Source organism: Muntiacus reevesi, chromosome 3 (assembly GCF_963930625.1).
Source record: "Muntiacus reevesi chromosome 3, mMunRee1.1, whole genome shotgun sequence".
Lineage (NCBI taxonomy): Eukaryota > Metazoa > Chordata > Mammalia > Artiodactyla > Cervidae > Muntiacus > Muntiacus reevesi.
Genome location: NC_089251.1, coordinates 56,584,259 through 56,728,437, shown reverse-complemented (window position 1 = coordinate 56,728,437; position 144,179 = coordinate 56,584,259). Strand labels below are relative to the sequence as shown.

At 40.9% G+C, this 144,179-nt stretch overlaps 1 protein-coding gene, 1 non-coding gene and 1 pseudogene across 2 annotated transcripts; 2 read left to right on the top strand and 1 right to left on the bottom strand.

Annotated features, from left to right (window-relative positions):
- The first annotated feature begins 45,417 nt into the window (after positions 1 to 45,417).
- On the top strand, positions 45,418 to 132,022 carry LOC136162866 (immunoglobulin kappa light chain-like). The gene is made up of 4 exons (XM_065927293.1): positions 45,418 to 45,503; positions 45,694 to 45,988; positions 126,962 to 126,999; positions 131,503 to 132,022. The coding sequence occupies exons 1-4, from the start codon at positions 45,455 to 45,457 to the stop codon at positions 131,823 to 131,825; spliced, it is 705 nt and encodes a 234-aa protein (XP_065783365.1). The 5' UTR covers positions 45,418 to 45,454; the 3' UTR covers positions 131,826 to 132,022.
- On the bottom strand, positions 103,480 to 103,572 carry LOC136165772 (small nucleolar RNA SNORD116). The gene has a single exon (XR_010662752.1). It is a non-coding gene; the product is annotated as a small nucleolar RNA SNORD116 (small nucleolar RNA).
- On the top strand, positions 115,545 to 116,779 carry LOC136162865 (testis-specific Y-encoded-like protein 5; annotated as a pseudogene).
- Positions 132,023 to 144,179: the final 12,157 nt, after the last annotated feature.

Below are 144,179 nucleotides of genomic sequence, written 5' to 3'. Positions count from 1 at the left end.
AAGTTTAGTTAATGGTATTCATCTAAACACACAAGAACTTTATTTCATTTTGCTTGTGTTTGACCCCTCCCACCCTCCCTCTGCCTCTGTCTACACTGCTGCCCCCACCATGAGATTTGCATGTTGTTCCCCAGGGAGGATCTTCCCTTGCAAGTCTGAGATAAAAGCTCAGCTCTGATCCTGCTCTGACTTATCAGGACTCCTCAGTTCACACTTCTGAACATGAGGTTCCCTGCTCAGCTCCTGGGGCTCCTCCTGCTCTGGGTCCCAGGTAAGAACAGAGGGGGGATGAGAGGAGGATGGGCCTGTAGTCTGGTCAGGACTGTGACAGAGGAAGTGGGGATGAGGTAGGGGATGTTTAGCAGCTTCTTTACACTTCAAGGATCAGGGTCATTATCGTGACTGTAATTTTTGTTGTATGGATGAAAACTATTGATAAAAACAAAGAAGTATTTTAGCTAATATAAATAAGAAAGTGGAAATTTTAATTAATGCTCATAATATTTGTATGTAACTTGAAATTTTTCTGTCATTTCTTTTAGGATCAATTGGGGATATTGTGCTGACCCAGACTCCCCTCTCCCTGTCTGTCACCCCTGGAGAGACGGTCTCCATCTCCTGCAAGTCCACTCAGAGTCTGAAATATAGTGATGGAAAAACGTATTTGCGTTGGTTTCAACATACACCAGGCCAATCACCACAGAGTCTGATCTATCTGATTTCCAACCGTTACACTGGGGTCCCAGACAGGTTCACTGGCAGTGGGTCAGAGACAGATTTCACACTGACAATCAGCAGTGTGCAGGCTGAGGATGCTGGAGTCTATTACTGTTTTCAAGATTCATATGTTCCTCCCACAGTGATACAGCCCTGAACACAAACCTCCCTCCCTGGGTGGCTCAGCTGCTCAAAGTGCAGCTTCTCTGGGGAACTGACAGCGGATGTTCTGAATCTGTGTAACAGTAGGCGATGTCAGGGGAAGAGTTTGCAGTGAGGGCTCTGGACCATGATGTCTTAGCTATTCTTGAGGCACCACATGTTAAGGTCCCGTGAGCTGCACAGCCTGGTCCTGGCAGAAGCAGCAGGCACTGGAGGGGTCCTGTGTCCTATAGCAGCCAGTTCTGTGAAAGGGAGGCTGAGTGAAATCTCAGGTATTTCTTCTCACCCAGCTTACCATTGTCTCATTGGGGTGATATGGAGGGAAGCTCAGGGAAAGAAACAAAACAACGGTATTGACTCCCATCTGAGACAAAAAGGATGCAACCATGCATTCTTGTTCAGAATTTGACTTGTATTTAACAGTTGTGTATATTTGGAGATTTATTTAACCCTTTTTCCCTTGGTTTGCATGCATGATAAGTCACTTCAGTTGTGTCTGATTCTTAGCGACACCATGGACTGTAGACTACCATGCTCCTCTGTCCATGGGACTTCCCAGGCAAGAATACTGGAGTAAGTTGTCATTTCCTTCTCCAGGGGATCTTCTCAACCCATGGATCAAATACGCATCTCTCATATCTCCCCATTGGCAGGAGGGTTCTTTACCACTAATATCATCAGTAAAGTCCTTTTCCCTTGGTTTATTGATCAGTAATGAAGGAAAATAAAAGACTTTATTTTCATTAGCAATAAAAGTGCTAACACTTGTTATAAGAATTAAATAAATGAATACATACAAAATAGTTATCATATGGCTGGTAAAGTTTGTACATGAAAATGAAAAGTGAGCAGCAGTGTGAGTCACTCAGTCGTGGCTTTGCAATCCCATGGATTGTAGCCTTCTGGGTCCTCTGTGCATGGAATTCTGCAGGTTTTCACTCAGTAAATACTTGTTGCCATTGTCAATTTACTTCATCCTGTACTTAGCGAGATATTGTCTTTTGCACAGTGTCTTTATTTCAAATTATTCCTTAGATTCTCTTTATCTTTTTAGCTCGAACTTTGTTAAATGGTGGAGTATCGTATTTTCTATAACTGACCAAGAAGTGTATAAATTTCGGAAAAAAGGGATATATTTATTTGTCGTGTTTAGTTGCTCAGTTATGTTCAACTCTGTGACACCATGGGCTACAGCCCACCAGGCTCTGTCCGTGGGATTTCCAAGGCAAGAACACCGGAGCAGTTTGCCGTTCCCTGCTCGAGAGGATCTTCCTGACCTAGGGATTGAACCTGATCTCTTGCATTGGCAATGGCAAGCAGAGTCTTTATGTAGACATCAGAGGGGCTCCAGGTAACAGGGAGTCAGACTCCAATGTTAATATTGTATCAGTGACACCTCTCAGCCTGTTCTCCTGCATCAACTTTGCCCTATAACAACCACAGGGACACTCAAAACTCACAAACCCAAGTCCACACAAAGTGCCTTTGCCAAGTCCCTCCACAACCCTATTAAAAGCCCAAACTTCCACCTCCTTCAACCCAGCCTGCTCCAGCTAGTGTCCACCTTACTCCACCTGGAACTTCCTTATGGAAGTGATAATTTTTCTCTCAAATTATATAGGTATGGGGACTGTCTGGAGACTCAAAATTCTTAATATTTAATTTCTATCTAATATACAGGGAGGGCAAAGAGAGGAGGTACTTGAAAAGTTGAGAAGTAGTGAAGCCGAGGGAAGTGAGACCTATTCCTCTTTAATGACACTTAAACACATTTGCTAACTCACTAATGGATCCTCAAAGCTAAACATTTCTAAGGGAACAAAGATATGGTGGAGGCCTCATAGCCAAGCACAGCTCTCAGTAATATCTGTGGTCAGAGATAAAAATAAGGCTCCATGGGCACAGAGAAGGTTGGATCCTGATTAGAACAAAGCCTTCAGGTAGAATGGGGGAAGGCCACACCTGGGAGAGGAGATGAGCCAGGAACAGCAAGGAATCACCAGGCTGAGGACCAGCCTCAAAGTCATGTCTCCCTGATTGGATGAAAGTGATCAACACCTAGCATTTTGCCAGATTCAAAAGTAAATCATTTCTGATTGACATAAATCATTCCAGGGTCTAAAATCATCTCTAACATTTTTAGGGTAAATATGCATGTTAATCTACATAAACATTAAGTGTATACATTACAACCTCACTTTTATTAAAACACGGAGGCATACATTTTCAAGAGGGAAAAATAGTTTCAGAGAAGGCAATGAACACAGGTGGAATATAACGGACATCAAGACAGAGCCAGAGAATTTGTTGCTATGAGGGGAATTACTTATTATATGCTTACCACATATGTGACAGGATGTAGACATTTTCATGAAACCAGAAACTTTAAAAAATAATCAAGAAGAATTAAGTACCTACATTAACAAGAGACTTGATTGAGCTTCCTCCAGTGCTTTGTTGTTTGGGGTCTAGTCAGCAGTATATACTCTGCAAAATGTTGACATCATACCAGGTTATAATTACATCATGCCCATGTCCTTAGGTTTATCTACATCCTACGGACTGAGCAACTGAACTGACTGACTGACTGAATGATATTTTAGTCATTGCTTAGGTTATAGGTACTTAAACCTAGAGAAAATTTATACACAGAACTACATTCATGTGAAAAAAAACACCTGAAGAAGCAACATCATTTTATTTTCCTTCATCACTATGGTTCCATGTTTGCACTCACACTAAGTGCCTTTCTTCCCCACTTTCCCATGGGGCTGCTGTGCTGACCCCATCTCCTCCCTCTGGCCTGTGGCCATGGAGGGAGTGTCTCCATCTCCTGAAGGCCATCTCATCTCATCCAGAGTAATGGACACACCTGCCCCCCATGCTGCCGGGACAAACCATACACTCTCCTCAACCACTGATCACAGGGGTTCCCCAGGCTCCTGGGGTCCCAGCCTGGCTCAGTGACTGTGGGTCTAGGACAGATTCACACTCACACTCACCAGGGTGGGGTCCCTGCACGTGACTTCTGTGCCCAGAACCCTCACTGGGACCCGCACATGTCGTGGCCCTAAACATACCCCTCCCTCATGGGCTCAGCCCTTGTGCTCATCTGAGATGCAGCTTCTCCCAGGGAATCGGGGTCAGAGCAGCTGCTCCTCTCAGTGGAGAACAAACTGGGGGAGGAGGAAATGGTGGGGAGCCCTGGAAGGAGGTGGGAACACCCTCAGGTCCAGAGCCCTGGAGTCCCTCTCGTGAGCTCCCCAGGGTCTGGACCGCTGGCTGAGATGCTCACAGACGGCTCCATGCTCACTCTCGCTCAGCTCTCAGCATCACTAACTGTGAAGGACCGACCACCTGCTCTCCAGTCCCCTGGAGCACAGACCTTCCCCATGCTGATTTACCTGCCAGACTCTGACACTTGCTCATAGACAGTGTTGGGGCCCCAGGGAGTGACATTCTCAGTGGTTCTGAGAAAACTATCTTTCCCTCAGTGTCTCTGGCAGAAAATCCTAGTCTGGAAAATCTTAATCATCCTGATGCATATTCTCTTAAAATCTGAAAATTATCCTCATATCAGAGACAGAATACCATGATGAAATTTGAACTTCATGTAGTCACAGCTTCTAAGTTTGTTCAACTAAATCTGTTCTAGCATTTCCTGGCTTTGAATCATACTCATGCCTTTTCTCTGCTCCCTGCATCTCAGCTCCTGCTTCTGTCCTAGACTACCAGGACCTCAGGTTTCCCTGAAGGTAGACATCTTCTCCCCTAACTTTCAGAATGCCTGCGTTCTTGGTTGGAGTAGTTAGTGGTTTTCAAAGTGCAAGAGTCAGGCATCTGTAGGGTATGACGCATTTTATATTTTATCCAGATACTGATATATGTAAACCTTCATGTGTTGTATACGTAACATATTTTCCTGTTCTTCCTGTATGTTTTTCAATATCACAATTAAAATGAAAAGAACAAATCCAGAGTCTTTAAACAAATGTTTAAACAAGAAGAAAAATCGGCACATAGAGAGGGAAACTCAGCATTCTTAAATCAAAGTGTAATATGATGCACTAATATGAGAGTTAGATCATAAAGAAAGCTGAGTGCTAAAGAATTCATGCTTTTGAACTGTGGTGCTGGAGAAGACTCTTAAGAGTCCCTTGGACAGCAAGGAGATCAAACCAGTCAATCCTAAAGGAAATCAATCCTAAGTATTTATTGGAAGTATTGGTGCTGAAGTTTAAGCTCTAGTACCTTGGCCACCTGATGCGAAGAGCCAGCTCATTGGAAAAGAACCTGATGCTGGGAAAGATTGAGGGCAGGAGGACAAGGAGTTGACAGATGGGTGGATGGCATCATTGCTTCAGTGGACATCATTTTTACTGTCTGACCACCAGGGAAGTCCAAGAATACTGGAGTGGGTAGCCTATCCCTTCTCCAGGGGGTTTTCCCAACCCAGGAATCAAAACAGGGTCTCCTGCATTGCAGGCAGATTCTTCCCTGGTAGAAACTGAGTACTTCAAATAGATCCCAGTTTTTAAACGCTCTAAAATATTTGCCAACTAATACTGAACATGCTAGTTACATATTCTGACATCATATGATTGGCATAAACTAATTCCAAATCTCCTGAACAATATAATCCTGTTGCTGGTTAAAGGAATAAAACTTACTAAAGATGATTTCCTTTCCAGCTTGAGATTCCACAGCAAGTGCTATTAAAATTGTATTATTATCTTGAAAACTACTATCAATAAAATTTTATTTTATCTAGAAATAAGTGTTTTATGTTCATGGATTTGTAACACATATGAAGAAACACAAATATTCAAGGTGTACACATGTTCACCACATGTTCAAGGAGAGGACATGTTTCTATCCAAGAATCTATTGATTTCTCATTTGAATCAGCAGTGAGGAGCCTGGAGACACTGCACGCACATCTGTGAGCAGGACATTCCCTGGGCTGCACAGAATATAAGGATCCAAATGGAATCTTCCCAATGAGGCTCAGCCCTAGGGTGGCAGGAGTAGCTGCGATGAGAGGAAGACAGGCTGACACCGGGCTGGGCTGAGACGGATATGAGTGTAGGGCCTTGAGGAGGAGGCCCCTGGAGGCCTCTGTCACAATAACTGGGCCCTCTTCTGTGTAAACAGGGGTCAGAGTTCCCCCAGAACAGCCCTGCCAGAACCTCCATCTTTCTCCCCACTAATGGAGCTCATGCTCCACCATCCCTCCAGGAAATGGCTGCATGTTCCCCCTGGAGCATCCACTAAGCTCCCTATTGTACTCTCAAGTCAGGCGGGTTTGGAATCATTTTACTATTGTTCCTCAATGTTCTAAGTGTCAACAGATCCAGATGATTGATGTCTTCAATCAAGTCTTCTGTGTTTTCCAGGAAGGCGTGGAGGGCTGCTGGCACTGCAGGCTACAGAGAGCAGTTTGCTTTTCTACCCCACTCAGATCTGGAAGATTCCATGTCACCTGGTCCAGCAGCCAGACCAGCCCTCCTGCATGTGGATTATGCCATGTCCTGAACCAGAGAAGCTGTCTGGCAATTATTTTCATTAAGAGAAAGACAAACATTCAGCACCCTGAAAGGGAATGTACATCTACAACCTGCTTAGGGAGCAATGTGAGAACTCTCAAACCACTGCAGGAAATTTTTTTCCTGCAATTTGGTACCTAGTTTTGTGCCCTGAAGTGTCATTTGGAAGCACCTCAACTAAGGGAAATCAGCCTCCAGACAACAACCAGAATGCCACCAGGCAGCCCAGAAAGAGTTCCCAGGTCATTTCTCTTGACACATCTTCTGAACTAGCACTTGAGTGGGAAAATTCTATCTGTATTTGTACCTACTTTCACCTGGTCCTTATGTCAAAACATGCTAGGGACAGTCAGGTCAAAGTCCTAATATACACCCATGTCTATCCTGTTGCAAGTTTTGGTCTTAAGTTTTTATTTGCCTCACCCCTTGAAGATCTTGATGTAAGGAGGATGGTAGTTAGCATTATGCCTTTTCTCTCCTTCTCTCTAATCTCACTGCGTTCTCTTTTTTCTCTGCAAATGTTGACAGAGACACATTTTGCAACAGGTTTTTCATTCTGTCTTTTTATTTTCCCTACATGTTCTGAGTGTAGTAAACTCTGGTTATGACTAGCACTAGAAGTTTCGATTATATAAAGACAAATGATTTTACTCATTCTTGAAACATTATTATTCAATTCCAAAAAAAAAGATGCTGCTTGTTTAGGGGTACAAACAGGGTTGTTGTGACCACAAATTATTTGCTTTCTTTTCTGTAATAGAATCAAAGGTTTCTTATCTTTGTATTTATACACTTTATCGTAACCAAAAGCATGAGACCCAATTCCTCTTTATAGCTGTAAAATAATAAACTATTTTAGTGTGATTCCCTTGAATTATGAGCTTTCAACATTCTAACAATCAGATTTACATTTAACATAAGTCTATGAGAATTCCAGGAGAAGAGCCAATCTGTGGCATTGAAAATGTTTCTAATTGACCAGGATGCCTGTTTGTAATGGGATCATTTAATTTTCTTTTTCATTAATGTACTTATTTTTCATATCTGACCATTATTCTCTGATCAGGTCATTAAAGACGAGTCAATATGCAAATTTTTGGAAGCACACAAAGATGGGGCAGTTGATGCTCCAAAGAGCGTTTGGACTTTGAGTGATCCATGGCTTCTGGTCAAAAGTGACTAAGTAATGTGCAATTCACTCCCATGAGCCCAGTGCTTCCTAAAGGCAGAAAATCACCATTCTCAGGTACTGATGCAGGCAGTGTATTTTCATTATAATATGAGGATTGGCCACTAAATACTTCATCCATCCTTGGGGCTTTCCTGCTCTAAACTTTCCATTTGTATTAACAAGGGAGGGAAAGAAGTGATTACAGAGAATTTAACTGCCTTCATATATCAGTTTACATCATTTGCTTTGATGTTTTTTCCAAGGGTCTTACATATTGCTTTTACAAAACTATAAGAATTTCTTTTAACTTCTTTACTACATGGTTAGATAAAGTGCTGGAATTCTCAGCAGAGCAGCATCCTGTGTTTAGCCAATACTAGAAATCCCCTTTGTCTTGATATCTTCAGAGCCAGATTGAAGACCCAGAATCCTTCTGAAAAACACCAGGTCAAAGAAAATGAAAGCTTAAGGAAATGGAAGAAGATTAAAGCATAACTAATAGTGTGACTAGTGAAATACAGAGCATATGTCATTCTGCAAGTAACTCAACACCACGATTTTCTCAGCAGATGAAATTAGTCCAGAAAGTTCAGAGTTTAAAGATGAACAGCGTTTTTGGTCAGTTATCATTTCAACATTTTCAAAATTTTATTCTTGAATGTTTCCAAGAGAATATGCAGACCAAGCATTACTATGGAATTTTACAGAGTATTGTATTAGTTAATTTCTCTTCATAGTCAATTAAGCCTGTCTTTGGGTTTAAATTCCCCTGGAGAAGGGCATGGCAACCCATTCCAATCTTCTTGCCTGGGAAATCCCATGGACAGAGGAACCTGGTGGGCTAGAGTCCATAGTATTGCAAAGAGTTGGACAAGACTGAAGTGACTTAGCATGTATGCCTTGGGTTTAAATTACCCAGTTTAAAAAAGACAGCAAAGTCTACTTTTACAATTTTCAAGATTCTGTTTTCAGGACAAAAAGAATTTGATATTGGCACTATTTTCCCGGAACTGTTCAGTTCAACATGACCTGCGTCAGGTTGACACAGGACAATGGTCTTGTTTGTCTACCTAAGGACGCTGCGGTGACCGACTGTCCTCCGAGCACCAGTGGCCCAGAATCCTGTTCCACGGGGACCATTCAGAAGTAAAAGGCAAGGAATGTGTCAGTGATAGACACAGGCCACCCTGAGACATTCAAATAAAGGGTCCAGTCATTGCTCTCCTCATGAATTCTCACAAACAGCACCTCCTTTGGAAATGTAGACTCATGGCTGTAGCTTCCAACACACAGGTACTGATGCTCTTAGGTCCTCACACAGAGCTGAGGGAACCAGGAAATCCTATAGCACCTGATTTTACCTGAGTCCGCAGAGGAAAAGTTTTTCTAAGCATCACTCAGAAAAAAAAACAAAGTCACACTTTTTTCATACTGTCCACCATCTCAAGTGAATATTTTTATCAAAAACTCCTTTGATGAAGCTGTTTTATATATATATATATATAGAGAGAGAGAGAGAGAGAGAAAATGAGGCAGACAGACAAAGACAGAGAGACAAATACAAGAGAGACAGAGACACAGAGACAAAGACAGACACAGATAGAATTATGGTAGAACATGCACCAGATTGAAAAAACTGAGTTTCAGTTATTTCATATCACTGATTTAGGCATAAAAGTCTTATCAAATTCTTAGTGTCTTAAACTGAGCTATTAACTCTCTGAACAACATATATATTATTTTTCTCCTTGGCAATTTCTTTTGATTTAAGTATTCTTTGAAAGTTAATTCACTTGTTGCCAGGATCAATTTTAACAGCTGATTCTCACATTCCTAAACAAGTAATTTGGGAACTGCAATTATTTAACAGTTCTTGAAGCAGCTCAACTTCATGATATTCTTTGGAGGAAATTCTGAGGGTCAATACTAGTGGGAAAGAAGTTGTTCTCCTATCTAGATCAGCTGGGAAGAATCAGAGTGAGATGGACAGTCCCTCCCAGATACTAACCCTGAACATACGTGTCCACAAGTAGGGTCCGCATTGCTTTCTTAGAGTCCTGGCCCATGTGCACTGGGTTTTTGCAAAGAATCTGCACTTTCACAGTGAGATTCTTCATCCCACTGCTCCAAGCAGTATAGACTGTAGCCATTGGTTTACATCTCAACACAGACGAACTTTATTTCACTTTGCTGAAAGTTGACCCCTCCCACCTCCCCCTGGCACTGTCCACACCTCTGCCCCCACCAGGGGATTTGCATGTTGTTCCTCAGGGAGGACCTTCCCTTCCAAGTCTGAGATAAAAGCTCAGCTCTTGGTCTTGCTCTGACTAATCAGGACTCCTCAGTTCACACTGCTGAACATGTGGTTCCCTGCTCAGCTCCTGGGGTTCCTCCTGCTCTGGACCCCAGGTAAGGATGGAGAGGGGTTGAGAAGGAGGATGGGGGGTGAGCTCTGGGGGCAGCACTGTTCTCCACGTGTGTTCTCTGTTACATGTGTGTGCTTTGTCCTGCAGATGGGCATGGGAACCTTAGATCTATGAGAGTGAGGAATGTTCCAGAAGGAAGAAGGTCCTGTGCTCTGGTCAGGACTGTGACAAGGGAAGTGGGGGTGATGAAGGGGATGTTTAGAGGTTTCTCTACACTTCACATATATCAAATACATTATTGTGATAGTACAATTTTGCAGTATGATTACAGATAATGAGAGTAATACAAAGTAGCATTAATATTTTAGCTCAAATAAATGAGAAAAAGGAAGCAATAAAAATGGTTGCTAATATCTGTAGCTTCCTAATTCTCTTTCATCCCTTTAGGATCCAGTGGGGATGTTGTGCTGACCCAGACTCCACTCTCCCTGTCTGTCATCCCTGGAGAGACAGCCTACATCTCCTGAAGTCTAGTCAGAGCCTGGTACATAATGATGGAAAAACTATTTGAATTGGATTCAACATAAACCAGGCCAATCACCACAGGGTCTGATTTATCAGGTTTCCAAACATTACTCTAGGGTCCAAGAGAGGTTCACTGGCAGTGGATCAGGGACAGATTTCACACTGACAATCATCAGAGTGCAGGCTGAGGATGCTGGAGTCTATTACTGTTATCAAGGTACAGAAGTTCCTCCCACAGTGATACAGCCCTGAACACACACCTCCCTGCCTGGGTGGCTCAGCTGCTCAACATGCAGCTTCTCTGGGGAACTGATAGCGGATGTAAAATAATTCCAGATTGCTAGGACAATATAATACTCTTTCTGGGTAAAGAAATAAACATACTAGACATGATTTTCTATTTCAGCATAATGGGTTCCATAGCGATTGCAATTCAAATTGTATCCTTAATTAGTGTGTATGCGTGCTAAGTTGCTTCAGTCGTGTCTGACTTTGTACAACTCTGTTGACTGTAGCCTGCCACGCTCCTCTGGCCACGGGATTCCCCAGGCAAGAATGCTGGAGTGGGTTGCTAAGCCCTCCTCCAGAGGATCTTCCTGACCCAGGGATTGGACTCCCACCTCCTGCATCTCCTGCATTGGCAGGCTGGTTCTTTACCACTAGCACCATCTGAGAAGCCCATACTTAACTAGAAAGTCCCCCATCCATATATAAGGCTTCTAACACATTCAGAAACAAATGGCAAGTTTCAGTGTGTATTTCTGTACATATTCACAATGGAGACACACATCCATCCAAAATTGTCTTGATGTTTTACCACAATCACCAATATGGAAACTGGAGCCGCTACACATACTTCTGTGAGAAGGCCACTCACTGGACTTTGCACAGCATAATGACCCCAAACATGAGCTTTCCAGAGGCTCAACCCTCAGGGTGGCAGGAGAAGCATTGGTGCCCAGAGAACAATCTGTCCCCAGGCTGGGCTCAGGTGGAAATGTCTGTGGAGCCTGAGGAAGACACCGCAGTGGTGGGGGCCTATGCCTGAATGTCTCTTCTGTGTAAACAGGGGTCAAAGCATCACTAGAACAGCCTCCCTGAGCTCCATCTTTCTCCCCGCAAGGGTGCTCACATGCTGTATTCCCTCCAAGCAACGGCTGCCGCATCTCCCAGGAGCACCTACTAGGTTCCCTACTGACCTCATGGTTGCACAGTATTTTAGTCATGTCGCTGGGAGGACACCCTAGTCTGGTTGTGACATCCCCACTGCCACTTAATCCCTTCAAGGCACTCGCTTCATGACTTTACCAGCAGATCATCACTCTCACTAACCAACTGGAGAATAAAAAGTTGCCTGCACTACAGTGGTTTTTGGCCTTTGAGCAGCTCAAAGTTCACATATGTAAGGAACCATAATAACATTGACTAAAACTCCTCTTTGACTTTCCTCATCACTGAATTCACTGAGTAATTACTCAAGATGCTTATCCACTGTCAAAATTTTCTCTGTGAAACCAGTAATGTGCACTTTTTGCCGCTTTTTTAAATTAATTTTTATTGGAGTAGAGTTGATGTGCAATGTTTTATTAGTTTCTGCCATACAGCAAAGTGAACAACTTATATATATGTATACATATATCTACTCTGTTTTATTTTTTTCCCATATAGGTCATTATAGAGTATTGAGTAGAGTTCCCTGTGTTATACAGAGGGTTCTTATTATTAATAGTTATAGACTTTATAAATGGGTTCCATCCCTGGGTTGGGAAGATCCCGTGGAGGAGGGTGTGGCCACCCACTTCAGTAATATTGCCTGGAGAATCCCCATGGACAGAGGAGCCTGGCAGGCCTACAGTCCACACAGTTGCAGAGAGTTGGACACAACTGAAGCGACTGAACATGCACTTTACATATATTAGTGTGTATATGGCAACCCCAGTCTCCCAGTTTATCCCTCCTCTCCTTCTCCCCTTGGTAATCATAAGTTTGTTTTCTTTGTCTGTGACTATTTCTGTTCTGGAGGTTCAGTTGTACCATTTTTTAAGATTCTACATGTAAGCAACATCATATGATATTTGTCTTTTGCTGTCTGACTTGCAAAAAGCTTTTGCACAGCAAAGGAAACCATAAACAAAGCAAAAAGCCAGCCCTCAGAATGGGAGAAAACATTTGCAAATGAAGCAATCGACAAGAGATTCATCTGCAAAATATACAGAGAGCTCATGCAGCTCAATATCAAAAAACAAACAAACAACCCAGACAAAAAGATGGGCGGGAGATCTGAAGCCAGTAATATGCCTTTTCCCACCCTGAGATGATTCTAGGGCTACAAGCTGCACCTGTGTCACTGTACCTGTGTTACAGTCTGCATGGCCCCGTCCCTCTTCATGGAAGACCCTTGTGTTTTACTGTAACTTTTTAAAAATTTTACTAGTACATCAGAGTGGTAGCTACGGTGATTGATTGCAATTCATCTCTATTACACAAGTTTATTGCTATGAATTCAGCTTTCTTTCCTCCCACAAGTTTTGAAACACAATATTTTTTTTCAATTCACAATGAGCTCTACTTTTCTCTTTGAGTTCTTTTTTGACTCTAGCTTTTTGAAAAGCAGTTTCTTATTTATTTTCCAAATACTTGAAGATTTTTCTGATTGCATTCTGTTACTGACTTTGAATAATATTCCCTTGTTTTTGTAGAATATACTTGATACAGTTAGAATTCATTTAATTTTATTGACTGTCTTGTGGCCCACAATATGACCTATCTTAGCTTTGGTTTAGAAAGAAATCCATATTTGACTCCTGTTCACCCATGTGTTCTCTGAGTGCCAGTTATGTCCTGACGGCTGAGGTCTCTGACCTGCTCTCTGTGTCCTCTCTGGCCCAGGAGGCAGGGCTGCTTGCACCATAGGCTAAACCTACTGCAGAGCCCTTTGCTTTTCTGGCCCCTCTGAAATCTGGCAGATTCCATGTCCCCTGGCCCATGAGTCAGCCCAGTGTTCATAGATGTGGAATGTGTGGTTTTTAGTAGTCAGTGACGCTAACAAGCAATTCCTTTGTCACACATTAAACTCATGAGGAAATATTACCCCCACCTTGTTTATGGAGCCCACCTGAGAGCTCTCTTATCATTTTGGGAAAAGCCTTCATGTGATATGATGCCAATTGCAAAACAGAGTGCTTCCAAATACAGCCTGGAATGTACCTCCAGCTAGAGGAAATCAGCCACCAGACCGCCACCAGAATGTTACCAGGAAGCCCAGAAAGAGTTCCCACATCATTTTCAGATGACTTTGTTTATTCTGAGACAATTTTGGAGCTTGTGTTCTAGTTAGGAGGGTTTGACCTTTGAAATTATAGTTTCTGTACATATATTAATATTTTACTTAGTAATACTTTCACCTGGTCATTATGTCAAAGCACACTAGGGAGCAGTCAAATCAAAATTTTAATAGACATCTTTCTCCTGTTGCTAGTTCCTGTCTAAAGACTACTGTATTTGTCTATCACATTGTAGTGTGTGCTAAGTCTCTTCAGTCGTGTTCGACTCTTTGCAACTCTATGGACTGTAGCCCACCAGGCTCCTCTGTCCATGGGATTCTCCAGGTAAGAATACTGGAGTGGGTTGTCGTGACTTCCTCCAGGGGATCTTCCCCACCCAGTGATTGAAGTCACATCTCCTGCATTGGCAAGCGGGTTCTTTACCACTAGGGACACATGGGAAGCCCCTATCACATTGTAGATTTAATGCTAAAAGGGTGATTATTCAAATTACACCTCCCCTCCCTCCTCTCTTTCTCTGGCTCTCTGTCTCTCTCTGCAAATGTTAACATTGAAACAAATTTTGTTAAAAGATTTTTCATTATTTCTTTTTTTTCTGTATATTTTCAGTGTAGATTGAACTATCATTAATATCAACACTACAAGTTGGAAACAAAGGTAAATTACTTAACTGAATCTGAAAACTTCTGTAGCAAGCCACGAACTGCAACCATTGCTCTTGTCTGTAGGGTAACCAAAATTGTTGTTGACTTGCAAATATTTGCTTTAATTTTTTCCACAGAATTATTCCATTTCTCTTCTTCATTTGCTTTAAATAAATCATTTTGGTGCAATCAGATTTTCTGGGATAATATATGAATCAGCCAATTCTCATAATTCATTTCAAACTGTGCCTAGTGCTTTTAGAATTTCAGAATATGAGAGCACCAGTCTCTGGATTGAAGATGTTCCCAATTTACTAGAGAAATAATATGAAGTATGAGGAGGGTATGTCTGGGGAAGTTTATAATGAGTTATCATAGCCCACAGATCTTTGTTAAGGTTTATAGTTTCTTCCGGTGACTGTTCGAGGGAGTTCTGAATCGACTTTATTATTACTTTTTAAAATTTCTAGTTCATATTCTCTGCATGTCCTAATAGGTTCTTTAGAAGAATGTACGTGAAAATTTCTGGAAAGCTGAGGGCTCTTGACACTTCAAAGAGCATTTAACTTTGGGTGATCCATGGTTCCTGGCCAAAGAAACTAAGCAGATATGAAATTCACTCCTGTAAGCCTGCTGCTCCTCTAAGGCCGAAAATCACCGCTTTCACTTACTGACGCAGAAACTGTACACTTACTTCAAGGAAAGAAATGAGCACTAGCTATTTCATTCAGTCCTTGTTTCTCTGGTTCTGAACTTTCAATCTGGGCAACTGGAGATGAAAATCATTAAAGATTATTTTGGTTGCTCTTAAAAATCAGTTTAAGTGATTTAATAATCTTGTTTTTTCCAGTGAATCTTAATTATTTTTTTCTGAAAATCTGTATTACAATTTTGTAGATTTCTGAAACTGTTGAAGATGAAATAAAAAGAATTGATCCTAAGATTCTCAGCTTTTGTCTCAATTTATCTTCAATTGAGTACCTTACATAGGTTTGATAAGCAAAAATGAAGACAAATTATTACTAGCAGATGTTTCCTATAAGAAATTTAAGAAGAAATTCTCATGTTGATGCTGAGCAGAAACCAACAGAGTATTGTAAAGCAATTATCCTTTCATTAAAAATAAACAAATTTTCATGTGTTTGTTAGCCATCTGTATGTCTTCTTTGGAGAAATGTCTATTTAGTTCCTCGGCGAATTTTTTTTTGGGGAGGTCATTTATTTTTCTGGAAAGATGCTCAACATCACTCATTATTAGAGAAATGCAAATCAAAACCACAATGAGGTACCATTACACGTCAGTCAGGATAGCTGCTATCCAAAAGTCTACAAGCAATAAATGCTGGAGAGGGTGTGGAGAAAAGGGAACCCTCTTACACTGTTGGTGGGAATGCAAACTAGTATAGCCACTATGGAGAACAGTGTGGAGATTCCTTAAAAAACTGGAAATAGAACTGCTGTATGACCCAGCAATCCCACTCCTGGGCACACACACTGAGGAAACCAGAACTGAAAGAGACACGTGCACCCCAATGTTCATCGCAGCACTGTTTATAATAACCAGGACATGGAAGCAACCTAGATGCCCATCAGCAGATGAATGGATAAAGAAGCTGTGGTACATATACACCATGGAATATTGCTCAGCCATTAAAAAGAATTCAGTTCTAATTCTGAATTTTGAATCAGTTCTAATGACAGAGATGAAACTGGAGCCCATTATACAAAGTAAAGTAAGCCAGAAAGATAAAGGCCAATACATTATACTAACGAATATATATGGAATTTAGAGAGATGGTAACGATAACCCTATATGCAAAACAGAAAGAGAGACACAGATGTACAAAACAGACTTTGGGACTCTGTGGGAGAAGGCGAGGGTGGGATGTTCTGAGAGAACAGCATTGAAACAAGTATACTATCAAGGGTGAAACAGACCACCAGCCCAGGTTGGATGCATGAGACAAGTGCTCGGGGCTGGTGCACTGGGAAGACCCAGAGGGATGGGATGGAGAGGGAGGTGGGAGGGGGGATCGGGGTGGGACCACATGTAAGTCCATGGCTGATTCATGTCAATGTATGACAAAAACCACTACAATATTGTAAAGTAATTAGCCTCCAACTAATAAAAATAAATGGAAAAAAAAACAGATTTAATTATAAATACGAAATTTAAGAAGCTATCATTCATAATCATAGGAAATGACAGTTGATGGCAACTCAAATATACAGGGAGAAATAAAGGTGTCAAAAATAGAAAAGAAACAAAAATGAAGTTATAAATAACAATAACAGAACATTTACTTCTTTTGTGAAGTCTAAATCCAGGAAAAAAGCAATTGTAATAGATGTCAGGATAACAGTTACCTGTGCTGAATTACCAGGAACATTTATTTATTGACTTGGAAGGTGAATAAAGGGATATGTCTTAAGAGTTTGAAATATTCTCTACTATGATGCAGATAGTGAATATTCATAAAAACTGTATTCAGTTGCACATTTAAGACTTCTTTCTTTTGCTCTGTGTGTGTTTTATCTCAATTACAAGTTTAGAAGACTAAAGCTAGACTCAAACAAATATGAAAAAAAAGCTTAAGATTAGTATATATATGAGCACTCATTGAGGAGAAGTATAAGATCTGCCTGGGAAAGAGCTAAAGAAGGAGAAATCTGGTAGAGGAACAGAAGGAAACATTTAAACCTGTGTTCTCTCCACTTGGACAGTATAAATGTTAACTCTATTTAGGTACAAACACAGAAAATATTTTGTTACTTAGCTGACATGAGAGGCCAACTCTTTCCCTTGGTCTCTGTCCACAGAGCTGCCCCAACCAGGAGATTTGCATGTTGTTCCCCAGGGAGGACCTTCCCTTGCAAGTCTGAGATAAAAGCTCAGCTCTGATCCTGCTCTGACTTATCAGGACTCCTCAGTTCACACTTCTGAACATGAGGTTCCCTGCTCAGCTCCTGGGGCTCCTCCTGCTCTGGGTCCCAGGTGAGGATGGAGGGGGATGAGAAGGGAGGGTGTTGGTGTGAGGGAGGGTGGGCTCCGGGGCAGCCTTGGTCTCCATGAGTCTTTGTCCACATGTTAGATGCAAACCCTCTGTAAAGGTCAGTGATGTTTTATGATGACAGAATGAAGATGGATATAGAGGGAACAGACACGAGTGCTCTGGTGAAGACTGACATAGCAAGTATGGGCAAATGGGCATGAGCCCTGGAGATCTCTTTTTACATTGTGAACCTCTGATACATTTTGAAATGGGATATTTTCAGTATTAATCGGAATCTAAACTAATTTAGCCTAAAGTAAACAACAAACAGAAAATTCTGTGTATGACTGTGAAGTGTGTCTTAAATCTTACCCTTTTCTCTGATGATTTTAGGATCCAGTGGAGACATTGTGCTAACCCAGACTCCACTCTCCCTGGCTGTCGTCCCTGGAGAGACAGCCTCTATCTCCTGCAAATCAAGTCAGAGCCTCCTGCATAGTGATGGAAAAACTTATGCGTATTGGCTCCTACAGAAGCCAGGCCAGTCTCCACAGTGAGTGATCTATCAGGTTTCCAACCGTGATACTGGGGTCCCAGACAGGTTCACCGGCAGTGGCTCAGGGGCAGATTTCACACTGACAATCAGCAGAGTGCAGGCTGAGGATGCTGGCGTCTATTACTGTTATCAAGGTACAGAAGATCCTCCCACAGTGATACAGCCCTGAACACAAACCTCCCTGCCTGGGTGGCTCAGCTGCTCAAAGTGCAGCTTCTCTGGGAAACTGACAGCGGATGCTCTGAGTCTGTGTAAGAGGGAGATGGTGGGGATCTCAGGAAACAGGTTGCAGTGAGGGGTCTGGACCACGAGAGCCTTGGATACACTTTAGGTACCACATGTTAGCAACAGTCTTGGCAAGGCAGAAGCAGCAAGAGAGCAGAGGGTGTCCAAGTTTTTCCTGTAGTTTTCTTAGCCTTGTCGGTCCTTTGTGGATATTCACAGGTCATGACATTTTTTGTTGTTGTTTAATCTCTGTGATATGCACAGAGAGTGAGTTCAAATTTACAGTTTTTAAATTGGTTTGTTTGTTTCTTTTGTACTGCCCCAGTCTTAGGGGAATCATTTGCTTAGTATCTAAGGACTGTGAGCATGCATGTGAAAATCTGAGGGAACATGACCAGAGGGACCACTATGATTATTATAAGCAGAATAATTGCCAATATCCATTCCATAGTATACTTTGAAGTCCTGGTCTCCAAGACCCAAAGCAATCAATATCAAATATATATATATATATATATATATATATATATATATATATATATATATATACATATATATAAAAGACCTTGCTGAAAAAGTCAACTTTTTAAATCAATTTACATAACCGAGTTTCAATTTCCCTAGAAGAGTTAAGCTAGTCACAGCAGGTGGTGTTGGCCGCAGCACACAGGCACCTCCTTGCTCAGTTAAAAGAGAATCACGTTATTGTTCAGTCACTGGTTGTGTTCAGTTCCTTGAGAATGCATGGACTGCAGCACGACAGTCTTCCCTGTCCTTCACTATCTCCTGGAGTTTGCTCGAATTCATCTCCATTGAGTCAGTGATGCTATCTAGCCATATCTTCTGCCACCCATCTAATGTGGTGCTGGAGATGACTCTTGAGAGCCCCTTGGACAGCAAGGAGATCCAATCAGTCAATCCTAAAGAAAATCAACTCTGAATATTCATTGGAAGAACTGATGCTGAAGCTCCAGTACTTTGGCTACCTGATGTGAAGAACTGACACTTTGGAAAAGATCCCAATGTTGGGAAAGATTGAAGGCAAAAGGTGAAGAGGGTGGCAAAAGAGAATCAAGGACAATCCTATGATTAAAATCAACTTTGGCGAGAGAGCCTAAGGAATTTTGTTGGCAGCTATTGCCTTAGCAGTAGATTTTGCAATATTCTCAAGAGTTAAGAATAGGTTCCTGGGCTTCCCTGGTGGCTCAGCGGTAAAGAATCTGCCTGTCAGCACAGGAGAGACAGGATCGATCCCTGATCCGGGAAGATCCCACATACCGTGGAGCAACTAAGCCCGTGCACCACAACTACTGAGCCTGTGCTTTAAAGTCCACAAGCCACAATTACTGAAGCCCATGAACATTAGCGTCCATGCTCTGCAACAGGAAAAGCCACTGCAATAAGAAGCCCACACACCACAACTAGAGAGTAGCCCATGCTTGCCACGACTAAATGCCTGCACAGCAGTGAAGACCCGCAGTCAAAAGAGATTCATAAATAAATAATTATAAATATAAATAAATAATTATAAAAGGATAGAATAAGTTCCTGATCATAGCCTCATTTGTATTCATTCCTAACCAGGGAAGTAAGAACCTGTCAAAGGAAGCTAATTTTCAGTAGAAATCACCTCTTGGTAAGTCCTTCTTATGTCAACAATGTAAATTCAGGGGTGTTGACCATTGAGATGTCTCTGTCTGGGAGCAGTTGGGGCACAGTTATGTAACATGAGAGGCATTGCCTGGTTGTGATCTAGGTATTTATAAGCTCAAGGAGAATGATAAATGTCAAAGAAAACAATGAATCCTGTTGGGTCACAAACTACTTCCAAAAAAGTAGCACTGTTCATGAGTTCTAGGTTAGCATCATGGACAGATCAAAGTTTTTAATGATATGTCAAGCAATCCAGAAACTACCCTTCTTATCAAAGGACTGGGGTATACTGATGTTTTCATTATCTTTCCAGTCCAAGGCTAGAGTGAAAAAGAAAAGAAGGAAGTGTTTCATGTTTATATAAAGTAGCAAGTCTTGACCTAGTATCTGGGCAGAAGGAGTCTACATCAATATCAGCTACTTCTCTTCCTCATCAATTTGATTTAGAAACCTCTAGTATCTGTAAGGACCAGATGTCAGGCAGAGCCTTCTTTAGCTGTGAGATGTGCACTCAAGACTCAAGCCCCTGAATTTCAGTGAGGAAAATTTAGTACAGTCTTCCCTGGTAGTACTGTGGTAAAGAATCTGCCTGTCAATGCAGGAGATGCAGGAGACACAAGGGACGTGGGTTCAGTTCCTGGGTCTGGAAGCACACACACACACACCCAAAGGACACTCACAAAGTCGTAAACAGCATAGGTTCATCGCCTTTTGTAAAACCAGGAAGCAAAGTGGAAACCAAAGACACAACTCCCAAACTTCAGACACTTTGTTCATGTGTACTTTAGAAAATTTGAATCTTTCAGTAAACATAGGCTTACACAACCACAAAAAGGCAGGATGTGCTTGTTTTAGGAAAGATAGATAAGGGTCTTCATCATGGAAGAGGGTACCACCTGGTTCCTGTGACATCACTAAACAGAGTAAAGTTGAGAACTAGTGAGAACTGAGAATTTAAAGACCACTTTTCCAGTGCACCATCACTCTGTCCTCCCAGTACATCCCAAGGAAACTGAGGGATGCCAGTGAGACACAAGAGAGAAACTGCCCCATGAATAATGACTGAGACAGGACTAACTGAATCCTGTGCCTCAAACCTGATGACTTGACAGTCACTCCATTGTGAGCAGAGAGGCTTGAACAGCAAATGACTGAATGGCCCCCACAGCTTTTGGATCCCAGATTTGGTGGGGACATTGCAATACTTAGACAATTAACATCCAACTGAACACTACACACTGCAATCTTATGTGACCACATTCTTGGAAAGCACCTGGCAACTGACTGTATTTGTTGCAATCATGTGAAAGAAAACATGTTTGAAAATTGCAAGAAAGAAGCACACATTGCCCTAGACAGTTCAGTTCAGTTCAGTCACTCAGTCGTGTCTGATTCTTTGCGACCTCATGAATAACAGCACGCCAGGCCTCCCTGTCCATCACCAACTCCCAGAGTTTACCCAAACTCATGTCCATCGAGTCAGTGATGCCATCCAACCATCTCATCCTCTGTCATCCCCTTCTCCTCCTGCCCTCAATCTTTCCTAGCATCAGGGTCTTTTCAAATGAGTCAGCTCTTCGCATGAAGTGGCCAAAGTATTGGAGTTTCAGCTTCAATATCAGTCTTTCCAATGAATACCCAGGACTGATCTCCTTTAGGATGGACTGGTTGGGTCTCCTTGCAGCCCAAGGAACTCTCAAGAGTCTTCTCCAACACCACAGGTCAAAAGCATCAATTCTTCAGCACTCAGCCTTCTTCACAGTCCAACTCTCACATTCATACATGACCACTGGAAAAACCATAACCTTGACTTGACAGAACTTTGTTGGCAAAGTAATGTCTCTGCTTTTCAATATGCTGTCCAGGTTGGTCATAACTTTCCTTCCAAGGAGTAAGTGTCTTTTAATTTCATGGCTGCAATCACCATCTGCAGTGATTTTGGAACCCAGAAAAAGAAAGTCAGCCACTGTTTCCACTGTTTCCCCATCTATTTGCCATGAAGTGGTGGGACCAGATGCCATGATCTTAGTTTTCTGAAAGTTGAGCTTTAAGCCAACTTTTTCACTCTCCTCTTTCACTTTCATCAAGAGGCTCTTTAGTTCTTCTTCACTTTCTGCCATAAGGGTGGTGTCATCTACATATCTGAGGTTTTTGGTATTTCTCCCGGTAATCTTGATTTCAGCTTGTGCTTCATCCAGCCCAGCATTTCTCATGATGTACTCTGCATATAAGTTAATTAAGCAGGGTGACAATATACAGCCTTGACATACTCCTTTTCCTATTTGGAACCAGTCTGTTATTCTATGTCCAGTTCTACCTGTTGCTTCCTGACCTGCATACAGGTTTCTCAAGAGGCAGGTCAGGTGGCCTGGTATTCTCATCTGTTTCAGAATTTTCCACAGTTTATTGTGATCCACACAGTCAAAGGCTTTGGCATAGCCAGTAAAGCAGAAATAGATGTTTTTCTGGAACTCTCTTGCTTTTTTGATGATCCAGTGGATGTTGGCAATTTGATCTCTAGTTCCTCTGCCTTTTCTAAAACCAGCTTGAACATCTGGGAGTTCACGGTTCGCGTATTGCTGAAGCCTGGCTTGGAGTATTTCAAGCGTTACTTTACTTTACATGCCCTAGACACGACGCTTTCAAATAAAAGGAAAGCACCACAGGGGTGTCGGTCCATAAATGGCCACAAGAAAGCGCACATGCACAGCAATGATCACAAGAAGGCTGGGTGTGTACATAATGTTGCTGTTCAGTTACTAAATTGTGTCCGACTCTCTTGCCACCCCATGCACTGTAGCCTACCAGGCTTCTTGTGTACAATAATCCACACTTATCTTCAGTTTTTATTTCCACGGTTTCAGTTACCTACAGTCAAGTATGGTTCAAAAATACGGAGTGGAAATTCCAGAAATAAACAGTTCCTGTGTTCCACATTTCCAAGTAGTTTCTATAGTCTAGGACTGCTCACAAAAACAAACTTGAGCAAACAAAAGCAAATAATTCATCAGTTTTAACTTGCTTGTCATTCTTAGTAACGTGATGAAATCTCATTCCAACCTATTCAGTCCCTCAGGGAGGGGAGTCATCTCTTTGACCAGCGAATGTACACTGCTTATCCCGTCTCCCCATTAGTCACTTCGAACCTTCTCTGCAATCAGATCTGTTGTCCTGGTACCACTGTGCTTGGTGTTAAGGGTATAGTCTGAGAGTTTAATCAGTACCTCTTCTAGTATCTGGAATCCTTTGCTGAAAGTAGGAATAACTGGTCTCTGCATGTCATCCTTTGCACCATTTGGGCTATGTACATCAGAATGTGGGCTTCCCCGGTGGCTCAGAGGTCAAGAATCTGCCCGCCAGTGCAGGAGATGAGGGCTTGATCCCTGGATTGGGAAGATCCCCTTGAAAAGGAAATGGCAACTTACTCCAGTATTCTTGCCTAGAAAAATCCCACAGAGGAGCCTGGTGGGCTACAGTCCATAGGGTTTCAAAGAGCCAGACAAAACTTAGCGACTAAACAACAATAACAATATGAGAATGTATTGTTAAGGCAACTCAAGCTATTCATGACGGGCAGTACAGGTTAACAAGACTTCCAGTGTGGCCCCGTTCTGTGGGAACTGCCAGCCACACTGGAGTCTCTTCTTGTTGCTGTTCAGTTGTTACTTCACGTCTGATCCTATGGTCTCTGTTATTGTTAGTCACTCAGTCGTGTCTGACTCTTTGTGACCCCATGGGCTGTAACTCGCCAGGCTCCTCTGTCCATGGGGTTCTCAAGACAACAATACTGCCCTCTTCTGGGGAATCTTCCTGACCCAGGGATCAAATCCACATCTCCCTGCATCTACTGCATTTCAGGTGATTTTTTATCCACTGAGCCACCGGGGAAGCCTATCTATATCTAAATCTATTTATCTATCTATATACATATACACAAAATCTGTAGCTGTTACATACAGTATTTTGTTAGGTACAGTTAATTCAACTGTTCTGGCTATAATAAAATTGAATTTGAAATTTTAACAAATTTAAATTCACAGTGAAATTTTAAATGCAGCAGAGGTACTTGACCCTGTCTGCAGTAGCGCTCCTGCTTCTCCTTAGGTTTATGGAGCCCCAACTCTGTCCTGCTGTGACAGGTGAAGATAGGTAAGCCTCTCCCCAAGTCAGAGGAGGATCAGGGATTAGAATAAAATGCTATCCGTTCAGGCAGGGAGAAATAAGACAGACAGTGTGAGGATGGTTTCCCTAGAGGGTTTTAAACCCTCATAAAAGAAGGGGAGGTAAAAAGTTTTGCACTGCATTTCTTCCTGAAGCACATAGGAAGATATGATGTTAAGAGCAATTGCAGCCCTCTTGTGTCCATGAGGCATTAAGCCAATAATTGAAAAGTGAATGTGGAAAAGATGGTAAAACATAAATATGCAAAGAACCTGGGTCTTCTCTGCAGTCAGTGAGCTGGTTCACCATCACTACAAGCACCAACCTTCAGACTTTCTGTTGTTCTCTAAGCCATTACTATGGTGTTTTTCCTTCACTTCTAAAATTATTCTAACTTATATAGAAAGACAGGAAACCACAAGAAATCGTGTCCTCCCTGACATCTTAGTCATCCTTGCCCATGGATGGAGAAACCAAATCATTTTGAAGAGTTCATAAATTCCACTTTCTCTGTCTCCATTTCTCTTGATATTTTAAGCTTGAAAGAGTCTCTTATTCTCCTTAATTCTTCCTTCCTCTCAAGATCATTAAAATAGAATTGTCATCAGAAACAGACAAGAAAATGAGAAAAGACCAAATCAGGGATTATGTGGTACTAGTATGTGTGTTCACAGATTTTCCTCCGTTCTCACCTGCCCGTAAAGAGAAGTTGTTGACTCATCCAGCCAGATTCTTACCAGAGGTATATTTTGAGAATTTACAGTGAAAACTTCCAGACAGTCAGTGCTGGATTTTCAGGGAGGGAGGCAGAAAGGTGATTATGGATTCACAGCTTAGGGGAGGCCAGAGTAAGTCTTGACTGGGTTTGCGCATGTGAGAAGAAAGAACTTAGACCTTAGACCTACAGACACAGCCTGAGGAGCTCCATGGTGGGGACCACTGATCAAAGAGTCACAAGGACATGGGCTGGTTCTCATCGAAAGCCCATTTCATCATTGGACACTCCTGCCTGTCCTTCAGGTTGGGATCCATTGTTATCAATGTCCCCACATGTTCCCCGAAGGCAATGACTGTTAGATCCTTAGTGGAGGTTGGATGGACCCCTCCAGATGAAGTAGGCTTCACACAAGAATGTGTGGGAAAGAGCCCGAAAGTGAGACAGGAGAGTTGCTGTTCAGAAGGCAAATAGGTTGATCAGTGTAAAACAACAACTAGTGGGCACTGGGATTATTGAAGGACTTTATACTAATTACCTATAACATCACCAATTCAATGGACATGAGTCTGAGCAGACTCAGGGAGACAGTGAATGACCGGGAAGCCTCACGTGCTGCAGTCCATGGGGTCACAGAGAGTTAGACATGACTTAGTGACTAAACAACAATAACAATGCAAATTACACTGACACATCTCTATACTTGAGCGTTCTCCCACTCACTGATAGTCAATCTACTTGGTCACTTTTGAGGTCTAAAGTTTTAGTGATTCTAGGCTGGCTAAGAAGAGAAGTATCACAAAAGTGCTGCTTTTCTCCTGTCAAGGGGCATCATTTTCCTGCAGATCCTTGTCAAGGGATGGCAAATTTTTCTCCTAAGTATTTCAGACATTTTCACAGGCTTACTCTTCCATCTCAGGTCATAAATGGCCACAGTTCAAAGAATTCTTTCTCTAGCAACCTTTGTTTTTGTCTTTGTTTCTGGTCTGCTCTGTGCCACATACCCATCTTACCATGTTAACCCAAGTGTCTACAAAGACTTGATGCCTCGTGCACTCCCAGTGCCCTGAGCATTTCCTACCCCCATCTTTCTGGGGCTCAGGAGCAGCTGTCTGGTACCTGATTTTCCAGAGAGCAGGTCAGCGTAAAAAGACACTCTCCTCTGTTCCTCTTCAGCAGTGAGTGGGGACATAATCCTGACCCAGAGACCAGTCTGGCTTGCCTGTATCTCTTGAGGGAGAGTCATCATTTCTGGTCAAGCCAGAGCCAATGTATATGGAGAAATATCTTGGATCCAAATATTAGACAAAGACTTGAAGCCCCATATATCTCAGATCTCTGCTTTGGCATGGAGCATCCCAGCCTCGTTCAGCGGCAGGGAAATGAAACTTACTCTGCCCTCAGCATCACTGCCCTGGAGCCTGGGCCCTCAGTTGTATTTCTGCAGGCAGGACTTGGAGGGGCCAAACTCTGGTGGTACAGCCTGTGCACATATTTCTTACTGCTCCCTTGGGCCTGAGTTTCTAAGGAATCTGCTTGCCACCAGGCTGCCAGGATCATGTACCAGAAAGACCCACTGACACTGGGAACTCCAGACTGAAAGCCGAATTTTTTTTTCTTGGTCAATATAGCATTGCTGTCAGTGTCCTGAGTCTTTCCACTTTGTGCATCTGCTGACTCCCACAGGCTCTCTTTGTACCTCTCTGTCCTCTCTGAAGCTGGGGAGGCCTCTACCTCATACCTTCTCTGGTGGGGCAGAGAAACTGGAAGGGGCACCTCCTGGAGCAACCCTCAGTCAGGGACTGAAGGAGGTGAATAAATATCTCTCAGCTCGCTCACATCTCAGGTGGAATAACTCGGTGACCTATCCTTCCATTTCCAGATGGGGCTGAGAACCAGGTATGCTCATGAGCAACAGGCCTGGTGGTGTACCTGTCACTGTCCCTCTTCTCTCCCCTTTCTCACTTTCCTCCTCCCCTGCTGGTGTTCCCTGCATCTCTCACACATGCTGCCTCGTCACAAGTCTCGGTGCATGACTATCCCTAGAGAGGAATGGTGTCCCTCCTTCTTCCAATTTTCAAATCACAGACAAACCCCTTTTCGTAGATGAAAGTTATTCAGAAAGGGATTCTGGGAAGGGATGCAGATTAGAGTCCAGGTGAACACAGAGTAATGCTAAGCTAATAAATAGGCAACCTGGCTCACTTCGGTGATACTCCAGCATCCAAAACACAAGTTGACCCTTGCTGAAGATTCCAATCAAAAATACAACACCATTGTGCCTCAGTCTAATATCATACAATGACCCTTTCTAAAACTCAAGATACATCTTTCTACTTCCCCAAAGGGGATGCTTTTTTATTTTTTAACTCACACACAATCACGTTTACATAATAAAATTGAAAGACAAAATTATAAGGCTAATCACTATAAGTAAACCTTATAAATAAATATAAGGAAAAAGAAGGTTCAAATTGAGATAAAGATATAAGTATAGATACTATATATAATATCTATTTAAATATTTAAATCTATTAAATATTTAAATATATAAATATCTATTTAAATATTTAAATCTATTAAATATTTAAATATATATTTATATATATATATCTATAAATGTAGATATAGAGCTTTTTTTCTTAAATTGGGGGGCCCAAGTCAGTCATGAATAGCATTTATAATTTTATTTTTCCACTACTCAATTTCCATTTGCTCTGTATAGCAACCCTTTTGCTGTATAGTAACTCTAGTCTCTTACGCCTTAACGGATTAAACTATTTGAAATTTGTCATGTATTGTGCTACTGCAGTGCTTCCCTGGTGGCTGAGACGGTAAAGAATTCACCTGCAATACAGGAGATCCGAGTTCAATTCCTGGAGAAAGGAATGGCAACCAACTTCAGTACTGTTGCCTGGAGAATTCCACGGACAGAGGACCTGGTGGGCTATACAGTCCATGGGGTCACAAAGAGTCGGACACGACTGAGCGACTAACACACAAACACACACGTGCTACTATATTCTTCTATTGACAGTAAAATTTCACCCTCCCTACTTGAGAATACTAAGGGGCACTCCTAGAAATCCCTACATCCTGGATATATTCCTCTCTGCCACTAGTGGGTATTGGCAGCTCTCGTTTACCTGCACATTAAGGATAACTGCACAACTCAGTAGAGGTCAAAGAGGAAGACATTCTAGCCTCAATGATAGTCCCAGGTACCAAATACTGAGATCTTGTAAAGTTTCTTTCAGTTTCTTGAAATCTATCATCCAGGACAGGACCTGTCTTAGATGAGAAGGTGGCAAGAAAAGCATGTTTTGAACACTGATGAGAATAGAAGAGGGCTTTCCAGGTAGTGTTAGTGGTAAAGAACCTGACTGCCAGTGCAGGGGCCATGAGAGACACAGTTGAGATCCCTGAGTCAGGAAGATCCCCTGGAGGAGGAAATGGCAACCCACTCCAGTGTTACTGCCTGGGAAATCCCATGGACAGAGGAGCCTGGTGGGCTACAGTTCATGGAGTCGCAAAGAGTGGGACACAACTGAAGCAACTTAGCACGCACACGCACATAAGAACAAAAGAGCATCCTGCTAAAAGAAGAGTGAAGTGAAGTGAAAGTCGCTCAGTCATGTCCTACTCTTTGCGAGTCCATGGGCTGTAGAGTCCATGGAATTCTCCAGGCCAGAATACTGGAGTGGATAGCCTTTCCCTTCTCCAGGGGACCTTCCCAACCCAGGGATCGAACCCAGGGCATGGCAGGTGGATTCTTTACCAGCTAAGCCAATTCTGTAGCCTCCGAGGAAAAACACACTGCCCATAGGTAAATTTGAGCTGCTCTGCTCAGACTTGGGCATCTGGCAGACACTGCACCCGTGCTATGTTATGAGCAGCTATGCCCAACTCTGTCCAACCCTCTACTAATTTTCGTGTTACTGTAGATCAACCCACTGCCCTGGAGACTTATTAATGCTTCGATCACATCTTGTGCACATACCAGTCCCAGTCGGGACACAGAGTGAACTTGAGGCCCCCACTCAGCTCCTCAGTCTCCTGCTGCTCTGGCTCCGCCCAGGTAAGGATGGAGAGCTTTAGGAATTTACTCTGCCTGTGTGGTCAGTACTTCCTGGTCCTACAGGATAGTCACTATATCATTAGTAATAACTTGGAGATGTGTTTTTATGCTTCTAATCTCAGGTGCCAGGTGTGACCTCCAGGTCACCCAGTCTCCATCCTTCCTGTCTGCATCTCTAGGATGCAGAGTCTCCATCACTTGCTGGGCCAGTCAGAACACTGGCAGTGAACTAGACTGGTATCCACAGAAACCAGGGCAAGATTCTAAGCTCCTGATCTATTATGCAACCAGACTGCACACCCGAGTCCCATCCTGGTTCAGTGGCAGTGGATCTGGGACAGATTTCAGCTTCACCATCAGCAGCCTAGAGGCTGAAGATGCTGCAACTTATTACTGTCAACGGGATCATAGTACACCTCCCACAGTGTCACACACCCAAACATAAACTACCCAGGGGAGCAGATGTGTGAGGCTGGGCTGCCCCAGCTGCTCAGAGCATTTCAGAGATGCACCCATGCTTTGATGCCACTGGAAGGTCTGGTAGAAGGGGCAGGGAGCCTCCTCAGCACACTGACTCCTTGCTCCTCCTCAGCATCAGCAGCATAGACATGACTCTCCCCCACCTGATTTAATAAAGGACAGATGATTATACCGGCAAAGCCTGGTTTATGACACCCGTCAGAGTTCACTCAGCAAAAGAAAAGTCAGTCTACATATTCCAGGCAGGGATTTTTAAAAATGCATAGAAATGTTTGTTCCAATGCTGCTCTCAAACCATATGTAAAATAGATAGGCAGTGGGAATTTGCTGTGTGATGCTGGGAGTTCTAATCCGGTGCTCTGTGACAACCTATAGGGGTAGGATGGGCTAGGAGGTGGGAGATTCAAAAGGGAGGGTACATACATATACTTATGGCTGATTCATGTTGATGGATGGCAAAAACCAATACAATACTGTAATTATCCTCCAGTAAAAAAATAAAAAGGAAAAATACATGGAGTGTGAGTCTTAAATATAACCTTTCAAAGTCTGGGGAGTGTGATACTAGCTGAAGCAGTGGGAGAAATAAGTGATTCTCTGGTGCTCCAGGTGTGGGAATTGCGCCCCCTGGTGTGGGAATTGTTAAGATTCAACATCGTCCATCAAGGGACCCAGGAGGATACAAACCCCACAGAGAACCAGGTAATAATAAGACCTGAAGAGCTGATGAACCTACTCTAACCCCACTTGGCTGTAGCCTGCAAACACCTGGAGAGTGTTTACCTAGGTAGATATCCATACATACCCTCACTTTTGATCCAGCAATAGCCCTTCTTGGTATTTACCAAAATTAGTTTAAAACTTATATTCACATACACATGGATTTAATAGCAGCTTTTTTCATAGTTACTCATATTTGGAAGTAATCAAGATGTTCTTCAGCAAGTGAATGGGTAAATAAACTTTTGCACATTCAGACTATGGAATATCGTTGCTGTTTAGTCACTAAGTCATGTCTGACTCTTTTGTGAACCCATGGATTGTAGCCCACCAGGCTCCTTCTGTCCATAGGATTTCCCAGGCAAGAATACTGGAATAGTTGCCATTTCCTTCCCCAGGGGATCTTCCCAACCCAAGGATAGAACCCGTGTCTCTTGCATTGGCAGATAGGTTCTTTACCACTGAGCCACCAGGGAAGCTCATGGAATATTACTCAGCTCTGAAAAGAAATAGCTATCAAGCCATGAAGACACGGAGCAAACTTAAATGCATATTACTAAGTGAAAGACATCTATCTGGAATGGCTACATATTACATGATTCCCACTATATGACATTCTTAATGGCAGGGTTATGAAGATAATTAAAATGTCAGTGGTTGCCAGAGATTGGGTACAGTAGAGGAGAAGGATAAATAGGCAGAGCACAGAGAGTTTCCAGGGTTATGAAAGTATTCTGTGTAATATTAAAATGATGAATGTGTTTCATTGAACATTTGTCCAAATCCATAAAATGTACAACACTGACAGTAATCCCTAAGGTAAACTATGGGCTTCCAATGATCTAAATGTGTCAATATAGGTCCATCAAATGTAGCAGAGGTGCCACTCTGGTGAGTCATGTTGCTGATGGGGGAGGCTGTACTTTCTGGGGCAGGGAGCATAAGAGGAATCCCCTTACCTTCCAGTTAATTATTCGACCAGTACATTTTATTTCTTTTTTTTCAGAGTTGTCAATCTACTTTTTTTTCATTTATTTTTATTAGTTGGAAGCTAATTACTTTACAATATTGTAGTGGTTTTTGCCATACATTGACATAAATCAGCCATGGATTTACATGTGTTCTTCATCCCGATCTCTCCTCCCACCTTCTTCTCCATCCGATCCCTCTGGGTCATCCCAGTGCACCAGCCCCGAGCACTTGTCTCATGCATCCAGCCTGGGCTGGTGATCTGTTTCACACTTGGTAATATATAAGTTTCAATGCTATTCTCTCAGATCATCCCACCCTCGACTTCTCCCACAGAGTCCAAAAGTCTGTTCTGTACATCTGTGTCTCTTTTTCTGTTTTGCATATAGGGTTATCGTTACCATCTTTCTAAATTCCATATATATGCGTTAGTATACTGTATTGGTCTTTATCTTTCTGGCTTACTTCACTCTGTATAATGGGCTCCAGTTTCATCCATCTCATTAGAACTGATTCAAATGCATTCTTTTTAATGGCTGAGTAATATTCCATAGTGTATATGTGCCATAGCTTCCTTATCCATTCAGCTGCTGATGGGCATCTAGGTTGCTTCCATGTCCTGGCTATTATAAGCAGTGCTGCGATGAACATTGGGGTGCACATGTCTCTTTCAGATCTGGTTTCCTCGGTGTGTATGCCCAGCAGTGGGATTGCTGGGTCATACGGCAGTTCTATTTCCAGTTTTTTAAGGAATCTCCACACTGTTCTCCATAGTGGTTGTACTAGTTTGCATTCCCACCAACAGTGTAAGAGGGTTCCCTTTTCTCCACACCCTCTCCAGCATTTATTGCTTGTAGACTTTAGGATAGCAGCCATTCTGACTGGCGTGTAATGGTACCTCCTTGTGGTTTTGATTTGCATTTCTCTGATAATGAGTGATGTTGAGCATTTTTTCATGTGTTTGTTAGCCATCTGTATGTCTTCTTTGGAGAAGTGTATGGTTAGATCTTTGACCCATTTTTTGCTTGTGTCATTTATTTTTCTGGAATTGAGCTGCAGGAGTTGCTTGTATATTTTTGAGATTAATCCTTTGTCTGTTGCTTCGTTTGCTATTATTTTCTCCCATTCGAAGGCTATCTTTTCACCTTGCTTATAGTTTCCTTTGTTGTGCAAAAGCTTTTAAGCTTAATTAGGTCCCATTTGTTTAGTTTTGCTTTTATTTCCAATATTCTAGGAGGTGGGTCATAGAGAGGGTCCTGCTGTGATTTATGTCAGAGAGTGCTTTGCCTATATTCTCCTCTAGGAATTTTATAGTTTCTTGACCAGTACATTTTAAACTTCATCTATGTTGGTGGTGTGGCAGTTATGTGTTCCTTTTCACTGCAGAATAATTCTCTTATATGTGAATATATCAAAATTAATGTATTCATTCTTTAATTAAAGAGTTGTTTTTAGCTTTATGGATTGAGTTGTTTTTGTAATATTCTTTTCTTAATATTTATTTACTTATTTATTTGGCTGTGGAAGACAGGATCTTTTGTTTCAGCAAATGGGTTTTCCTCTAGTTGCAGAACAAGGACTTCGTTGCTCTGTGGCCTCTGGGATCTTAGCTCCCTGACCAAGGATTGAACCTGCAACCCCTGCATTGGAAAGTGAACTCTTAACCACTGGATCACCAGGGAAGTCCCTGGAATATTCCTGCAATGTCTTTTGTGGGATTATACACTCGTTTTCCTTGGATACATTCCTAAGTGTGGAAGTGCCAAGTCATAGGATTAGGATGGGTTTGCTAAACACTGCAAAATAGTTTTCCAAAATGGTGAGTGTATTAAAAAATCCTCCAGCCATGTATACAAGTTCCAGTTGCTTCAGTCCTTTCCAATATGTGGTATGGTCAGACTTTTTATAATATCTGTATTGATAAAGATGAAGTGGTATTGTATTGCAAATTTATATTTCCCTGATGACTAATCATGCTGAAAGACTCTTTATATGTCTGCATGCTTGCTTAGTCCCTCAGCCATATCTGACTCTACGACCCCGTGGATGGTAGCCCACCAAGCTCCTCTGTTCAAGTGATTCTCCAGGCAAGAATACTACAGCAGGTAGCCATCCCATTCTCCAGGGGATCTTCCTGACCCAGGGATCAAAACTGAGTCTCCTGCATTGCAGACAGATTGTTTACCATCTGAGCCACCTGGGAATCCCTTTATATATCTAAATAGATATTTTTATGCTATTTATGTAGTATGAATCATATATAACACATAAAATATATATTTGAAGAACCTGCCTACAATGTGGGAGACCCGGGTTCAATCCTGAGTCAGGCAGATCCCCTAGAGATGGGAATGGCTACCCACTCCAGTATTCTTGCCTGGAGAATCCCATGGACAGAGGAGCCTAGCAGGCTGCAGTCCATGGGGTCACAAAGAGTGTACACAACTGAGCAGTTAACACATTCACTAGTTAATCTCTATTGTTCTCTTTATGTTTGCTTCGTGAGTTGACATGTGTGTCCTGTTCAATAAATTTTGGCTACTTCTAGGGCCCAAAGATATTTTCCTAAACTTTCTTCTAGAAGCCTCAGTATTTTACCTCTCACATGAAAACTATAATTTATATTTTTGCCTAGTGTTAGATGAATCAGAATTTTATTTACATTTCCATATCTAATAGCGCCTCACCATTTATTGTGAAACAAAAATAAACAAGCAAAAAACTAGGAAATTTTACCCCACTTTAGTGCATCTGTTAGAAATCAAGTGATTGTGCATGTGGCTCTTTTTCTATTTTTAAGATTTTTAAACTCTTTATTGAATTTGTTATAATATTGCTTGTGTTTTATGTTTTAATTTTTTGGCCAGGAGGCACGTGGGATCTTAGCTCCCTAATAAGGGATCAAACCCACACCCCCAGCATCGGAGGGTGAAGTCTCAACCACTGGACCACCTGGGAAGTCCCAGCTCTTCTTGATTCTGCTCTGTCTCATTTGTCTATTTGTCTGTCTGTGTACCTAGGGTTCACACACTGTTGATCATTGTAGTTTTATAATAATCTAGAAGAATGATATTATAAATCTACTGACTTTATTTTTATTCTTTAAGGTTTTCCTGGTTCTTTGAATTTCCACATAAATTCTAGGATCATCTTTTCAACTTCAAAAACTCCTTTGTGGATTTTAGTTGGATTACATTGACTCTACATGTCAAATTTGTGGAAATAAAATCTTAACAATATTGAATTTTCCAATCTACAGACAAGGAAAAATTCAGGTACTGACCCAGGCTCTGGACTTCAGAAAGAGTCACCATAACCAGCCGGGACAGTTAATTCTCAATAGATACTTAGCCTAGTATTAGCAGAACCCAGTGTAGGTTCCTATGAGCTTCATCAGGAGTGCATTCATCTCTAATTTTGGGCTTTATTCTGGTTCAGTAGATTTGTTTAGGACAAGTACCTTGCCCACAGTTAGAGGCTTGCAGGTTAGAGATACTACAGAGTCACCCGCCTTGGACAACCCTTACATAGTGCTACAGGTCAGGAATAATCCTTTTATGCTATCTGCTGACCCTTGAGTTCAGACTGCACCTGTTGCTTTCTACATTCCCACAACTATTCTTGCAATTACTGTGATGGAGTTCAGGAAAGCAGAGTAAAATTTCATGGAATATGATTATAGCTTGTTTTATTCTGATTTCAACATTCAGTACATGATATTAAATGACAAATCAGGAAAGTTGCAGAAAAAATTAATCCAGAGCTCTATAGCATTTTTTAATTCACCTGCAAATAGTAAGAAAGCCATATACTTTGATTCCTTCTTGGTGATGGTGTTGCCAAAAGCTGTGGTGGATCCGGCTGCTTACCGCTCAAAACCCAATAAACAGTTGAGTTGGTGGAAAGGAAAATTTGTTTTATTTTGTTGGCAACTGGTGGGGGAGGGTGGCACACATCTGTCCAAAGGCCGACCCCTCCCCCCAACCACTGGCAACCAGTGGGGCAAGAGTTTTGTAGACAAAGAAGGAAGGGGCTACACGCAGAAGCAGCACGGTCAGCTCTGACAGTCATCTTCAGATTGGTCACTGATGGTCTGACCAGCCTGGTTGTTTTAGGTACAGTTAATCTTCAGTTCCAGGGCCCATTTTTTTGCATTTCTTTGAGGCCAGTTCTTTGAATTGTGGCAGTTCATGTCCCGGGTACAGTCTGATCATCACGTAGTTACCTTCTTCACTTAGTGTCCTAGTATCTATAAAACAGCTCACAGAATATGGCTGAGAATATTATCTATAGCTCTTGAGAAAGAGCTAAAGGTCCTTGACTATGCTTAATGACTACATTGTTATTTGGTCTCCTTTGATTGTTTTCCTTTGTTTTCATATGTTCTCACTTCTCTAATTAAACTTTTTCTTTGACTAAAGTTTTCCACAGACAAAAGGCAGGCAGAGGACATGGGGGTAGCCCAAGGATCATAGGGTACTACTCCATTTCAACAGTATGACTATATGACCTGTTTATTCTTTTAGGTGTGAGACTATTTGCCATGTTTAAATTTAATAGTGTGGAAAGTGCTGTGACATAACATTCTCCTTCAAAAAATGTGATCACTACTCAAGCACTCTTCCCCAGCAATGCAGAATTTTCCTGCTCCTCACAGATATAACTCACAGAAGTAATGCAAATCTCTACTTCAAAGCCAGGATGATGGTATCCTCCAAAACTCAGTGGGTGTAGATAACTTTTTAATGTGAAATGACTTTGAATTTTAAAAAACCTATTTAACAAGTATTCATAATTCTTAAGGAAATTCTCTGAGAGTGCAGGGATTAGTACTCTGTGCTTTTACTGCTGAGGCCGCAGGTTCAATCCCTGGCTGGGGAACTAAGATCTTGCAAGCCACAAAGTGCAGCCAAAAAATAGCAGTAATAATTGCTAAATACAAAATAATCCAATGACTCTTCCGGGATTGAGTCTGATTTATTGTGTCTCCTCTGTCATGGAAATAAATGGCACCTAATTAAACCTATAAACCCAATAGCCCCCTATCCCTCTAACCAGTACCTGAGGTTTCAACATTTCTTCCCAATACTCAAGTCCACATCCCAGGTCCATTTAGCGTGTCACTCAAAGCAATACCATGCCAAGAAAGACGTTTAGAATAGAATGAACTCTGGAGGAGTCAGAGATTCCCTGACCTGTACATCTGTACAGGTACATCTGTAAAGAAACTGTGAGTATGAGGAAAAGAACAACTTGTAAATCTTTCAGCTATTTTTTCTCCTATTTTATTCCATAATTACAAGAGCAGCAACATCCTTCTGCTTCAACTGCTCGATCTTAATAAGTTTCCTTTGCTTTTTCCCTCAAACTAACAGGAATAATACTGAACCTCTTAGTCATAAGAAAACTGGAAAAACCCAGTGTAGCACTGCTGCTGCTAAGTCACTTCAGTCGTGTCCGACTCTGTGCGACCCCATCCCTGGGATTCTCCAGGCAAGAACATTGGAGTGGGTTGCCATTTCCTTCTCCAATGCCTGAAAGTGAAAAGTGAAAGTGAAGTCACTCACTTCAGTGGGTCCCACTCTTCGAGACCCCATGGACTGCTGCCTACCAGGCTCCTCCATCCATGGGATTTTCCAGGCAAGAGTACTGGAATGGGGTGCCATTGCCTTCTCTGCCAGTATAGCATGGGGATTCCTTAAGCCAGCAATGCTAAAATATTTGAATCACCAGTACACACATATAGACCATATATGTCTAACATAAATAAAAAATAAATCCATGAAGCAGTAATTCTCATTAGTATACACAACATGCACAGGGATCTTCTTTCTATTATAGCTCATTTTATTTTATTGTATTATTCTAATTTATATCATTAAAAAATTGCTCACTGCCCACTAAATTAATTTTTTGATCCATGATTAAATAAAACACTCCATATTACAAAATACCATTCTCAAGCATATGCTTCTTAGTGTGACTTGTTGAAAATGAGGTCCAAAACACTTGAAAAAAACCCTAAAATAGGCCCCAAACTGATAATGGTAGTTTTCCTTATATTATGTCATGGGCTAAGTTTTGGAGACAAAGTGAAAAGATTTTAAAAACTGAATAAGGATTATATAAGAAAGAGAACAACAATGTGACATTCTAGCCTTTCACAGGACAAAATATAATGGGCAGTGGGAGAAAACACATTGAAAGAGTCTGAAGGGTCATGACTATAGATCTATGGACTTTAGAACTGATTGATAAATTAAGATTAAGAGACTTGAGAACCTGTTGGATAAAAGATGACGCTGAACTCCGGCTGTGGATGAAATATACTTAGAATATATAGAAATATACTGTAAAGTATCTAATACTGTTTTCACAATTTCACAAGTGTGGAAGCTGGGGTAAAAAGAGTTTAAAAATTTGATTGATATCATACAACCAAGTAACTTATGGAGCTCCAATCCAACTGAGATGGTTTGACTTCAAGGTTCCATGTGTTAACCACTGTGGTTGTGGATAAAGCTCTAATTCCTGGATGTGCAGAGACTGTCTTACAATTTGGAATAACATCAATAGAGCAGTTTTTTGAGAGAGACAAAAGAAGAGAAAGCAGAGGATTTCTACTTGGCAATGGAGTTACTGTGGTGTGGTCAACTTTGGGGTCCTCAGCTATTCAGTTAGTCTCTGCTTATACCACACCTTCGTTGTTCTCTGCTAGGTTAACCAATGTGTCAATTTTTGGTTTCTTTCTCACTGCATCCCTCAGTTCCCCTGGAAGGTATTGTGAGGACAGGGTGATGGCTGCACAGGAAAGTTGATCCTTAAGGTCTCAGTTCTGATTGGATCTAAGCTTCACTCCATTTAGAAATCTCACAGGACATGATGTCCACTAGATGCTTACAGAAGGAATGGACCCTTTTCTGTATTCTCTAAACCAAGTATATTGTCGTTTTATGTCACTATTTATGGGGAGGTTTAAATTGCTTCTTTAAACTATATTGAATGCATACAGTCTAAAGACTGAGAGCAGTGCCTCTGGTCCTCACTCTGCTCTCTGGTTCCACACAAGGCAAAGAAGCCTGTGTCTATTAGGGTTTTGCGAAGGTGCCTTTATTACACAGCTCTTTCTCCTCTTCCCCAGCACTCTCTCCATCAATTCCAGGAAGAAATAGAAAATATGAACAGACCAGTCACAAGCAATGAAATTGAAACTGTGTTAAAAATCTTCCAACGAACCAAAGTCCAGATCCAGATGGGTTCACAGATGAATTCTATCAAACATTTAGAAAAGATATAGCACTTATCCTTCTCAAACTCTTCCAAAAATGGCAGAGAGTGAAATACCCCCAAACTCATTCTAAGAGGCAGCATCATCCTGATACCAAAAGCAGCAAAGCTTTCACAAACAAGAAAATTACAGGCCAATATCACTGACGAACATAGAGTGGAAAATCCTCAACAAAATACTAGTAAACTGAATCCAACAACACATTAAAGGGATCATACACCACAATCCAGTGGGATTTATCTCACGGATGCAAAGATTCTTCAATATATGCAAATCAATCAATGTGATTCTCCATTCATTCTCTAGTCCACAAGTTTTCTTTCACACGTTTTAGCCTGAAAATGAATGAGTGCTCCTTCTTTGAATCTGACAATCAAGTACTCTATGATTTGTGAAATAGTAATTCTATAATGTTAAATCAATTCTCATTTACTTCTCCAGGAAAGATTTTCTTCATATTGTTTATAACAGATTTCCACATGACCTGACCATACTTCCACCAGATCCCTGTGGAGAGCAGTAATTTCAAAATGCAGCTGACTCCTGGTGACCAAAACTGCTGAAGGTGAAACTCCGAATAAGGAGGGACTGCTCTCATTGACTAAATTTTTATCATGATCAGTAGATATTACAAAACAGTGACAGATTTAAAGTGCCAAAAGGAAAAAAAAGGGGGGGCAACAAGAATTTTATCACGAAACTATCTTTTGAAAACAAAGAAATGTAAAAATAACCCCTAATTTTAAAAAGTGAAGAGAAGTCATTGCTAGCAGGTATGCCTACAAAAATTACAAAAGAAAACCCTTCAGATCAACTGACTCAAATCTACAGGAAGGAATAACAAAGGTAAAGAAGATAGAAACAAAAAATGCTTGCTTCAACTTACATAATGTTCAAGTCCAGGAAAAACCAAACAATTGTGATAGATGTGACAATAACAACTACCTTGTTGCAATCGGAGGAGTCATTATTGACCCAAAAACTCCTTGAGAGAGGTGTTTGGAAAAGATCTGGTCAGTGAACTTATATAAACTTGACTCAGTTGCACAAATAAGATTTCTGCCATTTACCCTGCATCTGTTTTAATCTCAATTTTTTAAAAAGTACAAAGCGAGTACAAAAAGTACAAACATTTATTTCATGGTTTAAATAAACATGAAAAGAGAATAAGCATCACTGAATATTTATGAAACTTAAGCTTATTAAGGAGAAGGCAATGGCAACCCACTCCAGTACTTTTGCCTGGATCGAGGAGCCTGGTAGGCTGCAGTCCATGGGGTCGCTAGGAGTCGGGCAAGACTGAGCGACTTCACTTTCCCTTTTCACTTTCATGCATTGGAGAAGGAAATGGCAACCCACTCCAGGGTTCTTGCCTGAAGAATCCCAGGGACGGGGGAGGCTGGTGGGCTTCCGTCTACGGGGTCGCACAGAGTCGGACACGACTGATGCGACTTGGCAGCAGCAGCAGCAAGCTTATTAAAGAGAAGTGTAAATGTAACTGGAAAAGTACTAAAGAACTAGAAAACTGGCTAAGGAAATGAAGGAAACATTTAATTACATCTCTTTCCCATTGGGAAGCATTGATTTTATCTCTGGTTTTCCCTCAAACACAGACATTTTCTATTTCTCCACCCTCTCGCGAAAGCACTTATCCTCCCATTGGCGCCCTCCACGTGACAGCAAACACCAGGGCATTTGCATTTTGGTCCCTAAGAAAGGACTGAGATAAAACACTTCAGGTGAGAACTTTAAGTCTTAGATAAAAGATCAACTCTAATCTTGCTTTGACTCATCAGATAAACTCTCAAAATGAAATTCTGCTCAGCTCCTGGGGCTCCTCCTGCTCTGGGTCCCAGGTGAGGATGGAGTGGGGATGAGAAGGATGGGGGTGAGTTCTGGGGGCACCACTCCCCTCCATGTCTGTTTTGTCCAAGGGTTAGAGGCATATATTTTATCCTCTGGGAAGAGGCATGTTATGTTTAGGTCTATGAGTCCGAGGAACATTCTAGAAAGAAAAAGGACTTATCCTCTGGTGAAGACTATTACACAGAAAGAGGGGGATGTTGTAGGTGACTTGCAGAGGCCCCTCAGTGCATCACAAATCTTACACTCTTTTTCTAAATTGAATATATTGGGATAGTAGCCAAAATCACAAAATGTTGCTTAACCTGAAATAAATAACAGAAGGAGAGATTATGGCCTTGAGAAAACAGAAAAATCAGGCATGTAAAGATAATATTTCCATAAACAGAGTGGCTTCCCATGTGGCATTAGTGGTAAAGAATCTACCTGCCAATGCAGGAGATATAAAAGACATGGGTTTGATCCCTGGGTTGGAAAGATCCCCCGGAGAAGAGAATGGCAACACACTCCACTATTCTTGCCTGGGAAATCCCATGGACATAGGAGCCTGTCGGGTCATAAGGAGTCAGACGTGACTGAGTGACTAACATATTTTTTTCCCCACCAACTCAGATAATAAAGACACTTGCAAAACCTTCTCTGAGCTCCCTTTATACTAGAATATTTATCAGTGAATTTTTCCTATAGCCAATAACAGGTGCAGTTACTTAGGAAAGATGACCCACTTCATTCATAGGTCTCAGGGCTCAGGAATCCAGTCCAGTGACTTGCAGGTGGGGAGCTCCCTTTGATAGATGGCTTATCTCAGTTATCATACCAGCAGTGTAAGAGGGTTCCCTTTTCTCCACACCCTCTCCAGCATTTATTGCTTGTAGACTTTTGGATAGCAAACACAAAGTTTTAAATTCTGATTGGTCTTTTATTTTACCATCTGTTGCCTTGAAATACACAGAAATTCAAGTTAAAGAATACTTTGTTCTCTTTATAATAGCCAGGACATGGAAGCAACCTAGATGCCCAACAACAGACGAATGGATAAGGAAGCTGTGGTACGTATACACTATGGAATATTACTCAGCCATTAAAAAGAATTCAATTGAATCAGTTCTAATGAGATGGATGAAACTGGAGCCCATTATACAGAGTGAAGTAAGCCAGAAAGATACAGACCAATATAGTATACTAATGCATATATATGGAATTTTAAAAGATGGTAACAATAACCCTATATGCAAAACAGAAAAAGAGACACAGATGTACAGAACAGACTTTTGGACTCTGTGGAAGAAGGCGAGGATGGGATGTTCAGAGAGAATAGCATTGAAACAAGTATACTATCAAGGATGAAACAGATCACCAGCCCAGGTTGGATGCATGAGACAAGTGCTCAGGGCTGGTGCACTAGGAAGACCCAGAGGGATGGGATGGAGAAGGAGGTGGGAGGGGGGATCAGGATGGGGAACATATGTAAGTCCATGGCTGATTCTTGTCAATGTATGGCAAAAACCACTACAATATTGTAAAGTAATTAGCTTCCAACTAATAAAAATAAATGGAAAAAAAATAAAGACTAAGTAATAAAAAATAAATAAAAAATAAAGGCTAAGTTAAAAAAAATACTTTGTAAAAGTAGCCTTTTAAAGAGTTGATTTGGGACTTCTCTGGTGGTATAGTTGATAAAAATATGCCTGCCAATACAAGGGACATGGGCATGGGTTTGATCCCTGGTCCCGAAAGATTCCACGGGCCCCAGGACAGCTAAGCCCATGAGCCACAACTCCTGAAGCCCACGTGCCTAGATCCTGTGCTCGTCAATAAGAGAAGTCACCACAACAAGAAACTCACACACCGCAATGAAGAGCATCCCCCACCCATCGCAACGAGAAAAAACCCATATGCAGCAACGAAGATCCAACACAACAGAAAATTAATTTAAAAGAAAAGAATTGATTTACAATAGAAGAAAATACAGCCTTATTTCCATTCTTATTTTTTCACTACAGAAGTTTCCATATTAGGTAGTGAGTGATTAGTTTCCCAGGCCTGCCATAACCAAGTATCACAAACTTAGAGACCTATGACAATACAAATTTATTCTCTCATAGCTCCAGAGGCAGAAAGTTTAAAATTAATACCCCTGAGGGGTTCTGATCCAGCACCGTTTTCTACAATGACCGTATTTTTTTTTCACTTTTTAAAAAAGTTGGAGTATAATTGCCTTACAATGTTGTGTTCATTTCCACTGTACAATGAAGTGAGTCAGTTATAAGTTCAGTTGCTCAGTCATGTCCGATTTGAGACCCCACAGACTGCAGCACACTGGGCTTCCCTGTCCATCACCAATTCGTGGAGCTTGCTCAAATTCATGTCCATAGAGTCATTGATGCCATCCTACCATCTTATCCTCTGTCATCCCTTTCTCCTCTCGCCTTCACTCTTTCCCAACATCGGGGTCTTTTCCAAAGAATCAGCTATATATATACATATATATCCTCCCTCGGGGACCACCCTCCCCCCCACCCGATATCCCACCCCTCTAGGTCATCACAGAACATTGAGCTGGGCTCCCTAGGCTATACAGCAACTTCCCACTAGCTATCTATTTTACACATGGTGTGTATATATGTCAATGCTACCCTCAATTCATCCCGTACTCCCCTTCCCCGACCCTGTGTCCACATGTCCATTCTCTACATCTGTGTCTCTATTCCTGTCCTGCAAATAGGTTCAGCAGTACTATTTTTCTAGATTCCATATACACGCATTGATATATGACATTTGTCTTTTTCTTTCTGACTTACTTCACTCTGTATGTCAGACTCTAGGCTCATCCACACACAGTGATCATCTTTGATGAAAGCCCAGGAAAATGTCAGTCATAGGTACAGAGACATTAAAAGAGTAGATTTTTTCTCATTATAACACACAGAATTTCCTTTTAAACTGTAGATTCAAGACTATGGCCAGCCAAATACATGATGAAAAAAAGTTGATATGATAAGAATATATAACCATTCAGAAAAAAGATAATATAGTAATATGAAGATATTCCTTGTTCATTCTCTCCTATTATTCCAAGGAAATTTTTCTCTTAAGAAATCCTTTCATTAATCTGGTATATATATTCAAAATGTGATATTCACCAGTCTGTAACAACTGGTTACCAAGTATTTCACATTCACTGCCTGAGGCATGAAATTCTGTTTTCTTGTCTTTTGCCTTAAATAGGACTATTAGCTCTTTAGTTAGAAGAATGAGATTTTTCTAGCCAGATAAATTTCTTTTGACCCAAGTCACTTGAATGCTTTGTAAACTTTAATTCACTAGGTACTGGAGAAAGACAGTTTCTAATACTTGGCTCTAAAATTCTTAAACAGTTAACCAGTTGATAGAACATGACAGATCACTCGAGGTAACTAAAGTCCATGATGTTTTGGGGAGAAAACTTGAAGATCAATACTAATGGGGATGAAAGCTGTTTCCTTCTATCAATTAGCTAGGAGAAAATCAAGCACGATGCCCATTCACCTCCCAGAGACTGATTTGCACATACATCTCCACTTTGTCAGGGTCTCTAATGCTTTCTGAGAAAGACAAGACATCTACACTGGGTAAAGTAGGCATCCTTAAGCCAGTGCCCCTTAAGTTTTTAGATCACAGTTAATCACATATATGGGCTTTCCTGGTGGCTCAGATGGTAAAGAATCTGCCTGCAGTGAGGGAGACTCGGGTTCGATCTCTGGGTTGGGAAGATCCCCTAGAGTAGAGCATGACAACCCACTCCAGTATTCTTGCCCGGAGAATCCCATGGACAGAGGAGCCTAGCTACAGTCCATGGGGTTGCAAAGAGTCGGATACAGCTGAGCGACCAAGCACAGCACAGCACATACATATACACAACAGAGGTATAATACATATTTAAACATCCACAAAACAGACTTACCATAAGACCATACCACATACTCGTTTTCCACTCCATTCCATTTTATTCCACTATTCTACCTATTGTCATTAAACTATCTGGTCATGACACTCTAAATCTAGGTCCCCAAACCCCAGGCCATGGAATGCTACCAGTCCGAGGCCTGTTAGGAACTGGGCCACACAGCGGGAGATGGGGGGGCAGGCAAGTGAGCAAAGCCTCATCTATGTTTACAACTGCTCCTCATTGCTCACCTTACTGCCTGAGGTCCATCTCCTGTCAGATCAGCACAGAATTAGATTCTCATAAGAGTGCAAACCCTACTGCACTTGAATCATCCCCAAACTACTCCCCCTACCCCATCCTTGGAAAAAAATTTTTCCATGAAACTAGTTCAGTTCAGTTCAGTCACTCAGTCATGTCCGACTCTTTGCGACCCCATGAATCGCAGCACGCGAGTCCTCCCTGTCCATCACCAACTCCTAGAGTTTACTCAAACTCATGCCCATCGAGTCAGTGATGCCTTCCAGCCATCGAATCCTCTGTCGTCCCCTCCTCCCCCTGCCCCCAATCCTTCCCAGCATCAGGGTCTTCTCCAATGAGTCAACTCTTCACATGAGGTGGCCAAAGTACTGGAGTTTCAGCTTCAGCATCAGTCCTTCCAATGAATACCCAGGACTGATCTTCTTTAGGATGGACTGGTTGGGTCTCCTTGCAGTCCAAGAGACTCTCAACCAGTACTTGGTGCCAGAAAGATTGGGGACTGCTACTCTAAATTAATTAATTTCTTGGCCCGTAAACAGATAAGATCCTCCATTTTAAAATATGGCCCTAGGGAATAGACTTCTAAGCGTGACATGTTATAAAGGCCCTGAATTAAAAGCCTGAAAAAACTTTACTGGAACAAATGCAAAAGTCAAAGCAGTACTTTCTCCTTATTGTAAATCATGAGGCAAGTGTTAGAGAAATGCAGAAAAGATTAAAAAGGATCTATGAAGTTAGAACCAATATTTCACACCCATCTCGAGAGCTTGATAGCTCATATAATACACAGTAGGTTCAAATTAAAGTTTAAATCTTAGAGATCTATGTAACTATCTTTCTTTATAAATTTTTAGAAGACCTTCCTATTGTAATTAGATTTTAGACCAGTACACAAAATGTAGAGATGATTTTATCTTACAAATACCAGAGAGAGACCCCTGGGACTGAATGTGGATCTGTGATGTGAGCACCCAGGAGGCCCTGAGGACCACAGCAGCACTGGCTCTGCAGCTGCAAGGACAGAACTGCTTAACCCCTCATGATTTGCATGCTTTCTCCAGAGTCCATTTCTGCTCTTCAGAATCCTCATAAATAGGCTGGTAAGGGATTCTGGGCAAGAATAAAGAACCTCAGGCAGGACCTGGATGAAACATGGGTGTCCTGACTCAGCTCTCCTGCCTTCTGTTCTTCTGGTTCCCAGGTGAGAAGGGGATACACCCTGGAGATGATGGGTCTTCTTCCCTGCTAACTAGGAAATCCTACCCAGGGTCTCTGTGTATCTCTGACCCCCAATCCCTTCTTGGAGACCCCAGTGCAGCTAAACTCTGCTAAGAGACAAGTAGCATGGGATTTGTTAACCATGGTGACTTTATGCTTTGCTTCCTTCTCAGCTGCCAGTGGGAAAGCTGTGCTCCACCAGACTCCAGCCTACATCGCTGTGCCCCTAGGAGAGAGCATCTCCATCACTTGCAGGGCCAATCAGAGTGTTAGTGATTACTTAAGCTGGTATAAGCAGAAACCTGGCCAGGCTCCCACTATTCTCATCTATGATGCTGATAACCAATATAGTGGTGTCCCAGGGAGGTTCACTGCGACTCAATCTGAGACAGAATTTGTTTTCACAATCAGCAAGGTAGAGGCTGATGATGCTGCCATGTATTACTGCCATCAGGATTATTTGCTTCCTCTCACGGTGTTACAGTCCCGAACATAAACCGTCCTCCCAGGCCAGTTATGTGCTGAGAGTTTGTGGTTACAGCAGCTGCACTGTGCCACGTGGTCTGTTCAGAGCTGCAGGGTTTACTTTGAGGAAGGATTTGCAGGGTGCAAGGATAATCCTTGCAAGGGACTTCAGTCCTTTGAACGCTTCCTTTCACAACACAAAACCCTCCAACCTCTATTTAATTTATTCTGAAAAGAGATTTCCATTTCAGGCCTGCAGAGGAGTTTGTCCACAACATGGTCTTTTCACAGTGTGTAAAAAGTTTATTATTATTATCTTCTTATTGAGGTATAGTTGTGTGATATGTGTTTCTGGTGTACAACATAGATTCACAATTTTTTAAAGTTATATTCATTTATGTGAAAATCTCTCAGTCGTGTCTGACTCTTTGTGACCCCATGAACTGTAGCCCGCCAGGCTCCTCTGTCCATGAAATTCTCCAGGCAAGAATACAAGAGTCGGTTTCCATGCCCTACTCCATGAGTCTTCCAGACACAGAGATTGAACCCGAGTATCCTGCTTTGCAGGCAGATTATTTACAGTCTGAACCACCAGGGAAGCTCTACATTCATTTATAGTTATTGTAAAATATTGACTCTTTTCCTTGTGTTGCACAATATATCCTTGTAACTTATATTTTTAAGTTTTTATTTTGTATTGGGGAATAATCAATTAACAGTGTTATGATAGTTTCAGGTGAACAGCGAAGAAACTCAGCCATACATATACACATATCCATTCTCCCCCAAACTCCCCTCCCATTCAGGCTGCCACATAACATTAAGCAGAGTTCCATCAGGGCACAGTCTTTGAATCTTTTCTCTGAAAAGCACTCTGAGAAGTATTTTTAAAGACAGAAAACTAGACCAACAAAAGAACCCATATTCAAGGAATATGACTATTTCTACTACTGTTACTATTACAAATTCAAGGAAATATGACTATTTCTCCTACTGATACTATTACTACTACTACTAACAGTAATAAACACAAACAATAACATGGCCAATTGCCATTTAATGAAGTCTTCAGTCAGTTCAATCACTCAGTTGTGTCCAACTCTTTGCGACCCCAAGAACTGCAGCACGCCAGGCCTCCCTGTTTATCACCAACTCCTGGAGTTTACTCAGACTCATGTCCTTTGAGTCAGTGATGCCATCCAACCATCTCATCCTCTGTCGTCCCTTCCTCCTCCCACCTTCAATCTTTCTGAGCATCAGGGTCTTTTTAAATGAGTCAGTTCTTTGCATCAGGTGGCCAAAGTATTGGAGTTTCAGCTTCAGCATCAGTTCTTCCATTGAAGACTTCCATTCAGGATTGATTTTCTTTAGGATGGACTGGTTTGATCTCCTTGCAGTCCAAGGGACTCTCAAGAGTCTTCTCCAACACCACAGTTCAAAAACATCGATTCTTCTGTGCTCAGGTTTCTTTATAGTCCAACTCTCACATTCATACATGACCACTGGAAAAACCATAGCTTTGACTAGATGGACTTTTGTTGGCAAAGTAATATCTCTGCTTTTTAATATGCTGTCTAGGTTGGTCATAGCTTTTCTTCCAAGTAGCAAGTGTCTTTTAATTTCATGGCTGCAGTCACAATCTACAGTGATTTTGGAGCCCAAGAAAATAAAGTCTGTCATTGTTTCCATTGTTTCCCCACCTATTTCCCCATCTAGGTACCATGATCTTAGTTTTTTGAATGTTGAGTTTTAAGCCAACTTTTTCACTCTCCTCCTTCACTTTCATCAAAAGGCTCTTTAGTTCTTCTTTGCTTTCTGCTATAAAGATGGTGTCATCTGCATGTCTGAGGTTATTGATATTTCTCCCAGCAATCTTGATTCCAGCTTTTGCTTCATCCAGCCCAGTTTCTCATGATGTGCTCTGCATATAAGCTAAATAAGCAAGGTGACAATACACAGCCTTGATATACTCCTTTCCCTATTTGGAACCAGTCCATTGTTACATATCTAGTTCTAAATGTTTCTTCCGGACCTGCATACAGATTTCTCAAGAAGCAGTTCAGATGGTCTGGTGTTCCCATCTCTTGAAGAATTTCCCATATTTGTGGTGATCCACACAGTCAAAGGCTTTGGCATAGTCAAGAAAGCAGAAATAGATGTTTTTCTGGAACTCTCTTGCTTTTTCGATGATCGAACAAATGTTGGCAATTGACCTCTGGTTCCTCTGCCTTTTCTAAACCCAGCTTGAACATCTGGAAGTTCACCATTCATGTACTGTTAAAGCCTGGCTTAGAGAATTTTGAGCATTACTTTGCTAGCGTGTGTGATGAGTGCAGTTGTGCAGTAGTTTAAGCATTCTTTGGCATTGCCTTTCTTTGGGACTGGAATGAAAATTGACCTTTTCCAGTCTTGTGACCACTGCTGAGTTTTCCAAATTTGTTGGCATATTTAGTGCAGCACTTTCACAGCATCATCTTTCAGGATTTGAAATAGCTGAACTGGAATTCCATCACCGCCATTAGCTTTGTTCATAGTGATGCTTCCTGAGGCCCACTTGACTTCACATTCCAGGATGTCTGGCTCTAGGTGAGTGATCATACCATCATGATTATCTGGGTCATGAATATCTCTTTTGTATAGTTCCTCTGTATATTCTTGCCACCTTTTCTTAATATCTTCTGCTTCTATTAGGTCCATACCATTTCTGTGCTTTATTGAGCCCATCTTTGCATGAAATGTTCCCTTTGTATCTCTAATTTTCTTGAAGAGATCACTAGTCTTTCCCATTCTATTGTTTTCCTCTATTTGTTTGCATTGATCACTGAGAAAAATTTTCTTATCTCTCCTTGCTATTCTGTGGAACTCTGCATTCAAATAGGTATATCTTTCCTTTTCTCCATTAGGAAGCTTCCATAAGCCTCTTATCCTTCTTCATCAGAGGGTAGACAGACTGAAAATTACAATCACAGAAAACTAACCAATCTGATCACATGGACCACAGTCTTGTCTAACTCAGTGAAACTATGAGCCATGCTGTGTAGGGCCACTCAAGATGGACGGGTCATGGTGGTGAGTTCTGACAAAATGTGGTCCACTGTAGAAGGGAATGGCAAACCACTTCAGTATTCTTGCCTTGAGAACCCCATGAACAGTATGAAAAGGCAAAAAGATAGGACATTGAAAGATGAACTCCCCAGGTCGGTAGGCACCCAATATGCTACTGGAGATCAGTGGAGAAATAGAAAGAATGATGCGACGGAATCACAGCAAAAATAATACCCAGATCTGGATGTGACTGGTGATGGAAGTAAAGTCAGATGCTGTAAAGAGCAATATTGCATAGGAACCTGGAATGTTAGGTCCATGAATTAAGGCAAATTGGAAGTGGTCAAACAGGAGATGGGAAGAGTGAACATCAACATTTTAGGAATCAGCGAACTAAAATGGACTGAAATAAGTGAATTTAACTCAGGTGACCATAATATCTACTACTGTGGGCAAGAATTCCTTAGAAGAAATGGCATAGACATCATAGTCAACAAAAGAGTCTAAAATGCAGTACTTGGATGCAGTCTCAAAAACGACAGAATGATCTCTGTTTGTTTCCAAGGCAAACCATTCAGTATCACAGTAATGCAAGTCTATGCCTCGACCAGTAATGCTGAAGAAGTTGAAGTTGAATGGTTCTATGAAGACCTACAAAACCTTATAGAACTAACACCCCCAAAAGATGTCCTTTTCATTATAGGGGACTGGAATGCAAAAGTAGGAAGTCAAGAAATACCTGGAATAACAGGCAAATTTGGCCTTAGAGTACAGAATGAAGCAGGGCAAAGGCTAACAGAATTTTGCCAAGAGAACGCACTGGTCATAGCAAACACCCTCTTCCAACAACCCAAGAGAAAACTCTACACATGGACATCACCAGATGGCCAATACCAAAATCATATCGATTATAGTCCTTGCCGCCAAAGATGGAGAAGCTCTATATAGTCAGCAAAAACAAGACCAGGAGCTGACTGTGGCTTAGATCATGAACTCCTTATTGCCAAATTCAAACTTAAATTGAAGAAAGTAGGGAAAATCACTAGACCATTCAGGTATAACCTAAATCAAATCCCTTATGATTATACTGTGGAAGTGACAAATAGATTCAAGGAATTAGATCTGATAGACAGATTGCCTGAAGAACTATGGATGGAGGTTTGTGACATTGTACAGGAGGCAGAGATCAAGATCATCTCCAAGAAAAAAAAAGCAAAAAGTTTGTCTGAGGAGACCTTACAAATAGCTGTGAAAAGAAGAGAAGCGAAAGACAAAGGAGAAAAGGAAAGATATGCCCATTTGAAAACAGAGTTCCAAAGAATAACAAGGAGAGATAAGAAAGCCTTCCTCAGTGATCAGTGAAGTCTTAGAGATTTACTAAGTGTTGAATATTGTAGCAAGGACCTATTCACCTGTGGCAATTATCTGATAATAACCCATCTAATGATGAAAAATCATTAGTGCTTAGAGCTACTTAGAAGACTTAGAGCTTAAGTTACTCAAGGTACTAGTGGTTTTAAAGGAAGAAGATGGGAAAAAATCCCTGTTAATCTGACTCCAGGAGATCTTCCTGACCCAGAAATCAAGCCCACATCTTCTGAAGCTCCTGCATGGCAGGTGTATTCTTTACCACTGCGCCACTGGGGAAGCCCACAGTTTCTGCTGGTACTAGGCAAACTAGGTTTTCTGGTTGAAGTATAGAAGATTCTGGCTGGACCTGCAGTTGATGGTGATCTTCCTCTCCTGCAGACATGGCTAAGGAACTTTGAGATTGGGTCTTCATGATGTCCCCAGAGACACCTGCAATCACAATGGAATGGCGATCATACATTGCATCATTCATATACTAAAGCATATATATATATATATATATATATATATATATATATATATATATATATATATATATATATATAATGTAGGGTTTGCTCTTTGTCATAACTAATTACACCATTTAAGTAAAATGATTTGCTCATTTTGCATGGTAAAATCATTTAGTTTTATAAAGCTCCTTCTACCCTAAATCTCTCACCTGAGACCCAGAGGGCCAGGAAGATAAAGAGTTATGGCTGTGGCATTATCTTGCTACTGCTCACTCATCTGACACACTCAGACTTCATCTTCAGGAAACCCCTTTTTTAGAGCCCTGAGCATCCTAATTAGAGCTCCAGGAGCCTAGGCAAAAGCATCAGAGCATGACATCAAAAGTACCTGTGCAGGGAGCTGTGAAGACAAATAATGAACGATGTAAAGAAGGAGACAAAAATATCACTACTCCAGGAAATGTGAGGTCTATGAGAGGCTCAGCAACCAAACTGAAACTGTGATTTCTCAATACCATTCAGCAAAAATTCCTAAATGAAAAATTTTCTTGATATTGCTATACTTTTTCAAACCAACTGAAGAAAGCCTGAAAACATGAATTAATTTATGTGCTCAGTCTCTCAGTCGTGTCCAACTCGTTGCAACCTCATGGACTGTAGCCCACCAGGCTCCTCTGTCCATGGAGTCTCCCAGGCAAGAATCTAAGATGCCCTATCTTATTATGGACTCCATATTCCACATGGGTCTTCCACCTTCATCTTCCTATGTGACTGCTTCCTCATCACCCTTGGGTTCTAATATCCTAAATCCAAGACTCTCTTAGGATCTTGAAAAGATTTTGTGATAGAATAGGGCAAAAAGCAGTTTAAGGAACATAGTATTAATAGATGCAAGGGTATAATTGGGCATTTGGTCTAGGGAAGGCCTCAGTTTCTAAATAAGAAGATCTTGGGGAAAGACAGGATAGAAAGCATGAGGAGTAATATGCAGAATGCAGGGAACATCTAGCATAAATATGTGTAATCAGTTCAGTCGCTCAGTTGTGTCCAATGCTTTGTGACCTCATGGACTGCAGCACACCAGGCTTCCCTGTCCATAGTCAACCCCCAGAGCTTGCTCAAACTCATGTCCATCAAGTCATTGATGCCATCCAACCACCTCATCCTCTGTCATACCCTTCTCCTCCTGCCTTCAATCTTTCTGAGCATCTGGGTCTTTTCAAATGAGTCAGTTCATTACATCAGGTGGCCAAAGAATTGGAGTTTCAGCTTCAGCATCAGTTCTTCCAATGAATATTCAGGACTGATTTCCTTTAGGATTGACTGACTTGACCTCCTTGCAGTCCAAGGGACTCTCAACAGTCTTATCCAACACCACAGTTCAAAAGCATCAATTCTTCTGTGCTCAGCTTTCTTTATAATCCAACTCTCACATCCATACTTGACTACTGGAAAAACCATAGCTTTGACTAGATGGACTTTTGTTGGCAAAGTATTATCTCTGCTTTTTAATATGCTGTCTAGGTTGGTCATAGCTTTTCTTCCAAGGAGCAAGTGTCTTTTAATTTCATGGCTGCAGTCACAATCTACAGTGATTTTGGAGCCCAAGAAAATAAAGTCTGTCACTGTTTCCACTGTTTCCCCATCTAGATGCCATGATCTTAGTTTTCCTGAATGTTGAGTTTTAAGCCAACTTTTTCACTCTCCTCTTTCACTTTCATCAAAAGGCTGTTTAGTTCTTCTTCACTTTCTGCCATAAGGGTGGTGTCATCTGCATATCTGAGGTTATTGATATTTCTCCCAGCAACCTTGATTCCAGCTTGTGCTTCATCCAGCCCAGCATTTCACACGATGTACTCTGCATAGAAGTAATATACTGCCTTGACATACTCCTTTCCCAGTATGGAACCAGTCTGTTGCTCTATGTCTGGTTCTAGCTGTTGCTTATTGAACTGCATACAAATTTCTCAGGAGGCAAGTAAAGGTGGTCTGGTATTCCCATCTCTTTAAGAATTTTCCACTGTTTGTTGGGATCCACAGAGTCAAAGTTAGAGCACACAGAATTAGGAAGCTGGCTGATATTTCTCAGATGTACAGATATAAAATTTCTGATCTTGGCTGGCCCTGATGTCTGTATGGGACAGACCATACATAAAAGTTTAGCTGGAGATGAGAGGTTAGTGATGACATATACCCAGTGTCTACTGCTTTCTTTACAAATCATGACTGTGCGCATTTTTATTGCTCTTCTACTTCATTGCATTTCTTGCTGGTACTGCTAATAATTTATCTTATTAAGAGCATCAGAGATCAAAGAGAAGGCCCCACTGGCCTCAATAATGTCCATAGGTTCTAATTTGAAGAAAGTTATAAAATTTTTGAAGTTTTTGGCATATGCCATACCTGAAAGACTCTGCCTTAGTTGGAGAGAGAGCAAGAAAAGCATGTTTTCAACTCTGAAGAGACCAAAAACAAACATTCTAATCATAGCATGGTAGGCTGATTGTGTCCTATGGCCTACATGAGGAAACATGTTCTCTGCAGGCTAGTTTGTGTTGCTTCGGTCTGACCTGGGATACTGGGAACTCATTGCATCTGTGCTGTTATGGAGTTCAGCCAGCCCTGCAGCCTCGCCCAACCCTGCCCCTCCCCTGCTGATTTGCATGTCCCCAGAGCTCAGCCCACTACCCCGGACACTTCCTCATAGCCTGGTTACAGCCCGGGTAGGAGTCCGTCCCGGTCAGAATGCACAGTGAACATGAGGGCCCCGGGCAGCTCCTCGGACTTCTGCTGCTCTGGCTCCCAGGAAAGGAGGGAGAACACTGGGGATCTGTGCAGCCCAGTGTGGTCAGTACTGCCTGGCCCTTCAGGGAAGTCCTCTTATAACTTGGTTAATCCTGTGGACATGTGTTTTTATGTTTCCAATCTCAGGTGCCAGGTGTGACATCCAGGTGACCCAGTCTCCATCCTCCCTGTCTGCATCTCTAGGAAACAGAGTCTCCATCACTTGCCAGGCCAGTCAGAGCATTGACACTAAATTAGCCTGGTATCAACAGAAATCAGGGAAAGCTCCTAAGCTCCTCATCTATGCAGGATCCAGGTCGCCCTCCTGGTTCCCATCCCAGTGGCAGTGGATTTGGGACAGATTTCACCCTTACCATCAGCAGCCTGCAGGCTGATGATATTGCAACTTACTACTGTCAACAGGATTACAGTTTACCTCCCCCAGTGTCACACACAAGAACATAAACCACCCAAGGGAGAAGATGGCTGGGGCTGAGCTGCCCCAGCTGCTCCTCCTAGTTCCTCCATCTGTGGAAAGCAATGCACAAACACTCTCGGAGGCACCCCCACTTTGAAAGTCAGTAGAAGGTTTTGGCAGAAAGGGCAGGAGGCTCCTCAGTACACCCTAACCCTCTTTCTTCCTCCACAGCACCAGCAGCACAGACATAGCTGGGTTGCTCCTGATTTAACATAAACAGAGATGATTTACCCTGAGGAGCCTGGTTTGGGCTTCCCAGGTGGCTCAGCGGTAAAGAATCCTCCTGCCAATGAAGGAGATATGGGTTCCATCCCTGGGTCAGAAAGATCCCCTGGAGGAGGAAATGGCAACTCACTCCAGTATTCTTGCCTGGAGAATCCTGTGGACTGAGAAACCTGGCAGGCTACATGGGGTCACAGAAGAGTCAGACACGACTGAGCTGCTGAGCAGGAATGCACGCATGCACATGAAGGTTCACACAGCAAAAATAAGACACTCTAGATAGTTCAAACAGAAGTTGTTAAAAGCAATAAATTAGGGTCTAAAGTACACTATCCACATGCTTGGGGATATGCTAATAAGGGAAGTGGGTGCCAGAAATGGAAAATTCCCACATGGTTTCCCCAAAGCCAGAGCACATCTGCTATTGGAGATACAGACTGCTTAACCATGTGGTCCTCAGACTTGGGTAGGAAACCTAGGGGGAAGGATGTTGATGCTCCTACCTGCCTGGAGCACCTCACTAGGTGATCCTATGTTTCTCACCTCTGTCCATGTATTACTCTGCAGAAAGGCTCAGTGATGAGGAACTGACCTGCCAGTGCAGGAGCTGCAGGAGACATGGGTTTGATCCCTGTGTTGGGGAGATCCCCTGGAGAAGGAAATGGCAACCCACTCCAGTATTCTTGCCTGCAAAATTCCACGGGCAAAGGAGCCTGGTGAGCTATAGTCCATGGGGTCACAGAGTCGGACATGACCGAGCATGCTTGCGTGTATATAACCCATGGATAATATTGAAGACTTCTCTTTGGGCTTCCAAATATTAGGGAGGTCCCCTCACTGGATAACCCTACAGAAAAACATAGAAGGCAGATATATTCCTGGGAATTTCATTCCAGGAATGAGGGTGAGGATGGGAATTGACTGTACACAGCCCAGCATCATCATTTGTTCCCCCAACTCTCAGAATCGTAAGACAGGGGATGGACCAAACTCTACATGAATGTGCATTATCAGTGAGTCTGGATTCATAGCAAGAAAACTTTATTAAGTCCTAAATTAAACAGAAAAATGAACATATTGCATTAAGCATGTAGCAATCATTTGACAGATGAATGAAAATGAATGAAAAGTGACCACACTAAGCTTCAAATTTATCTTAATAGTAGTATGATCTATGTGATTTGTTGGTTTGGAGAGAGGGTATATGGGTTTATTAGGGGCTTCCCAGGTGGCGCTAGTGGTCAAGAACCTGCCTGTCTCTGCAGGAGACGTAAGTGATGCGGATTTAATCCCTGGGTCAGGAAGATCTCCTGGAAGAGGAAATGGTGATCCACTCCAGTACCCTTCCCTGGAGAATCCAAAGGACAGAGAAGCCTGGTGGGCTACATTCCATAGGGTTGCAAAGAGTCAGTCATGACAAGCAATTTAGCTTAGCATAGCATGGGATTATTAACACTTTACATATGTAATACTATGAAAAGTGTGTGACATAAACTTTTCCTTAACAAAACTGTGATCAGTGATCAAGCACCTCCTCCCAACCAAAATCCGCTCCAGTATTCTTGCCTGGAGAATCCCATGGACAGAGGAGCCTGGTGGGCTACAGTTCAAGGAATCAAAAAGAGTCAGACATGACTAAGCGACTGAATAAGAACAAGATACTATTCATATTAATACAAATCTCAAGTACAAATTCAGATATGTTCCCATAACTTAGTGCTGTAAAGAAGATAAATAGTATTAATAGATGTGAACAGGGTTTGAATTTTTGAAAATCTATTTGAGCAGAAATGGATAGCTCTTTCACTACAAAATAATCTAGTAATTGTCCAGGAGTAAATCTGACATGTTACATCCTTCTTCATCATGATAACACAGAGTACTTAAATAAATATGTTACTCCACGCTCACTGTGCCTAAACCACTGTTTAAGGGTTCAACACTCCTGACTCTCACCCTAGTTCTTTCCTCTACATCCCAGTGCCACGTAGCATCTGACTCCAAACCACATTTTCTCATAAAAGACACTTTGAATGGAGCAAACAAGACAGCTCTAAAAAAGTCACATATTTCAGGATAATTATCTGTACGTCTCTAGAGGGATTTGTGAATATGAGACAGAGCACTCTTATAAATCTTCTAGCCGACTTTATACCCATTGCACTTGCTAACAGTGGCGACAACAACAAAAACACCCCAGGAAAAGCTCCCACTGCTATATCTCAGTCAATATTCTTTACCATACCTTCAACAGAAGTTCTGAGGGTCATAGAAATAATACTGAAGGCTTTTAAAATTTTGTTCCTAATTTTTAAGAAGTGGGAAGGCTCATGGAGTGCAGTCATTCTTTCAACCAGTGACACGTACATTTTCGAACCCTCAATGCACATATTTACATATTTATATATGTCTAGTAGATTCCAAATAAGAAAAGGAGTACGTCAAGGCTGTATATTGTCACCCTGCTTATTTAACTTATATGCAGAGTACATCATGAGAAACGCTGGGCTGGAAGAAGCACAAGCTGGAATAAAGATTGCCGGGAGAAATACCAATAACCTCAGATATGCAGATGACACCACCCTTATGGCAGAAAGTGAAGAGGAACTAAAAAGTGAAAGTGAAAGAAGAGAGTGAAAAAGTTGGCTTAAAGCTCAACATTCAGAAAACTAAGATCATGGCATCTGGTCCCATCACTTCATGGGAAATAGATGGGGAGACAGTGGCAACAGTGTCAGATTTTTGGGGGGGGGGGGCTCCAGAGTCACTGCAGATGGTGATTGCAGCCATGAAATTAAAAGACACTCCTTGGAAGGAAAGTTATGGCCAACCTAAATAGCATATTAAAAAGCAGAGACATTACTTTGCCAACAAAGGTCCATCTAGTCAAGGCTATGGTTTTTCCAGTGCTCATGTATGGATGTGACAGTTGGACTGTGAAGAAAGCTGAGTGCCAAAGAATTGATGCTTTTGAACTGTGGTATTGGAGAAGACTCTTGAGAGTCCCTTGGACTGCAAGGAGATTCAACCAGTCCATCCTAAAGGAGATCAGTCCTGGGTGTTCATTGGAAGGACTGATGTTGAAGCTGAAACTCCAATACTTTGGCCACCTCATGCGAAGAGTTGATTCACTGGAAAAGACCCTGATGCTGTGGGGATTGGGGGCAGGAAAGAAGGGGATAACAGAGAATGAGATGGCTGGATGGCATCACCAACTCGATGGACATGAGTTTGAGTAAACTCCGGGAGTTGATGATGGACAGGGAGGCCTGGCGTGCTGCGATTCATGGGGCCGTAAAGAGTTGGACAATGACTGAGCGACTGAACTGAACTGAACTGAGTAGATATATCACATGTATTGTATATAATTAATAGGAATCAATACTGTTAGTCCATATGACATATCCTGTGTTTATTATTCTATTGCAATAATAATGCCTGAACCATTGGATAGATATCATCTGGCTGTGGACCAAACTATAATTTCTGAATGGGTGAAGATTGATTTAGAACTTTGAGTAGCATTAATAAAACTGGTTCCTTGAGACACAGAAAAAGTTTGGGAAAGCAGTAGAGTTTAAGGAGCAGATTTATAGGAAATAAGAATCAGACCAAGAGAATGTAACCTAAAGAGCAGCTCAGTCTGGACAGGGGAACATCCTTGGACCAAGCTCTCTCTGCTATACATGCACAATTCTCAAGAACACAAGTAAATTCAAATTGGATTCTATTTAGATCTGGACTATGAACACAGATTTCCAAAACTGTTAAGGAGAGAACGACCTGAGTCTGGGTCAGATGGATGCTTTGTGCAGAATGGAGTGGTGTAGAGAAGAGAGAATCAGCCAAGGAAAAGTCCACTATCTGCTTGGACAGAACCACTGTCTGTCTTCATGAATAGGGTACCAGTAGCTGTGGGTGGAGAGGGAGGGCAAGTCAGGTTCCTGCTTATATGTGCAGTTGTGGTCACCCTTCAAACCCTGTTGCCTTGCCTAACTTGGTGTTAACAGTAACAATGCTGCTGAATGCCACACAAAATCCACTATAGGTGTGAGTGTGTGTGTGTGTGTGTGTGTGTGTGTGTGTGTGCTCAGTCATGTCTGTCTCTGTGACCCCATGGACTGTAGCTCACCAGGCTCCTCTGTTTATGGGATTTTCCAGGTAAGAATACTGGAGTGGGTTGCCATTTCCTTCTCCAGGGGATCTTCCCAACCCAGGAATTGAACTGGAGCCTCTTGCATTTCCTTATTGGCACATGGATTCTTTACCACTGCACCACCTGGGAAGCCCTTAACTTGGGGTTACTCTTTTCTAACTCTAGCAGAGAATGAGGTGACTTCTTCACAAGTGCCCTTGGGAAGTATCGTGTGTGCATGCTAAGTCACTTCAGTCATGTCCAACTCTTTGTGACCCTATGGATTGTAGCCCACAAGGCTCCTCTGTCCATGGGATTCTCCAGGCAAGACTACTGGAATGAATTGTCGTACCCTTCTCCAGGGGATCTTCCTGAGCAAAGGATTGAACCTGCATCTCTTACACCTCCTGCATTGGCAGACAGGTTCATTACCATTAACTCCATCTGGGAAGACCCTGGGAAGTATCACTAAGGAGCAAATGAAAGATATATCTGGAAGATAAAGTTCTGATAAACTCCTCATCTATTTTGATTTAAACATGCACAAAGACAGACATCAGGGCACATTACTGTTAGAAAGAGGAAAACAGAACCACAGGCAATGATTTTGTTTTCAACAGGCTTACATCAAACATCACCTCTCTGAACCTAGGTGCATAATGAAGTGTGAGGACATAGGAGAGAAATTCTATGACTGGAGGAGACAAATGCATCTCTCAGACTATGTCAGACTAAGGCTTTTCTGACTTGACCACCTGGGGGTGAACTGCTCAAGCAGAGAGAAGGGGAGGCATGTGGTTTCTATAGCTGGAAGCCCAGTTTCCCCACCCCAGCTGCTTTGCATGTTCCTCCCAGCCCACCCAGCTGCCCAGAGCACATATCTATGCAGGTTGGAGCTCTGGGAAGGTCTGCCTCTGTCAGGACACAGAGTGGACCATGGAGGCCTCAGCTCAGCTTCTCTGTCTCCTGTTCCTCTGGATCCCAGGTGAGAAAAACATGAGATGTTTCCTTATGTCAGTGAAAACTGTGTTCATGCACCTGAGACTTGCATCTTTCCTCAGCAAGCACAATAATGAAAGCCCAAGGTCCCCAGCCTGGTTGGGAGAACAACAGGTATGATCTAAACTACTGAGTGACTTTTCCTTTCATTGCTAATCTCAGATACCATGGGAGAAACCGTGCTGACACAGACTCCAGCTTCCCTGGCTTTGACTCCAGGAGAAACGGCCACCCTCACCTGCAGGGCCAGTCAGAGTGTTAGCATCTACTTAGACTGGTACCAGCAGAAACCTGGGCAGGCCCCCAGGCTCCTCATCTATACTGCAAACAGCAGGGCCTCCGGCATCCCAGCCCGGTTCAGTGGCAGTGGGTCAGGGACATCCTTTACTCTGACCATTAGCAGCCTGGAGCCTGAAGATGCTGCAGTTTATTACTGCTATCAGCATAGCAGTGGGTACCACAGTGATCCAACGTCAAACGAAAACCTCCTTAAACTTTGAGGGCTTTTCATTCTACCAGCTGTTTCCTTTATAAGCAGCTACTGCAGTGGCTGCTCAGTTTTAGCATCTCTGTCTCTATCTGGAAATCTTAAAGTCCTGAAAAGTAACTCTATGTCAAGATTTGAACTCCGATTCCTGGAATTTTTCTCGAACCTAAAAGCACAACCAAGTTTAGGCATAATTTCACTACCAATATTACTGGACCAGACACATATGAGTGGATGCCTTTAAAAATATTACACATCCTGGCCAGAGAAATAAGGTAACAATAACAAAAAGAGAACAGAACTTGAAAATAAGAATTAAACTTATCGTAATTCAAGATGAATGAATTGTGTGCAGAGAAATTTCAAAATAATCTACAGAGAAACTGCTGGAATTAATAAGAGAAATAGCAAAACATTGTATTTAATGTTAATAAGCAAAAAAACCAATTTGATTTCTCTAAAATTGAAACAGATTATAAAATTATAAAATACACCATCTATGAAAGCATCCAAAGCATCAAATATTTAGGAAAAGATAACAAAACACACTGTAGACTCCAGAATATTGTTCAAAGAAATCTAGGAAACCTAGTCAAAGTCAAAATCCCATAGGATTTTTTAAAAATCACACTTGCAGTTCCATTCAATAGAGATGAGACAAATAAGATACAGATAAGTAGGTGGTGGGCATTGTTCAAGGTCACCCACCAAGCTGATGAGCATCACAGAGTGACCTCATTTGATGATAAAGTTCTTTCCCAACAATTTTTAAAAAATGATAAAACACACCTCAGAACAAAAGCCCCAGGTTTACAAACAGCTCTTTTGGTTTCTACTACTCACATATTCTTGTTATACCTTGCCCTAAGTCTCTTCAGTTTTGAAACTCTAGACTTTTTACTAACAACATTATGGCATCATAATTCATATACAACATAGTTCAACAATTTATATTGTACAATACTATGGACTTTAATATACTCACAGAGTTGTGTAATCATCACCAAGGTCAATTATAGAATGTTTTCTAAAAGATATCCTGTACCCATTACCAGTTATCCCCTTCTCCCTCCAGCATCAAACATTCCCAAGTCCTAGATAACCAGTAATCTACTTTTGGTCTGTGCCTATTATAGACATTTCATATAAATTGATCATACTACATGTGGTTTTTAGTGGCTAATTCACTTACCATAATATTTGCAAAGTTTATCCATGTTGTAGCCTATTATAGTACTTCATTTCTTATTATGGTCAAATAACATTTCACTAGATCAATGTGCCACATATTGCTTTTCCATTCAGCAGGTGATGGACATTTGGGCAGATCCCACTATTTGGTCAACTCAATAACACTACTATGAACATTCTTGGAAAAGTTTTTATGTGGACATCAGGTGAGCAATAAGGAAATTCCTTTCAAACTGATGGTAACAATTTTTTGTGTCACCTTCATCTTTTTTTACCCTACTATTTAGCTATATTTCTCAAGTTTCCACATTTAAATGCTGCATGTAGTTTTTTGTAAATGTAGAAGGATGGTATACAAAGAAATTATTTTAGGTTCTATCCAGTAATGTTGAATGTACATTGATTCACTTGAGTCAAAAAAAGCTTTAATTGATCTAAAAAGTTTCTATGTCAGAAATTATGGTGTAGGATAACTAAATATGTATGTAAATATTGGAAGAGAGGGTTGAGTAATCAGGGAGTCAAGTGTGTAACTGGAAACAGCATTAGAGATACCCCTCTGGGTTTGAGGAAAAGGGAACCCTTCTAAACTATTGGTAGGAATGTGAGATGCTATAGCCACTGTGGAAAACAGTATGGGGGTTCCTCAGAAAACTAAAAATAGAACTCCATATGATCCACAATCCCTCTCCTCAGCATACACCCAGGTAAATTGTAATTCAAAAAGATATGTGCACCCCTATGTTTACTAGCAGCACTATTTACTCTACCCAAGACATGTAAATAACCTAAATGTTCATCAACACATGAATGGATAAAGAAGATATGATATGTATGTACACAAAGGAATAGTTTTCGACCATAAAAAAAGAATAAAATAATGCCATTTGGAATAACATGGCTAGAGTTTATCATACTAAGTAAAATAAGTCAGAAAGACAAGTACAATATGATATCAGTCATATGTGGAATCTAAAACATGACACAAATGACCCTATCTATGAAACAGAAAAAAAATCAGAGACACAAAAATAGACTGTTGGCTGTCAAGAAGGAGGGAGTGGAAGAAGGTAGGAGTTGAAGTTTGGGATTAGCAGATGCAAACTGGTATATATAGAATGAATAAATAACAAGGTCCTACTGTATAGCACAGGGGACTATATGCAATATCCTATGATATCCTTTTCCATAATGGAAAAGAATATGAAAAAGAATGTATATGTAAATATATATATGTATGTATAGCTGAGTCACTTTACAGTATAATGGTAATTCACACAGCATTACAATTCAACTATAACTCAGTAAAAAATTAAATTTAAAAATCCACAACTCATGTGTGTAAAGAAGATACATAATATTAATAGATGTAAACAGATTGAATTTTTAAAAAATCTATTTGACAAGGAATAGATAGTTCTTTTGGTACAAAATAACCTAGTAGTCTTCCAGAAGTAAATCTCACATGTTATATCTTTCTCCATCATGATAAGCCCAGAGTAATTATACAAATGTGCTACTCCACCAGCTCCCTGTGCCTCAACCACTATTTGAGGGCTGAACACTCCTACTTGTCATTCCAGTTCTTTCCTCTACATCTCAAAACCTCCTAGTATGTGACTCAAAACCTCATTTTGTAATAAAAACTTTTAGGATGGAGCAAACAAGAGTTCTCTGGAGAAGTCAGATATTCCTGGATGATCATCTGAACGTCTTTAGAGGGAGTTGTGAATATGAGGAAGAGAACTCCTGTAAATTTATTATTTACTTATATGCATAAAGGATGTATATACTTATGCAGTATGCTTATTTAACTTATACGCAGAGTACATAATGTGAAATGCTGGGCTGGATGAATCACAAGCTGGAATCAAGATTGCTAGGGGAAATATCAATAACCTCAGATAGGCAGATGACACCACCCTTATGGCAGAAAGTGAAGAGGAACTTAACAGCCTCTTGATGAAGGTGAAAGAGAGTTAAAAAGCTGCCTTAAGACTCAACGCTGAAAAAACTAAGATCATGGCATCTGGTCCCAACACTTCATGGCAAATAGAGGGGGAAACAATGGAAACAGTGAGAAACTTTATTTCCTTAGGCTTCAAAATCACTGCGGATGGTGACTGCAGCCATGAAATTAAAAGACACTTGCTCCTTGGAAGAAAGCTGTGACAAACCTAGATAGCATATTAAAAAGCAGAGATATTACTTTGCCGACAATGGTGCATATAGTTAAATCCATGCTCTCACATGTATGGATGTCAGAGTTGGAATAAAAAAGGTTGAGCCCTGAAGAATTGATGCTTTTGAACTGTGATATTGGAGAACACCCTTGAGATTCCCTCAGACTGCAAGGAGAGACAACAAGTCAATCCTAAAGGAAATCAACCCTGAATATTCATTGGAAGGACTGATGCTGAAGCTGAAGCTCCAATACTTTGACCACCTGATGTGAAGAACTGACTCATTAGAAAAGACCCTGATCCTGGGAAAGACAGAAGGCAGGAGGAGAAGGGGACAACAGTGGATGAGATGGTTGGATGGCATCACTGACTCAATGGACATGTGTTTGAGCAAGCTCTGGGAGATGGTGAAGGACAGGGAAGTCTGGTGTGCTGCAGTCCATGGTGTCACAAAGAGTCAGACATGACTGAGCAACTGAACAACAACTCTTGCAAATCTTCTAGCTGACTTTATACCTACTGTACTCCCTAACAATAGCAACAGCAATGTCACAGGACAAGCTTCCACTGCTTTATCTCAGTCAGTCTTCTCTACAGTACTTCAAACAGAAATTTTGAGAGTCATACAAATAATACTGAAGCATTTTGTTCATAGCTTTTTAAAAGTGGGCAAGACTTAAGCAATGCACACATACCTTCAGGCAGTGATCCTTGCATTTTTTAATTAGTGCACATATTTACAAATACATGTCATATATACTATATATATATAAATATGATGAAGCAATTCTATCAGTCCATATGACTAACACTGTGTTTTCCATTCTGCCATGATAGTGTCTGGATCTTTGGGTGGCTATCAGCTGGCTGTGGACCAAGCAATAATCTTTGAATGGATGAAGACTCGTTTCGAACTTTGAGTAACATTAACAAGACTGCTTCCTTGAAATGTAGCAAAAGGTTTGGAAAGCAATAGAGTTTTAACTACTTAATGTAAAGGGGAAGATTTGTAGGAAATAAGAATCAGAACTAGAGAATGTAAACTAAAAAGCTGCTCAGTCTATACCAGGGAACATCCTTGAACCAAGCTCTCTCTACCACATGTGTACAATTCTCACAAGCATGTCCAGATTGGATTACATTTAGATCAGGAGTATGAACATAATTTTCCCAAATTATTAAGGAGAAAATGACCTGAGAATGGGTTAGATGGATGCTTTGTGCAGAATGGAGTGGTGCAGAGAATAGAGAATTACCCCTCAATAAATTTTGATCCAGTTATGCACCAAGGGAGACATATAGAAACATTGCTCATAGACAGAAGTAAATGGAACTACAGGCATCTATTTTATCCCCAACAGGCTGACACAAATACCATTTCTCCGAAACTAGGTAAATAATGAAGTGTGAGGATACAGGAAGAAAATTCTGTGACCAGAGGAGACAAATTCATCTCTCAGACAAAGTCAAAAGCCTTTACTGACGTGGAATTTTTCCAGTCCACCTGGGGGTGGACTGCTCAAGTGTAGAGAAGAGGAGGTACGTGGTTTCTGCAGCTGGAAGCCCAGTTCTCCCACCCCAGCTGCTTTGCATGTTCCTCCCAGTCCACCCTGCTGCTCAGACCCCATATCTATGCCTGAGTCAGTGATCTGGGAAGATATGCCTCTAATCTGCCTCCAAGGTGATCATGGAAGCCCTTGCTCAGCTTCTCTGCCTCCTGTTACTCTGGATCCCAGATGAGAGGAACATGGGATGGTTCTGCATGTCAGTGAAAACTGTATTTATGCAGTTGGATCCTGTACCTTTGCTTGGCAAACACAATTAAAGCTCAATGTAAATCAATGATCCTAGCCTGCTGGGAAGACAAAGGTATGATCCAAACTACATGAGTGACTTTTCTTTTTATTTCCAACCTCAGATGCCACTGGAGAAGCAATGTCAGCACAGTTTCCGGCCTCTCTGGTTTTGACTCCAGGAGAAACAGCTACCCTCACCTGCAGGGCCAGAGTATTAGCAACTACTTTAACTGGTACCAGCAGAAACCTGGGCAGGCCCCCAGGCTCCTCATCTGTACTGCCTCCAGCAGGGCCTCTGGCATCCCAGCCCGGTTCAGTGGCAGTGGGTCAGGGACATCCTTTACTCTCACCATCAGTACCTGGAGCGTGAAGATGCTGCAGTTTATTGCTGCTATCAGCATAGCAGTGGGTACCACAGTGATCCAACGTCAAACAAAAACCTCCATAACCTTTGAGGGCTTTTCATTCTACCAGCTGTTTCCTTTATAAGCAGCTACTGCAGCGGCTGCTCAGTTTTAGCAACTCTGCCCCTATCTAGAAATCTTAAAGTTCTGGAAAGGAACTCCATGACAAGATTTGAACTCTGATTCCTGGAATTTTTCTTAAACCTAAATGCACAGACAGGTTTAGACACAATTTCATAGCCAGTGTCACTGGATCAGACACATATGTGTGGATGCTTTTAAAGATATACTTGCTTTGGCCATTGCAATGAGGCAACAAAAACAAAGAACAGAACTGGAAAGGAAGAATTAAATCTATCATAAGTCAAGATGAGTGGATTGTGTGCAGAGGAAATACAAAATAATCTGCACAGAAATTCTTGAAATAACAAACCATTGGATTCAAGGTCAATATGTAAAACCAAATTAATATTTCTATATTGATATTTCATCCTTTTGGCAGAAAGTGAAGAGGAAACAAAAGACCCTCTTTAGTGAAAGTGAAAGAAGAGAAAGCTGGCTCAAAACTCAACATTCAAAAAATTAAGATCATAGTATCTGGTCCCATCACTTCATGGTAAATAGATAGAGAAACAATGGAAACAGTGACAGATTTTATCTCCTTGGGCTCCAAAATCACTGCAGATGATGACTGCCTCCACGAACTTAAAAGACGCTTTCTCCTTGGAAGAAAAGCTATGACAAAACTAGACAGAGTATTAAAAAACAGAGACATTACTTTGTCAACAAAGGTCCACATAGTCAAAGCTATGGTTTTTCTAGTAGTCATGTATGGATGTGACAGTTGGAATAAAGCAGGCTGAGTGCTGAAGAATTATGCTTTCAAATTGTGGTGCTGGAGAGTCCCTTGGACAGCAAGGAGATCCAACCAGTCAATCCTAAAGGAAATCAACCCTGAATATTCATTGGAAGGACTGATACTGAAGCTCAAGCTCCAACACTTTGGCCACCTGATGCAAAATGCTGATTCATTGGAAAAGACTCTGATGCTGGGAAAGATTAAGGGCAGGAAGAGAAAGGGGCAACAGAAGACAAGATGGTTGGATGGCAATACCAACTCAATGGATATGAGTTTGAGCAAGCTCTGGGAGATGGTGATGCACAGGGAAGCCTGGCGTGCTGCAGTCCATGGGGTCACAAAGAGTCAGACATGATTGAGCAACTGAACAACAACATAGCTGCAACAAGTTATAAAATTGAAAATTACAAAACACACTGTCTACAAGAGCATCCACAGCACCAAGTACTGAAGAGGATATAAACTACACTGTAGACTCCATAATATTATTTTTGAAAATCAAAGAAAACCTAGTCAAATCAAAATCCCAAGAGGATTTTTAAAAAATCACATTTGTGGTACCATTCAATAGCGATGAGTAAGACCCAGATAGGTAGATGGTAGCAGTTGTTCAAAGTCATATACCTAGTTGAAGAGCATCACGGATAATTCTAGTGACTCCATTTTAGGATAAAGTTCTTTCCCAATAATTCAAAAAAAAAAAAAAAAAAGGATTATCTTTAAATGCTTAAAGCACATCTCAGAATAAAAAGCCCCCAAATAACAAACAGCTCTATTGGTTTCTACTAATCACGTATTGTTATTATTTCTTGCCCAAGGTCTCTTCACTCTTGAAATCTTAAGACTTTTTTTTAGACTTTTTATTAATAGTTTTATGGCATTAAAATACATTTACAATATAATTCACCAATTTATATTGTAGAATACTATAGACTTTAGTATACTCACAGAGTTGTGCAAACATCACAACAGTCAATTTTAGAATATTTTCAAAAAGTTATCTGTACCTATTAACAGTTACTCCTCATTTCCTCCAGCATCAAATACTCCCAAGTCCTAAGTAACCACAAATCTACTTTCTGTCTGCCTACGGTGGAAATTTCATATACATTGATTGTACTACACATGGTCTTTAGTCGCTGGCTTACTCACTTACCATAGTGTTTGCAAGGTTTATCCATGTTGTAGCATATTATAGTACTTCATTTCTTGTTATGGCCAAATAGCATTTCATTATATGAAATGGTTTTCCATTTTGCTTTTTTTCCACTTTCCATTTTGTTTTTCCATTCAACAGCTGACGGATTTTTGGTTGCTCCCACTCTTTGGTTAACTCAGTAACACTACCATGAACATTCTCGTACAAGTTTTTGAGTAGATATCAGGTAAGCAGTACAGAAATTCCTTTCAAACATAGTAGCAATTTTTTAATCTTACCCTTCATCTTTTTTGCACTACTATCTAGCTATAATTCTCAACGTTCCACTTTCAAATGCCGCATGTAGTTTTCTTAAGTGTAGATGGATGGCTTACAAAGAAATTATTTTAGGTTCTACCCAACACCGTTGAGTGGACATTAATTCACCTGGGTCAAAAAAAATTTTTAATTAACATAGAAAATCTCAATGTAAGAAGTTGTGGTTTAGGATAACTAATAAATATGTAAATATTGGTAATATGTGTGTAAATATCAGAAGAGAGAGTTGAGTAATCATGGAGCCAAGTGTGCAGTTGGAAACAGCATTAAAGTGATACCCCTCTGCATGAGGGGAAAAAGGAACCCTCTTAAACTGTTGGTGGGAATGTTAGATGTTACAACCACTGTGGAAAACTATATGGAGGTTCCTTAGAAAACTAAAAATAGAACTACCACATGATCCACAATCCCACTTCTAGGCATACACCCAAATGAATTATAATTCAAAAAGATACATACACCCTTATGTTTATTGCAGCAGTATTTACTATAGCCAAGACATGGAAACAACCTAAATGTTCATCAACATATGAATGGATAAAGAAGATATGATACATATAAACACAAAGAAATAGTTTTCAGCCATAAAAAAAGAATAAAATAATGCATTTTGAAACAACACGAATGCAACTAGAAATTATCATATTAAGTGAACTAAGTCAGAAAGACAAAAACAAATGAAATATGACATATCTATGAAACAGAAACAAAATCAGGGACACAGAAAATAGATTGCTGGCTCCCAAGGAGGAGGAGGTAGGACAGGGTTGGATTGGGAGTTTGGGATTAGCAGATGCAAACTGGTATATATAGAATGAATAAACAACAAGGCCCTACTTTAGCACAGAGAATTATACTCAATACCTTGTGATAAACCATAATAGAAAGGAATACAAAAGGAATGTGTATACATATACATACATATGTGTGTATAATTACATCGCTTTGCTGTACAACAGTAATTAACACAGCATTATAATTCAACCATCAGTTCAGTTCAGTCCAGTTGCTCAGTCATGTTTGACTCTTTGCGACCCCAAGGACTGCCACACTACAGGCCTCCCTGTCCATCACCAATTCCCGGAGCTTACTCAAACTCATGCACATTGAGTTGGTGATGCCATCTAACCATCTCATCCTCTGTCGTCCCCTTCTCCTCCCACCTTCAATCTTTCCCAGCATCAGGGTCTTTTCAAATGAGTTAGTTCTTCACATCAGGTGGCCAAAGTATTGGAGTTTCAGTTTCAGCATCAGTCTTTCCAATGAACATTCAGGACTGATTTCCTTTAGGATGGACTGCAAGTCTGAGGGATTCTCAAGAGTCTTCTCCAAAACCACAGTTCAAAAGCAACAATTCTTTGGCGCTCAGCTTTCTTTATAGTCTAACTCTCACATCCATACATGACTACTGGAAAAACCAAAGCTTTAACTAGACAAAACTTTGTTGGCAAATAATGTCTCTGCTTTTTAACATGCTGTCTAGGTTTGTCATAGCTTTCCTTCAAGGAGCAAGTGTCTTTTAATTTCATGGCTGCAGTCACCATCTGTAGTGATTTTGGAGGCCCCCAAAAATGAAGTCTCTCACTGCTTCCATTGTTTCCTCATCTATTTGTCATGAAGTGATGGGACCGGATGCCATAATCTTAGTTTTCTGAATATTGGGGTTTTTTTTTAAGTGTGAAAACTTTTATTCAATGAAATTAACTGGTGAGGGAAACAGAAAAATGTTACAAGCAATTTCAGGAAGAATTCAAAGAACAGACACATATACAGGCCATCAAGAAATATAGAGATCAGCTGAAATGGTGCAAAATTGGTCAAAGTCCAGAAATAATCATGAACAATCACCAAACCAGCCAGTCATATACATTTCTATCCTTGTTCTAAGACTTTACACAGTTGAAAATCAGCTTAACGACAATCAGTAACAGCAAACACTTGCGGGGGCCACCACTAGGAACACCCTGTGATTATATTATCCTCATTTTCAATGATGTTCCCATCGAAAAAGGCTGAGGAAATCTGTTGTTGTTGTTCAGTTGCTAAGTCGTGTTCAACTCCTTGAGAACTGCAGCATGCCAGGTTTCTAGAGGAAATCTATCAGAAGGGGTTAATCGCCAGAGCATAATGTCCAATAAATTGTTCCCCAAATGGGTTCTTAGTGGTACCAAGACTGCATTCTCCAATCCAATTCTTTCTGTACCAAAGAACGTATTAGAAAAATAAATGATCACAAAGGAAATTATTTCTCTGAGGTAGAAAACATTCTCAAACGTGGATATGAACCTCGATTTAAGACATAGGCTACGATTATATTCACACCGACAGGAAACAATGGATGATAGAGGTCACGGGCTCTGACTACACGTCCAGAGCACTTTAAAGGACACAGGAAGAATGTCAACCTTTGCTGATAGAGACTCGCTTATTAAAAGCTCATCTATGATGTGCATTTCCCACTCAGGTTACAAACCAAACAATTACCACCTCACTTGTGTCAGTTGCTATTGCCCATTAAAACGAAACAGAGTGATACAGTACATGATGTATATAAATATAATATGTACCTACATATTCTGTTGTTCCATGTCCAGTTCTAACTGTTGACCTGCATACAGATTTCTCAGGAGACAGGTCAGGTGGTCTGGTTTTCCCATCTCTTGAAGAATTTTCCACAGTGTGTTATGACCCACACAGTCAAAGACTTTGGCATAGTCAGTAAAGCAGAGTAGATGTTTTTCTGGAACTCTCTTGCTTTTTGGATGATCCAATGGATGTTGGCAATTTGATCTCTGGTTCCTCTGCCTTTTCTAAATCCAGCTTGAACATCTGCAAGTTCACTGTTCACCTACTGTTGAACCCTGACTTGGAGAATTCTGAGCATTACTTCACTAGCCTGCATTGTTTTTGCTGCTAAGTCGCTTCAGTCGTGTCCGACTCTGTGCGACCCCATAGACAGCAGCCCACCAGGCTCCGCCATCCCTGGGATTCTCAAGGCAAGAACACTGGAGTGGGTTGCCATTTCCTTCTCCAATGCATGAAAGTTAAAAGTGAAAGTGAAGTTTCTCAGTCACGTCCATATCCTCTCGACCCCATGGACTGCAGCCTACCATGCTGCTCCGTCCATGGGACAAGTGCAATTGTGCAGTAGTTTGAACATTTTTTGGCATTGCCTTTCTTTGAGATTGGAATGAAAACTGACTTTTTCCAGTCTTGTGGCCACTACTGAGTTTTCCAGATTTGCTGTCATATTGAGTACAGCACTTTCACAGCATCATCTTTTAGGATTTGAAATAGATCAACTGGAATTCCATCACCACCACTAGCTTTGTTCATAGTGATGCTTCCTAAGGTCCATTTGACTTTGTATTCCAGGATGTCTGGCTCTAGGTGAGTGATCACACTATCGTGATTATCTGGGTCATGAAGATCTTTTTTGTATAGTTCTGTGTATTCTTGCCACCTCTTCTTTAAAAAAAAAAAAAAAAAAAAACTTCTTTAAAAATTAATTTTTATTGGAGTAGAGTTTATTTATAATGTTGTGTTAGTTTCAGGTGTCCAACAAAGTGAATCAGTTATACAGATACATAATATCCACTCTTTTTTAGATTCTTTCCCCAACAGGTCATTACAAGTATTGAGTAGAGTTCCCTGTGCTATACAGTATGTTCTTTTTATCTATTTTTTTCTTTTTTTTAATTTATTTTTATTAGTTGGAGGCTAATTACTTTACAATATTGTAGTGGTTTTTGTCATATATTGACATGAATCAGCCATGGATTTACATGTATTCCCCATCCCGATCCCTCCTCCCACCTCCTTCTCCACCCGATCCCTCTGGGTCTTCCCAGTGCACCAGGTCCGAGCACTTGTCTCATGCATCCAACCTGGGCTGGTGATCTGTTTCACCATAGATAATATACATGTTTCGATGCTGTTCTCTCGAAACATCCCACCCTCGCCTTCTCCCACAGAGTCCAAAACTCTGTTCTGTACAACTGTGTCTCTTTTTCTGTTTTGCATATAGGGTTATCGTTACCACCTTTGTAAATTCTATATATATGTGTTAGCATACTGTAATGGTCTTTCTCTTTCTGGCTTACTTCACTCTGTATAATGGGCTCCAGTTTCATCCATCTCATTAGAACTGATTCAAATGAATTCTTTTTAATGGCTGAGTAATATTCCATGGTGTATATGTACCACAGCTTCCTTATCCATTCGTCTGCTGATGGGCATCTAGGTTGCTTCCATGTCCTGGCTATTATAAACAGTGCTGCGATGAACACTGGGGTGCACGTGTCTCTTTCAGATCTGGTTTCCTTGGTGTGTATGCCCAGAAGTGGTATTGTTGGGTCATATGGCAGTTCTATTTCCAGTTTTTTTAAGGAATCTCCACACTTTTCTCCATAGTGGCTGTACTAGTTTGCATTCCCACCAACAGTGTAAGAGGGTTCCCTTTTCTCCACACCCTCTCCAGCATTTATTGCTTGTAGACTTTTGGATAGCAGCCATTCTGACTGGCGTGAAATGGTACCTCATTGTTGTTTTGATTTGCATTTTTCTGATGATGAGTGATGTTGAGCATCTTTTCATGTGTTTGTTAGCCATCTGTATGTCTTCTTTGGAGAAATGTCTCTTTAGTTCTTTGGCCCATTTTTTGATTGGGTCATTTATTTTTCTGGAATTGAGCTGTAGGAGTTGCTTGTATATTTTTGAGATTAATCCTTTGTCTGTTGCTTCGTTTGCTATTATTTTCTCCCAATCTGAGGGCTGTCTTTTCACCTTGCTTCTGTTAGGTCCATACCATTTCTATCCTTTATTGCGCCCATCTTTGCATGAAATGTTTCCTTGGTATCTCTAATTTTCTTGAAGAGATCTCTAGTCTTTCCCATTCTATTGTTTTCCTCTATTTCTTTGCATTGATCACTGAGAAATGCTTTCTTATCTCTCCTTGATATTCTTTGGAACTCTGCATTCAAATGGGTATATCTCTCCTTTTCTCCTTTGCCTTTAGCTTCTCTTCTTTTCTCAGCTACTTGTAAGACCTCATGAGACAACCATTTTGCCTTTTTGTATTTCTTTTTCTTGGGGATGATCTTGATCACTGCCTCCTGTACAATGTCACGAACCTCCGTCCATAATTCTTCAGGCACTCTGTCTATCAGATCTAATGCCTTGAATCTATTTGTCACTTCCACTGTATAATCATAAGGGATATGATTTACATCATACCTGAATGGCCTAGTGGTTTTCCCTACTTTCTTCAATTTAAGTCTGAATTTGATAATAAGGAGTTCATGATCTGAGCCACAGTCAGCTCCCAGTCTTGTTTTTGCTGAAAATATAGAACAACTCCATCTTTGGTGGCAAAGAATATAATCAATCTGATTTCAATCCAATCTGATTTAATAATTCAACTATAAGTCAATAAAAAATAGATTTACAAAAACTACAACTCAGGAATGTAGAGAAGATAAATAATATTAATATATGCAAACAGACTTTGAATTTTTAAAAATTTATTGGACAAGGAATAAATAGTCCTTTTATAACAAAATAACTTAGTAACCTTCCAGAAGTAAATCTGGCATGCTACATCCTTTTTCCATCATGATAAACACAGAGTATTTAAATAAATGTGTTACTTCACCTGCTCACTCTGCCTCAACCACTATTTGAGGGTTGAACACTCATTCCTACTGTAGATCTTTCCTCTGCATCCCATTACCACCTAGTATATGACTCAAAACCTCATTTTGTCATAAAGACATTTTGAATGGAGGAAGCAAGACCGCTCTAGAGAAGACAGATATTCCTTGATGATCACTTGCACTTCTGTAAATATTTTAGCTGACTTTCCACCCATAGTACTCACTAACAATAAGACAATAGCAATATCACAGATAAATCTTCCACAGCTTCCAGTGTTATACCTCAGTCAAAGTCCTCTACCTTATCTCAAATAGAAGTTTTAAGATTATTTTTATGTGAAACATTTTTAAAGTCTTTAGTGAATTTGTTACAATATTGCTTTTGTTTATTAACTTTTGGTTTTCTGGATGCAAGGCATGTGGGATCTTAGCTCCCCAGTCAGGGAGCAAACCCACAGCCCCTACACTGGCAGACAAAGTCTTAACCACTGGACCTTCAGGGAATTTCATCAAACAAAAGTTTTGACAGTCATAGAAATAATTACTGAAGGATTTTGTTCATAATTTTTAAAATGTGGGCAAGCCTCATGCAATGCAGGGATTCCTAAGCCAGTGACCCTTACATTTTTGGATTATCAAAACACATATTTACATGTGTGGCTTCCCTGGTTGCTCAGACAGTAAAGCATCTGTCTGCAATGCAGGAGACCCGGGTTCGATCCTTGGGTTGGCAAGATGCCCTGGAGAAGGAAATGGCAGCCCACTCCAGTATTCTTGCCTGGAAAATCCAATGGACAGAGGAACCTGGTAGGCTACAGTTCATGGGGTCGCAAAGAGTTGGACACGACTGAGCGACTTCACTTCACTTCAATAAATATAGCATATATAAGACACACAAATAATATGAAGCAATACTACTAGCCCATATGACATACCCTGTAATTTTTATTCTGCCAGGATAGTGTCTGGAACATTGGATTGATAACAGCTGTCCGTGAACCAAGCTATAATTTCTAAATGGAAGAAGTTTCACTTAAAATTTGAGTAGTATTTAATAAGACTGCTTCCTTGTAATGTAGAGAAAGGCTGAGAAAGCAACAGAGTTTAACTACTTTAGGAAAAAGAGCAGATTTATAGGAAATAAGAATCAGAACTAGAGAATGTAACCTAAAGATTTGCTCAGTCTGTACCGGGGTACATCCTTGGACCAAGCTCTCTCTACCACATGTGCACAATTCTCAGGAATACAAGTGTACCCAAACTGGATTATATTTAGATCAAGATTAGAACATACCTTTCCCAAAGTATTAAGGACAGAACAAACTGAGTATGGGTGAGACGGATGCTTTGTGCAGAATGGAGTGGTGTAGAGAAGAGAGAATCAGCCAAGGAAAAGTTGACTCCTACATGGACAGAACCATTGTTTGTCTTCGTGGATATGGTATCAGTACACTGGGGGCAGGGTTGGGGGGTGAGCTAAGTCCTGCTAATCTGTGAAGCTGTGGTCATTCTTCCAACCGTGTTTCCTGGCCTAACTTGTTGTTCCTCCTTTCTAATTATAAAAAAGAATAAAGAAGACATACAGATGGCTAACAAACACATGAAAAGATGCTCAACATCATTCATTATCAGAGAAATGCAAATCAAAAGCACAATGAGGTACCATTACACGCCAGTCAGAATGGCTGCTATCCAAAAGTCTACAAGCAATAAATGCTGGAGAGGGTGTGGAGAAAAGGGAACCCTCTTACACTGTTGGTGGGAATGCAAACTAGTACAGCCACTATGGAAAACAGTGTGGAGATTTCTTAAAAAACTGGAAATAGAACTGCCATATGACCCAGCAATCCCACTGCTGGGCATACACACTGAGGAAACCAGATCTGAAAGAGACACGTGCACCCCAATGTTCGTTGCAGCACTGTTTATAATAGCCAGGACATGGGAGCAACCTAGATGCCCATCAGCAGACGAATGGATAAGGAAGCTGTGGTACATATACACCATGGAATATTACTCAGCCATTAAAAAGAACTCATTTGAATCAGTTCTAATGAGATGAATGAAACTGGAGCCCATTATACAGAGTGAAGTAAGCCAGAAAGAGAAAGACCATTACAGTATGCTAACATATATATATGGAATTTAGAAAGGTGGTAATGATAACCCTATATGCAAAACAGAAAAAGAGACACAGTTGTACAGAACAGAGTTTTGAACTCTGTGGGAGAAGGCGAGGGTGGGAGGTTTTGAAAGAACAGCATGTATATTATCTATAGTGAAACAGATCACCAGCCCAGGTTGGATGCATGAGACAAGTGCTCGGACCTGGTGCACTGGGAAGACCCAGAGGAATCGGGTGGAGAGGGAGGTGGGAGGAGGGATCGGGATGGGAAATACATGTAAATCCATGGCTGATTCATGTCAATGTATGACAAAACCCACTGAATTGTTGTGAAGTAATTAGCCTCCACCTAATAAAAATAGACGAAAAAAAAATAAAATAGAATAAGATTATTTCTTGGGAAATGCCCACAAGAAGTATCACTAAGCAGCAAATGAATGCTGTATCTGGAAGACAAAATTCTGTTTAACTCCTCAATCCATTTTGATTCAATCATTCACCAAGGGAGATATCTAGGTACACTGCTGCTATAAAGAGGAAAACAGAATCACAAGCATTGATTTTGTTTCCAGCAGGCTTATAGCAAACACCATCTGTCCGAATCTAGGTGAATAATGAAGAAGGAGAATACAGGAAGAAAATTCTGTGATCAGAGGAGACAAATGCATCTCTCAGACTAAGTCAGACTAAGGTTTTTCTGACTTGACCACCTGGGGGTGAACTGCTCAAGCAGAGAGAAGGGGAGGCATGTGGTTTCTGCAGCTGGAAGCCCAGCTCTCCCACCCCAACTGTTCCTCCCAGCCCACCCTGATGCCCAGAGCCCATATCCATGCAGGCTGGGGCTCTGGGAAGGTCTGCCTCTGTCAGGACACAGAGTGGATCATGGAGGCTCCAGCTCAGCTTCTCTGTCTCTTGTTCCTCTGGATCCCAGGTGAGAGAAACATGGGATGGTTCTGCATGTCAGTGAAAACTGTGTTCATGCACCTGGGTCTTGTACCTTTCCTCAGCAAGCACAATAATTAAAGCCTAAGGTCCCCAGCCCAGTTGGGAGGACAACAGGTATGATCTGAATTACTGTATTTTCCTTTTATTTCCAATCTCATATACCATGGGAGAAATTGTGCTGACACAGTCTCCAGCCTCCCTGGCTTGGACTCCAGGGGAAGCAGCCACCCTCACCTGTGGCGCCCGTCAGAGTGTTAGCAGCTACTGGTGCCAGCAGAAACCTGGGCAGGCCCCCAGGCTCCTCATCTATACTGCAACCAGCAGGGCCTCCGGCATCCCAGCCCGGTTCAGTGGCAGTGGGTCAGGGACATCCTTTACTCTGACCATCAGCAGCCTGGAGCCTGAAGATGCTGCAGCTTATTACTGCTATCAGCACAGCAGTGGGTACCACAGTGATTCAAGGTTGAACAAAAACCTCCTCAACACTTTGAGGGCTTTTCATTCTACCAGTTGTTTCCTTTTCAAGCAGCTGCTGTGGTGTCTGCTCAGTTTCAGCATCTCTACCTCTATTTAGAAACCTTAATGTCCTGAAAAGTAAATCCAGGACAAGATTAGCACCCTGATTCCTGGAGGTTTTTTTTTTTTTGGACCTAAATACACAGCCAGGTTTAAGCACAATTTCATGCCAGTGGCATTGGATCGCAAGAATACTGGTGTGGATTGCCATGCCCTCCTCCAGGGGATCTTCCCAACTCAGGGATCGAATCCAGGTCTCCTGCATTGCAGGCAGATACTTTACCATCTAAGCCACTAGGAAAGTCCTTCAAAGATATACCAGTCCTATGGAGAGAGTAACATGGAAATATACATTACCATATATAAAATAAATAGCGAATGGAAATTTGCCATATGACTCAGGGAACTCAAACCAGGGCTCTGTAACAACCTAGAGGGTGGGATGTAACAACCTAGAGAGTGGGATGTGGAGGGAAGTGGGAGGGAGGTTCAAGGAGGAGGGGAAATAGGTATACCTATGGCTCATTCATGTTGATGTTTGGCAGAAACCAACACAATACTGTAAAGCAATTATTCTTCAAATAAAAATGAATAAATTCATTTTTTAAAAAAGATATACTGGTCAATCCTGGCCAATTCAATAATGCAACAATCATAACAACAAAAAACAGAATTTAAAAGGAAGAATTACAAGTATCATACTTACATATATTTGGTTTTTCTCTAAATTCTACTCTTTTTTTAAGCTCGTTCTATGTGTCCTCTACTCAGTCTTTCATCCTCTGATTATATTTTTTTATATTATAATTATTAGTTGCTTTGGTTTAGTTTTTGTTTTGAATCTATATCTGTATAACTTCATTTTTCATATCATTTTCTGAACAATTATGTCAGCTTTGAATGTCTTTTTGCTATCTTTTAAATTAAAATCACATGTAGAAAATGTCTCATACTATGAAAGTACATTTTTTTCAAAATATTTGCCTCATATTTCATTTGTATATTATATTCTTTCAACAGACACATATCCCACCTCCCATGGTGTATTTGCAAATTTGAAGTGTCATTTCTTTTTTGGTTATTATTTTTGATGGACTGATCAACCAAGTCTTTTACTTCTCAAAATCTTGTATAGTTTAAGTATTCTTCATTTCTTCTATCCTCTCTACCATTACTCTCCCACAGCACCACCCCAAAATCGAGTCTGAACATGCTCATAGATTGTGATTAATGAAATCTTTTTATAACTTAGTTTCTGGGATAAAAGTAGAAGATAGAGTTTGGACTGTGGACAATTTAAGATGCTCAAGTTTGTCTCCATTTTCTTTTCTGGAATCTTCTTAATGATGCATCACCCAGACTGCCTAGTAAAGACTGTAAACTCTTTTCTGCAGTCACCTGCCTTTTTCTGTCCACCTCTGCCCACCCTCCTCCACCATCCATGACTGTAGGAAAGAGGAAAGCTCAGGCTTTGCTCCAGCCCTGATCATGGCTGTCAGTGCTGTGTTCAGTCATATCCAACTCTTTGTGACCCCGTGGACTGTAGCCCACGAGACTCCTCTATCCATGAAATTTTCCAGGCAAGAATACTGGAAAAAGTGAAGTGTTAGTCATTCAGACGTGTCCAACTCTTTCGACCCCAAGGACTGTAGCTCACCAGGCTCTTCTGTCTAAGGGATTCTCTAGGCAAGAATTCTGGAGTGGGTTGCCATTTCCTTCTCCAGGGGATCTTTCCAACCCAGGGATCAAACTCAGGTCTCCTGCATTGTAGGCAGATTCTTTACCGCTGAGCCAGCAGGGAAGCCTGGTCATGGGAATGAAGTACCAGGAAATTTATGAGCATTTTTCTGCTGGCATATTTGCTCCCCTGAAATTTTTTCTTTTCAATTTGCGGATCTTTTCTGCCCTCCTGGTAGCTAGATGATGTTCCCCTGGTACTATTCTTTCACCAGGCCAAAAAACTGTAGGCACATTTTAATTTTTAAGACTTCTAATAAGTCATAATTTATCTTGATCAGAAGAGGATTATCTTCTTATTAGAAGATTAATCTTCTAATTAATTAATCCAATATCATCTTATTAGAAGATAGTCTAAGAGATTATCTTCCCCAAGTTTCACAGAATTGCCCAAAGTAGAAAATTTAACTGGCTTTACTCTGCAAAGTCAATCAACAGAATCCCCATTTAGGTGCATTTTAATAGTCATTTTAATGCAAATGTGCATGTGCCAGATAATCAATTAACCAATAAAAAATTTGAGAATAATGTATAACACCCATATGGTGAAAAATGAAATCAAATTTCTTAAACATACACAAAAATTACTTTTCTAATAGGTTAATCTCAAATATAAAACATAAAAACTTTAAACTTATAATTTAAAAAAAACCAGAGAAGTCAATCTGAAAATGTCCCTAGATACATTATCTTGAATGATTAAAACATTTAGGAATCAAATCCATATATCTACATTCACTGAGAGATATTCATTCATCCGGGTTGGGCAAATGTCACAGAATTCAGAGCCAAAAGCCAAAACCAAAGTCCCACCTCCATACTCACAGGGCTGGGACAAGTTAACCATTTGGACCTATGTTCTCGTTTATAATGGGGAATTCTCTTTGATTGTCTTACTATGTGTGGGCACAGTGATATGGAAATTCATAGGACACGGCTGTGATTTACCAGAAGCTTGTATTCTTTGGCAGATGGTGATAACACTGTGATCACAGATTGTTGTGATGATAAGCAGAGTGAAAGTAAGTATTTGTTAAACTATAAGATTTTATGCAATTGTTATAAATTAATAAAATGACTCATAGTTGCTTTAAAAAAAAAATGACAGAATATATTTAGATAATATAAGCACAGAGTAGGAAGATAAGATTCAAGAAAGAGTGTCCTTAGAGAATGGACTGGTGGTTGCCAAGGGGGAGGGAGGTGGGATAGGATAGGAGTGGGAGTTTGGTATTAGCAGATACAAATTGGTATACAGGATGGATAAACAACAAAGTCCTTCTGTATAGCACAGGGAACTATATTAAATATCCTGTGATAGACTATAATGGAAAAGAATATGTAAAAGAATGTATATATGCACATATAAATTAATGTATGTATAACTGAGTCACTTTCCTGTGTGTATGTGTGTATGCGTGCACTCTCAGTAAATTCTTTGCAAACTCATGGACTATAGCCCACCAGGCTCCTATGCTCCTGGAATTTTCCAGGCAAGAATACTGGAGTAGGGTACATTACTTACTCTAGGGATCTTCCTGACCCAGGGATCAAACTTGCATCTCTTGCATCTCCTGCATTGGTTGGCAGATTCTTTACCACTAGCGCCACCAGGGAAGCCCTCTTACTGTCAATGAAAGGCAGTAGAATTAATACACTAGACAAAGTATTATTAAAAAATTTGGACATTATGAATATCATGTATTAGGAGATGATATAACATCATAATTTTCTATTTGATTAATTCTGCCAGTTTCTATGGGAATTAGGATTTTATCAAGTGTTCTAAACATAATTTCAAGATTACTATTCACAATGGAAGAAGCAGAGAGATTGGTTTTCATTCAATAAAACATCATACAGATTAACACATCATTTCCATTACATAATGTGAATGATCTGGAGCCTAGTTGGTGGCTGCCCCAGTTGATATCCCTTTGACAAAAGAATTCTACCATGAGTCACATCCTGCTGATTTTGATTAAGTATGGATTAAACTCTTAAGAAATAGTCTGCTTAAAGATTTAACCCTCTAATTAGAAGACTCTTTGCAACCCTATGAACTGTAGCCCGCCAGGCTCCTCTGTCCGTGGGATTCTCCAGGCAAGAATACTGGAATGAGTTGACAGTCCCTTCTCCAGGGGATCTGACAAAACCCAAAGACTGAACCCACATCTCCTACGGCTCCTACAATGCAAGTGGATTCTTTACTGCTAAGCCAAGTACTCTAAGTGTATAAAATAAATGAGGACCCACCATGTAGCTCCACTCAGTGCTCTCTGGTGACCTAAGTGAGAAGGAAATCCAAAAAAGAGGGGATATATGTATACATATAGCTGATTGACCTTGCTATACAGTAGAAACTAATACAACATTGCAAAGCAACTATACTCTAATAAAAATTAATTTTTAAAAAAGGACTCTGACTTTTGAGGATCTGGAATAGGGACTCTTATCAAGTAACTACACATCAAAGTAATGATTTTGTTAGTCATGATAATAACAGTGTTCCATTTCGGGGTGCTTATTTTGATTTCATTGATTTTCTGTTTTGTATTTCAGTGATTCCTATATCAATTTTCATTATTTTCTTTCTTCTGCTTACTTTGGATTTTGCCTCCTCTTCTTTGGGTTGTTAAGGTAGAGGCTAGGACATTGATTTGAATCTTTTTTTAATTCAGGCATTGACACGTCTATACTCATAATACTATTTGTTTATCAATTTATTTCAATAATGCCACTTGTTTCAAATTTGGCTATTTCCTCTCTTAGGAGGGCTTCCCTTGTAGCTCAGCTGGTAAAGACTCCACCTGCAATATGGAGGACCTGGGTTCGATCCCTGGGTTGGGAAGATCCCCTGGAGAAGGGAAAGGCTACCCACTCCAGTATTCTGGCCTGGAGAATTCCATGGACTCTATAGTCCATGGGTTCGCAAAGAGTCGGACACGACTGAGCAACTTTCAAGTTCACGTTCACGTTCACGTTCACGTTCACGTTTCTCTCTTGGGAAGTAACAGGAGAAATATGAGAAAACAGGAGGGAAACATCATCTTGAGGGGTCTGTCTGATACTGTTCACAGCCCATCACCCGGAAACATCCATATTTACTGTCCTGGCACGAGGGTCACTTGGGAGGGTGAAAATGAAAGGAGATCTTGCTAGAATGATGACTGTAGCAGAATGACTCCCAGGTGGGCCCATTCCTCCTACGCCTGGTGTCCATGCCCTGTAAATCCCCTCCACTTGGCTGAGGGCAGAGCCTGTGACTTGCTTCTAACCCAGAAAATATTGCAATGGAGGGAAGATTTTGCAGATGCCATATGGCTCCAAATCAGATGATTTTCAGTTAATCAAAATGCAGATTCTCCTGAGTGAACCTGGTTTAATCAGGACAAACACCTTAAAAGAGAAATTGGGTCCTCCCTCTCACTGAGAAATTCCCCTTGCTGGTTTGATTGATAAGCTGCCCATGTGACAGCAACTTTGGGTGACCTGTAGGTGTCTTTGTCACCAGGGACCAGTTTCAAGGAAGACGGTTTTTCCACGGACCAGGGGTGGGGATGATTTGGGGATGATTCTCATAAGGAGCTTACAACCTTGACCCCTCACATATGCAATTCACACTCTTATGAGATTCTAATGCTGCCACTGATCTGGCAGGAGGCAGAGCTCAGGCGGAAATGCAAACAATGGGGAGTAGCTGTAAATACAGATAAAGCTTCGCTCCCTCACAAAGATCAGATCTGTGGCTATGGAAGGCAGAGATTGAGGTGGAAGAAGAATGAATGAAGCAATCAAAAGATACAAACTTCCAGTGTAAAATTAATAACTACTAGAGATGTAATGTGTGACATGATTAATATAATTAACACTGCTGTATGTTATATGTGAAAGTTAAGAGAGGAAATCCTGTGAGTTCTTATTGTAAGGAAAAACATTTTCTCTTTACCTTTTGTATTTACATGTGATGATGGATGCTCACTGCACTTATTGTGGTAATCAAGTCAAATCATTATTCCGTACACTATTTACAATAGCCAAGGCTTGAAGCAAACTAAATGTCCTCAACAGATGAATAGATAAGGAAGATGTGGTAAATTATACACAAAGGAATATTACTCCACCATAAAAAAGAATGAAACAATGACATTTGCAGCAATACAGATGGACCTAGAGATTATCATACTAAGTGAAGTAAGCCAGAGAGAGACAGATAAATATCACATGGTATTGCTTATATATGGAGCCTAAAAAATGCAAATGAACGTATATACAAAACAGAAATAGACCCACAGACATAAAAAACAAACTTAGGGTTACCAAAGGGGAAAGAGTGGGGGAGGGATAAATTTGGAGTTTTGAATTAACATATACACATTAATATAGGAAATAAATAACCAACAGGGAGTTATTGCATAGCACAGGGAACTATATTCAATATTTTGTAATAACCTGTAACAGAACAGACTCTGAAAAAGTGTATATATGCAAGTATGTGTGTGTTTATGTACATAAATATATATAATTGAATCACTTTGCTATACACTTGAAACTAATTCAGCACTGTAAATCAACCATACATAAATAAATAAATTTTTAAAAACAAATTTGTAACTTGAAAAAAAATCATTATACTGTTTACCTTAAACTTATGCAAGGCTGTATTTCAGTTACATCAGAACAAAACTGAAAAAAGTAAATCACAATTTTCAATATGATGTAAGCCCAGAAATTTTCTAATTGTAAAACATCATCATTACTCACTGTTTTCTTTCAAACCTGCTGGAGTCAACATGAAACATAAATTTATTATCATTGTAGAATGTTAGTTTTGAGAATACACTTTTAGAACCTATTGAAACATAAATATTGTTTAGGAACAAGGAATATATTTATGCCACTGAATAGAACGAGGATATAGTGCACACATTTATATCTCTAATTCGGGCTACCTTTTGAGTATTAAATCAATATTAGAAGTTCCCCCTTGGACAGCTCTTAGGCATTTCAGTACATCCAAAGCCAGACATTTCATAGTTATGAATCAGCCTGGGCTCTGTTCTTTTGGTCAATCAGTTTCTCAATACATCTCAAGTTCTCCTGAATCTGTCATTAACAGATCTAAGGTGTAACAGCACCTCCTACCAGTAATAGGTGAAATAGTTTCAGTCCTTGAGCTCTGTTAAAGAATCTGCCTGCAATGCCGGAGACCTGGGTTCAATCCCTGTGTTGGGAAGATCCTCTAGAAAAGAGAATGGCTACCCACTCCAGTATTCTTGCCTGGAGAATCCCATGGACAGAGGAACCTGACAGACTACAGTCCATGGGGTTGCAGAAGAGTCAGACACAACTGAACAACTAACACTTTCACATTCAGAGAGCTCTGTTAGAGCGTTTCTTCACTTACTCTTACATAAAATCAAAAAATATTTATAGAACTACTCAAGCAAAATTAGCATAAACTCTCCCAGGCAGAGGACATTTTCAACTAATCAAGCAGAACCTCTGTCCTCATAGAGTTTTCTCTTTTTTTTAATTTATTTTTTAATTGAAGGATAATTGCTTTACAGAATTTTGTTGTTTTCTGTCAAACCTCCACATGAATCAGCCATAGGTATACATATATCCCCTCCCTTTTGAACCTCCCTCCCACCTCCCTCCCCATCCCACCCCGCTAAGGTTGATACAGAGCCCCTGTTTGAGTTTCCTGAGACATTCAGCAAATTCCTGTTGGCTATCTATTTTACAAATGGTAATGTAAATTTCCATGTTACTCTCTCCATACATCTCACCCTCTCCTGCCCTCTCTCCATGCCCATAAGTCTATTCTCTATGTCTGTTTCTTCATTGCTGCCCTTCAAATAAATTCTTCAGTACCATTTTTCTAGATTCTGTATATATGCATTAGTATATGATATTTATCTTTCTCTTTCTGACTTCCTTCACTCTGTGTAATAGGCTCTAGGTTCATCTACCTCATTAGAACTGGCTCAAATGCATTGCTTTTTATGGCTGAGTAATATTCCATTGTGTATATGTACCACAATTTCTTTATCCATTCATCTGTTGATGGACATCTAGGTTGCTTCCATGTTCTGGCTGTTATAAATAGTGCTACAATGAACAGTGGGATACATGTGTATTTTTCAATTCTAGTTTCCTCAGGGTATATGCCTAGGAGTGGGATTGCAGGGTCATATGGTGATTTTATTCCTAGTTTTTTAAGGAATTTCCATATCGTCTTCCATAGTGGCTGTATCAATTTACATTCCCAACAGAAGTGCAAGAGCATTCCCTTTTCTCCACACCCTCTCCAGCATTTATTGTTTGTAGACTTTTTGATGATGGCCATTCTGACTGGTGTGAGGTGATATTTCATTGTAGTTTTGGTTTGCATTTCTCTAATAATGAGTGATGTTGAGCATTTTTTCATGTGTTTGTTAGTCATCTGTAAGTCTTCTTTGGAGAAATGTCTGTTTAGGCCTTTTTCCCACTTTTTGGTTGGGTTGTTTGTTTTTCTGGTATTGAATTGTATGAACTGGTTGTATATTTTGGAAATTAATCCTTTGTCAGTTGTTTCATTTGCTATTATTTTCTTCCATTCTGAGGGTTGTCTTTTCACCTCACTTATAGTTTCCTTTGCTTTGCAAAAGCTTTTAAGTTTAATCAAGTACCACTTGTATACTTTTGTTTTTATTTCTATTGCTCTAGGAGGTGGGTCATAGAGGATCTTGCTTTGATTTATGTCATCGAGTGTTCTGCCTATGTTTTCCTCTAAGATTTTTATAGTTTCTGGTCTGATTTGGGTCTTTAATCCATTTTGAGTTTATCTTTATGTATGGTGTTAGGAAGTGTTCTAATTTCATTTGCTTACATGCAGCTGTCCAATTTTCCCAGCACCATTTATTGAAGTGGCTGCTTTTGCCCCATTGTATACTCTTGCCTCCTTTGTCAAAAATAAGGTACCATTGGTGCATGGCTTATTTCTGGGCTTTCTATCTTGTTCCATTGGTCTATATTTTATGCCAGTACCATACTGTCTTGATGACTGTAGCTTTGTAGTATTACCTGAAGTCAGGAAGGTTGATTCCTCCAACCTCATTCTTCTTTCTCAGGATTGCTTTGACTATTCAGGGTCTTTTGTGTTTCCATATGAATTGTGAAATTTTTGTCCTCTTAGAGCCTTCATTTTAATGGAATGTTCAGATAATAAATTAACAACATTTTTGCTGCTGCTTCTACTTCATTCCCTCTAAGATCTCTCCCTTGAGCAATTTCATTATTCAGGACAAATGGGGCAATGGGTGTCCAAATCCATTTAGTGTATCCTCAACCCTTAACAACACACATAGAGGCAGAAGAAAAGGGAACAAACTGGTGCAATTGGTTGAAACCTACATTTCCTGGGGAAATTCAGTCAGTCATAATCTCACTAATTGCCAAGTATTCAAATCATTGTTTAATCATGAACTGTGGGCTTGCAACTTACCATGTCCCTGCATCATGAAACCACCCAACTCAGAGGTTAGTCATAAGAACTGATACTCTGGCACTACATAGAAAGATCAACTGGAAGCAGTTTTAACAGAGCATCTTTTAACATATTTGACACTATTTTAGTGAAAATCATCTTTTGCTTTGTACTTCTCCATTATATCTTGAAAAATGAAATTTTCCTAAGCTACAGGAGAGAAAGGAACCTTTATCCTCTATGTTCCTTAGATTTATAGTGACTCCTCCTTGAAGCTCTTATATTTTCCTCCTGTAATCCTCCACTCAGACTTTGATTGTGGATGGTGTAGTTCACATTTTTGTTCTCTCCACCCAGGAATCTATTTTGCCCTTTCAAAAGTCTCAATTACTATTTGGCAAATTGGCTTTGGTGTTGTTGTTGTTTGGTCACTAAGTCATGTCCGACTCAGCGACCCCATGTACTGCAGCACACCAGGACCCCCTGTCCTTCACTTATCTCCTGGAGTTTGCTCAAATTCATGTCCACTGAGTCGGCGATGCTTTCTAACCATCTCATCCTCTGCCACCCCCTTCTCCTCCTCCTCTCAATCTTTCCCAGTATCAGGGTATTTTCCAATGAGTCAGCTCTTCATATCCGGTGGCCAAAGTATTGGAGCTTCATCTTCAGCATCAGTCCTTCCAAGGAATATCAGGGTTGATTTCCTTTAGGATTGACTGATTCGATCTCCTTGCAGACCAAGGGACTCTCAAGAGTCTTCTCCAGCACCACAGTGCAAAAGCATCAATTCTTCAGCGCTCAGCCTTCTTTATGGTCCAACTTTCACATCTGTACATGATTACTAGAAAAACCATAGCTTTGACTAGGTGGACCTTTGTCAGCAAAATTATGTCTCTGCTTTTTAAAATGCTTCTGGGTTTGTAATAGCTTCTCTCTCCAAGGAGCAAGTATCTTTTAATTTCATGGCTGCAATTAGAGCCTGCAATGATCTTGGAGCCCAAGGAAATAAAGTCTGTCACTGTTTCCATTTTATCCCTTTTTATTTACCATGAAGTGATAGGACCAGATGCCATGATCTTAGTTTTCTGACTGTTGAGTTTCAAGTCAGCTTTTTCACTCTCCTCTTTCACCTTCTTCAAGAGGCTCTTTAGTTCCTCTAGACTGACTTTAGGAATCCGGATTCCAAGACAATTCCAGGAATGAAATGCAAGACAGTATATTGACCTTTCAGACATGCCATGTGCTTGACTGCAATGATCTGCAGTGACCAGTAACAGGATGATCATCTCCTAAGCTTGACCACATGGAGAGATGCTCAGATATCTGATGGATGCATGGATGGACATCTTTTATTAAGCGAAGAGCACATATTCCTGAGATCTATTGCAATCTGCCCTAAAGTTTCCCTTCATATGAAATTAGCACAATGGAGGGGGAAATAGAGAGGTAGGAAGAAATTTGATCTTTGTGATATAAATTACACACTAGATTAAGCCTTTCTTTCAGCCTCCTGCTCAGGACATCTTTTTTTTTTTTTTTGACTACTGTGTTATTTAATGGAGTGAAGTTGCGGTTTCTGTGAATTACAACTGAAAATCTACCAAATAATCCTCCAAGGTCAATCAGTATGTTTCGGTAGTGTTAGTGAAACCATTTTATTTTACACTACAACATCAAGACCTGGGAAATGTAAAATAATCGTGCTTAAAATAGATCTGTTCTTACTCTGGAGAATTATAATGACACCTCGGTCAAATATTCTATATACAAGCATTTTCCTGGGGAAAAAATTCACTACTTTAAAGGACTATCAAATAAGATTTTGAAATTAAATCATTAAAAATCTTTAACCTGAAGTTTAAATTAATTTATTGTCTTAGTTACTAGCCTAATACAGACCATGAAGTGTTTTCTTCCCCCACATGACAGTAGGCACTTAAATATTATTATCAAAATGTGAGGATCTAGATTTAAGATGATTGTGGTGGGTCTCTAATTCCATTATTTTCATTATTTTAATTATGAAAGTATCATAACACATTTACTGGAGATTTAGAAAACACAGAGCAAAATTACATATAATTCCACTATATACTGCAACTATTTTTTCAGCAGATAAATGAAGATTTTTAGTTGGAGTTTCAATACCAAACTCTCAAAAATTAATAGAATGAATAGACATAAAAGTAGAAATATGTAGTAGGCCAGAAAAGCCCTATGAACCAATTCAACATAATTAAGATTTATACAACCTTCACACAACAACTGGGTACAAATTTTATTCAAGTTCTGATAGACTATAAACCAAGAGATATAGGAACATATCCAGGGACATAAACAGAACATGATCTTGTTTGGGAATAAGCATAGAGACAGAAAGGATTTGGACATATACAAACATACACACATATGTACGTTCACATAAACACACACTTTTAAAAGAATAATTATAGCAAATTATTGCTATAAAATAAGTAGCAGCAATAGTAGTAGCAATATCAATAAATATATATTGATTAGACCTGTGTTCACATGCATTTCATAATCTGTTTCTCATCATAAATTATAGTATCTTCATTTCCTAAATAGGAATAACATTGCTTTCTGTGGATATATTTATAATGGATTTTGATAGCAATGATATCAAAAGGGATTGAATATCTTTTAACCATATAACAGCCAATCTATGGGCTATGATTGATATAAATGACTGCAGAACCACTCTGCATGAATGGGTTTTCCTACTCTGTGATATAGACATAGATTTTCAAAGTTTTCTTTCTTTTCAGACACTACATGAGGGCTTAGGGACTCACTGGCCTTGTGATAGTAATGGCAGGGCCAGCCTTGCCTCCACCCTCCCTGTCCACACTGCAACTCACAGCAATTCTCCAGATGTTACAGTCTGGGTCTTTGAGCCCATTTAGAGAGAATCAGTACTCAGGAGATCTCGTCCAACCAGGATTTCAAGTTTAACCTAATCCAGGCTCTCATCCCATGGCCAATTAGCTATGTATCTATAAGTACATTTGTATCTTTAATGTTATGCCACATGAGTTTACATTACTATCTTCAAATAAAATTCAAAAAAAATAGCTAATTCTACTAAATTTTCTTACTTTATTTGCATCTTCACGAAAGTCTTGTTTTGAATTAACCTTAACATATTTACTCATGTAATCAACAACCCCTCACAGATGAAACCAATCTCTTGTTGCCAGTGTTGTATACTAGCCCTGCAGACAACTCCACACCCACACACACACATACTTTGCTCAGCTCTGATGCTCCTTGCCCACACCCCACCGCTTTGTACCCCTTGCATGATCCAGCCTGGGTTCTGACTACTGCACTGAGCTTCCCTGCCCAAGTGAATGCCCTACTCATATGTGAAGTCACCCTCTTTGCCAGACTCTAAGTTCAAACTTCCATAGCTTTCCCCGACTATCCCAGCTGGACGCCCTTTTAGAGCTGGGTGCACTGCAGCTCTCTGTGTGCATCATCCAGACTCACCTTCCTGCAGAGCGGTATCCTTTTCCGGCTTGCACACTAATGACCTACATGTTCATAACATGCCCCTCTTCAGGACTGGATGATACACAATGGTGGAAGAATATGTATGTTTAGAGAACATAGTCCATGCAAGAGTATAGGTGACCATCTGCTCCAGGGAAGAACTCTGCTTCTAAAGGGAAGCTTGGGTCAAGTGAGATAAAAAGCACAGGCAATATAATCTGAAGAGCTCAGGAAACGTGTACATGGATTTGTGCATATAATGGCACACAGAGCTAGAAAGTCAGATGGTACTTTTGAGAGGGTAACAGGCAGGAAGGCCAGGGGTCTCCAAATGGAGGAAATAGGCTGCAAGTGTCAGACATTTTTATCTCTCCTAAGCAGCAGGAGGAAACAAACTAGTGATATTTTTTTCCTTCTCTATACAAATGTAAAAGAAGGTTTCTCTTAAAATACTGTGTTGCCATGACACCTGGTTTCACCTAAAGCTAACTATTCTCAAACCTTGAGTTAACCAATACATTTTTGTTATGGAAATGTTTGTCTTAAGCTATGTTAATGTGCTATGCATTTACCCCAGACTCTGTCTTCAAGTCTGTTCTCCAAATGGCTCAGAACCTACTTGACAAACCAGTAAGTTATACTCAGATATTTTTCCCCTAATCTATGTAAACGAAACTATTTGTATGGTAATCTGCCCTTCTACAAGATTCAAGTCAATCATTTTATGGCCTGGGATGAATCATCTGGTGCCAAGGTTATCACAAAATGCATCTTATGGATGAGGGGCTTGGTGCCATTCTGAGTTTTAAGACGTTCCTTTCTTTTCATTAACAGACTGCCAGTGACTATACAACATCCAACTGAAGACTAGCAGCGGGGTACTCTTTCTGCCCTCTTCTAATGCCTATGTCAGAAGCTTTCTCTATCTCCTTTATACTTTAATAAAACTTTATTACACAAGAGCTCTGAGCAATCCAGCCTTGTCTCTGGCCCTGGATTGAATTCGTCTCCTCCAGAGGCCAAGAATCCTGGCGTCTTATCATTCAGCAACAACCTTTCACTTATTAGATGTGGAGGGAGGAAAGACCTGATTTTGGCTAACCTAGATGGAAATGCTAAAGTCGATAAATTAGAAAATTACAACTGTAAAACAGCAGGTCCTGACTTATGGCTAATGACGAGAATCTGCATTTTAACAAGATATAAAGGGATTTCTCTCTGGTTATGAAGCTCTATTTAAAGAGATTTAAATTAAAGGCATCATGCTTTTCAAAGAGGACATCTGAGCTTTTAAAAAAATCTATTTGACAAAAACTGAATAGTCCTTTCACTGCAAAATAGCCTATTAATCTTCCAGAAGTCAATCTGGCAGACTACACCTTTCTCCATCATGATAATACAGAATACTTTGAATACACATGTTACTCCAACAGCTACTGTGCCTCTACAACCACTTGAGGGCTGAACACTCCTACCTATTACTCCAGTTGTTTCCTCTACATCCCAGTGCCTCCTAGTACGTGACTCAAAACCTTAGTTTGTAATAAAAGTATTTTGTATGGAGCAAACAAAACTTCTCTAGAGAAGTCAGGTATTCCTAGATGATCGTCTGTCCACCTCTAGAGAGAGATGTGAATGTAAGGAAGAGCACTTCTGTAAATCTTCTCCTGACTTTGCACCTCCTGTACTCCCTAAAAAAGCAACAACAACAACATCACAGGACAAGTTTCCATTGCTTCTGATTCTTTATCTCTTCTCTGCCAAATCTCAAACATAACTTTTGAGAGTCATAGAAATAATACTGATGGTTTTGGATCATAATATTTTTAAAGTGGGCAAGCTCAGTGCAAGTAATATTTAAGCCTGCGACTCTTAGCTTTCTGGATCATCTAGGCACAGATATACATATTTATACATTTCTGATAAATATATCAGATATATTACACACAAACAATATGAAGCAACACTATTTGTCCCTATGACATATACTGTGTTTTTTTCATTCTGCCATGATAATGTTTGGACCACTCAGTGGCTATCATCTGGATACCGACAAAGCCATAATTTCTGAATGGATGAAGATTCATTTCAAACTTTGGGTAGTATCAATAAAACTGTTTCCTGGAGATGTAGAGAAATGTTGGGAAAGAATAAAGGTTTTACTGCTTTAAGCAAAGGACCAGATTTATAAGAAATAAGAATCAGAACTAGAAAATGTACCCTAAAGTGTTGCTCAGTCTCTACTGCAAGAAATCCTTGGACCAAGCTCTATCCACAACATGTGCCCAACTCTCAGGAACACAAGCCTCTCCAGACTATATTCCATTTATATCAGGAGTATGAACATAGTTTTCACAAGGTGTTAAGGAGAGAATGACCTGAGTCTGGGTGAGAGAGAAACTTTGTGCAGAATGGAGTGGTGCAGAGAATAGAGAATCAGCCAAGGAAAAGTTCACTGCCTGTATGAACAGAACCACTGTCTGTCCTCATGAATATGGTATCAATACACTGAAGGTAGGGAAAGGGGATGATGAGCTAGGGTCCTACTCATCTGTGCACCTGTGGTCACCCTCCAACCATGGTGCCTGGCCTAATTCAGTGTTCAGTTCAGTCACTCAGACATGTCTGACTCTTTGTGACTCCATGGACTGCAGCACACCAGGCTTCCCTATCCATCACCAACTCCCAGAGCTTGCTCAAACTCATGTTCATCGAGTCAGTGATGCCATTCAACCATCTCATCCTCTGTCATCCCCTTCTCCTTCCTTCTATCTTCCCCAGCATCAGGGTCTTGTCCAATGTGTCAGTTCTTCCCATCAGGTGACCCAAGTATTGGAGTTTCAGCTTCAGCATCAGTCCTACCAATGAATATTCAGGACTGATTTTCTTTAAGATTGATTGGTTTGATCTCCTTGCAGTCCAAGAGACTCTCAAGAGTCTTCTGCAACACCACAGTTCAAAAGCATCAATTCTTCAATGCTCAGCTTTCTTTATAGTCCAACTCTCACATCCATACTTGACTAATGGAAAAACCATAGCTTTGACTAGATGGACCTTTGTTGGCAAAGTAATGTCTCTACTTTTTAATATACTGCCTAGGTTGGTCATAGCTTTTCTTCCAAGGAGCAAGAGTCATTTAATTTCACGGCTGCAGTCACCATCTGCAGTGATTTTGAAGTCCAAGAAAATAAAGTCTATCACTGTTTCCATTGTTTCCCCATCTGTTTGCCGTGAAATGGTGGAACAGATGCCATTATCTTAGTCTTCTGAATGTTGAGTTTTAAGCCAACTTTTTCACTCTCCTCTATCATTTTCATCAAGAGGTTCTTTAGTTCTTCACTTTCTGCCATAAGGTTGGTGTCATCTGCGAATCTGAGGTTATTGATATTTCTCCTTGCAATTCAGTGTTACTCCTTTCTAATTTTTTCCCCCCAGTGGGTTTTGTCATACATTGATATGAATCAGCCATAGAGTTACATGTTTTCCCCATCCCAATCCCCCCTCCCACCTCCCTCTCCACCCGACTCCTCTGGGTCTTCCCAGTGCACCAGGCCCGAGCACTTGACTCATACATCACACCTGGGCTGGTGATCTGCTTCACCATAGATAATATACATGCTGTTCTTTTGAAACATCCCACCCTCACCTTCTCCCACAGAGTTCAAAAGTCTGTTCTGCACTTCTGTGTCTCTTTTTCTGTTTTGCATATAGGGTTATCGTTACCTCCTTTCTAATTTGAAAAGAGAAAAATGTGACTTCTTCAGAAGTGCCCTTGGGGGGTATCATTAAGCATCAAAGGAAAGGGGTATCTGGAAGATAAACTCCTCAATCCATTTTGATTCAATCATTCCCCAAGGGAAATAACTAGGCACACTGCTGCTAGAAAGAGGAAAATAGAACCACAGGCATTGAATTTATTTCCAACAGACTTATAGCAAACACCATCTCTCTGAATCTAGGTGAATAATGAAGTAGGAGGACACTGGAAGAAAATCCTCTGGTCAGAGGAGACAAATTCATCCCTCAGACGAAGTCAACAGCCTTTTCTGACTTGAGCACCTGGGGGTGGACTACTCAAGTGTAGAGAAGAGGAGGCACATGGTTTCTACAGCTGGAATCCCAGCTCCCCCACCCCAGTTGTTTTGCATGGTCCTCCCAGCCCACCCCGATGCCCAGAGCCCATATCTATGCAGGTTAGAGCTCTGGGAAGGTCTGCCTCTGTCAGGACACAGAATGAACCATGGAGGCCCCAGCTCAGCTTCTCTGCCTCCTGTTCCTCTGGATCCCAAGTGAGAGAAACATGGGATGATTCTGCATGCCAGTGAAAACTGTATCCATGCACCTGGGTCATGCAGCTTTCCTGAGCAAGCACAATAATTAAGCTCAGTATAGATCAAGGATCCTAGACCTGTTGGGAAGACAAAGGTATGAGCCAGATTACCTTAGTGACTTTTCCTTTTATTTCCAATCTCATATAGCATGGGAGAAATCGTGCTGACATAGTCTCCAGCCTCCCTGGCTTTGCTCAGTGTTATGTGGCAGCCTGGATGATAGAGGGCCTGGGGGAGAATGGATACATGTGTATGTATGACTGAGTCCCTTTGCTGTTTACCTGAAACTATCACAACACTGTTAATCAGCTATACCCCAATACAAAATAGAAAGCTCACGAGAAAAAAAAAAAAAAAAAGAAATGAGAGTGGTAATAGGAAGTTATCAGAAGACAGCCTAGTGTGGTCACTTTCCCCAACTAGGACTTTGCCAGCTAAGGAATGGCCCCATATATACTTATGTTTTTAAGTAACAAACAGGAAAGAATGAGGACAATACATTAAGGGTACAGAAATCATTTGACAAAGAGATAACGAGACTTTCTTGGTTTTAAAAAACTCTGGAGTAACAATTTTTTTATTTGCAATTAATTTGCTGCTCAAAGTTTGTCCAAAAACCAGCACAAACATTGGCATCATTGGTAGCTTGTTAATGCAAAATAGCAGGCCTCGTTTATGACTAATGATGAGAATCTGCATTTTAACAAGATATCAGCGGATTTCTGTATGGTTTATGAGGCTATATTTAAAGGGGTTTTTGTTAAAGATACCGTATTTTTCATAAAAGACATTTGAATTTCTAAAAATTTATTTGACAAAAAAGTAAATAGCCTTTCACTTCAAAATAACCTAGTAATCTTCCAATAGTATATCTGTCAGACTACACCCTTCTCCATCATGCTAAGTCAGAATACTTAAATAAGTATTACTCCACCAGTTTAGCGTGCCTCAACCACTATTTGAGGATTGAACACTCCTTCCTATTTCTCCAGTTCTTTCCTCTGCTTCCTAGTGTCTCCTCGTATGGCTCAAAACCATATTTTTCTCATAAAAGATATTTTGGAGGAAACAAGACTGTTCTTGAGCAGACAGACATTCCTGGATGGATGATCATCTGTACATGTCTAGAGGGAGTTGTGGGTATGAGGAAGAACACTCTTGTAAATCTTCTAGTTGACTTTATACCCACTGTGCAATAACAATAACAACAACAACATCAGAAGCAAGCTTCCACTGCTCCCGATGCTTTTTCTCAATCAATTCTATCGTATCTCAATCAGAAATTATGAGAGTCATAGAAATAATACCAAATCTTTTGTTCATATTTTTTTAAACGGGAAGGCTTCATGAAATGCTGGCATTCCTTAAGCCAGTGACCCTTATATTTCTGGATCTTCAATTCATGTATTTACATAGTTACATATGTCTAACAAATATATCATATATGTTACACATTAATAACATGAAGTAATACTATTTGTCCATATGACATACTCTGCATTTTTTATTCTGCCATGATAATATTGGACCATTGGGTGGATATCATCTGGCTGTGGACCAAGCCATAATTTCTGACTAGATGAAGATTCATTTAGAAATTTGAGTAGTTATTTAATAAGACTGCTTCCTTGAGATTTAGAAAAATTGGGGAATGGACTAGATTTTAACTGATTTGGGAGAAGAGGGAGCAGAGGTACAGGAAATAAGAAATCAGAGCAAAAGAACGTAACCTAAAGAGCTGCTCAGTCAGAATAGGGGAACATCGTTGGGCCAAGCTCTCTCTACCACATGTGCACAATTCTCAGGAACACAAGCATGCCCAGATTGGATTCCATTTAGATCAAGAGCTGAACATACCTTTCCCAAATTATTAAGGAGAGAAAGACCTGAGTCTGGGTGAGATGAATGCTTTGTAAAGAGTTGAGTGTTGTAGAGGATGGAGAATCAGCCAAGGGAAAGCTCACTGCCTGCATGGACAGAACCACTGTCTGTCTTCATAGATATGGTATCAGTACACTGAGGGTGGGGAAAGGGGATGATGAACCAGGGTCTTGCTGATCTGTGCACTTGTGGTCACCCTTCCAACCATGCTCCCTGCCCTAACTTGGTGTTACTCTTCACAAATTCTAACAAGGAATAAGGCTTGGCATTCCCTGGTGGTCCAGAGGTTAGGGTTCTGCACTTCCCCTGCAGGAGGCACAGGTTTGAACCCTTGTTAGGGACCTCAAATCTGACATGTCATCCAGCACGATCGAAAAATAAAAATAAAAACTATAACGTGACTTCTTCGGAAGTGCCCCTGGGAATAGCATTAAACAGCAAATGAATGGTTTATCTGAAAGATAAAATTCTGATAAATTCCTCAATCCATTTTGAGGCAGTCATGCATCAAGGGAGATATCTAGGCACACTGCTGCCTTAAAGAGGAAAATAGGACCACAGGCATTTATTTTGTTTCCAACTGGCTTATATCAAACACCATCTCTCTGAATCTAGATAAGTAATTAGTCAGGAGGAGACAGGAAGAAAGTTCTCTGATCAGAGGAGACAAATTCATCTCTCAGATGAAGTCAACAGGCTTTCTAACTTGACCACCTAGGGATGGGCTGCTCAAGTGTACAGAAGAGGAGGAAGTGGTTTCTGCAGCTGGAAGCCCAGCTCCCCCACCCCAGATGCTTTTCATGTTCTTCCCAGCCCACCCTGCTGCTTAAAGCCATATCTATGCCTTAGTCAGTGCTCTGGGAAGATCTGCCTCCGATCTGCCTTCAAGTGGAACATGGAAGCCCCAGCTCAGCTTCTCTGCCTCCTATTCCCTCTGGCTCCCAGGTGAGAAGAACATGGAATGGTTCTGCACGTCAGTGAAAAGTGTGTTCATGCATTTGGGTCCTGCACCGTTCCTCAGCAAGCACAATAATTAAAGCTTGGTGTAGATCAAGGATGTACCTTGATCTACACTTATGTACCTGTTGGGTACATAAGTGACTTTTTCCACTTTATTTCCAATCTCAGAAGTCACTGGGGAAGCCACATTGACACAGTCTCCAGCCTCCATGGCTTTGACTCCAGAGGGAACAGTCACCCTTACCTGCAGCTCCAGTCAGTGTATTAGTAGCTACTTAGCCTGGTACCAGGAGAAACCTGGGTAGGGCCCCAGGCTCTTCATCTATGATGCCTCCAGCAGGGCCTCTGGCATCCCAGCCTAGCTCAGTGGGTCAGGGACAGACTTTAATCTCACCATCAGAAGCCTGGAGCCTGATGATGCTGCAGTTTATTACTGCTATCACTGTGGTTAATGGGTATCCACAGTGATTGAACCTAAAACAAAAACCTCCACTTGACCTTCAGTTCAATTCAGTTCAGTTGCTCGGTTATGTCTGACTCTTTGCGGCCCAGTGGACTGCAACACATCAGGCTTCCCTGTCCATCACCAACTCCCAGAGCTTGCCCAAACTCGTGTCCATTGAGTTGGTGATGCCATCCAACCATCTCATCCTCTGTCATCACCTTCTCCTCCTGCCTTGAATCTTTCCCAGTATCAGGGTCTTTTCTAATGAGTCAACTCTTCACATCAGGCGGCCAAAGTATTGGAACTTCAGCATCAATCCTTCCAATTGACCTTAGAGGGTTTCTTTTTCAATTTATACCAGTTGTTTATAAACAGCTGCTACTATGGCAGCTTAGTTTTAGCATCTCAACCTCTATTTGGAAAACTTAAAGTTCTGAAAAGTAACTCCATGACAAGATTTGGACTCCAAGTCCTGGATTTTTTCTCAGACTAAAATAAACAACCATACTTAGGCACAATTTCATTGCCAATGTCATTAGATCAGACTCCCATGAACAGATGCCTTTAAAGATACACCTCTTCTGGTCGGTGCAATAAGGCAAAAATAACAACAACAAAGACTGAGTTAGAAAGGAAGAATTAAAGCTATCATAATTCAAGGTGAATGGAGTGTATGCAAAGAAAATTCAAAATAAACAACAATCTCATTTAATAAAAGAAATAGCAAACCATTGGATTTGAGGTTAATAATTAGAAAACAGCAATTTAATTTTTCTACCACTACAACAAATTATAAAAATTAAAATTACAAAGCACACCATCTACAAGAGCATCCAAAGCATCAAATATTTAGGAAAAATAACAAAACACACCATAGACCCCAGAATATTATTCAAGGAAAGTGGAACAATCTAATCAAAATCAAAATCCCAAGAGAATTTTTTTAAAAATCACATTTGCAGGACCATTTAAGAGGAATGAGATGAATAAAGCCAAATATAGCTGGTAGCAGTTCTTTAAGGTCATCTACCTAGTTGAAGAGCATCACATAAATTTTACTGTCCATTTTAGGACAGAGTTCTTTCTCAATAATTCCAAAAAATGGATCATCTTTAAATGTTCAAAACACATCTCAAAACATAAACCCCCAGACTTACAAATAACTTTTTTGGTTTTTATTACTTACATATTCTTGTTATTCCTCATCCAAGGTCTCTTATTCTTGAAATCCTAGACTTTTAGTAACAGCTTTATGGCATTCTGGCTCAAGTGGTAAAGAATTCACCTGCAATGCCGGAATCACACGAGACGGTGAGTTCAGTCTCTGGGTCAGGAAGATCCCCTGGAGGAGAAAATGTCAGCCTACTCCAGAGTATTCTCGCCTGGAGAATTCCATGGATGGAGGAGCCTGGTGGGCTACAGTCCATGGGGTCACAAAGAGTCAGACACAGCTGAGTACTCACACACTCCCACTATGGCATTACAAATCATATACAATATAGTTCACTAATTTATACTGTACAATATGATAGACTTTAGTATACTCACAGAGTTGTGTCATCATCACCATGATAAGTTTTAGAATATTCTCAAAAAGAAATCCTGTACCCATTACCATTTACCCCCCATTTCCTCCAGCAACAAATATTCCCAAGTCTAACCACTAATCTACTTTTATGTCTGTACCTGTGGTGGATACATCATATAAATAAATCATTCTATATATGTTCTTTTGTGATTGGCTTACTTCAATTACCATAGTGTTTGCAAAGTTTTTTCCATGTTATAATATATTATAGTACTTCATTCCTTTTTATGGCCAATGATATTTTTTGTTTTTAACTTTTGATTTTATATCAGAGTATAGTTGACTAAGTGTTGTGTTGGTTCTAGGAGTACAACAAAGTGATTCAGTTAATACTATACATGCATCTATTTTTAAATTCTTTTCCAATTTAGATTGTTACATAATATTTAGCAGAGTTCTCTGTGCCGTATAGTAGGTCCTTGTATAACCAAATAGCGTTTCATTATATATGATTATGAGGCATTTTGCTTCTCCATTCAACAGTTAATGGACATTTAAACTCTTCCCACTATTAAGGTCAATCAATAACACTTCCATGAACATTATCATATAAGTTTTTGAGTGAACATCAGATAAAAAGAATTTGATTAGGAAAAAGCAGGGGTTTCACTGGTGGCTCAGATACTAAAACCTCAGAACCTGCCTGCAATGCAGGAGACCCAGATTCAATCCTTGGATTTGGAAGATCCCCTGGAGAAGGGAATGGCTACCCACTACAGTATTCTTGCCTGGAGACCTCCATGGACAGAGGAGCCTGACAGGCTACAGTATATGGGGTCACAAAGAGTTGGACACTACTGAGCGACTAACATACATCCAAACGAGGAAAAGCAAGGTACGTATCTTACCTTCTTTCAAACTGATGGTAGCAATTTATTGTCTCACCCTTCATCTCTTTGCCCTACTATTTAGCTACAATTCTCAGTGTCCACTTTCAGTTGCTTCATGTAGTTTTTCTTAGATGTAGATGGGTGGTATACAAAGAAATTATTTTAGGTACTACCCAGTACCATTGAGTAGGCATTAATTCACTTGAGTCAAAAGAAAATAAAAAACTTAAACGTGAAAAAAATCTCAGTGTAAGAAATTCAGTTTAGGATAAGTAACGTGTGTGTAAATATTGTAAGAAAGAGCTGAGCAATCTTGGAACCATGTGTGCAGTTGGAAACAGCATTAAACAGATGCCTCTCTGAATCCCGTATTCAACCATGACTGAAGTAATTAGAATACATTCATGAGTATGCAACCCAAAGAAAGGCAGTGGTTGGTGATGTCAAGAATATTGCCATGGTATCTATCAACCCAGTTTTTTGGAGAAGGAAATGGCAACCCACTCCAGTGTTCTCACCTGGGAAATCCCAAGCGGAGAGGAGCCTAGAGGGCTATTGTCCATGGGGTCATGAAAGAGTCAGACATGACTTAGTGACTAAACAACAAATGTATCACCCCAGTTTATTTAGCATCAGAATGGCAAAAGATGGAGCACTGAATCTTGCAGAATAATGAACAGTCTGGTTGCAAAAAAGCAAAGCAAAGGAAAGAGGATGATAGTTGCCCAGGAGTTTAGATTTTAGTCACGGCCCTTTTGAAAGCAAGCAAAGCTATGACAATAACACCATGAACCACGCTCATGCATGAAGTCTCACACTTTGCCATTTAAACACTGCCTCCCCGTCCCACCATCACATACCATATTATTTGCATATTGCTTCCATATGTAAGTCCCTCAACATGTCAGAGCCCATATAAAGTATGTGGTTCACTGGGTGAAGACACTGACCACACGTGAAGGTCCCGCCAAGGCCATGGGCTCCCAGGCTCACCTCATCTTCCTGCTCCTCTGGATCTCTGGTAAGAAAAATAATTTCCCTCTTCTGAATCTTGACCCCAAAAATATAGCATTTGTATATGAAATTGATTTTTGTCATTCTCGCTGAATATGATATTTTTGAATTATCTTTTCTATTTTTTCCCTTAAATAGAGACTATAGCAGAAATAACCCTCACACAATCTCCAGGAATGGTGTCAGTGACTCCAGGAGACAGAGTCACTATCACCTGCAAAGCCAGCCAAAAAGTGGATGATGACTTGTACTGGTACCAACAGAAACCAGGACAAGCTCCTAAGCTCATTATTAAACAGGCTTCTACTCTTATCTCTGGGGTTCCATCTCGGTTCAGTGGCAGCGGGTATGACATAGATTTTACCCTGACAATTGATGACATCAAATCCGAAGATTCTGCTTATTACTTCTGTCAACACGATGAGAATATCCCTCCCACAGTGATATATTCTGTTTCAAAAACCTCCAAAGGCCTTCAGAGGGATGACCTCAGCTGCTACTGAAAATCTTCAACATGTGGAACTACCTTGCCCGTTGGGATTTATTACATAAGGTTTCTTCACATACATGTATACTCACTTCCTTTTTCTATGTATTTCTATATTTTCTACTACCTCCAGTGCTATGGGCTTCTTTGGTGGCTCAGACATAAAGAATCTGCTTGCAATGCAGAAGACCCAGGATTGATCCTTGGGTTGGGAAGATCCCCTGGAGAAGGGAATGGCAACTCACTCCAGTATTCTTGCCTGGAGAATTCCACAGAGGAGCCTGGCAGTTTACAGTCCATGGGATCACAAAGAGTTGGACACTACTGAGTGACTAACACAGTTTCCAGGGCTATGCTTGACACACTTGATATTGTAGAGACCATAAGAGCTTCCAATCACATTGGCCAGCTGTTTCAATTAGTCTGCTTTGAAGCAGAGATAAAATAACATAGCCATGTTATAAGCCCTGAGAGAACTGCTCCAAGGATCAAGGAGAGGAGACAGGTTATACAGAAGTTCTGCAACAAAGGTCAGGTAGTCTGACCATCAGAAGATTATTGGTAAAGAAAATCAGACATCCTAACTTAAGGAATTTAGTGCTTTTCTATCTATGGGAAGATACTAGAGGCTGGGTTCACCGAAATCATTCTTTGATATGCTCCTCAGCTATCTGCAGTCAGTATCCTCTTTTCCATCTCCTCGGGGCTCACCATAGGGAGTGACTGTAGTTTGATGGATGCTAGATGGCAGGTATTCTCCTTCCTGAATTTCCTTAGGGCTAACCGGCTCACATTGCAGGGCTGCAATCACTGAAAACTGTGACTTTCTTGTCTACTGATACGGCAGGAAATACTCCGTTTCTCTATGCCGATCCCAAGGACTATATGCAGCATACCAGGCCTCCCTATCCATCACCTCCCTCCCAGAGCTTGCTCAAACTCTTGTCCTTGGAATCAGTGATGCCATCCAGCCATCTTGTCCTCTACCACCCCCTTCTCCTCCTGCCTTCAATCTTTCCCAGCTTCAGGGTCTTTTCAAATGAGTCAGCCCTTCTCACCAGGTGCCCAAAGTATTGGAGCTTCAGGTTCAGCATCAGTCCTTCCAATGAATATACAGGATTCATTTCCTTTAGGATTGCCTGGTTTGATCTCCTTGCAGCCAAAGGGACTCTCAAAGTCTTCTCCAATACCACACAGTTCAAAAGCATCAATTCTTTGGTGGTATCATCTGCATATGTGAGGTTGTTGATATTTCACCTGGCAATCTTGATTCCAGCTTATGCTTCATCCAGCCCCACATTTCACTTGATGTACTCTGCATATAAGTTAAATAAACGGGGTGACAATTACAGCCTTGTTATACTCCTTTCCCAGCTTTGAACCAGCCAGTTGTTCCATGTAAGGTTCTAACTGTTGCTCCTTGACCCTCATACAGGTTTCTCAGGAGACAGGTAAGATGGTCTGGTATTCCTGTCTCTTTAAGAATTTCCCACAGTTTGTTGTGATCCACACAGTCTAAGGCTTTAGTGTAGTCAATGAAGCAGAGGTAGCAGTTTTTTCTGGAATTTCTTGCTTTCTCTATAATCCAACGTATGCATTGGCAAGCAGATTCTTTCTTTACCTGTGAGCCACCTGGGAAGCCCTACTGACACCAAAATTGCTTGATTGTTGTAGCTTCCAAATAAGCCTTGAATTCAAGTATTTTAAATGCTAAACATTGTTTTATAACCCTTTTTAAAATTTTTGTTTTCAGTTCCTTTGTATTTCTATTTAAGTTTATACATTTTTTTACCTTTCACAACTATAACTGCTTAGATTTTGAGTCAAATCTTTAAATTCAGAGAGGAGAATTGTTCATTTTAATATGACTAGATCTATGAGCTTTATATATTTCTCCATCTGTTAATATTTTTAAAGTTTATTTCTGCAATATTTTATAATTTTCCTTGTACAGTACTTGAATATGATTTGCTAACATATCCCTAAGCATTTCTAAGTTTGTAAAGCCATTGTAAATTTTGTTTTCAGCTCTTAATGCTAGCACATAGAAATATATGTGAGTCTTATATCATGATTTTTTTTTTTTTTTTTTTTTTTTTTTTTAACTTGCTGGACCTCAGTTTCGATGAGGAGACGGTAGTGAGTTCTCACTCATGTTGTTCAGATTTTCCAAGGATTATATCATGATTTTTATATAATGGACTTTTGTTTCCTATGACTTGCTGAAAGCACATATTTCAATAATATTATTTTAAAGATTTTTTTTTAGGGTTCACTTCCTAGACACTTAGGTGTTCTTGGACAAAACATGGTTTGATTCTTTTGAATGCTAAAAAAAATCTGCATTCTTGGGTTAAACCACTTCGTCACCTTGCAGACCCTTTTTAATTAATTGTTGGGATTTCATTTGCTAATACTTTGCTAAGACTTTTTGATCTGTGTTCATTGCAGATTTTGGTGTGTAGATTTCTTGTACAGTCTGCTCTGGTTTGATACAAGGGTAAGTTTGCCCTTATGGAGTGATTTTGGAAATTTTGCATTTTCCTCTATTTCCTGGAAACACGGGTACTACTCATATTTCTTTCTTAAATGGTTAACAGAGTTATTAGGGAAACTTTCTGTGGCTGGAATTTTTTTCTCAGGAATGAGTTTTTAATTCCAAAGTCAATGTTTTTAACAGCTTTGGGACAATAAGATTTTATATTTTTTTATGTCACTTTGTCTGACTTTTTCTAACTTTCTAAGTATTTCTGTTTTATTTAAGTTCACTTGTTTTATGACATAGGATAAGTTTATCTTCCTGACAGTCTCTATATGCACTTGAAAAGGAAACACATTCTTATACTTTTTTTTTTTACTTGTTACAAGCATGTTTATTTTTTTTTCATTCATTTATATTAGTTGGAGGCTAATTACTTTATAATATTGTAGTGATTTTTGCCATACATTGATATGAATCACCCATGAATTTACATATGTTCCCCATCCTGAACCCCCCTCCCACCTCTCTCCCCATCCCATCCCTCTGGGTCTTCCCAGTGCATCAGCCCTGAGCACTTGTCTCATGCATCCAACCTGGACTGGCGATCTGTTTCACAATTGGTAATATACATGTTTCAATTCTATTCTCTCAGATCATCCCACCCTTTCCTTCTCCCACAGAGTCCAAAAGTCTGTTCTATACATCTGTGTCTCTTTTTCTATCTTGCATATAGGGTTATCATTACCATCTTTCTAAATTCCATATATATGTGTTAGTATACTGTATTGGTGTTTTTCTTTCTGGCTTACTTCACTCTGTATCATAGGCTCCAGTTTCATCCATCTCATTAGAACTGATTCAAATGTATTCTTTTTAATGGCTTACTAATATTTCATTGTGTATATGTACCACAGCTTTCTTATCCATTCGTCTGCTGATGGGCATCTAGGTTGCTTCCATGTCCTGGCTATTATAAATGCTGCGATGAACATTGGGGTGCACGTGTCTCTTTCAGATCTGGTTTCCTCAGTGTGTATGCCCAGCAGTGGGATTGCTGGGTCATATGGCAGTTCTATTTCCAGTTTTTTAAGGAATCTCCACACTGTTTTCCATAGTGGCTGTACTAGTTTGCATTCCCACCAACAGTGTAAGAGGGCTCCCTTTTCTCCACACCCTCTCCAGCATTTATTGCTTGTAGATTTTTGGATAGCAGCCATTCTGACTTGCATGAAATGGCACCTCATTGTGGTTTTGATTTGCATTTCTCTGATAATGAGTGATGTTGAGCATCTTTTCATGTGTTTGTTAGCCATCTGTATGTCTTCTTTGGGGAAATGTCTGTTTAGTTCTTTGCCCCATTTTTTGATTGAAAACCCACTTCTTTTGTGTCTCCTGCATGGGCAGGCAGGTTCTTTATCACTAGTGCCCCCCCCCCCAATCTCCCATATCCACCCACAGAAACAATGACTTGGCAACTATCCATAGACAAAACGGTCCTGGTAGCACCTGCTAGATTTGGTGCAAGCTCCACTTGGCTACAGTCCTACCATGATCTCTTTATGGCAAAGGATCAAGGAGGAGTCACACTCATGTCCATGGTAAAGGGCTTATCAACCTTAATCCCAATAGCTGACCCTGAAGTAACCCTTGACCCAGCTCCAGTCCTGCAGTACCGTGGTTCTGGAGGCAGTCTTGTCCACTCATTAGCCCTACCCAACTTGAGTAGAATTCTGCCCAGGTACCCAGCAGGAGATAAACCCATACACGCCCTGATAACAGGATTGTCATCTGAAGACCCAACTGCTGACCAAGAAGCAGCCTATGACTCAGCTTAAACCCTGCTTGACTATAGTCCTAGGGACACTCTCATTCACCCAGGGACCTGTGATAAACCACACCCATCCATGACCCTGGCACCAGACCTACCAATCATAACCCAGTCATTAGCCCAACTGCAGTCACATGACTTGGCTCCAGCCCCATTCAACTAAGACTCCAGAGACAGTCCCATCAGACGAAGGACCCAAAAAGAGAAGATCTTTAGCTACCAAAAAAAAAAGTCTGTAAAGAATGGCAGAAGTGACATGACTGCAGCTTCAAATACACAGACACCAACACAAGGCCATAGTGACCACAGGTGAAAGTGAAAGTCGCTCAGTCATGTCTAACTCTTTGAGACCCCATGGACTATACCATCTATGAAATTCTCCAGGCCAGAATACTGGAGTGGGTAGCCTTTCCCTTCTCCAAGGGATCTTCCCAACCCGGGGATCAAACCCTTGTCTCCTGCATTGCGGGTAGACTCTTTACCCACTGAGCCACAAGGGAAGCCCAAGAATACTGGAGTGGGTAGCCTATCCCTTCTCCAGTGGATCTTCCCGGCCCAGGAATCCAACCGGGATCTTCTGCATTGCAGGTAGATTCTTTACCAACTGAGCTATCAGGGAAGCAGGGACCACAAAGTATCAAGCAAACGTGATACCACCCAAGGCATTTGTAGTCTTGTTGGCTTACACAGCACTGTCATCTACTGACAGAACCTCATAACTGCACCCTGGCTTCAGATTGAGGGTGTCACAGTCAACAATGTGACACTGTTTGGGTTTTGTGGTTGGTTTTTTTTTTTTTTTTTTTTGGCCAGTTAACTTTATTTATTGGGAATATACATATCAAGTACACAAAATAAAGTATAACAAGTAATTATAAAGGAAATATCTTTGTACAACTACCACCCAAGTCAATCACCTTCAAAACCCCAAATATTTTTCCAGTGGTCATGTATGGATGTGAGAATTGGACTGTGAAGAAAGCTGAGCACCGAAGAATTGATGCTTTTGAACTGTGGTGTTGGAGAAGACTCTTGAGAGTCCCTTGGACTGCAAGAAGATCCAACCAATCCATGCTAAAGCAGATCAGTCCTGGGTGTTCATTGGAAGAACTGATGCTAAAGCTGAAACTCCAATCCTTTGGCCACCTCATGCGAAGAGTTGACTCATTGGAAAAGACCCTGATGCTGGGAGGGATTGGGGGCAGGAGGAGAAGGGGATGACAGAGGATGAGATGGCTGGATGGCATCACCAACTCAATGGACATGAGTTTGAGTAAACTCCGGGAGTTGGGGATGGACAGGGAGGCCTGGCATGCTGCGATTCATGGGATCGCAAAGAGTTGGACACGACTGAGCGACTGAACTGAACTGAACTGATCACAACTTCACCGTCATCTTTGTTTGTAGGCAGCATCTAGTTGAGTTTTTCCTTTTATCTAAACCGACAGTCTCTTTTTAATTGGTATGTTTAGATTATTCACACTTAATGTGATTTTAATTGTCTGGATTAAAACCTACCACTTTGCCAGCTGTTTTCTATTGGGTCCAAACTTTTGTTTCTTTTTCCCTCTTTTTCTGGCATTAATGGGAATTTTTTTATGTTTCCGTTTCCCCTATTGATTTCTTTAACTTCTTATTTTATATTGGAGTAGGGCCGATTAACAATGTTGTGATAGTTTCAGGTGGACAGCAGAGGGACTCAGCCATACATATACATGTATCCATTCTCCCCCAAACTTCTTTCCCATCCAGATTGCCACACACCAAGCAGAGTTCCCTGTCCTATAGAGGAGGACTCTGTTGTTTATCCACTTTAAATATAGCAGTGACACTGTTTCTGTTTAATTATTTTTATTTTTAATGTTTATAAAGTGGTCAACTTTATAAAAGATATATAAAACACACAACACACTAAAGTATTTGGAAGTGAATCCATTAAGAATTTCAGTACACTGCTAACTGATGAGTTTTTCTAAACAGCCACCATGCCACTATAATATAGAAATAAAAATTCCCTAATATAGCTAATATCCAGTTTCTATTCAACTTCCTTGATTGTCTCTAAATATGTTGTTACAGAAATTTCACTTAAATCAATGACCAGGTCCAGATAAACATATGGTTAAGTTTTACCAAAACCTCAAAAAAAATCCCTATAGTTCAGGGAATAGTAAAAGAGAGTAAACTACCAGAAAACTATCCTATATTTAGAAATATAGGATAAGGAAATGGCTACCCACTCCAGTATTCTTGCCTGGATAATTCCATGGACAGAGGAGCCTGGCAGGCTACAGTCCATGGGGTCCCAAAGAGTCGGACACGATTGAGCAACTAAACCACCAACTACCATCACCATTTAGAAATATAACTCATATTAGGAGATTAGAATAATATTCTTTTTTAGAATCGTCAGCTTTTTTTCTTTTTTTTTTTATTGAAGTATGATTGCTTTACAATGTTGTGTTAGTTTCTGCTGTATAGCAAAGTGAATCAGCCATAAGTATAAATATATCCCCTCTTTTGTGAATTTCCTTTCCATTTAGGTCACCACAGAGCATTGAATAGAGTTCCCTGTGCTATGGAGAATTTCATTATGTAACTCATCATCCCCAAAGCCTCTGACTGCGACTCTGAGATTGGTCTTTCTTTCATGATCTGTACTGTTGCCACTCATTATGGGAGCTTTATGCCGAAGATAACATTTGTCAGCCTGGATTCCTTGGAGATGGCATGGGACAGAAACCTCACTCTCCACTGCCAATCAGAACTTTGCACAAGTGAAAAATTTCTAATGCATTAAATGCATAAAATGCATTAAACCACTCAAGCTTTGGAAAATATCTATCAGAGTACCTATCATTCATTCAGTCAATCCCAAAGGAAATCAACCTTGAATATTCATCCAAGGGACTGATGCTAAAGCTGAAGCTCCAATACTTTGGCCACCTGATGCAAAGAGACAACTCACTGAAAAAGACCCTGATGCTGGGAAAGATTGAGGGCAGGAGGAGAAGGGGGCCACAGAGGATGAGTTGGTTGGATGGCATCACTGACTCAATGGACATGCGTTTGAGCAAACTCTGGGAGAGAGGAGATAGTGAAGGACAGGGAAGCCTAGCATGCTGAAGTCCATGGGGTTGCAAAGAATCAGACATGACTGAGCAACTAAACAGCAACAACAAATCATTGTTCTTAGTTAATGTACTTATCAGGCTACAGATTATTCCAACTGACAGCATTTAGTGAAATTATAGCTGGTAAAGAATCCACCTGTGATGCAGGAAATCCTGGTTCAATTTCTGGGTTGGGAGGGTCCCCTGGAGAAGGGATAGACTATCCACTCCAGTATTTTGGTGTCTCACTGGTGGCTCGGATGGTAAAGAGTCCGCCTGCAATGTGGGAGACCTGGGTTTGATCCCTGGCTCGGGAAGATCCCCTGGAGAAGGGAATGGCTACCCACTCCAGTGTTCTTGCCTGGAGAATTCCATTGACAGAGGAGCCTGGCAGGCTATAGTCCATGGGGTTGCAAAGAATGGGACATGACTGAACAACTTTCACTTTCACAGTGAAATAATAAAATGGTTCTTAGAAGACAAAGGTTCAGACCCTGACTATGTTCTTACAAACTTAGTGCTATTAAGGAAGGCCTTGGTGTCATCAGTTATAAAAACCAGTAGTTTAGGCTCTTCAGTGTTAAGGGTGATGTTGGTATCCTGACTGAGTTCCAGAGTAGCTTAATTATGCCAAAGAAAGGATCATACTCTCATGCTGTACATGCTCATTTTTCATTCTTTCACTGGATTTTGAGAAAATGCATTAAAGTATGTGCTCTACCTTGAGGAGAACAGATGGCAACTGTGCAAAGAATTTTCCTGGTTTATAAAGATTCTGCCAACGGCCTCGGGAAAAGTGATGGAGGTGCTTTAATTGGGCTCTTCCTGCTAACTCAGTCCTTAACCCCTCTGTGGCCTTAAGTGAATCACTTCCTCTCTTAGGGACTAAAGTTTTCTCCTGTTTGTAATGAATGAAGCTAGACATGGCTTGTCTCTTCCAGATCAAACAGTCCACAAATCTACAAAGACCCTCCAAGATCATACTAGGTCTATTTTCTACTCAGTCTAACATGGTCCCAGACTCAGCCCATACAACCCCATTTAAACCACCATCTGGATTTTTCAGGGCTTCAGTTCAGTTCAGTTCAGTTGCTCAGTCATATAAGACCCTTTGTGACCCCACAGGACTACAGCATGCCAGGCCTCCCTGTCTATCACCAACTGCCAGAGTTTACTCAAACTCATGTCCATTGAGTCAATGACGCCATCCAACCATCTCATCCTCGGTCACCCCCTTCTCTTTCCCAGCATCAAGGTCTTTTCCAGTGAGTCAGTTCTTCACATCAGGCGGCCAAAGTATTGGAGTTTCAGCTTCAGCATGAGTCCTTACATTGAATATTCAGGACTGATTTCCTTTAGGATGGACTGGTTGGATCTCCTTGCAGTCAAAGGGACTCTCAAGAGTCTTCTCCAACACCACAGTTCAAAAAAGTATCAATTCTTTGGCGCTCAGGTTTCTTCATAGTCCAACTCTCACATCCATACATGACAACTGGAAAAACCATAGCTTTGACTAGATGGAACTTTGCTGGCAAAGTAATACCTCTGCTTTTTAATATACTGTCCAGGTTGGTCATAACTTTTCTTCCAAGGAGTAAACATCTTTCAACTTCATGGCTGCAGTCACCATCTGCAGTGATTTGGGAGCCCCAAAAAATAGTTTGTCACCGTTTCCACGGTTTATCCATCTATTTGCCAAGAAGTAATGGGATCAGATGCCATGATCTTAGTTTTCTGAATGTTGAGCTTTAAGCCAACTTTTTCACTCTCCTCTTTCACCTTCATCAAGAGGCTCTTTAGTTCCTCTTCACTTTCTGCCATAAGGGTGGTGTCATCTGCATATCTGAGGTTATTGACATCTCTCCTGGCAATCTTGATTCCAGCTTGTGCTTCATCCAGCCCAGCGTTTCTCATCATGTACTCTGCATATAAGTTAAATAAGCAAGGTGACAATATACAGCCTTGACATACTCCTTTCTCAGTTTGGAACCAGTCTGTTGCTCCATGTCCAATTCTAACTGTTGCTTCCTGACCTACATACACATTTCTCAAGATGCAGGTCAGGTGGTCTGGTATTAAGAATTTTCCAGGGTTTATGGTGGTCCACACAGGACCTTCAGGACTTCATAAAGTATGTAAAGTTATCACCGGAGGGTGCCAGAGCAAGAGAGGAGAAAACAGCAAATACCATATGATGATGGCAGAACAATCTTTGCTCATTTCACTCCAAGTGTATGCCAGACACCTGTTAGTTACTGAGAGCACAGTGGTGAGGACAAGCCCTTATGAGATGCCTGTATAATTCAAGAAATAGTGAGGGATGTGAAAAATTGTCTTTTTCATGGAGTTGGCAATGACACTTTGTGTATATACACCTTGTGCATACTTTTGCAATCCTGGTTTTTCCCTAGTTGATGTGTCCTGTGTACGTGGCTTACACTTGGGTGGACCCCTCCTGGTGCGTGCCATCACCTATGGCAACTGCCCTTTGTCTGCAGTACGTCAAACTTCCAGCCAGGTCAATTACAAGATGGACTAAATATTGTTTACTCTTTCTCTTCACTGCACTTTAAAAGGCCGTGGAAATTACTGGATTTAGGGTTAAATGCATAGAGATGAGGCCTTCTAATCTATAGGAGTCCCAGGTTTCTTTTGAGGATTACTCCAGTCCACTCACAGTATCATAGTCATGCCAATTCAGAGAATAAATTGAAAAGTATTACATTTACATGTAACTGCTTGACCTAGGAAATTATCAGTTTCAAGACAAAAAAAAACTTACATAAAGAAATTGCTTGAAAACTATCTTGTATTAGGTACTTTTGGAGGAGTTAGTTCTTTGACAAACTCCTAAACTTCTTCTAAATTAGCGTCTACCTCTTCTTGGGCAAATTATTCCATTTATTCTGGGAGATGAGGAATGTGCACATTATGTAGATATTCAAAAAACAAACTGGATGAAGGTGGTCAAAAGTCACAAACTTTTAGTTATGAGATAAATAAGTCCTAGGGATATAATGTACAACCTGATAAAGATAATTAACACTGCTGTATGCTGCATGTAAAAGCTGTTAGGAAAGTAAATCCTAAGAGTTATCATCACAAGAAAAAGAATGTTTTCAATTTCTAAACGTTGCCTCTGTATGAGATGATATCTGTGCATTCAGTTGCTCAGTCGTATCCAACTCTTTACAACCTCATGGACTGCAGCCCACCAGGCTCCTCAGGCAGAAGGAGAAGGGGACAACAGAGGATGAGATGGTTAAGGACATGTGCTTGAGCAAATTCTGGGAGTTGGTGATGGACAGGGAAGACTGGGTGCTATAGTCCAGGGGGTCGCAAAGAGTTAGACACGACTGAGTGACTGAATAACAAATACAGATTAGAAAGATTCTATTTAAACTTGTGCTTCTTAACCAGGGAACCCAGAAATATCCCCAGTTACAGTTGGAAATATCCCTTGTTACATAAACATACTTGGGAAGGAGGCACCTAATCTTTAACATGTTCATGCCAACACAACACACTATGGTCTGTTCTCCGATTCCACACAGGATAAAATGATGGGTGTGGGGGAGAGAGGTTCAAGTTTTTCACTGTGTTGACCCCAACTTCTCTATGTGGAAAGTATTTACATACTTTAGTGTAACTGTCATTTTCTCAAGTTCTTATTGTGTCTCTCACAAAAATATTTTAATATATTTAATGCACGGTGATAAAAGTCCATCACAAGACTTATTGGTGAATTGTATCTTTTATGTATAGTCAAAATATCCTAATTCACCAGCTTTGGGTTCAAAATACACAAAGGACAGATAGCAATGAACATTTCATTTCCTAACTGCATCCTTGCACTTCCTAAAAGTAAACTGACCTCTCCTTTTGAGGAATTACTTATTTCTGATTAGATAGAGTCAGTTGAGGATGTCATGAGACCCACCCTTTCTTTAGTCAGCACAGACACACGCCTATCAAGGCTGGAATAAGATTGCTAAACAAAATGAAAAACTGATTAATATCTTGACAGTGAAAGGGTTATTCACTCAGTTGTGTCTGACTCTTTGCAACCCCATGGACTATAGCCTGCCAGGCTCCTCTGTCCATGGAATTTTTCAGGCAAGAATACTGGAATGGGTTGCCAATTCCTTTCTCCAGGGGATCTTCCCAACCCAGGGATCAAACTCAGGTCTCCTGCATTACAGGCAGATTCTTTAAGATCTGAGTCACCAGGGAAGCCCAGATACAGCAACAAAACCTTAAGTATTATGGTCTTCCCATACAAAAATCATTTATCATTTTCATGATATCAGTTTTTTGTAGGTCTAACTTTTTGGAATTGAATCTTTATCAGTAATAAATACAAGCCAAACAAACTTTATTTTTCTGTAAATCAAATGACCTTGAAAAGGACCAATAGTGTTGAAGAAAAATTATGTATGATGATTGTTAAAGAATGGTAAAAAGGCTTGGGAATTCCCTGGTGGTTCAGTGGTTGGGACTCTGTGCTCTCACTGCCAGGGCCTCAGTTCGATTCAGTCTCTGGTCAAGGCTCCCACAAGCCACTCAATGTAAACAAACAAGGAAGATCCTATTCAGGACCATCACCGGAAGTGTAGGGACCGCAATGCAACAATGAGGTTATACAAAAGGGGAAGACTTCAAATACTGGGCTTCAAATACAAGGACTAGTGGAAATTTATAGTCAAGTTGAGAAGGCTGGAGTCGGGGTCAGTAGACGGAAAATTACTAAGAGGAAGCAGCAGCGGTAATTCTGAGTCTGGCTGAACCCATATGATGGGAGTCTTGCTGAAGGCAGGCCAGAGTCCTCACATACTGTCTGGGAGATGACGGAGTATAAAAAACTGAGTTAGATATGAAGGGGTGAGGGTAGGGAGATCCAGGATGGGGAATTCTGGTTAAACTGACTTTAGCAGGATTCACGCTAAAACTGGACAAAGCAGGGACAAACAGAGAAGCCCAAAATTCAGGGCCTGCTTGAGAAGAGAGTTCAGAGTAGCCTAAGTAGAATTTGATCAAGGAGAAAATTTGTGTCAATATCTCTTTTTTGCCTTATTTTCAAGTTTTGGGATAACTTGAATTTATTGTAGTTTGTTCTATTTGTACTTGGTCTTCCCATCTTATTTTACATTTCTGTTGATCTTATTTTTCTCTTGATTTTCTCTTAATTTCCTTTTCCTGAATTTTGCTACACTGGTTTAGGTTTTTAACTACTTTTTTTCCTTCCAGTGCCTTGGAAAACTTTTATCTCATTGCTCTTGGATGCCTGTCAGTTGATCCCTTTTTATTGCCATCACTATTCACATGACCTGAAGGCTGAGTGGTAGATAGCCCAGTGTTATTCCACCTTCCAGGGCCCCCCTTCTAACTTCCAGTCCCAATGCCTTCTCTACTTTTTGGCTGCACCAGATCTTGGTTGTGTGGTATCTTCAGTCTTCACTGGGATCTTTATTTGCATCACATGGAATCTAGTTCTCTGACAAGCAATCACACCTGGGTCCCCTGCAAAGTCTTAGCCACTGGACCACCAGGGAAGTTCACCCAATGCCTTTTAGCTCTGAGGTGCATGTGCTTTTCTGAGGGCTTTGAGGGCAAAACTAATACTGACTGCTTCAAAGATCCCTGTCTATTTTTTTCCAAGGAATGGAAGATTCTAGTTCCTCCATCATTTCAATCACACAACTGCAATCTTTACAGTTTTCCCTCAATTATTCTTTCTCTTTTGTGATGCTTCATGAAATATATTTATTCTCATTTTTATATTTCTCTGTCCTTGCAAAGGGGAGTTTGAGAGTGGTGGACAAATCCATCATATTCAACATAAAAGTCCAATCATTCCTTGCTTCAATCTGTTGCTTTTTTTATTTTTTTCTTTTGATTTGTTGTTTGTTTTCTTGCCGCCTTGCCCTCTTCAATTGTGTGCTGTTAGGTTTGGAAGTCTAGTCTCAGCCAAGGTAAACAGGCACTTTGGTGGTTGAGGAGCTTAAGGCAAGCAGTCACATTAAGAGAAATGAGCGCTTCTTTCCCCAGCGCCAGACTAATAGCCTTTGAATCAGTATGCTGATTAGCACGGGGGCAGGTATGGGGGCAAAGTAATATTCAAAATTCTCCAAGCTAGGCTTCAACAGTACACGAACAGAGAATTTCCAGATGTTCAAGCTGGATTTAGAAAGAAGATTTAGAAGGCAGAGGAACCAGAGATCAAATTGCCATCATTCATTGGATCATAGAAAAAGCAAGGGGATTCCAGAAAAACATCTACTTCTGCTTCACTGACTACGCTAAAGCCTTTGACTGTGTGAATCACAACAAACTGTGAAAATTTTTAAAGAGATTGGAATACCAGACCACCTTATCTGCCTCCTGAGAAACTTGTATGCAGGCCAAGACAGAACAGTTAGAACTGGACATGGAACAACAGACTGGTTCCAAATTGGGAAAGGAGTACAGTCAAGGCTGTATATTGTCACCTTGCTTATTTAACTTATATGCAGAGTACATCATGAGAAACGCTGGGTTGGAAGAAGCACAAGGTGGAATCAAGATTGATGGGAGAAATATCAATAACCTCAGATATGCAGATGACACCACCCTTATGGCAGAAAGTGAAGAAGAACTAAAAAGTGAAAGTGAAAGAGGAGAGTGAAAAAGTTGGCTTAAAACTGAACATTCAAATACCACAAGCCGGCGCCAGGAGCCTGTCTCTGCGTGGCTTTGAGTCGGTGGGCCGCCACCATGCGTGGCTGAAGTAAGGGTAGAAAGTCCTTCCGCGCCAAAAGCCATGGCAAAAGCCCCGCCAAAGGCCGAGCTCGCGTTGCTCCTGACGACGTCCCACGCGACCCAGAACCCCAGAGCGCCAGAGGCTCGGGAAGGAGACCAAGGCAGCACAGGTGCAGGCTGGCGCGGGTTGGGGTGGCCTGGAAACCACTGCGCCCGCGCCGCCCTCACCGGTCCGGGGAAGAGGGTGCCTGCCGGCTCCCCCTAGATTGTGGCCTCGCGCTCCGGGCCCAGGCGGCAGAAATCACGGGCAGGTCGTGACCAGGCCCGGCCCGGGGAAGGCCACATCCCTCCCGAAGCACCTGGTGACCAACATTATCTTCATGGGAACCGTGGGAAGGCCGAAAAATGGCCCCCGCGTTGGGAATCTGCGCAGCCCCGCTGTGAAGAAGGCCCCAGGTACCTGTTGTGAAGTGGGGAGGGGGTCTCCGGCCTTAGCAGGTGGGAAACTGAAGAAAGGGACCACTGAGGAGTCTGCCTCCGTTCCAGTGGGAGAGAAGATGGAGAATGCAGGATCAGGGCTCGCGGCGACAGAGGGCAGCACGGGTATGCTGAAACGTCCAGCCGAAGCTGGAGACCATGAACACCCAAGCGGACAGGGCCTAGTTCCGGCTTTCCCGGAAGTTAGGGCAGTTGGCGGCTGCACCATTTAGAGCATTAGAACCTCCTTATCCAGAATATTCCAGGCTTCTGGGGGCAGGATTTTCAGAACCACTCCCAGCTCTCATCCTTTCTGAATAACCAAGATAAAGAGGTCCTCAGCTACTTGAATAGCTTGGAGGTGGAAGAGCTTGGCCTCACGAAATTGGTCTACAAAATCAAGTTCTACTTCGGGTGCAACCCCTATTTCCAAAATACGGCGCTCATCAAAGAATACGGGCGTGGCCCTGCCGGCCTGGTGGTGTCTCGTTCTACTCCAATCCAGTGGCTCTTCTGGGATGATCTCCAGATCCTTAGCCAGGAGAAACCTGACAACAGCCAGAGCTGTTGGGTGGTTTTCAAACCACAGCTCCATTGAGTCTGACAAGATTGTGGAGATAATCAAGCAGGAGTAGGAGGAGTTGTGGCTCAATCCCTTACAGGACTACCTTGTGAGTGAAAGGGCCGGTGCAGAGAAATGAAAGGAGGGGACGCCAGGGACAGCAAGGCAGCCCGTGGAGACCCCAGAACCTGGGGTAAACAAGTCCAACTGATCCTGCCCAAGTCTCCATCCTACCTCCTGCTGGCCCTGTGCCTGGCTGACCTTATGTGTTTGGCTGTCTGCCTTCTCTTCGTGTTGGCCTCTATGTACTGTATTCCTGTGGGAGTTCAGTTACAAGAATATGGCATTTATGATCATGTTCTTTTGCTTCCCCGTGACGTTCTTGCTTTTTTTACGTTAGTATCACATGTTACTTGATCTCACCCCTCCTGTTTATAGGTTAAACTCACATGATTCAGATGTGTGCTGTACCCTGTTCTTGGCTGTGGCCTCTCCCGCCTGTCTTTAACATGATCACTCATGAGTCATCCAACAATCGGACCAGTGCCTCCTCAAGCTCTGCTACTTCAGGGCCTGTGATTTGCTGGGCTTAAAGTTCCTGCAAGCCATGCATGCCATCTGCAGCAAGCTTTTCTGTTGCCACTGCAAAATGAAGCTAGTGCATATGCCATTGGCCATCAACCAAAACTGATTGTCCCTTGGTTCTGGGGTCACCAGCCAAGGTGCCACCTACAGGATCTCTGGATCACAGCTTGCTGTGTGTTCTGCACTGTTCTGCATTTCTTCCTGCCTCTGGGCCTTTCTCCTTCCTGGTAAACCTTTGTCAAGGTCTGCACCATACTTCATCACTGTCAAGCCATTGAGTTTTGTCTAGGTTGCTGTTGGCCCAATTGGCTTCCTGGTCAACAAGGACCTCAAGAACTACCTGTGGACTCAGGCCCTCTGCCAGTGCATGAGATCCACACCCTCTCCAGCCTTCCAGGAACCCTACTGGCTGCCGGATTGATGGGCAGGCTGGTATGTGTGAACATGAGCTCACCGTCATCAAGCTGTGGCTTCAGATGTGGCCTTGTGTTATATGGAAAATTAATGCTATATGCTATTTATTTTGTCTCTGAGTAAATCTTATCATTTTCCCCATTTTTTTGCCTAATGGAAAATTAGAGCTGTACAGTCTGCTTTTTTTTCTTAAAGATTTTCCCTCTTTATTACCGACATTTTCAACATGTGCAAAGTGGAGAGACCCCATATGCTGTCACCTAGCTACATCATTTATCAATTATGGTCAACCTGATTTTATCTGCATCTCCCTCTCCCTGCCTGTATTGTTTATCAAAAGTTCAAGACACTGTGCCAGTTCAACCAGGACCACTTTGGGAGACTAAGACACTCTGCTGGTGGTGATAGTGGTGGGTGCACTATCACTATCCCATCAGGTCTGTTTTTTGCTTTTCATGTTAACTAATGATGTTCCAGAGATGGGCCTCAGATATGAAAGTCTTCAGAATTTACAGGAAGTCTCAAAAAGTGATGAGGCTGCATTTTCCTTGCATCAGCAAGAGGAGAGACTGCTCTGTTGTAAACTCTTTCAAAGACTTATCTATCAGTCTTTGATAAGGTGCTTACTTGAGATCTTTCACCAGAATAATAGTCTTTTTTCCACCTGTAAGATGGAGACTTTGTGTGATTGTTAAATTATCAGCATGTCCTGGTCTCATGATATAATTCTGATCTTGAAAGTAAAGTATAATTTGGAAATTGTTGCTGTGTTCTGTGAAAATAACCTACCAAAAGTAATCAGTAACCGGTTGTCTTGGTAATTTGGCACTCTGGTAATAATGCAATTATTTCTCTGTTCTGAAACAGTATAAATAGTTGTAAGCTTACTTGCATGATGGAATAAATAAAAGCTTGAATCTCTATAAAAAAGAAAAAAAAACTCAACATTCAAAAAGAAAAGATCATGGCACCTGGTCCCATCACTTCGTGGCAAATAGATGGAAAAACAATGGAAACAGTGACAGACTTCATTTTCTTGGACCCTAAAATCACTGCAGATGATGACTGAAGCCATGAAATTTAAAGATGCTCCTTGGAAGAAAAGCTATGACAAACCTAGACAGCACAGTATAAAACAGAGACATTACTTTGCTGACAGGTCTGGTCAAAGCTCTGGTTTTTCCAGTAGTCATGTACGGATATGAGATTGGACCATATAGAAGGCTGAGCACTGAAGAATTGATACTTTTGAACTGTGATGTTGGAGGAGACTCTTCAGAGTCCCTTGAACTGCAAGGAGATTGACCAGTCAATCCTAAAGGAAATCAACCCTGAATATTCATTGGAAAGCCTCCTGCTGAAGCTGAAGCTCCAATACTTTGGCCATCTGATGTGAAGAACTAACTCATTTGAAAAGACCCTCATGCTGGGAAAGATTGAAGGCAGGAGGAGAAGGGGACGACAGAGGGTGAGATGGTTGGATGGCATCACTGATCCAATGGACATGAGTTTGAGCAAGCTTCAGGAGATGGTGAAGGACAGGGAAGCCTGGCATGCAGTGCATGGGGTCGCAAAGAGTTGGACATGACTGAGCGACTGAACAGCAACACGGGAATAAGAGCCAAGAACAAGCCTAGTTTAACCCCACTTAGAAACCAAAGAAGCCAATTTAAGAAAAATCTAGTTTAAGAAGAGGGATTAAACTCACACATTCAATCACAATACTTCCCCCTTGTTTAGTAACAAAATCATGGAACTTCCCTGGTGGTCCAGGGGCTAAGAATCCATGTTCCCAATGCAGGGGACCTGGGTTCCATCCCTGGTCAAGGAACTAGATCCCACATGCCACAACTAAAGATCCCTCGTGCTGAAACTGAAGACCTTGCAGGCTGCAATGAAGAAGATTTTGTGTGCCTTGACTAAGACCCAGAGCAGCCAAATAAATAAATAAATTTTAAATAAATAAGCACATTTTTTTTAAAAAACCTAAATTGCAAAAATAATTTTTTAAAGAAATAAACCCAAAGCAAATTCCCTGGCAGTGCAGTGGTTAGGACTCCACATTCTCATTGCCAAGGGCCCCGGGGTCAATCCTTGATCAAGGAACTGAAATCCACAAGTTTTGTGGTACAATCAGAAAAAAGAAAGAAACCCACAAGTACAGGAAGAACAGGGCAGAGATAGCAGCAGCAGAATATTAGGTTGTGTGGTAAGCAACTTGACTGACCCCTGGAGCTGAACAGAATGGGGGGGGGGGGGTGGAATTAGAAAGTAGAGTGAGACTGAAATCCTTTTGAAATGGAATCAGGACATTCATATATTCATATCAAGGGAAGGAGGCAATGCGGGTCAGTGGGCAGAAAAGATCCAGAGCCCAGGTTCTTAGTCAAGATGAGCAAGACTGGGAAGAGGAGGAAGGAGGGAGTGGTCAGAGGGGTGGGAGGGGCCTCTCACTAAGTGGTCCTGAGTCAGCAAAAAGCAGAGTAGAGTGTTCATGAAGGATTTGAAGATTTTGACAACAAAAGCAAAAATGTGAGGAACCAAGCCTGAATTCAGGGACTCCATGGCTGCACGCAGAGCTGGCTCAATCACAGTAGTTGTCTGCGATGGGTTTCTGTGCAGTAGGGTGAGGGGGACACAAGACTGCATGCCAAGTAGACAGACAAGGGGCCGGGGGACTCCAGGGTAGAGCTTGAAAGGTTCATCACTAGTGTAAAACCAACTGGAAACCACAACATTCAATATGTAAACCTCATTGTCAGAGCTTCTCCAAGGGTTCATAAGCCCTGGTATGTTGCTACTGTTTTCTCTTTCACTCTAGAAAGTAAAAAAAACAAAAAAAAAAACAAAAAAACAGAACAAAACACCTGCAGCCTTCATGTCTTTGTGGAAACAAGATGTGTGTGTTTGTGTGCATGTTCAGGCACTCAGTGGTGTCTGACTCTTTGCAACTCTATGGGCTGTAGCCTGCCAGGCTCCTTGTCCATTGAATTTCCCAGGCAAGAATACTGGAGTGGGTTGTCATTTCCTCTTTCAGGGGATCTTCCTGCCCCAGGGACTGAACCTGAGTCTCTTGCATCTCCTGCACCAGCAGTCGGATCCTTTAACCACTAGCGCCACCTGGGAAGGCCCAGAAACAAGATGAGTGTCTACATTTTCCAAAGCAGGACCAGAATTTCAAGTCAGAAGTACAGCTTGTGTTTGCACGTGGTTGGACAAAGGACTTTGCTTCTCTCAGGATGTCTTTCTTCAGAAATGGATGGAAATAGACACAGCCCCAAAGCAGCAAAGAAGCAGTGAGTTCTCAAGTGAACTCCTCTCTCTCCCTCCTTCCGGGCAAATGGGGGCCATCCTTGCCCCTTGGGGATTCAAGTCAGATGTCCATTTGCAGCACTCTAGCCCAGAGAACAGCAAATGATCAGGTTCTGATCACCACAGAATGTGGCTCAAGAATTTCCTCCTCACCTTTTGAAATATCAGCTTAAGTCTAGTACAAAGGACAGACACTATAATCCTAAGGAGGAAGGAATCAAGCTGAAGTCCAAAGAACCACACCTACTTTGGACTTTACTGTGAATGATGAGCTGGAAAAAATTTTGAACCACAGACTTCTGGATGGATTCTCAGATGCAAACATTCAGGAGCCAGGTAGGGAAGCCCTCAGTCCTCAAACTTTGCAAAATTGTGTCACTATGTGTCCGACACGTTGGGTGACTTTCTGTATGGTAGTGATAGGAGACAGACCTTTCAAATAGGCTGGTTACTTGTGTCAAATTAAAAAAAGAAAAAAGTGTTTCTTGAAATGCTAGACCTGAGAACACTGATCAGAAAACTTCTCAACAGTTTTCAGGATGACTTATACACATGTACTTTGTCTTTCTCTCTTTTGTTTTTTCTTTCTCTCCCTAGGACAGATGAGCCTGGTGGGCTATGTGGCTGCAAAGAGTCAAACACGACTGAGCCGCTGAGCACACACACGCCATGAGCTGTTGAGAATTTTTTCTAAGAATCTGTCTTTGTTGGCAGCCACATGGAAAGCAGCTTTAGTGAAGAGATTTTTGGAATGCTCCCCTAAATTTTCTGTTTCCATCACTCATGCATAAATCTAAGAACCCCTCAGACTAGTTTATTGACTATTTTTCCTTAGTAAATCAATCTTATCAAGGCCCATCCTGGACACTCTGTAGAATGGGAGGTCCTCACAGATGCTTCTCAGACATCCTTTGCCTTCAAATAATAAACCACATACACATTAAGGTTCTCAGCCACTTTTCGGTGATCCATGTGATGTTACAGCAAACATCACAACAACCATTCCTATTGATCCTACTGTGTGTAGTCAAAAAAAACTAGCTTTTGCACAACAGTTCTTATAATAAGCATCTTTTATTAGTAGCAAATTCTACTTTTAATAGTTATTTACTTACATGCTTCACTTTCAATCTCCTATTTACTCACTTAGGAACATACATTTTTCAGCCCCCACATCACACTCACTTAGGAACATACATTTTTCAGTCCTACATTGGTAAAACAATATCTCCTATACAGAACAGGAAAACTCCTACCTTTTTTGCACTCTTAATTTAAAGATTATTAAAACAGTATTTGAATGACAAAGAAAAATTAAACATGTATATATAATTTAAAAATTATATTTACAATTGCACATGACTATAGAGAATTCTACTTGATGATGTCAAAGTATCAAAATTGGTACAGCCTTAGTGTTTCTGAAAATAAAAAAATGAATATATTCCCATAATTTTTAAAAATCAAATAATCTACAATAGTACAGTAGAAAGAGAAGACATGGCTCCCCTTTCTTCCACAACTACTGTAATCAATTTTTTAGGAGACAATTACTGAGCAGAGTTGATTGTACTTCCTTCTGCAATTAGCCTCTATTCATATCCATACATATTCAATTAAAATGGGATCATAGTATCATACAATACATACCATTCAGCCTATATCTTTGCAATCACCTTCTTCGTGACTATGCAGAAACCTACTTTATCCTCTTATTGGCTGTTTTGTGCTCCATTGCAAAGCTCAGTCATATTTAGTTTATGATGAAGACGTCAGTTATTTTCTCTTCTTTTACCTTTTTTTCTAATTGGAGGATAATTGCTTTACAACGTTGTGTTAGTTACTGTAAGCTATAAGTGAATCAGCTCTAAGCATACATATATTCCCTCCCTCTTGGGCCTCCCTTTCCCCCCACCATCCCATCCCTCTAGGTCACCCTTAAGCACCAAACAGCTCCCTGTGCTATGCAGCAGTCTCCCACTAGCTCTTAATATTTATTTTACACACAATATATGTCAATGCTCCTCTCTCAGTTCATCCCATCCTCTCCTTCCCCTGCTGCATCCACAAGTTCATTCTCTATGTCTACATCTCTATTTCTTCTTGCAAATAGATTTATCAGTACCGCTTTTCTAGATTTCATATATATGCATTAATATATATTTTTCTCTTTCTGACTTACTTCACTCTGTATTACATACTCCAGGTTCATCCACATTACTCCAAATAATCCAATTTTGTTCCTTTTTATGGATGAGTAATATTCCACTGTATATGCCTACCACAACTTCTTTTTTTTTACTTTTTAAGCAACATTTCATGTGCAGTCTTGTATATAGTATTGAGCTTACTTCAGAATTACTATTACAATTTCTTTTGTAAAACTTACTATTACCATAGTCAGTACTAACCCTTGGTCCTTTGTAATTTATCGGCCCTGATCTAGTCTTGATTTTTCAACTATTTATGTTTTTTGTTTGTTTTTGTCTCTTTGTTTTGTTGTTTTCATTCATTCTGCAAATGTCTGTTGAGCATTTACCAAGTGAAGATACTAGACTAGACCTTCCAAATATAAGGCAATGAAACATCAAACAGCTTACAATCCAGTAGGACAGAAAGACTCTAACTGCAGATAAGGACAACTAGGTGTTACAGGCTCAGTGACATGCGTCTGTCCTCTACAACATTGAGTTGTTTGCTGGGAGATAATCCCAAAGAGAGGCAATCCCAAAGAATGCTCAAACTACCGCACAATTGCACTCATCTTACACGCTAGTAAAGTAATGCTCAAAATTCTTCAAGCCAGGCTTTAGCAATACGTGAACCGTGAACTCCCAGATGTTCAAGCTGGTTTTAGAAAAGACAGAGGAACCAGAGATCAAATTGCCAACATCCACTGGATCACTGAAAAAGCAAGAGAGTTCCAGAAAAAAACATCTATTTCTGCTTTATTGACTATGCCAACGTCTTTGACTGTGTGGATCACAATAAACTGTGGAAAATTCTTCAAGAGATGGGAACACCAGACCACCTGACCTGCCTCTTGAGAAACCTGTATGCAGGTCAAGAAGCAACAGTTAGAACTGGACATGGACCAACAGACTGGTTCCAAATAGGAAAAAGAGTACGTCAAGGCTGTATATTGTCACCCTGCTTGTTTAACTTATATGCAGAGGACATCATGAGAAACACTGGACTGGAAGAAGCACAAGCTGGAATCAAGATTGCTGGAGAAATATCAATAACCTCAGATATGCAGATGATACCACCCTTATGGCAGAAAGTGAAGAGGAAGCCTCTTGATGAAGGTGAAAGAGGAGAGTGAAAAAGTTGGCTTAAAGTTCAACACTCAGAAAACTAAGATCATGGCATCTGGTCCCATCACTTCATGGCAAATAGATGGGGAAACAGTGGAAACAGTGTCAGGCTTTATTTTTTTAGGCTTCAAAGTCACTGTCGATGGTGATTGCAGCCATGAAATTAAAAGACGCTTACTCCTTGGAAGGAAAGTTATGACCAACCTAGATAGTATATTAAAAAGAAGAGACATTGCCAACAAAGGTCTGTCTAGTCAAGGCTATGGTTTTTCCAGTGGTCATGTTTGGATGTGAGAGTTGGACTGTGAAGAAAGCTGAGCGCCAAAAAATTGATGCTTTTGAACTGTGGTGTTGGAGAAGACTCTCGAGAGTCCCTTGGACTGCAAGGAGATGCAACCAGTCCATCCTAAAGGAGATCAGTCCTGGGTGTTCATTGACAGGGCTGATGCTGAAGCTGAAACTCCAATACTTTGGCCACCTGATGGGAAGAGCTGACTCACTGAAAAGACCCTCATGCTGGGAAAGTTGGAAGGCAGGAAGAAAAGGGGATGACAGAGGATGAGATTGCTGGATGGCATCACTGACTGGATGGACATGAGTTTGAGTAAACTCTGGGAGTTGGTGATGGACAGAGAGGCCTGGCCTGCTGTGATTCATGGGGTCACAAAGATTTGGACACGACTGAGTGACTGAACTGAACTGAACTGAATCCAAAGAAAGTCTCTCTTAAATTGAGTCTTGAATGACAATTGGTTGTTCACAAGTTAAGGCAGGTGAACAAAAATGTTTCCAAGAAGAGGGGGAGCTATGTAGAAGCTGGAGGTCTCAGGAGAACAGTAAGGACTTTAGTATGCTGAAGTGGGAATGGAAAGTTAAAAGAGAAACAGGACTGGAATAAGTAGAGCTGGACTCACAGCAAAATGAGGTCTTCAGAGCCCTTGGTGGAGTTACTATGGAAACATCAAGGCCTGCCACAATTCTGTAGCAGCCCCAAAGACAGCATACACCTGGTTCAGCTCATTGTGGCATGGTGGGTACCCCTCCAGCTCTACCTGTCCTGTGACAACAGACAACTAACCAAGTAAAGTCTACTTTTCTACTCTTTTGATATTTGTTTTTCTTTCATGGGCCATCTACAGCTTCACTCCAAAATATATTTCAGAATAAGACATGGGCCTTGGTTTGATATATTAATACATTTAGTCTTTTTTTTAAATGACATGGTGGCAAAAGAGAGGTTCAAATAGAAAAAACATTATTTCAGTATTATTAACTGAGAAAAGCTAAGAAGTATCATAATGACATTGAATGAGATTTGTCATGTGCAAGCCCCAACCCCCCTCACCCCAGGAGAAGGTATAAAGAAGTACAGTTTTTAAATGAAATTATTTACAAAACAGAAATAGACAGACATAGAAAACAAATTTATGGTTACCAAAGGGGAAAGATGGGGGAGAGATAAATTAGGAGCTTGGGATTAACAGATATACAATATTAAAGAGATAAACAAAAAGGTCCTACTATATATAGCACAGGGAAATACATTCAATCAGTTCAGTTCAGTTTAGTCACTCAGTCATGTCCAACTCTTTGCGACCCCATGAACTGCAGCACACCAGGCCTCACTGTCCATCACCAACACCCAGAGTTTTCTCAGACTCATGTCCATTGAGTCGATGATGCCATCCAATCATTTCATCCTCTGTCATCCCCTTCTCCTCCTGCCTTCAATCTTTCCCAGCATCAGGGTCTTTTCAAATGAGTCAGCTCTTCCCATTAGGGGGCCAAAGTATTGGAGTTTCAGCTTCAACATCAGTCCTTCCATTGAACATTCAGGACTGATCTCCTTTAGGATGGATTGGTTTGATCTCCTTGCAGTCAAAAGGACTCTCAAGAGTTTTCTCCAACACCACAGTTCAAAAGCATCTGTTCTTCAGCACTCAGCTTTCTTTATAGTCCAACTCTCACATCCATACATGACTACTGGAATACCTTGTAATAGTGTATAATGGAAAAGAATGTTAAAAATAATATATATGTGTGTGTATATAACTGAATCACTTTGATGTATCTAACACAACACTGTAAATCAACTATGCTTCAACTGTCTAAAAGTATACTGTTTTTTTAAATGAGCTTATCTTTCTTTCTAATTTATATTCAATCTGCTTTCCAGTAAATAGGTAAGCAGCAGTCCAGACGTGGAAGATCACTAACATATGGGACGATTTATTTAGGCCATAGACACAAATAAATCATCTAGGATTTTAGAATTCACGTAAGAATGACAAACATTCTCTATCAGAGAAGCCCCAGGGCCTCCACACCTGCTTGAGATGGGAGTTAAGCTTCAGCGGCTTGACGCAAGGCTCTGTTCCCCTTTAGTGAGAAGGGTTTTTATACAGCGAGATAATGTACAGCTATCACTGTGGCAGACGTTTGGTCAAGGAACCAAGCTGGAAATCAAGCGTGAGTAAAATCCAAACTTTCCTTTCTCAGTTGTCTGTCTCTGAAATGATCTGTACATTGACTCTATGAAACCAGACTCTGCCATCCATTACAGTTCATCTGTAATCAAACAGGAGAACTGACTGCACATTTTCTATGAAGAACCAGTCAGTCTCTGGGTGGGAATAACTTGCCTGAGTGATAGTTTCAGAAATGTATTGGTGAGCAAAGGGTCTGTTCTGAAACAGAGCTTTGCTCAATGGTCAGGAAGGGAAAGGGTTTTTGTATAGGAACAAGGTTAAGAGGAACCGTTGTGTAAATACTTTCGGCGCAGGAACCAAGCTAGAGATCAAAAGTGAGTATTGTTTTCAGCTAATCCTTTGCTGTTTCTGTCTAATTGGTTTACTTTTTGTTCCTTTTTGCCATTAATTCAGTGTCAGGGCTAAAACAAATTTCATTCCCAGGTTAGGTACAGAGGAGGGGAAGGGAAATTCTTCCATAGGAGGCTAGCTGATGGTAAATTTAAGATTAATTTTAATGTAATTGGGGAAGGGGGCTTGATGCCCCTTCAGGGTAGGTATTTGTACAAGCGGAAATTAGGGGGAATCACTGTGGTTCACTTTCGGCCCAGGGACCAGAGTGGAGATCAAACCTGAGTACATTTTTTTTTCAGTTGTTTGTGAGACTTTTGTCCTCTTGTATCAGTTGTGCAAATTTGTGACATTTTAGTTACATGAGCCATGTCTGGTGACCCAAAAAGTAAAAGACAGAAAGTCAGAAGGCAGTCAATTTTTAAGCTGAAAAGACAGCCAAATCGTTGAATTTGTAAGGAGATTAGGGTTTGTGGAGAGAAAGGCAGAGAAATGGCTGGATTTTTCTGTGGATTGGGCTTTTTCCTGTGATTGGCTTCAGAAGGAGGTTTTTATTAAGGGGGATATGTCAGGGACATCACTGTGAATTACGTTCAGCAGCGGGACCAAGGTGGAAATCAAACGTAAGTGCACTTTTCAACTCCTTTTTCTTATAGAGCTGTGAAATTTGGGGATTTTAATGCTTGGGATATGAGTTGAGGTCAGTTTTGAAGAGAATGGGATTCTTCTGAAAAATCAGATGAGTCGGGGGCTGGAAATCAGTTTGTCTCAAGGAAAGCAAAGAGCTAGTTCGTTAATGTGGCACCTAAATGGCCAGATTTTTTCTGTATCTGACCATTGAAAGAGATTAGCAGTGAAAAGCGGTTTTTGTTGAGAGGAAAGTAAGTTAAATCTGTGGATCATCTTTGGCCAAGGGACACGTTTGGAGATTAGACGTAAATAATTTTTCTCTATTACCTTCTGAAATGTGGGTCTAAATGCCAATATGGACTTTTAGAGGCTTAAATATGAGTTTTGTAGAGATGGGTAAATGAGAGTATTTCAGATTTATTATCAGTTTGAAAAGTTAAACTCAGCTCCAAAACTGGATTTGTAGACAAAAAAGATTAATCTAAACCAAATGACTCAAAGGGGAAAAAAATAAGTGTCGATGAAAAAGGACACTTTTTCAAAGAAAAGATGTTTAGCTTTTAAAAAATCAGAAGAGAGACTTAAATTTTTTACATCTTAAGATTTGTAGAATGTCCCTGGGATAGGATATTAAAAATTTTCAAATATCTCCTTTAAAAGGTATCTTTGCAGCTCTAAAGAGCCAAAGTGAATTAATTTTCATTGAGATTTGCCAAATATTGTACTGATTTTTGCTAGATGTACAAAACAGAAAAGTAGAGAAATGTGTTTGTCTTCTCTCTCTATCTGATAAATTATTTTATACTAATAAAAATTAATGGAATGCACTAAAAAATCAGTAAGACATTAGAAAAATATACTTCTCTATGTTAAAGTTTCTGCTTGATTGAGAATCAGCAGCAGTGTTATTTTTAGAGTCTAAAATGAGTGATAAACTGTCAATATTCAGAAATGCTATAGGGGATCTATACCTTGACAGATTACTCTTTAAAAAAAAAAAACAAATTTCTTTATTAAACAATACTGGAAATGTATAAATACATCTCTTCTTATAAATGAAGGAAAGAGGGTTGTTCCCAAAAGCTCAGCTTTGAAGAAATTTGTTTAAGTGAAGGAAAATAAAATAATTGCACTTTTTAGATGCCCACGGGCATTAAAAAGATAGGAAATATTTTAATGAGTATGATTTTTGTTATTACTTGGTGGTGTCTTTGTACCGCTGTGGAGGCCGTGGCTCTGCTAACGTGGTCTATAGACCTCGCGGCTGTCTTTAGACTTCAGGGTGGTCTTCTTTCGTGATTGAACGATGTTGGTGGCCAGGCCCTTGGGCTATAGTGGCCGCTCACCTGGCCACTAAAGGCCGCGAAAGGCATGGCCAACCCCATGATCGCCCCTTCAGCTGTGTTATGGCCCGCTTTCCCGACACAGTGATACGAATCATGTCGCTAACAGTGGAGAACAGAAATGTGATGGACACCAGCTAACATGGGGAAAATAGGGAGAAGCCTGATTTTTATCAGCAATTCCCAAAATAAAATTTATATTATTGTATCTGCTTAATAAAAATTTCCAGTAGGGGTTTATAAAGAACTTAGTTATTTTTTCAGTGATCTATAATTATTTAAATATCCTCTCATCAAATATATTTAAGTAATAAATGTTCAATCAAAATGAAATATATATAAAAGTTAATATTATATATTTATACATACATATAATTTTCTCTATATACATATAACTCTTTTAGGGCAAAAATCTAACTGAAGACTAGCAATCTGGCCATTCAGGCTTTGATCAGTTAACTTTTATTGAGTTAAAAGTTCAAACTAAATATCATTATAGGTATATTGCTGGAAAAAAATAAGATAAATTTGTGATGGTTTTAATTTTCAGAAATGTAATGGTTTCAGTAAGATTATATTTCAGGTGTACAAAATATCTAAATGTATATAAATGCCATTGATAAAAACTCAATGGCATTTTTATAAATTTTTCATAAAAAATAGAAAAGTTAAAAAAAAGTAAAAAAATAATAATAATAATATAAATAAATAAAAAATAGAAAAGTATTTTCCAGCCCCCTCATTCCATGATAGAAAATTTTTAATCTGGGTGTTTTACTCTTTAAAATCATTTTAAAATTTGTTATTGTCATTGTTGTTTACTCTGACTAATTTCAAAAGTGGTACTTGAAAAAGATTATTTTTGGTTTGCAAAATACAGGACTATTTTAGGGCCATTTAAAAACCCTTTTCAAACTGTTTAAACTATGCAAGTATTTTAAGCTGTTCTAAAATAATTTAGGGCCTTTTAAAAATCTGTCCATGAATTTTAAATTCTATTAAAAAGTTAGTACGAGGTCTTACAAAAATTTCCATGTCAAATATGATAATTGTTTAATATTTTAATGCAGGATAGAATGTTTAAAGCCACCAAGGATTGACCCAAATAGGAGCATCTTCATAGGATATTTCATCTCCTTTTTTTTCTAGAATTCATCTTATTTTACTGCATAGGCTATTTTATAAAAGTCTCTGAAAAAAATAATAATACAAAGGGTAAAAGAAAGGAAAATATCAAAACATTAAAAATTAAGTATCTGATATTGAACTGCTTGGTTAACATGGAGGTTTATAGCTTTATAAAATCTGTTCACTTATCTGTGACTTCTCCCAGGAAAGAATTCTTAATTTGTTATTTAATTCACGCTCTCCCATTCAAGAACTCAAAGGCCTACCAAGGGGATTTCTAGCAGGCCATCTGGCAGCTGCTCACAGTCAGAAGTGAAGTTCATCAGTTTCTCCTGGGCAGGTGGCTGAAGTTACAGTTGACCCTGCGAGTCTGCCTGAGACTTGCCCCATATGGCGACAGTCATAAGGCCAGGGCTGGGGGTCTCCTTTTGAGGCCTTTTGCAAGGAGTGGGAGAGTTGCTGGCCTGATCACAGAGGGTGAAGGGGTTGACACCCACACATACACTCTTGGACCCAGACTCAGAGTTTGGGGCTCACCCATGCAGGGTGGGTCTTACCCCAACATGCCCAAAGGAAACCCAGGAAGTGGAAGACAGCCTGACATCACTGCATAGGACTAGGAGAGGCAAGGGGGAAGTGATCTTGTTAGATCTGTTCTCACTTCAGGAGGGTCTGATGAAGTGGTTTTGTTTATTGGCCTCTTGCACTAGTTTCCCTTGTAGGAGGCAGGGAATACAGATGAAGGAAAGAAAGATAAGGTCAGAAAGCTTAAAACTCTTTTCAAACTGCTTAAACTATTTAAGTATTTTAAACTGTTCTAAAATTATTTAGGAATTTTTAAAAACTTTTTAATGAATTTTTAAACTCCATTAAAAAGTTGATAGGGCTTCCGTGGTAGCTCAGCCAGTAAAGAATCTGGCTGCAATGTGGGAGACCTGGGTTTGATCCCTGGGTTGAGATGATCCCCTGGAAGATATAAGGACTTACAAGAATTTCTATATCAAATATGCTAATTATTTAATATTTTAATGCAGGAGAGAATGTTTAAAGCTATCAAGAATTGACCCAAAGAAGAGTATGTTCATGGCATATTTCACTTCATTTTTTTTCTAAAATTCATATTATTTTGCAGCCTTACAATGGCTGCAAAGAGTACAAAAAATTCAGAGCTTTCTTAAGGAATAGGGGCTAAGGAAAAACTCAAAATCATGGCAATTGTGAATTTGCTTCCTGACTTCCCTGGGTGGCGCTTGGATACTACAAAAAAAAAGCATGCAGCTCTCTGCACATCTGTCTTTTGCATTTCTAAGGTCACCCCCAGACAGTGCACCCCAGTAGAGAACTTCACTGTTACTTAAACACCCTTCTCTGTTCTTCCGTCCTCAGGGTCTGATGCTCAGCCATCCATCTTCCTCTTCAAACCATCTGACGAGCAGCTGACGACTGATACTGTCTCTGTCGTGTGCTTGGTGAATGATTTCTACCCCAAAGATATCAATGTCAAGTGGAAAGTGGATGGGGTTACCCAGAGCAGCAACTTCCAGAACAGTTTCACAGACCAGGACAGCAAGAAAAGCACCTACAGCCTCAGCAGCACCCTGACACTGCCCAGTTCAGAGTACCTAAGCCATACCATCTATGCGTGCGAGGTCAGCCACAAGAGCCTGAGTACCGCCCTCGTCAAGAGCTTCAATAAGAACGAATGTTAGAGCAAGAGGTCTACAGGCTCCCCAGTCACCTGGGCTGATTCGGTCCCAGCCCCTCAACCCTCCTCAGGCCCTTTTCCCACAGATCAACCCCTAATGCAATCCTCTGACCCATCTCCCCACCTCATTCCCCTCCCCCTCTTTGGCTTTAATCATGCTAATGTTGGGGGGACAATGAATAAATAAAGTAAATCTTTGCACCTGTGATTTCTCTCTCCTTTCTGATTTAAGGGTTTTTATTTTGTTTTGTTTTTTAACTTTTTTTTTTTTTTTGGTGGGGGGGGGGCACTGCTGCACTGGGTCTACCCACTCCAGTGTACTTGCCTGGAGGATCCCATGGACACAAAGAGTTGGACTCAACTGAAGGGACTTAGCACACATGCACGCACTAGGTCTTCGTTGCTGCACGGAGTTTCTCTAGTTGCAATGAGCAGGGACTACTCTCTAGCTGCAGTGAAGGGGCTTCTCACTGAGGTGATTTCTCTTGCCGTGGAGCATGGGTTCTAGAGCATGTGAGCTTCAGTAGCTGCAGCACATGGGCTCAGTAGTTGCCCAGCCACAGCATGTGAAATCTTCACAGACCAAGGATGAAACCCAAGTCTGCTGCATTGGCAAGCAGATTCTCAACCACTGGAGCACCAGGGAAGTTCCTTGATTAAAGATTTTTAAACACTGTTTTTCTAATGATCCAGTTTATCTTCTAAGGAATTAAATATTGAGTTGATAAAAACCATACCATCATTTATAAAAATCATCAGCCTCCATTCTAGTCTACCCTACTTTAGCTACAAGACACTCTTTCATGAAACCCATAAGCCATCTGTATTCATAGCCCTCTCCTGGGCCATGCTATGAGAGGCTTGCTTCTTTTTTTTTTATTATTGAAATATAGTTGATTTACAGTGTTGTGTTAGTTTCAGGTATACAGCAAAGTAATTCAATTGTCCATATGCATATATGCACTCTTTTTTAGACTTTGTTCCCATACAGGTCATCACAGGGTATAGAATAGTTTCCTGGGCTTTACAATAAGTTTTCTTTAGTTATATATGTCATTGGGATTGAGACTAGTGCCTCTTTGATTTCCCCTTCTCAGCAGGCTTCAGAGCCCTTTTCAGGGTAATGGTTCTTATGATCACATATTCTTTGATCCAGTTTAATCCAATTTACCAACAGAAAATCTTTCAAAAGAAGGGAATGGCTAGAAACAGAGTCATTCATTGTGACAAAACAATGATAATAATGTGGATGAAGAAGCAATAGGGAAATATTTAAGTCCATTATGGCACTTTGACTTAAGGGAATACGATGCCTTCATTACATTTTAAATACAATACATATTGAGGGCCTCCTATCGGCCAAAGAGGGCTTCCCTGGTCACTCAGAGGTTAAAGCATCTGCCTGCAATGTGGGAGACCTGGGTTCGATCCCTGGGTCAGGAAGATCCCCTGGAAAAGGAACTGGCAACCCACTCCAGTATTCTTGCCTGGAGAATCCCATGTACGGAGAAGCCTGGTGGGCTACAGCCCACAGGGTCGCAAAGAGTCGGACACGACTGAGCGACTTCACTCACTCACTCATTCATCGGCCAAAGACCACATTAAATGTTTCCACAACCTAATTTAATTTTTACTACACTACACAGTTAAAGTGAAAGAACGTGAACGTTGCTCAGTGGTGTCCGATTCTCTGTGACCCCATTACAGTCCATGGGATTCTCCAGGCCAGAATACTAGAGTGGATAGCCATTCCCTTCTCCAGGAGATCTTCCCAACCCAGGGATAGAATCCATGCCTCCCGCATTGCAGGTGGTTTCTTTATCAGCTGAGCCACCAGGGAAGCCCGAGAATACAGGAGTGGGTAGCCTATCTCTTCTCCAGTGGATCTTCCTGACCCAGGAATCCAATTGGGGTCTCCTGCGTTGCAGGTGGATTCTTTACCATCTGAGCTACCAGAAAACACAGTCAAACCACAAAATGTTTATTAAAGTGTAAGTCAGTTTCTATATAGCTGAGAGATATTCATACCCTAATACCTACCAATCCTGCGCTTGAATGAACATGTCCCTGCCCACCAAAAAAACTTATGGAAGAATTTTTCAGAGCATCTTCATTCATAAAAACCCCAAACTAGAAATAACCTAAATGTCCACCAACAGTAGAAGGAGTCACTAAATTGTAGCATGCTTGTATATTAAACTATAACTATACCAAACAATATAGATGACTCTCATAAGTATGACAATCAGCAAAAGAAACCAAACACAAAAGATATGCCCTATATTTTCATCTATGAAGAGTTCAAAACCAGGAAAAATACAATTATAAATTGGGATAGGAATTACTTTGGGCTGAGATAGTGCCTAAGAGAATATAAGACGGGGCTTCTTATATTCTTGGTAATGTGAAGCATGCCATTTTGTGAAAATGTATTGAGCTGTGAAATTATAATCTGTGCACAATTCTGTATATGCATTATACTTCAAGATAAGCTCACATAAATATCTTATACCCAATTTACAGGTAAGAGACGTTAAAAGGAATAAGTAATAGGTCAAAGCCACACAGATAGTAAATGGTGGGCCAAGGATCAAATCCCCACCTGCTTAATTCTGCTCTCTTGACACCTATACAATTCTGCCTTCCGGAGCTTAGGGTGCTGCACAGAACAGAAAGTCAGAAAGTCAAATGCTACCTTCTCAGGAACTTCTCCATTTGGAAATCAGAGGCATACGTACATAAGCAGCAATGGAATGGAACAGATGTTCAACTATGGGCAAAAGAATGTAGTTAACCTGATCCAGATATTAGGATCCTATGAATGAAAAGTTATGTGTTTGGGAAGCAGGGAGGTCAGGAGGAGGCCACATATAAAACCAACCTTGACTCTCTTTCTCCACTTCTGTGCAGGCATCCTAGCCTCTCCCATCTCATCTACTTATCCATCCAACAAACATTTACTGAGCACCTTTTTCAGCTGATACCCTGAAAGAGGTACACAAGTAACTAAGATGGTGTCCTTTCCCTCAAGAACTTTATAATCCAGTTTTTCTTCCATTTTTTTCCCCTTCCTTTGTCTGTACTGGAGAAAGTGGGAAAGGACTCTCATGAGAAAAGAGGGTAGGGAGATGACACTGACATTGTACATCTTGAGAATATTTATTATTATCAAGTCTCTGAAATTTTGGAGGGCTGAACAAAGTTCAGAAAGACTCAGTAAGGTGCCTTCAAATGACATAAACTTTCTCATCCATCTCTGGAGGCAAAACTCAACAGTCAATGGCACCTCTGATACCATGCAAGGGTCTTTTCATAAAGCAAGACTTTGAAGACAGACCTGCTTTGACTCAAGGAAGTAGAAACAGGTATTATGGGTTGACTTGTATCCTACAAAAAGATATGTTCAAATTCCAGCTCCCATTCCTGTAAAAGTGACCTCATTTGGGAATAGGGTTCTTGTACAATCAAATTAAAGTGAGATTATACTGAAATGCTGGTAAAGATGCCCTGAAACTGGATCTTTCATCCATTGCTGGTGGAAATGTAAGATGATACAGGCAACACTAGAAAATAGTTTGCTGGTTTCCTGAAAAACTAAACAAAATACACCAGCAATTGCATTCCACAACATTTATCCCCAAGAAATGAGAAAGTATGCATACACAAAAACCTGTTTGTAGTTATTCATAACAGTTTTGTATGTAATAACTAAAAACTGTAAACCACCAACATGGCCCCCTATATATGACTCAAAAGGTGACTCAGCAGATCCCTCAACATGCCTCTCAATGATAGGCTGAACAAATTGCGATATATCCATTTCATGAATACCATGTAACAATAAAAAGAAACAAAATACTGATATATATGCAACAACTAGGATGATCCTGCTGCTACTGCTAAGTCACTTCAGTCATGTCCGACTCTGTGCGACCCCATAGATGGCAGCTCACCAATCTCCCCCATCCCTGGGATGCTCCAAGCCAAGAATACTGGAGTGGGTTGCCATTTCCTTCTCCAATGCATGAAAGTGAAAAGTGAAAGTGAAGTCGCTCAGTCGTGTCCAACTCTTAGCGACCCCATGGACTGCAGCCTAACAGGCTCCTCCGTCCATGGGATTTTCCAGGCAAGAGTACTGGAGTGGGGTGCTATACTGAGTGGGAAAAAAAAAAAAGCCAGTCTCGACAGGTCACACAGTACAAGATTCCTTTTACATAAAATTATTGTTGTTGCTGATGTTGTTGCTGTTCAGTCACTCAGTCATGTCTGACTCTTTGTGACCCCATGGACTGCAGCACACCAGGCTTCCCTGTTCTTCACCACCTCCCAAAGTTTGCTTAAACTCATGTCCACTGAGTCAGTGATGCCATTCAACCATTTCGTCTCTGTCATCCCTGTCTCCTCCTGCCCCCAATCTTTAGCATCAGGGTCTTTTCTAATGAGTTGGCTCATCAAGCTCTTTGCAGCAGGTTGCCAAAGTATTGGAGCTTCAGAATCAGTCCTTCCAATGAATATTCAGAGTTGATTTCCTTTAGGATTGACTGGTTTGATTTCCTTGTAATCCAAGAGACTCTCAAGAGTCTTCTCCAACACCACAGTTCAAAAGCATCAATTCTTCAGCACTCAGTTCTCTTAAAATTATAATACCATCGAGGTGGAGAACAGATTACTGGTTGCCAGGGGTGAGGGATGGTGGAGGAAAAGAAGACTGAATGTAATTATAAAGGGAGACCTTGGTGGGCATCCTTGGTGGTCTAGGGGTTAAAAATCTACCTGCCAATGCAGAGGACTCAGGTTCAATCCCTTCTCTGGAGTATTCCACATGCTGTGAGGCACCTAAGCCTGGGCATCACAACTACAGAGCCCGAGCTCACTCTATAGAGCCTGTGCTCTGCAACAAGAGAAGCACCATAGTCAGAAGCCTGCATTCCACAACTAAAGAGTAGCACCGCCACAACCAGATTCACAACTACAACTAGAGAAAGCCCAAATGCAGCAACCAAGACCCAGTGCATCCAATAGTTAATTCATTAATTAAAAATTTAAAAAATATGGGGAGAAATTGGTGATAAGAGAATAATCCTATTTCTGGATTGCAGTAGTGGTTATATACATCTAGAAATGTGATAGGACTTCTCTGGTGGCTCAGACAGTAAAGAATCTGCCTGCAATGCAGGAGACATGGGTTGGATCCCTGGGTCAAGAAGATCCCCTGGAAAAGCTCCAGTATTCTTGCCTGGAGAATCGCATGGACAGAGGAGCCTGGCAGGCTATAGTCCATGGGGTCTCAAAGAGTCAGGCACAACTGAATGACTAACAGTTTCACTTTCAGACATGTGATTAAATGACACAGCGTGATACATACACATTGTAGCAATGTCACGTTCCTGAGTTTGATATTGTGCTGTAATTATGTAAGAAGTAACCACTGGGGGAAATTGGTGAAGAGTACACAGACATCTATGTTCTGTCCTTGTAACTTCCTATTAATCTCTAATTTTTTCAAAATAAATTTTTTTTTAAAAAGTGAGGTCACTTTGAATTAAGGTGATCCCTAAATCCAATGTCCAGTGTCCTTCTATAAAGAGATTAGAGATGCAGCGACACAGGGGAAAGGTCATGTGGTGATGAAAGCAAAGATTGGAATAAAGCAACTGCGAGGTAATTCACATCAAGGATCACTGCGAGTGCGTGTGTGCTCAGTCGCTTCAGCTATGCCAGACTCTTTTCAATGGTACGGACTGAAGCCCACCAGGCTCCTCAGTACATAAGATTCTCCAGGCAAGAATACAGAGTGGGTTGCTGTGTGCTGCTCCAGAGGATCTTCCCAACCCAGGGATCCAACCCATGTCTCCTGCATTGCAGGCGGGTTCTTTACCGCTGAGCCACCAAGAAAGCCCCCCAAGGATCTCTGGAGAGCCAGAAAATCTAGCAAAGAGGCTTGTGGTGGCTTCTGCGTCAGAGCTTCAAGCAGGAACCACTTTAATTTCAGGCTTCTGGCCTCCAGAACTGAATAAATTTTTGTCGTTTCAAGTCACCAAGTTCATGGTATCAGGTAGGCCAAAAAGTCCATTCTGGTTTGCCGGTACCATCTTATGAAGCTATTTAGCCAACCCATTACTTTGTTGGGCTTCCTTGGCGGCTCAATGGTAGAGAATCCAACAGCCAACGCAGGAGACACGGGTTTGGTCCCTGAGTCGGGAGGATTCCCTGGAGGAGGAAATGGCAACCCACTCCTGTATTCTTGCCTAGGAAATCCCGTGGACAGAGGAGTCTGGCGGGTTACAGTCCATGGGGTCGGGCATGACTTAGGGACTGAAGAACAACAACAAATGCTTTGTCATAGCAGCCCAAGCAAACTAACATAATGGTGATAGCAGGGATGAGAGTTCAGTTCTCAGCAAACTTCCATATGTACAGATGAGTCAGCATCAGAAAATCACTAATGCTCTTACTGTTTAATAGGACAAGGAAGCTGAATCAGCCCCATGAAATGACAGCATCAGAAAGGAAAATGGTTTAGGGAAATTGCAAAAACCAATAGTCTGTAGATCTATGGCACCTTCTATGGGAAGAAGAGGCCTGGCAGCCACCTGGGCTCACTAAAGTCCAGCGTCTCAAGCAAATACAAAGAGACTTCCTAGGTTGGGGGACACAATGAAAGAGTTAGGTCTTAGAACTGTCAGTGCTTGGACCAGGTACAGTGTAAAACAACAAACAGACAAGCATCTATCTTCACTTCCTCTCTCCCTTTCCTCTTTCATTGCTCATCCTCCATCGATCAGCATCTGCTCCTGCTTTCTCCTCCTCTATCTCCCCTTTGGTCCCCCAATTCTTTCTCTCCACCATCCATTTCTTGATCGTTTTTTGTTGTTGTTGTTACTGTTTCCTAACTCATCCTCTTTTCTCTCTTTCATTTTATCCAAATGATACATTTAATTATCAACTTGTTTAAGAACCTATGGAGATGTGGGATGTGCTAGCACCAAATCTAAGACTCATGCTTAATTCTGGAAAACTCTTTTCTTATTAAAAAAAAAAAAAAAAAAAAGCTAATAGAAAATTACAGCACAGTTTTGAAGTTACTCTAATGTGCATATAGACATTAGAGCTAGAAAAAAAGACTCCAGGATCCACAATCCATAGCTTTGTCTTAATATAATGCAAATGTCTTTTATCATACAAACCCAGAGGGGAAATGATGCATCCCAGAGTCCGTGGGGTGGTGCGGTGGGTGGAACTGGTGGCTTAGGAGTGGTGGGTGGAAGTAGAGGGCTAGCCATTGGACTATCCCAATCTTATGACACTAAATATTTATTATTATTCTAAACCCACTCCCAACTACCAGAAAGTTTTGGTTCTTTTAACTGTGTCTTAGTGTATATGCAATCCACATGCTGCTTTTAAGATGTCCAATTATTTTTATTCCCAAATAGGTGATGCCCAGCTCCATGCCATAGATGTGGACCTCTTTTTTCTCACAAATGATTGATATCTCATGCTTGGTAAGTCTCAAACCCTGTTGAAACACTGTCTCTGCCTAGGAAAAAAATAGCAACCCCGCTGAGGGTGGGGATATGACAGTGTAGGATCCTCCAAGTTTTCCTTGAGAGACTTCCTTTTCTCATTCTTTTATTCAGTATTGACTGAATGCCTAAAATATTGCTGGCACTGTTTTAGATGCTGGAGATACAACACAGGTAAAATTCCCTGCCCTTGTGAGGATTATAGTCTAGCTGCAGAGACAAATGATAAATAAGATTAATACATAAACAATATCTTAAATAATTGATATGTATTAAATGGAAATTTACAGCAGAGAAAGAGAGTGGTGATTGTTAGAGTGAGGTTATAAAGCTCAGATCAGTCATGAGGAATGCTGTCACTAATAAGGTAACATTTAGATTTGAAGACCTAAATGAAGTGAGGAAGTGAATCATGGTAGGTGGATAAGATCATTTTAGGCAGCGGGAAGAGCAATGGATGAAAAGTCCTAAGGTGGGTGTGTACCTAGTGTTGACGTACAGAGTCACAGCGGGGAGGGGCAGGCCCTACAGACGCCCGCTGGGTACAGAAAGTAAGACAAATGCTGGTGGATTTTGAGCAAAATATCTTCACATGACTTATACATATCAAGACTTTCCTGAGCGCTCGGATGAGAATACACTGTCAGGGGTGGGATGATGGCAGGGGTGGTAATAGGACCTCTAGCTAGGAGTTTACTAGAATAACCCAAGGTAAGAGGTCATGCTGCTTTGAAAGCAGGACTAACAGGACATGCTGACAGTGTGGGTGCAGAAAAAGACAGAGGAGACAAGGCTGCATCCAGGATTTTCTGCCTCAGGAATTAGAAGAATGGAGTTGCTTTTAATGAAATGAGGAAGCTTACAGAAGTTGCAGGTCTGGGAGAAAACACAGGTGCTCAATTTGATCCATCTAGAATTAACTTTTGCATAGAGTATGAGGTGTGAGAGTTAACATAAATATTTTTTTTCATACAGATATCCAGTTGCCCCAACACCATTTATTTTTAAAGATTTCAATTTTCTCTGTTGGATTACTTTGGCACATTTGTTGAAAAACAACTAACCATAAAAGTGAAAGAAAAAGTGTTCGTCACTCAGTAGTGTCCAACTCTTTGTGACCCCATGGACTATAGCCCGCCAAGCTCTTTGTCCATGGGGATTCTCCAGACACTCAGCATTCTTTACGGTCCAACTCTCACATCTGTATATGACTACTGGAAAAACCATAGCTTTGACTATACAGACCTTTGTAAGCAAAGTGATGTCTCTGCTTTTTAATAAGTTGTCTAGGTTTGTCATAGCTTTTTTCCCAAGGAGCAAGCGTCTTTTAATTTCATGGCTATGTTCACAATCCACATTGATTTTGAAGCCCAAGAAAATAAAATCTGTCACTGTTTCCACTTTTTACCCATCTATTTGCCACGAAGTGATACCAAACATTACTTTTCCGTCTTCACATGATTTGCCTTCCTCTCCTTTGAAGTGTCAAATCACTACCTCCAACATCCTCTTTTGTCTTTAGCTGAAGATGGTATTTAAGATGACGGTTTCAGCCATTTGGGCAAGTTACTCAGTTTTTCTAGATCTCTCCCATTTATCCATGTGATTAAACTGTGTTTTCTCCTATTAATGTGTCTCAGGTCAATTTAATTGTCAGACCAGCCAGAAGAATCTAAAACAGTAGGGGAAAATGTCTCCCTTCCTGACAAAGGCTTATGAGAATCGTCTAGCAGAGAAAGAAGATCGGTGCTGTAGGAGAGAGAAAGAAAAATTGCTGAGGCCTATGGAGCATGTGAGGTGGGAAAGGTGGAGCACAAGTGGAGATGTTACCCTTACCTAGGAACACAGACAGCTCACCCAGTAACAGAAGAGAAGGGGGTGTCCAGGGAGAACTGATGGCATTAACCTTGCCTTATGGATGCACAAACTAAGAAGGTTATATAATGTGCTTAAGATTACAGAGTTCATATGAGGTAGAACTATGACTTAAACCATGATTACTAAACCCAAAATATCAGTTTTTCTCATAGTTTTGCACATGGCAGGTTCTGTGTAAGTTTTCAATGTTACTGGTTTGTAACAGTACTAGTTAAGCTTCAATTAACTTCTCTAATACTAACAAAGGGCTTCCCTGGTGGCTCAGATGGTAAAGAGTCTGCTTGCAATGCAGGAGACCAGAGTTCAATCCCTACATTGGGAAGATCCCCTGGAGAAGGAAATGGCAACTCACTCCAGTACTCTTGGTTGGAAAATCCCATGGACAGAGGAGTCTTATAGTCTACATTCCATGGGGTTGAAAAGAGTCGACAGGACTGAGTGACTTCATTTTCACTTTTCAATACTAACAAAACAGTTGAACTTTACAGTGAATATGGATCTTTTCTCTGAATAAGTCCTTCTAAAAAATATATGTTTTTTTTAACTTTTTATTTTAGCTTGGGCTATACTCGATTAGCAATTTTGTGATAGTTTCAGGTAGACAGCAAAGGGACTCAGCCATATATGCACATGTCTCCATTCTCCCCTAAACTTCCCTCCCACCCAGGCTGTCACACAACCTTGAGCAGAGTTCCATGTGCTACACAGGAGGGCTCTGTTGGTTACCCACTTTGAGTATAGCGGAGTGTACATGTCCATCCCGAATTCCCTGACTATCTCTTCCTCCCTGGCAGCCATAAGGTCGCTCTCTAAGTTGGTGAGTCTGTTTCTGTTTTGTAAGTAAGTTTATTTGGAAAAAAACACAAGTTTTTATTTCATGACAGGCTGAAAGAACAAATGAAGAACAACCTCCAACCAGTAACAAAATATTGATGGTCAAGGTAGGAAACAAAAATTACACAGAGAAGACCTTCTGTAATACTGTTGGTGGCTCAACACATACCAAGTTGTAACAGATTTGTAACTATGATAGAGTAATGGATAGTAATGGCTCAACACTAACAGAGATCATGTCAATGAATCCACCAACAACCCATTTGTAGTTTGTATTATAAGCAAACTAAGACTTAGAGTACATACGGCCTCCAAGGTCATTTCCTAAGTCAGGAAATACTAAAATCTGTTTTCAAACTCAGGCAGCCTGATCAAGAGCCCAAATTCTAAAATTCAGTCCCTTGATAACTATGATTCATGGTTGCAATTTTCAGTGGCAAAGAATCACTGAACTTTGAGTGAGAGGAGCTAGAAACTGAATCCCTCATTAACAGATTTAGAGACTGAAAAGTATGGTATGACACGGTCACTCGGAGACAGAATCAAGATTTGAAGTCAGTGTTCTTTCTACCATCTGTTTTGTTTTTACCAGATGCATCAATGAAGTAATTAAAGACTTCTCAAGGGAGAAATTCACGACCTTCAGCAAAAATGGAGAGTCATCCAAGCCCAAGACAACTAGGAGTGTTGGTCTAGTTTGGAAACATAACTCATTAACCAAGGGTCCCTCTTTGGATCCCCAGTGTTTTCCACCATCACAGTACTCAGGCCCCAACCACACCCAAACCACCCCAACCCCAGACTGGTTATTACTGAGTTTCATGGTGACTGGCCTAAGACCAAAAAAGTAATGAAATCTTAACAAGAGAGAACCCCAAGGACCAAGATAGCAACTGTCATAGCAACTGTCACAGTGCTTTGGTCAAGGAGAAGATCTTTTGGGGAACTGAAAACAGAACCTTGAGCACATCTGCTGGTTTCACTCCCATCCTCCTTCAACAGCCTGGGTGGTTCATACACTCCACACTCTTGCACTAGTTTCCATGGCCCCCTGCACCTGGGACCCCCACAGCACCTGACCAAGTCTGCGTCCAGCACTAGGCTAAAAGCAACATGGACTCTAACCTTGTTTAATACCATACTACCTAACCCCACTGTCCCATCTCCAGTCCTAGAGGCTTGAAAACCTCAACCCAGAAAGGTCAGCATCCCCTAAGTGGCTTGATATGGTAACAGAACACATATACACTGTGTGTGAGAAGGAAGTTATGAGAAGTCAGGTTCCTCATGAGGCCCACAAAGAAGTGTCTGAAAGAAACAAGAAACAATTTGGTGGAATCTAAAGAGAAATGATACAAACAAACTAACTTACAAAACAGAAAGAGACTCAATAGACTTAGAGAATGAATTTATAGTTGCCAGGGGTGAAGAGATATTTAGGAGTTTGGAATGGTCATGTACACAATGCTATATTTAAAATGGGTAACCAACAAGTTCCTACAGTATAGCACAAGGAACTCTGCTCAATGTTATGTGGCAGCCTGGATGGGAAGGAGTTTAGGAGAGAATGGAGACATGTATATGTATGGCTGAGACCCTTTGCTGTCCACCTAAAACTATCACAGTATTGTTAATTGGCTATATCCCAATACAAAATAAAAAGGTTAAATTTAAAAGCATTTTTTAAAGAAACCACTCATGTTGAATAGTTTGAGCCTTTCAGGGATAGGAGGCTGGGAATATAGGGATGAGTCATAGAAACATTTCAGATCACAGTTCAGTAAATTTTCCAGCTCCAAGGACAGAAGCATTCTCCTCTACTTTTTCCCCCTTCCATCTATACATGTAGCCATGTACACATCCATTCAGCCATGTGTTGGTCCTCACTCAAGTCACGGGGTTAACTGTTTGTGCTTCTACACCAAGCAACCCTAACTAATACAGGTAATATCCATTTGTATGGATGCCCACCTTCATTCATTCCACAAATTTTCTTCTTAGCATCTTTAGCACCTGGCTCTGTGCTATGTTCTGCAGAAACATGGTGAACAAGACGGAGCTCTCAACCTCAAGGAGCTCCCAGTCTAGTGTAGAAACAAGCTAGCAGAAATCCCACACAG

Bases quoted from the DNA above. Each gene is read 5' to 3' on its own strand.
- LOC136162866 (XM_065927293.1), top strand. From the start codon at position 45,455: ATGGGTGTCCTGACTCAGCTCTCCTGCCTTCTGTTCTTCTGGTTCCCA. The intron at 45,504-45,693 runs GTGAGAAGGGGA...CTTCCTTCTCAG, and splicing joins TCTGTTCTTCTGGTTCCCAG to CTGCCAGTGGGAAAGCTGTG. The intron at 127,000-131,502 runs GTGAGTATTGTT...TTCCGTCCTCAG, and splicing joins AACCAAGCTAGAGATCAAAA to GGTCTGATGCTCAGCCATCC.